This window comes from Anguilla rostrata, chromosome 18 (genome assembly GCF_018555375.3).
Source record: "Anguilla rostrata isolate EN2019 chromosome 18, ASM1855537v3, whole genome shotgun sequence".
NCBI classification, from domain to species: domain Eukaryota; kingdom Metazoa; phylum Chordata; class Actinopteri; order Anguilliformes; family Anguillidae; genus Anguilla; species Anguilla rostrata.
This window is the reverse complement of record NC_057950.1, coordinates 18,399,961-18,544,139: the sequence shown is the minus strand read 5'-3', so window position 1 is coordinate 18,544,139 and position 144,179 is coordinate 18,399,961. Positions and strand designations below refer to the sequence as shown.

Here is a 144,179-nt window from a genome sequence, read left to right as displayed (position 1 = left end):
AGAGCTGCTGAGAGAGAAATCCAGCACCATACACCATGTTTATACCTTCAGATTTTACATTCTAAAACCAGGGATTCGGCCCGAGTTCTTGTATTCCGAACAATGTGATATACAAGGTGAACCAATCAAAGAGATAAGTCGGTTCACGTTGTAAACCTATCAAACAATGAGACTGACCTTGCGCATTCATATATTTTTACACATGGCTAGATGTGAATGTTGAAAAAGAGTTTCAACAATGGCGAACAAATTACCCGCTCGTGCATTGTCAGTCGTATCTAATGGCAAAAAGCATAAAAGAGAGTTGGATACTCGCTCTAAACCTAGAATAAAAATAGGTATTATCCATGAACTAATTTATTATTGGTATTTTAGTTTGCAGATGTTCCAAGATTGGTGGCATGAGATAACCATATTTTACCACTGGTCTGAATATTTTATCACTCTTGTTTTGTCACTGCTGTGAACACTATAGGCTGTTGTGTCTGTGTTTTCTGTATCAGAAAAACAAGAAACACATACAAACAAACCCACATACTTTTTACGATTGCTGTGAAAGTGTAAGGTTGTGGCTTTATGCTTATGAATAATAGTGTGATATAACTGTTCTGCAGGTGGAATGGATTAAGAAATGTTGTTATTCATAACTCCTTTTATATGATTCAACTTTTTGTCTTTTTTGCCGTGACCCAGAAATGCAAACACAAAACAAATATACAAATTGATTTCTATGATTTGTCATTATCTTTCCCCCTCAGATATGTTTTCTCAGATTATTTATTTATATTGCCTTTTGCATTTGAAGGCCACTTTAGAAATGTTTACAACTAGCATTTAATAAACTGAATATCATTATATGAACAGCTCCACCAGATAATGTCCTACTAAACTGTGTAGATTTTTTTTTTAAATACAGAAAGTGGTTATATTTAAATAAATTGAATAATTTTATAAACTAAATTAAAGATGTACGATCATATGTGCCATCTTATGTGTGCTTGTCTCATGTCTCTGGAAACAAATGTATTCATGTCAAGGTGTTAGGCCACAGAATGGAGAGTTTCAGTAAGGCTTTCAGTCTGCAACATTGGCTGGCATCTTAAGGAAGTGCACACAACATAGCATTTGAGGACAATTTTAATCTGTGTTGGGAGTGCCTCAATTTCTTTAATAATGACGGTCAACACCCAACTTGGCTGGGTACTCGGATTTTGTCAGCTAACCTGAATTTCAGCATCTACCACTTGGTTGCTCCCAGAAAAAAAAGAGATATTTCTGTCTGTATGAAGTAATCAAGGCCAGAAGGTAGTATGAAAACCAGAAACAAACACAGGCCTCATTGCCCACCTTTGCTCTAAATAATCATATTTTTTATCACGTCAGCAAGACTTTCTATTTTTAACAGAGACCTGTCTTAGGCCTTGCAACAGCTATACTTTTATTGAGCTTTATCCAACAAATTTTCGTTTTTCTAAATTCCCTTCTCCCAGACTCATCACCTGAGGTAGTGGCCTTACAGTAGTTTTTAGAACATTCGTGAATTGGAAAAACCACTTAGCTTCGAGGTCCTTATGTTTAGTCTCATTTGTAATAACCTTGTCTGTTCTGTTGCGATTAATCACTCCCTAAACCAGGGCTGCCCAACCCAGTTCCTATAGATCTATCGTCCTGTAGGTATTCATATCAACCCTAATTTGGCATGCCTGATTCTACTAATTGGCAGCTCAACAACATATCCAACTGTTAAATGAGGTGTGCTTTGTTAGGGCTAGAGTGAAACCCTACAGGACAGTAGATCACCAGGAACAGGGATGGGCAGCCCTGGTTTAGGGGGTCATTAATCACTGCTCAACAGACAGGGTTATTCATACTTTCTTGGCATGGCATTATCAAAGCCAATATTAACTCCCCTTCCTCTAGCTCTATTTTGCTATTTTGTAAAATGTCCAGTGTCTGGGACCAAATGTTATCTGTTAGAGTTGAATTAACACTGGACATTTTACTGTGCAGCTTGTCCATATTGCCCAGCAACACCTGCTACATGCAATGTCACACCTGCGGTTTTCCTCCTATCCTCTGGATATCTTACCCTCCAGATTTCTTAAAGAGGTCCTGGGAGTTTTAGTGCCCACCTTAATCATCATAATTAATTAACACCTCTGGTTGTGTCTCTGTTTTTTTAAGCAAGCCAGTGTGCATCCTCTTTTAGAAAACCCTCGATCCATCTGTTCTGCAAAATTTAACACCTAAATTTGAGTCCTAAGTTGCCTTTTGCATCTAAAATCCTTGAATATGTTATCTGGGTAGCTCCAGGAGATAAGAGTTGGAAATAACACCTTTGATAATCCAATTAGTCTTCTGTCAGCTGCGCAGCACTAAAACTGCTCTTCTTGGAGTCACCGATGACTTACTCATGCATGCTCATGCTGGTGAAATCTCCATTTTAGTACTGCTTGACTTGAATGCAGCATTCAACACTATTAATAACTTTGTTTTATTGGATAGGTTTAAACACTGAGTTGGTTCAGCCCTTGAATAGTTCACTTCCTAAATATCAAACAAACGTTTTACTGTGTCTGTTACAGTGTCTACCACACAAGTGAAATCAACAAGTGTATTAGTCCACTAACTGCTAATATAAAACCCTCCTCTGAAAACCTTGGTGTAATTTTTGATCCCCATATAATGGATCAAATATAAAGTTTGATCCACATCTCGTGCAATCGTGTTTTTTCTGGATCCTGAGAGCCAGCCTGGAACAGTGAATGTCTCTGAGTGAGGGGTTGGTCGACTGGCTGATTCCCGATTTTTTAAATGTACGTGAGTGGTGGTGGCATGCAGTTGGTGGCAATATTAATTCTAACAAGCGACACGAGGAGAGGGCGATAATTTAAGGACAGAAAAACAGTGCTACTGCTGACGTGAAACGGTGTTTGTGTTACAAGTAGCTAGCTAGCAAATATTATGTGAATAGTGTACAGCAAGTTGTATATTTGTTGGATAAGCTCACGGCACCCAAAAACACTAGTTCACTTGCTAACTAATTTCTATATTATAGCTCAAAGGCTAGTTTCAGGTAGCTAACATTTAATTGTGGGCTGAATGATTACTAATGGATAACTAGCTACTTAGTTAACATCCATTTAATAGTGAAGCTAGTTTAGTTGGCTATCGATAGCCAGACACCTTGTTTAGGTATGACAAAGTATGGCACTCACCATTTTTTGTTATTTATTAAAATTATAAATAAAAAATTACATTATTCTGACTTTAAATAAAAGGAAGTATCTTCTGAAACTAGTACCATTTATTGATAAAAATTAATGAGACAAAGTTTCCCGTTTCTGAGAGACAAAGTTCCCCCCAGTTCTCCAAATACAGGGGATGTTCATTGCAGACCTAAGATGCCTGGCTCATTGTAGATGCCGATATGGCCGTGGCGGTGTGGTTGTTTACTTTTGTTCCAGTAACCAAACCCTTGTGTATGCATGTGGGTTATTTCAAGTATAAACCGTGGAAACACAGGTATCAGATATAGGTCACTTTTAAAAGGAAATATAAACAGACAGTCAAAAAAATTGGATATAGGAAAAAAACTGGGCATCAAGTCCTGCAGTGTAAACATAGATCGGCTGAGTCTGTTTTGCATTTTAAAAACTGTCTAAATTGGCGTTTTTATTACTGCTGTTGTCTCTTTTATGCTTTTACCAACTGTACTTATTTGTGCTTTATTTTATATTTTGCCATTTTAATTTTTTTTTCTTTATGAAGCACATTACAAGTGTAATTGTATAATTTGTATAATGTTTTTTCTGTTAATTTCATCCTTTGTCTTCTTGTCAGTATGTCATCAGGATTTGGCCATGAATCATACTGTGTTTACTCTTCTCTGGAGTTTCTGATTTGCAAGCTATCAGGTTCCTTTGGGTGTGCTGGTTTTCACATATCACCTGTCTTCTTGCTTCTGCTGAAATAATTGATGTTTGACTTTAAACGGCAGTGGATGCTGTTCTCACGCTGTACACTGATGAATCTGAACAGAGATCTGACTAAATGTTCTGTTTACTAGTGGAGACTGTTATCCAGAGTTACTTACAGAGCTCAAATTTCATGCACAATCAATTCATACAGTTGGATATTTTACAGAAGTAATTCAGGTTGAGTACCTTGTTCAAGGATACAAGTGGCAGTGTCCCACTTAAATCAAACCCACAACCTCTGAATAACCTCTCTGAATTATACAAACTGTACTCCAATTATAAGTCACTTACTTTTGTCCACAGGAGAAGCAGTGGTACTGAGCTGCTCACACACACACACACACACACACACACACACACACACACACAGGTACATGAAAATGATACTCTGCATTTCGGATGCACTTAATCAAATATGCTTATTCTAAATGCTGTAATGCATGTGCCTTAAGATTCTGAAGATTCCAACAGAAGTTAAGCCACATCAGACTGTGGATGATATCTTCATGAAGGAATGTTCTTAAAACAGAATAATGATAGAATATCATATTTATTTATTTGTTTGTTTGTTTATTTATTTATTTATGCAAAAATATATGGAGGGCAGTCCTGTCAAATGAGAAGCTGTTCCCTCATCAAAGTTGATATCAACATTTGACGTGAAAGTATAAGTATGTTGGGAGTAATGGCTGTTTTCAAAATCTCCAGTTCTGTAAACAAAAAGCTTTCAGACACTATCTGCTATAAAACAGATGTCTATATGACATGTTAAGTGGTGTACTTCAAAAAAATAAATAAAAAATGATCATGTCTGCATATACAGAGGTGTTATTGACAGAAGGGTTTTACATTTACAATTGAGAAATTGTTTTTTAAACCTGAGAAGAGAAGGCCATGATTGTTTTCCTTCTGCTGTGGCATCACAGTGAGTCATGGCCGCTACAGTAATTAAGCCTAACGGGTGGATTACACCCTTTCTCATGCCACATCATCACACAGGCCACTGAAAGGGGGGCAGGGGGCTGCTGCTTCACTTGAGCTTTGGGCTAGCTGCTCCTGATTGGAGCCAGAGGCTGCACTGATCTCCTGAGCTGTATGTAACTTGTACACAAGGCTAGGCCAAGGTGTTTCCACGACAGCTCAAGCCAAATGACAGCACATTGGCTGACCAACAACATCATTTTCCATGAACCCACTTACAGTAATGCTGAAGAATGATGATGCATTATGTAATTTTAATAATACGTCAGCCACAGGGACTTTCTCTGTAATTCTTTGTTTACACATTGCTAGATAGCATTGTTCACATATAATGGGTTGCGCAAACCCTTTTCTCCGGAACTGTGACTTTGACTGCTATATAATCACTGTCAGTAAGTTTTCTTTTTGTCTCTATAAAATAGGTAGAACAAAAGTTGAAATTCAGGGCCCCAACTAGATCTATAAAATTCATTTATAGGTCTAGTTTGTACCTGGAAAAAGTCAGCCTTAAAGCTGTCATTGGGGCTTAGCTGCAGGCTTGATTGTTTAAACTTTGCATTTTCATGTATGGTTACAAAGGTCATTCACACACACACACACCCACACACACACACACACACACACATACACACACATGTGCATACACTCAAACACATTGGAGGCTGACTAGTGGAAATAAGGTGAACTTTCATGCCCCGCTGATATGGGATTGGCTTGACCCCAAAGTCAGTTATGTCTTGCCAGGTCTTTATGTTGATTTTTTTGTTTTAGTGTAGTCCGCAGTTCTGTCTAGTCATGTTAGAGTTGTTCTGCATTCACACCTCCACATTCTAAACATGGCGAAGTTTTAGTGAGCAACATCACCTATCTTTTCATAACTGATGGTGCAAATAAGATTCTGCCTGTGATTTAACACACAATATGGGTGGAAAAAATGTTTTTAAAATAATTGGAGAAAATGCTAAAATGTTAACTCACTATCATTCTTTATTAATATTATTATTATTATTATTATTATTATTATTATTATTTATTTATTTTTCTTTTTAACATCCTGTTATTTTTCCAATAAACACATCAATAAATCATTCTGTCTGTCACAAAGCACTTTATCCACGAAGTGCTTATATTAGAGGGGCAATTATCTGGTAGGATGACAGTAAGTGGGAGTGTGTATAAGTTCAGGGCCCTTTTGCAGCCTGTGGCTGCTGTTCAGGGCTGATCACAGGCACTCTGCAGGACGTCTCTGTGGGGAGAAGCATATGGGGAGGGAGACCTGGAAAGCATTTACAGAAATTGCACAGTGTCAATCTGTAAGTGAAGTGTGGATGAAGAATAATTATAATAATTACAATAAATTGCACAGGTTAATATGGGTGACTGACGTGTCTTTAATAAGGATTTTGTTTGCGAACTGGCAAGTTGTTGTATACCTGATTCACTCTGTTTTTCTTTAAAAATGATCCAATTTGTCAGTGTGTTCTTAAAATAGAGTCAGATCTGGTTTCAATAGGATATGATTGATCCTAAAAACATGTCATCAGGTAACAGACATAAAGCCACCAGACTGATGAAAATGCAGATGATGCCATGTATACCTTTTTCTGTATCTCCTGTGCTCCAGGACTGTTTCACACCATCATGAATGAAGAACAGCAGAATGATTTCAGAAGTTTTGGGGTCCAAACAGCAAAGCATGTTAAAAAACAAATAAAAATATACTGCAATTTAACATCACATTACCAAGGGACTGGACGAGTCTGCTCTGCTTAAAGGTGCTTGCTATTCTGTTGGGTTTTATGAATTTTACAAAAAAAGGAAAATAAAAGAAATCATAGGTATGGAACTGGGACTACTTCTCTAGGACCATTTATGGACATTCGTTCAGATCCAGACAACCACATTGGCCAAAAGTCAACCCTTCACCCCCTCATCATATACATAACTGTTATTTATACAACAAAAACTCTTTCCTGCAACATTGAAGTGTACTGTAAACAGTCCAGAATTTATGTGCTACATGAGAGCACTCACATGCTGAGGACCTTACTGTCATATTGTGGCATTGTAGCTCACAACAATACAATTGAACAGTTCTCGGCATTCACTTAACATAAAATTTCCTCTGGATTTAGTTAGCGCTCATCAATTCGTCTGTATGCTCTGCAGCAGACCTGGGTCAAACACGTATTTGTTTTGGATTCAAATACTTTTCTGTGCTCTATTTATCTTGCCTGGTGTAATTGAGCCTGCCAATATGACCAGAAGGCGGGCTTCACACTTCACACATTGGTTCCAATACACCGGACAAGATCAGTGAAGCATAGAAAAGTATTTAAATCCCAAACAAATACGCATTTGACCCAGGTCTGCTTTGCAGGTAGCCACACAACAAATTATTTTCATCATTTTAGCTAGCTTCAAAACACCTTATTTCAACTTTAAAGTTTAGAATTACTATGCTTGCATTAATGTCCAGGAATAGCATTGCACTGCTGTGCTACTATGACTTGGGAGAGTGGGTGCTGGTTAAGAGACTTGTTATCAGTGGCACGGGGGAGAAAAGGTCCCAACCACAGGGCAGGTGTGGATGAAGTAATCCTGTTGGGGCACAGGACACAAATGTGGGACAGGACACGAATGTTTCATCTCGGCTGGCTCCGTTTGCTTATGGATCACAGGTGCGTCTCCTGCCAGGCACCTGAAAACAGTGAAAGGCTATTACCGATCCACAGTCTCACAGGCCGCAGGTACAGCTCTTCACATCCGAGGTGGCCGGCGACCACTGACTTATAAGCCTGTGTGTGTGTGTGTGTGTGTGTGTCACTTGTGGGTAAAGTACACACACACACACACACACTTACATATACATACATACATACATACATACATACAGTACAGGCCAAAAGTATTAGGCCACATGTGGTTTTTTAATAAAAACTTTAGGTTAACTTCTTCCTGGTCTTCTCCAGTTAATATTACTGCATATCAGCTGGACCCTTCTGACTGTGTATTGAACTCTTCACCTGGAAACTTAAGCTTCTTTGCAATTGCATGCTGGGAATAATCTTGCCACAATGTTTACTTGACATCAAAGCCTAACTCCTTCTTCTTTGCCATATTTCTTGCGACTGTATTGCCTGTTCTGCTTGGCCAATGGTATTAGGCTACCTGTGCTTAATAAAACCCAAGGTAGACAAGATTTCAATAAATGTAACTACCCCTCCACCTCCAATTTTGCAAAATGATTGGGTAGACTTCCAAAAAATTTGATTAATTGTCTTTAAAGCCAATGGAGGCTATTTTGAGGAAAGCCATTTAAATTAATTCTTCTCTACCTAAAGTTTTTTTTTAAAAAACAACCAAATCATATTGATTTCTTCTTCTTCTTCTTCTTCTTCTCCTTCTTCTTCTTCTTTTTTTTATTATTATTATTATTATTATTATTATTATTATTATTATTATTATTATTATTATAAGGGGATTTGTTTTACCTCCAAGGTGGTAAAGCCTAACCTCTCCCATCCATCCATCTATCTATCCATTATCTATGCCTGCTTAATCCTGGTCAGGGTCACAGGAGGTACTGGAGCCTAACCCAGCATGCATTCGGCAAGAGGTATGAATATACCCAGGACAGTTTCCAGTTCATCGCAGGGCACACATACCATTCACTCGTACCTAGGGGCAATTTATACTCTCTAATTAATCTAACCTGCATGTCATTGGACCGTGGGAGAAAACCGGAGTACCAGGGGGAAACCCACACAGACATGGGGAGAACATGCAAACTGTACAAATAAAGGCCTCGCCCGGATTTGCACCAAGGACCTTCTCACTGTGAGGCAACAGTGCAACAGGTCAAGGTGTTTCCACGGCATTTAAAAATGTCCCTGCCTGTTTCATTATGTATTAATAAAAAACTTTTTAAAATGGTCGTTATTAATATTTAATAACATTTTCATGCACTTCTGTATATCGCCCCTATTCTGACCCAACTGCCCTTCAAAGTTTAACTTCGGGGCGAAGAAGGTTCCTGTTTTGTGATAGAACATTGGTGTCAGATCCTTGGGGCTTCAAAGTGTGGCTCGGTGTGACTTGAGAGTGTGGCAGTTTGGCGGATGTGCAACAGTGTGAGAATTATTTCAAAAATATGGGACTCCAGCAGGTGTTGTGAGATTTAAAGTGTACTTCCTTTCGCTGAACTCTCAGGTCTGTGAATGCGGTTATGCGGTTTCTGCACATAAAGCAGAGAAGGAAATTAGAGAATGAAACGCTGTGTCACATTTTCACAACAGAAAATTAATAGCGCAGGGCTTTTAGCCACTTCCATCAGCATTTTGAGATAAGTCATCCCTATAATAGCTTTCGCTCAAAAAGCTGATATGATCAGATCATATGAATGAATGCTATGCATAAAAGGATGAACATTGAAAGATATTTCCACAAACAGCACTTGGTTATATCTCTGGCTTGGATTCTCTTCTTTATTTTTTATATGCAAAACACTGGCATAGCGGACACAGTCAACTTTTGCTCTGTGTTCATGATAAAAGCAACAGGGCACAATCTTGTGTCAGGAATAATGGTACAGTGACTAAATCAATTGTTCCGTGGTGAAATTTCTATTTAATGGAAAAGGGAATTTTAAAAGTCACCACACAGAATGCTAGATTATTCATCTTGAAAAATGCGAACAAATAAAGAGTTGTTAATAAACAATGAATTGTTAAACAGTGCTGATGAATGATTGCTGTTGTTTGTAAAATTTCAGGACAGTTGTTGACTGAATACAGGCCAACAAGCCATTTAGCTAAGTGTCATTCTTAACCATGTAAAATCCAGCACCAACAGGAACAAAAAACATATTCCCTGGGCCACAAAACACAGATAAAATGTTCGCAATGATGTCAAGTGCAATTTTGGCAATGTACTGTCAGCAAATGCTGGCTTTATTGCTTTATTAAGTCAAATCAGTAAGCAACAGTTTCAGCAAAAACTTTCTTTTTGAGATGGGTGTGTAATTCCAAGGGTTATTTGGATCTTGTTACTTTTGAGTCAGAGATTTCTCATAGCAGATCTGGAGGACTTCCACTTCCACTTGGTAATAGAGGCGTTGGCTTTGTTCAGAATAGGCTGGTGCAAAGCAGGTAACCTATCCTGTAAAAGACTTGTGGGAACAGGATTCTAAGAAACATGATGGGGATTAAAAACTAATAACTGTTTTTGTAAGATGGGGGGGGGGGGGCGGTTGGGGGTGGTGCAAGCTTGTGAGTTTCAGGTGTTTTTGGATGATATGAATCATTACTTTTGTGTGACAATGAGCAAAAATGAAAGAAAAATTTTCAACTCCAAAGGCAAGTGATTACATGTGCATTGTATTTTCATTGCAAATAGATTTAAAGCAAAGAATATCGTCATTCCCACAAAGCATGGATGATTCCACTGGTTTATTCACATATTAATTCGAATTTATAATGAATAATTAATGTGTGTCTTTCCTTGCTTTTATATGGATTCATCATACTCCATTATAAGAGAAAAACAGAAAGCAACCTTCCGCATAGTGACTCATTGAACAGGACATTGAAATTACCCCACCAATGAGGTTCTCTTTGAGTTTACTGTATCTACTCTACTTTAATGAGATCCACAGGCCTTTAGGGACTCAATTTGCTTTCTAGCAGTGGGTACTTCTGTTGGGGGAAATCTATCAGCACTTTCCTCTCCTGTCCTGCCAGTCAAATCCCACTTCTGAGATTGTCGGAGAGTTGCTGGTGATTGGATCAGTTGCAGCTTCATCCCTTTCCTCTGGTCCAGACAGCACATGCTGAGCTGGGATGCAGCCATGCTCTTATGTAGTGTGAGTGTAATAATTCTTCCCCTGTTGACTCTGGATGGGATGAGGCATCACACTTTTTAAAGTGGGGGGGGCGGAATCAGACACCGGCAACCAAAAATAGCGTTCGCCTAAACTATTGCTTTTATCGGTCGCAGATTCAAGGCGCACTGCTGTAAGTTGTAAAGCTTAGACTCTTCGTACTTTGATGTTAAAAAAAAAAAAACCCTGTCTCAATTGGTAAAATCACTAGCGATAACAAAAAAAATAAGGACACTGTTCCCTTCCGAAAACTGACTGAAATTGACACCAGGTGGATGATTATGGTATTTTATAGTCGAATAACTGTCCACAACAACTCAAACAACTGCTGATACTATAGTGATGGTATTGATATCGTTAAAATCTGCAATCAATCTGCTCTGTGTAGATAGGCTAACAAAAGTCTTTACTCATTATGTAGTATTTCCATTGAGCTGAAAGCATTTTGTGGAGAAATTTGAAAACAAGCATTTTTCGGTAAGTGAATAGAATTTCAAATGTGAAGTGCCGTTTTTTTTTTACCTTACAAACAGTGAAAAATGATCTGAAAGTGAACAGCTGAAATTATGGCTCAGCTATTCTGCTGCATACCCAGGTACTTTAACTGTCTTCACATAGCGCAGGAGTGGAAGCTTAGCGCACGCTTTATCAATTGTTCATCAGAACTTTGTTTGTTTATCTAGCACCCTGTCATGTCTAATCTTGAAACATTGCTTGTTTTACTATCATTCATGAGACATTAACCATTTTTATGGTTGTGATGTCACTAGAACCTGTACGACTCTGATCTACACATATTTTATGTTTCTGTTCATTAATTCATTCATTTATGCTGGTTTGTACTGCAGGTGTCAGTGTCTTGCACCTTACATGGTGCCGGGTGTGATTTGTATTACTATTTATAAATACTTAATGAACACACTGTTGGTTAGTGCTTTTTCACAGTCATGTTTGGCAATAAAATAATGGGCACAGTATTTTCTTTATCTTTATCTATTATCTTTATCTCTGGTCAGTTTGCAGCACCAGTGAGGCTGAAGTTCTGTTCCTGTTCTGAGATCATCAGATTTCTGTAACCAAGAATTCATTAAGAGTGCAACGGAGGTCAATATGTGTTTACAGTCTGTCCAAGAAACAATGCATAATATAAATAGGCCAATAACTGGACGGGGAATATTTCCCTTATATATTTTATATGGTACTGTACAAGTGAAATAAAAATTTTGTTGGTTTTGTTTTTATTGATTTCCAAACAAAATGAAAGATGGCACAAAAAACCTGAATGTAATACTGTTTGGACAGGGCATAAACTGCATTAATCCATTTACCCTGAAACTTCTATCCACTATTACCAAACCCACTTATTACTAACCTACCAATTAATCTAACCTACATGTTTTTGGACTGTGGAAGGAAACCAGAGTTTCATCCTGAAATTTAACTTATGTAATTATCAGAACATCAAAAGGAAAACCTGAATGGGCCCCACTAAGTATTTTTGTTCTTTGTGTTTTAAGAGGAAATTTGTTCCATGCAAAATTGCATTAATTATTTTGACAAAAGCATAATCTCAGCTCTGCTCCTAATGTGTGGTTCAAGGGTTAGTGCCATAGTTATTATTTTGTGCTACACATTGAAGCTTGTTATTACTGCCTTATTGGGCTTGAAAAGGAGTGATTGGGAGCTCACATTTGTGAACAGATTATTCTGAACCTGTTTCATACTATTAAGAAGAATAGCATGCATTCACATGAAGCCATTTTAGTTTAAAGTAGAAAGCATATTTAAGTTAAAAACAAATCTCATCTCTTAGTAGCAATATTCCTAGTGTACATTCCACTCTGACCATGTTTATGAGTCCAGTAAGAAAATATGTACTCTATTACAGTTAAAAGTACTCTATGAAAATATTTAGTTTAAAATAATTTAGAGTTCCCATTCAGAGTAAATTTTATAGTGAATAGTTGCAGAATTTACACACAATGTATTTAATGTAAGCTTATTTTTTTAATGGCACTATAGAAAAAATAATTTCATGAAGTGTACAAATGGGTGCAGCGGGGCATTGAACCAAGGTCCAGACTCACCGCGATCATTAAAGATGCCACTTCATAGAGAAAGGCGGTCCCCTGGTGTCAATCCATCCATCAAATCCTTCATCTGTTTCATCGGTTTAACTTTTCCTTCCTCTCCATCCCATTGAGTCTTGGGCAGCTGCCAGGAATCACCCAGGCGCCCAAGTGAGTGCTAAGACTGACATTGGTCAAAAGGAGTGTCCCATTCTGCTGTTATTATACTGAGTGGATCTCAGATCTTCCGTTCCCTCGATATGCAACTTAGTGCAAGTTGATCTGTTTTGCGTTCATTCATGGGAGGTCCTGAATAGCTGGTTTGAGTGTGTGTGTGTGTGTGCATGTGTGTGAGTATGTGTGTGTGTATGTGGTTTTTGCAAGCGTTTTGCAATTTGGCTGCACAGCTATAGTATAATAGCATATCTATGCTGGATTGTGGAATGCTTAGCAGTTCAATGTTCAGTTCCAGTCATTAAAATTATAAAAATGGAAATTTGTTTTCAAGTTCAGAATTTTCCAATTAATTGCTTTTTTTTTCCTCCTAAGAGATTAGAGACATTCTAGAGCTAATATTTAATTGGCTAAGGAACGGCAAGCAACAGGAGCTACACTTTGCTAAAAACAAAATAAGCAGATCTGGTACAGCAAGGAGACAGAGGGAGAGACTTTGTGGTGTGTGATGAGATGATGTCATCCTGACTGACTGGAACCCTCAGAAATCACATAATGACATGAATCATGCCTGTGCGTGTCTGTGTGTGTGTGGTCACTTCCCACACCCTACATATTCATCAGTACAGAATTTTCAAGTTTTTAAAACGTTTTTTATGCATCACATGCAGAGAGTACAATGCTGACAGAGCGCATGAAAGCATGGCAATATATTCCATAGGTTATGGTACTAATTTTCTAATCTTCTCTTGCACTGCCAGTGGGTTCGAATCCTGGCCTGGACCTTTTTGTGTGGTGTCCACGTGGGTTTCTTCCAGGTACTCCAATTTCTTTGTGTGTGGCCTGTCCAGGGTGTATTTCTGCTTCTTGTCCAATGCATGCTGGGATTGGGCCCAGCACCCCCGCAACCCTGCCCAAATTTATTTTACTAAAGTCAAACGTCATCAGACTTAAAAGTGTTGAAATACTTGGCAGTCCACTGCTCTGCTGTGGAAGTTATACGCAAAATGAATAAATCTAAATTAACTGAAGACTGTAGATAAGCTACAGTGCCTATATCATGACTCATGTTATTATTGAGAATGAAGTCTGTGTAATCCTTCCTGTTCCACCAGTGGCCACTCCAGAAACTAATGCGCTACAGAATTCATTCCCAGGAGTCATACCTGCATGTGCAGTTGTACACTCTGATAGCAGCACTATGACCCAACATGTGCTGTTACACGCCTTCACACCTAAAGTATGACCCAGCATGTGCTGTAACATGCTCTGATACATCCACTATGACCCAGCAGGTACTGTTACACGCTCTGATATCTTTCCTATGTCCCTGTATGAGGGAAAAGTGGAACTCTCTAATAATGACTGATATAAGCAGAAATGTTCTTTTACTGCTAATCAAGAACAAAACATTCGTTGTCCTCATAGTATTTAGATTTTTTTTAAAGAGGAGGATAGAGTGAAAGTAAAATGGTAATAATTGTAATGGTTGAGAAAATTGCTCATTTACATCAAGGGCTTTATTCAAACAATAAGATCCTGATGATAGAGTCTGTGAAGGTGCGAGAGTCATTACTCCTTTAGTTTTGCCGAATTACAAATTTTGAATGAGAGTTTAAAATTAAGCACCTAGTTTCTCATCTAGTCATTTAAAAACTCAAAAATAAGATTTATGGATGTTTTAATTCTTTTTTTTTCAGGTCAACAGAGCACAAAGATGCAGTAGCAATTTTTGCAGAACTGTCCATGCTGTCCACAAAGCTGGTGTCTCCCCCCCCCCAAAAAAAAAAAAATTATGCAAATTAACTGTTATTAATTGAAATGTTAATGCATGTTAACATGATGTAGCAGGGTTTCTGAGGCAACTCCTCTGGGAACCATTTCATCTCTGTGAAGCAGTCAATCAGTGAGAGTTAACCTATGGCCACCGATGGACAGCTTATACCTGGAGAAAAGAAGCAAACCTGAAGTTACTTAATAAGGATTCATGTTATGAAGTTTGTAAAAAAAATTGTCTGTGTATCCAAGTTAAAATGTAACTGAATTAAATAAAGATTGTAGGATTCCTCGTAACAATTTTGTCAAACTATGATAAAGCCTACCTCTAAAAAACATTAGATTTGAGCTTTGGTTCAATACATTTTGTTACAGTAGCTTACCTACAGCCTTCAGTTAATTTAAATGTATTTGTTTTGCTTAACTTTAACTGTTGAGCTGCGGACTGCCACATATGTCAAAACTTTTTAAGTTTTGATTTTTGTAAAATAGATTGATAGACTGTTGTTAGAATATGTGACACTAAATAAATAATGTATTCTTCTTCTTCTTCTTCTTCTTCTTATTATTATTATGATGATGATTATTATTATTATTATTATTATTATTATTATTATTAATAATAATAATAATAATACATAATAATAATAATAATAATAATAATGATAATGTATTGCATTATTGTATTATTTATTGTAACATTTATTGTTATGTAAGAAGCACTTTTCGGATACCCAGAGAGCTGTACAGTGTATGATGCTGTATACTTAAAGATTAGAAATAAATATGACCTCATAAAAAATAAAAAATAAATAAAAAGGACAGGAACAGGCACACCGTGCAATTTAAATGATGATCAGCTTTAAAGCCAAGTAGATGAAAGCTGGTTAGTGCATTTTAGTGCAAAGTGCATTTTCAGGGTCATAGGGAGACGGTTACCAATGAATAAGGGAGGGGCAGGTGCATGCATGTGCTCGTACACCTTTCTTTGTGCACTGTGGTTTCAGGTTGCATGAGTCATAGAATTGCCCATAGGTATGAGTAAATTTTCCAACTGAAAACTGAGAGATTAAACTTTTTTTTTTAACAATCAGGCGATAGACACGTAATAACCTCTGGTGGCTACTATGCAAATAATATACTTCAAGTGCATTTCTTGCTTTAAACCATCCATCCATTATCTATACCTGCTTACCCTGAGCAGGGTTGCGGGGGGGGGGGGGGGCTGGAGTCTATCCCAACATATCACAGGGCACAGACACCATTCACTCACGCACTTTTAGAGTAGGGATCTGTAGGGATCTAAATTAACCTTCATCACATGCAACAACTTTCTGAGGCACCACAAAGTATAGTATGAAGAAGTGCTGTACTGTCTTCAACAATTACATGAGTGCAGATAACTACACTATTGAACATTAAACTAAATTTTACACACAAGAACAGATGTACCTCTAATTAGCATTAACTACGTTAATGAACAACCAGATCAAGAAGTCAGATCAAATGAGGTGCTAGGGCTGGTTAAAGTGCTAGGGCCAGGTGGAGGAGCCAAGGAGCAGTCTGAGTGGGTGGGTCTCCAGTCTGCCTCACAAGATGGCTGATGTCTCTGTTGCTCTGATGGCATAACAATCTCATTACACCACCAAGGAGCCAGAACAGACAGCTGCCATGACCAGGTGGCACAAACTTCAAATGACTTCATTTTAATATCAATAATTAAATTAGCATTAGGCACATTAAGTTTTAAAAATTGGCTATTTTACATTAATGTTTTACATTGAAAGATATATTTTGCCTTGGCGTGTATAAAGATCGCTGGGCTTGGCACACATTGGCATCATAAACTACAGTTTCATGAGAGCAACAATCATTGTAATCGCATTATTCCCCTCACTGCACATTACAATATTAATTCAGTTGCTAAGAGTAGATCAAATTAAATTAAAAAAATACATGCTGATGCTACGGTTCGATGATTTACCTGGTAAAACTTAATTATTTGTGATGTAGTCAAATCAAAACATTACAAATTATTTTAATACAGATTTTTCTCTATTTCTGTAAGAACAAAATAGCAGTTACTGGCTTGTTAATGACTAATTGGTGCAGGCTAACTAACGACACTTACTGTAGCTGAGCAGTAGGCTTTAAGATAAGTTAAAGCCAGTTAAGCTAAGCTACACTTCATTGACCCTGTGGGGTAATTTGTCCCCTGCATTTGACCCATTAGATACTTTGAAGCAGTCGGCAGCAACAGTACAGCACCCAGGGATCAACTCCAGTTCTGATGCCTTTTTCTTGGTCAAGGGCAATAGGGCAATAGCAGGAGTGTACCTAACCTGACATGCATGGTCCTTGGTGTGGGAGCAAACCGGTGTACCTGGAGGAAACCCAGGCGAACGCGGGGAGAACATGCAAACTCCACACGGAGAGGATCTGGCTTCAAACCTGGAACCTCCTTCCTGTGAGGCACCCTTATGCATGAGACTGATAGTAGGTGACATGAAATTATGTAGGGCAGTGAGTCTGGAGCATCCATTTACCAAGCAGGCCGCCTAATGTCAGGATTACCAAGCATTTATGAGGCTTGGTCCATGCTATAAATTTGTGCATTGGCATTGAGCGTACAGAGCATGATAAAAATAGGTTCAGCTGAGCTTTGTTGCAGATTACCATTAATGCATATGAATGTTTGATAGATGTGATGCCCGATTAATGGGGATAAGCAAATACATTCACTTATGAACAATCTGAGGTAATTTATGAAGGCTGGCAGCAACTGCTCATTTCACCACTTGGAGAAAGCAGCTGTGGCTGTAAGGTTTGACAGAAGAGCCTTAGCCTGCACCAGAGAACTAAAATTCAAAGAGGCAAAGTGTATTTCTATTCAGACAGGCCTCTGCCAGTTGTCAGGAACAAAAGATGATCAGAACATCAGAGCTGCCAGGTTATGTAATACTAGAAATATTGCATGAGATGCCACAGAACGACCCAATAATACATTTACACTACTCCATCTCTACTGGATAGAACATAGAACATCAGACATGCATGAAATCCCAAGGTGGAAATTTTCTAATTCACTGTTCTCTCTAAATATATACACAGTGCCATGAAAAAGCTTTTGCACCTTTCCTGATTTCCTCTATTATTGAATATTTGCCACTGTGAATGCCTTTAGACAAAGTGTAATGTTAGACAAAGAGAACCTGAATAAACACAAAACACATTCACCCCCTAAACCTAATAACTGGCTGCACCATCTTAAGCAGCAATAACTGCAACCAAACACCTCTAATTTTATATCAGTCATTCACATTGCTGTGGGGGGATTTGAGCCTACTCTTCTTTGCAGAACTGCTTTAATTCAGACAAATTGTAAGGTTTTCAAGTTCAAGTATTTTTTTCAAGTAATTTTTCAAGTATTTTCAGTAAAAAATGTTATGTTGTATATATATATATATATATATATATATATACAACATGAAAGATTTTAAATACCAAACCTATATTCCACTTGTGTGAGACAAAGCTAGCAATTCTACCTGTGCTCAGGAGCATTTGCATTTGTGTTGTGACCAAAATTGGGCCCACTGTGCGATTATATCTATAAGAAAAATAAAACTTTTGAATAAGAAATCATTTGCCAGTGCCAACTGTCACTGGCAGCCTCAAAATGCACTCATTATAAAACCCATTTAAAGTAACAAGTTGCAACGATTACAAATTTAAGACAGGCTTTACTGCACACTTTAAAAAATAAATGACATGAATAATAATGCGCACGGGCACCATGTGCCGAGTCAGATAGCTCTCAGATGAATTTGCTGTGGGACTGTGAGTATGAATAATGCCTGTGAGGTAACTGCCACCAGGACACTTAAGCATGGACCTGTCAATTTCATTAACACCACTGTCAATTTCCAGAGGATACTCTGACTGTAAAGCCAGTGAGTGCAAAAACAAATAAATTAATTAATAATTTCTCATTTGAATCATCAGCAAAAACACAACAATGAAACACAAATGGGGAAAAATATATGTACATGAACGTGTAGCCCTTCATGGTATTGCTTAAGCCATATTCTAACCTACGTCAAAGGGCGGGGCTAATTAGTATATCTTTCAAAGAATTGAAATGAAAGATTTAAGATATGGCACAGTGATGCAGTAGCACTGTCGCCTCACAGCGAGAAGGTTCAATATCCGGCCTGGAGTTTGCATGTTCTCCCCGTGTCCGCGTGGGTTTCCTCCGGGTACTCCGGTTTCCACCCGCAGTCCAAAGACATGCAGGTAGGCTAATTAGAGACTCTAAATTGCCTATAGATATGAGTGTGCGAGTGAATTGTGTAATGCCCTACAATAGATTGGCAACCTGTCCAGGGTATATTCTTGCCGCTCGCCCAATGTATGCTGGGATAGGCTCCAGCATCCCCCATGACCCCGACCAGTATAGACAAAGGATTTCTGGACTTAATATTAACATTAGAGGAGGTCTATATACCAGTGATTAATATTCTAATCTCTGGAAACTTTACTCAGAAACACTGCACTCAGTTTCATTGTTTGGCAAAACTGCCGGGCCGGACAAACATGGTTGGCACTATGTCATCTTTTCTTTCTCTTTTTTTTTTTTTTTTACTTTTTGCTCCCTTAGTGGGAGTTAAGTGGTTCTACTTTTCAGTGTTTCATATCCAATTATCGCCTGAAACAATGGCCGTCAGCGCTGGACAGGGAGATACAGGAAGATTCATCTATTTTTTTTATTTTAGACAGATATTATATTATATCTTTTATCTGATAATCACCCTGTATCTTTTTCTCATTTTTTTCTAGTTTCGTAAGAAGCAGAAGGATTTAGTAACAAAGTCAATCGTTTTATATACAGCATCAGGTTCCGTTCAGTAACCTCGGGAACAAAGAGACAGGAAATCTCTTAGGAACACACAATGCATTTTCTTTTCTTCATTAAGACTGAACTCACTTTGAATCAAGTGCACAAAGGGCAGCTGCTAGTTCATCAACAACCGTGCTTGTCATGCTTAACGTCTTTCAGGGTTAGGTTCAAATACACATTCAACACATATGGAAGCATCCAGAGGGGAATACTTGTCTCTAACAGGTAGCATCCAGACAGTAAACAAACACACTGGGCCAAAACACAGTTGCGCAATCAAGCTGAAATTGTCAAATGCTAGCGGTAACACAAGTGGCTAGCGAATTAGGATGTGTCCAACTCTTATACGGTAATTTCGTGACTCCAGGCATTAGTACAACTGTGGTGCAGTTGTAAAAGAAGCTGGTTCGATGAGACTAAACGAACTGTGAGTGCAGTTTGGATTTGGTTCCGTTATTGCCAATCAGATCACGTTCCGTTTCCTATAAAAACAGTGCATTAGCACCACAGAAAACTGCTAATTTTGTCATGGCCGAAGAACAAGTGTATTATGAGCCCATTACTATGAATGAACCATTGTGTGATATCAAAAGAAAGGTGAGGCTTAATCATTTTAATATTTATATTTATTTTCCCCACAAAGAAAGTGTATTTCCCATGTATATGCCTGTGCTGAAAATGAAATAAATTGTTCCCTTGAACAGTTCTGCAGGGTGAATAAATATGTCCAGGCTGGACAGGCGCAGAAGGCAACCTCTCGACTGTGCTGCTGCCGCTACGGTTTCAACTTGGTAGACATCGCACATGTGACCCAAAGGATGAGAAAGATTGACAAATGCATTGTTCATTAGTCAATGGTTTTAAACCTTGTGGATTTTCAATAATAAAGTTTAGGAGAAAATGCTATTTCCACATTCACACTGTATGCAAGGAGAAAAGAAACCTCTTTATATGTTTCCCCTTAGTGAATAATGCCTTGAGCTGTGTTCTCTGAAACCTTTAAAAAACATTAGGTTTGATTTACACATTCAGAAGAGCACAGATGTATCTCAGGACCGCCGACTGAAACAAATATTGGTGATATTTTTGTGAGTGATGAAGGCAATTTTGTGCTGCCATCATATTTATATCAGTGGAAGATGGCACAAATGTATGATGACAAATGCCTCCTAAAATATTCATTATTTCTTATTTAAGAAATGTGGGTGGTATAACACAGCAAAATGGTTAATGTGCGTTTAAAAAAGAACGATGCACAAAAACATGGAACAAAATGCAGTCAGACATGAAGATAAATAAAAGTAAATACATGTACAGTAAGTGCCTACACTGACATTATTTCCCTTCATATATTCCTTGAACTTTCAAACTTAGTGAAATATCACAGGGGTTAAAATCCGTAGTGGATTCATTTAAATGTTAAAGTGACATTTACCTTGTCCTCCATCTTCTTAGGCTGCTCCGGTACCTGAGAGTAGGCAACACAGCAGACGTCATCGGGAGGTGGAGGTGTGAATGTTGAAGCGAAAGGATGATACGCCATGTGGCAGTGGCTGCCGTCAAGCAGCAGTCACTCCGTCCAGGAAAACTGACTGTAAATGACACACCCTCACTTAAACTAAGGTCATCTCATACAGCTCTGACCTTTCTCACAGGTGACTGAGTCAGTTCCCTTCTGAGGAAACCCAGAATACTGGGATAAGGGAAATTATAAGGGTAATTATGAACTGATGCCAGTTAAAAGATCCAATGAGCATGCACAGAGGTCAACCTGAGTGAGGTTTCCCAGTAGCTGTGTGGCTGGCTACCACAGCAAAGTGTTTATAATGGGTTTACAATGGGTTGTAATGAGCGGGCCCAATTTAATTCATTCTCATTGTAGCCTGCTATTTATTTCTGCCTACATTTTTCTTTTTCTTTCTTCTGAAATTTAGTGTTCCGTCTGCATCCACGCTGAACTGCTTTCACTGATAATGTATTCTGAACATGGATGAATATTCTCCAGTAATTTCTGTTGTTTCTATGCTAATGTTTGAGTGCAAGGCCAATCAAATTTCCCAATGCGAGATAATAAATAATCGTCTCATGCTGAATTACTGTTATTGTTCAATCTGTGGATAATCTTAGGGGGAACATCTTGACAAATTCTTGATTAATCCTCAATTATTGATGAAATTTTGTATGATGTGTGAAAAAAACACATAAAATAACACCAAAGTTCTCACAGCAACATTCTAAAATGATATCCCATAAGAAATATATTATATTATTCAATATTCTGGGCTCTATTTTCCAGCTGGCACATGGCGTGTTGCGAGCCAGCGCACTGGAAAAATGCTATTTTCGTCACTGATTTTGAACCACCTGAGCTTGTTTGGTAATTTCCTGACTCTTTACTGATGTGCACCGAAGTCGGAGAGTAGCTGCTGGGGGTGTGTCAGTCAGAATAGAGAAGCAGATTGAAATTCCACGTCCGTCTGGTGTATGATTTGTGCCCTCACCACCCGCGTGCCAGAGCTGGTCTACGGCGTAAAGCGCAGACCATCCTAGGGCGGACTGCATGATTTTAGCCTATTAAAAAGCCAATCGACGGTTTTTGTGGACCATACGCTGTTCAATTTGACTGTGATATAAATCCCAGAAACAGGAAAACTGCATACTTTGTTCATGGTCTTTTTTTTTTTTTGCTTTTTCCTGAATTACTTATAAGTAATGCAATCAAAAGCTGTGAAATTTCACTAAAATGAGCATACACTTGTGATCACAAATGGTTTGTTTAGTTATAGCATAACGGGTTTAAGCTATTCAGCTACAGGTTTAAAAATTTGAACTCGGAAATTAAAAATGGCTCATAATAAACATTTAGGCAATGTTTTATTTCTGATGGAAGAAAATTCTTACAAATTTGAATGTATTTCTCTCATTTGTGAGATTTGTTATTCCTCAATTTTTGAAAAAGGCCTTTGCATTAGAGGGTGTCTTGTGAGAAACATTTGATTAGTTTATCACTATCCTCATCTTCCATTACAGCTGTAGACTACCAAAAATTGGTGGTATGCCCAGTGCAGTGCTCATGCCTCTTAAAGGGAATGAAAAAAGACCTTTTGATTGACTATAAATTAAACCAGCTGCATCACACCCACTAGTAATATATTCAGTATAATTCAGCCCAGTTTCCAGGTGTGCCACACGTTTTGTCCTCGCCTCTGGTCTCAAAAATAACAACATCCACTTGCCACACCCAGTGCACCCACGAGCTGCACTAATAACTGCGTCCATGTGCAGAGTGATGTTGAATCCAGAAACTAGACCACTATAAGTTCACACATTTATTTATGAGACAAATGTGAATTCGGAACAAATGTGAACTGGGTCAAGGACTTGATTTATAAAGGACTTGATTTATAAGTGAAATGGTAAAATGGCTAATGAGGTCTAATGAGAACTTCTCGTTCTGAAAACATATCTGTGAGTGCTTTTTTACTTGGCCCGCACACCATCAGTGTTGTTTTGGAACTGGCAGGGACACAGACCTGTACATAATTGTACAGTTCACCTAAGTTAATGGCATCAGAACCTTCAGTTAGGAACGAAAACACTTTTTATTTTGGTAGGCTAGCAGGGGACAGAGCTTTCTCAAGGGTCAAAACTGAAGAAATTGTAAGGAGAGACATAACATTCTGAAGTTTTAGTCTTTTTAAAAATAAATGTTCTGTTCAGGTATTTTTGAGTGACAGCTATTGATATAAGTTAGTTGACTTTGTGGATATAGCATTGTAAATTAGGGCTGTGTCAAAAACATGGAAATTGTGTGTAATGAACTGACTGCTTGAAACTAAAGTAATATAATGTAAGTATGTGGCTTCAGTCTGGCTGTGCCCAGAGAAATATATTACTGTAGTTTCTTAGTTTTATATTATTTTTTTTCTCAGGAGAAAAAAACTTTGAATCTCATTTTGGATCATCTGTGGATTATCTGGGAAGCAATGAAAGGTAAAGCAAATGAGAAATGTGAGGAAAACATACTGTTAAAATAGTAGAGTAGGCTCACTTATAATTTATAACACTACTAAATGTTACACATACTAACAACTTAAAAGTACTTTACTAATAACTCTAATAAAGTGATTTTCTTCCCCCTTGTGGACTCATAGTCACACAAAGAGGAAAATAATTGAATAAGCTAAATACACTGCACATCCACCCACAATTGCAGGGAAATCCATAATAGGCTATACATACCTAAGTAAGGTGTGTGTAGTCTCAGTAAAGGTTTGCATTTTAACATTTTAAAGGGCTCAACTGAAAAGATAGAGTCTGATCATACATCGCATCATTCTTACAGCGCAAGTTCTCAAACGATAACAAAAACTAGGTATTTGAATACGCCATTAAAGGTTTTATAAGCAGTGAGAAATTCATTGAAATTAAATTAGTGGAATGGATACTTGTTTTCAAGTTTAGAATTTTCCAATGAATTGCTCATTCAAATTTGTGTTGTGAAGAACTAATAGCAACATATACAGCTTATATTTAATTGGCTAAGGAACATTGAGCAGCGGGAAATACTCTTTGCTAAAAACAAAATAAGCAGATCTAGAACAGAAAGGAGACAGAGGGAGAGACTTCATGGTGTGCGATGAGTTGTTGTCATCCCAGCTGAATAGAACCCTCAGACATCACAGAATGACATTAATCATGTGTGTGTCTGTCTGTGTGTATCGGAGTCTGTGTGTGTGTGTGTGTGTCTGTGTGTGTGTGTGACTGTATTTGCTGTGTTAAATCCCTCTTTTACCTCTGCCTGTGCAAAACAGAGATGCACTCAGTCAATTTCATGCTGCCAAAGGCAGCTAATATTCTGAGTGATACCCTGCCTTACCCAGGCTGATGTAGGAACGAGAATTTATAGACAGCTGGGACTGAGAGTAGCGGTTGTCATAGTTACACGGTACAAATGATGTATGTCTTAATACAATACTTGAAGAAGTTCAATAAAAAAAAAATAAAAAATAAAAAAACCTTCCAATAACTTACCTGAATTATTTAATGGCCAATAAATATGATATCTTTTTTCTGATTTAAAATGTATAATTACCTATAATCTGGATTCTATAGTATTTTTTTCAATCAGGCTTAGATCATGTCTTTAACTTTGGCAACTCATATGCAAATGAAAATGTAAAATATTAATAATAATATTAATATTAATAACCAGCAGCAGCGGACAAAGTGGTCTTATTCAAAAGCCAATTTATATGTGCTTGAACATGGCAAGTTATTAGTTCATTGAATACAGATACATGATATTTTCCCTAGAACCAAACTACAGTAATTCAACTTATACATTAAACAGTCAATCAAACATTTGTTGGTTATTTGCATTTAACACAGTTGCAGTTAATAATTTTTTCCAACATATATATTCAATAATATCAATCTAGCTTTATAGTAGGAATCTATCGGTTTAATTGTGGAAAAATAGCTATACAACAGCCTGTGCTTTATTTTAGTTTATATTCACACTTATAAGAATATGAAAGACTAAACACTTTAAAATTATTTTATAGCACCACACAAAACACTTTCCTTTTTCTTTATTTCTCTACTGAGAAATCGGGAGACATGTTCTGCGTGGTTTTAGTCAGTGTGTGCATCAGTGATTAAAATGAAAAAGTGAAGTCCATGGCTAGGAGACCTGGACCCAATATTTGAGAATATCAGTAACAACGTTACCCAGATAGGCCAACCATCTTTCACATTCCACTCTCAAAAACATTTATCTGCTATAAATATTTTTTTAATGGGATTATTTTGAGTCCTCAATTACATATGTCATCCAAAAATTATTATATGTAATCATTTTCGAATGTAAAAATATTTTTTTTATTTAAAAAATACTAATATGCAGTAAATATACATTCCTTCTGTACTCCAGTACATTACAAATTAACTATATAGTACATCAAAAGCTTCAATTTACAGCTGGAATAATGGCATCTTTCCCCTGTGACCCTGCCCGGGATAAGCAGGTATAGATAATGGATGGAAGGATGGATAATGGCATCTTGTCATATAATTTGAAAGTGTTTAGTCCATGTGTCACAATTAAGATTGTAATATTAAGGGCATTAGCAGTGTATGAATTTATGTCTTGTCCTGTTATTGTGTGCCTCTGAAGGACAGATATAGCAAGACTAATAACTGACCTCTGATTATAGGCTTTTTGTCAGCCTAGTGCATCTCTGTTTTAGAGCCAATTCACTAAACGTTTTTTTTTTTTTTTTTAAAGCAGGCAATTACACAGAAAGGGAAAAGGTTTATGGTTGGTCACAGTTAGCAAAGACAAAAACCCATAAAAACCATGGCAAGCTTGAACGAAGCTCACGTGTCACAATAAAACACAAGTAAATGTCATGGAGGCATCAAACAGCATATATATACACACAGTGGAACATCAGAAAGATCTGTTATCTATATCAAACGAGTCATGAAGGTAAATGCAGCTCTAGGAATCCTGGATGACCACCAAAGGCACTGCTCAATACTGAATATCTTCTGTCTCACACTAGTGCGGGTCACAAAACTTATACCAACAATTCACCCGTGACACAGGATGACGCAAGCAAATGCATAAATAGTCCTGTCATTCGAGAATCTGTCCTGCTGAATCATCTCACATAGCTGTGACGATGCTGAGTAACAGAGAACTCTGGCAGTCATCTAGGACTCACAGAACTGCAGATACATACGTAATTCATTTTATTTCATCCTTTATTTCAAGGACTGGTTTCTGTGCTACACTAACTAAAGTTCTAGTTTTTAAACATTGCCAAGAGGAGTAACTGTACAACCTGTTAACTGTTTTTATTTCATTTATATTAGGAGGTAACTCTAACACACCTACCAACTGGGTCTTCCGTGTACCCAATCCCATAATTATTGCGTCTCTCATTGTAAATCCTTTTGTGTTTACTTTACTTAAGGCTGTTTATGAAACGTTTTGAAGTGCTGTCCCCTCCTGCTCTTCTTTTCATTGAGCATTACTTTTAAGAAGGCATTTGCATTCACAGTTCGGGCTTAAAGTGAAATGCTGGTGTATTTTCATATGTTAAGTACCCTTGTTTTACCCAGAATAGAAGGGTTCAGTCAAATTTGCATTAACCTTAAACTGCATATAAATGTTATGTTCATTCATGGTTAAGCAGATGGATCATTTTTTGTGGATCCACCCTCAATAGCTTTACCTTCTGTCCTCTTTGGTCATTTTTTTTTTCTTTGTGAATCAGGATACATGGCTAGCGTCACATTTTTACACATATGTGTACGTATAATAAGGCTTAGAAATGAGTGTGAATACTGCATGGCTTTTTAATCCTCATCTATTGGATAAAAGAGGAGGCACTACCATCTCACAACTGCTTTGTCCTCACCTCACCCTGGAACCACCTAAATGTGGGTCTCACGGACCTCTGTTTTCACGCGTGCTGTGTTGAAGGAGGCCGGACCTAATTTTGAGGATCCCTCTGCCACTGGCGGCGTCCTGGTCACTTCTTTTTCAGTTATCAGAAGGACCATTTCATCCGTTCTTCTGACGTCTCCTTTTCTGAATGTGGGGCTCCCAGCAGCTCTGCGGTCCTCAGCCAGCTGTGCAGTCTGGCCAGCTGGGGTGCGCACAAACTGTAAAAAAAAATATTTATTTATTTATTTTGTTATGGAGAGGAAATGAGCTAAGGAGCAGTGGACATCTTGCTGTCATGTCAATTATTTAAACTCCAGCTAAACTTGACTACACTAAGACCTGGATTTAATTTGTCATTATCTTTGACGTACAAATAAAGACAAGCATGAATTATTTTCTTCACAAACAGAGCCTGTTGAAATCTTTGCATTGACTCCCCCAAATTTGCTTCTGAAGAAAACAAAAACACCCATATTTAATGTTGAGGTAAACGGACAAATGAAAAAATGCAGACAACTTAAACCCTCGGTTTACTCAAATAACCAGTGGCATTAGCTCTTAGAGAACAAGCACAAAGCACTTACAGTTAGTACAGTTTTGTTCAGGAAATGTGATGTTCACAAGACAGTGCCACAAAGTATGTTAAGATTAGAATTTTGATGATATGACTGGAGGACTTTGCACACCAAGTCTGATATTTTTTCTCAGAAAAAAATGAATTGTAATGCTGAGTAGTATGAGATAAAAATTAGCATTCAAATATAAATGTAGTCATAATTGTTACAACTCTGTCTAGGTCCAACCGTAACAGGAAGTAGGTTGAGGGAAATGAGCGGGTAATGGATATGATTACTGCAGACCGATTAACTCTGATCTCTATCTACTGTACCTATTCAAAACTAACTAAAACCTGGCTAATCCTCGTAGGCCACAGGGTGGCTTTGAATGCTGAGCTTTGGGACAATCAACCTGCAGGCTGAGATCAGGAGTTTATTCAACTCAATACAACACAACTCTTAAGCTCTTGATGATGAAGCAGTAAGTCTACAGTTTTAGGATGCAATAGCCTGTTCAGGCTTTAACAAAAGAACAGACCGTTCAGCCCACAGAGACTCACCATTCTGCCCACTGCATAGAGAACTCCCAGCACTATGTCTGGCCTTCAAGACCTGGTAAGCTATTCATGCATGAATGAATTACTGTGGGCTAAAAAAAATGAAATACAAATCTAATGTGAGTACAAAATGGACACTTATCTAATTATAACCCGACTAGGCCCCTTTTTAAAGTTGATTTGACAAAGCTTGAAATAGCAGGACATCCACTTTATTCACACGTTTTAAAAATATAAGGTTACTTCATCAGACCAAGCACAATCAGGCAACCAAGGCAAAATAGCTTCTGCAGTAAAAATGTGTAGTTTTGTCCATTTTTACATGTGCCTTTACATTTGGCCAGGGGATACGGGTGGGCATATATAAAAGGAACTGATGCTTTCTTCATTATAAAGTGTGTGAAGCTGATAAGACTTTGTCACGCCTAATGGGACTGTGTCTCCACTTCCATTGATGGCACACATGCAATGCATGAAATGCATGAAATGCATGCTCCTTCCAGCCCGAGTGCAGAGCTTACCTCACTGCAGCTCAGAGCCTCGTTCTCGTGGACAGTCACTATTGGGTGCCGGGGCTTTGTGGGAATGCAGAGGGATGGGGAACAAAGGGAAGAGTGACATGCAATATAAATGTAATATAATTAGCAATTTCTGCAACAATTAAAATAACATGGCACTTTTATCACATCTCAACGAAAAGCTGCAGAGCTCTGTAGGTGGATGGACAGACAGATAGATAGATCAATATAATATATTCAGCAGAAATATATTGTAAATATATTTAAGTTAAAAATGCCTGTTTTCATGATATGGAGTGTCGAGTGCATTAATCTAATTAGTCATCAAACCAGCATAGTGTGCTTTGGTACTTGCAGACCAAATAAACACTGTCAGTCCTCTTCTCAATGCAGATTTGTCGTTAATTTATTTTCACAATATTGGCACACGCACACACACAGACACAACCACACACATACATACAGACACACGCACGCAGACACACACACTCTATTTGGCAGTTTTGTTTATGAAAAAAGGGCCCTGTGATCAGTCAGAGAACGCAGCACTGAAAATAGGCTCTCCTTGGCTGCAATGTCACTATCAGTCATAAAGGCGGAGAGTAATCAGACGAGCCCTGTCAGAGCCGGCAAATGTGACAGACCGGAGTCAGGCAGCAGCTTTTTTTTTCAGGTCAAGCGCTCTCATTGTCAAGTAAGGAACAAGAACCCTGTTCAACTAAAAACAGCTTCTTTTGAGTAGATTGTTTCTAAGAAACTGTCACAGAAGCACAAGCTTTGATTACGGAGCCTAGGTGTTTGACAGCTTCATATGCATTGCATGTGGTTCGGCAGAATGTGGGAGGCTTCCCCATGAGGTCACTGATGTATATATATTTAATGAATGATATTAGATTCTGGCATATTATTCTTTAAAAGAAAATGTCTACGATTTTGAAATACTACATGCTCTTGCAATATGCATAAATAATCATAAAATTATTGAATTAATCTTTTTTTTTGGGGGGGGGGTTGTATCAAATATAATCAAATCAGATGTAAAGATATTGCAACACCATTTTAATGGTCTTTTATTATTTCCTTCGCCGATGGGAGAGATTTAGACTCTGTCTTCAAAGTCATAGTAGAGTGTATACCTTGATTTAAACTGAAATCCAATGGCACAGAAGTGTGACTTGCATCCATAATTGGCTTCCATGACAACCGTGACATGTAAACAGATCCCTGTGTATTGATCTTTTCTCCCACGTTTAAAAAATAAAAATCCTTCCCTGCTCATCCAGCTAATACCTGTGATATTGTGTTGTGAATGTGAAATGATGGTAGTCCATACCACTGGGGTTATATGTCCCATTTGCAGGGATATTTCCATATCCAAATAATTGACAGCCACACAATTCCCTTCAGAGAGGACTTGGTATTTCCAGGATTCATATATAGAGTTTATCCTTATTGGAGAGATTCTCGGCTTCAGCTGTCAATGCTAAAATCAACTTCAGCACTCAAAGCAAATGAGCACCCGCACTCAAGACAAAGCATCACAGACTTTTTTTTGTGACAATTAAAATATGAAGCAACCTTCTGGTGAGCCAAAGATGCAACCACATTTCTAAAATATGAAAAATGTACCAGTGATACCATGAGAAGCCTTTAAAGCAGCTGATTCTTTTTAGTTAGCCACTTTCAGAAGACAACCTTTGACTCACTGGCAAAAAAAAGAAAAAGAAATAGTCCCGTGGTAAGAAAGCTTTTTTTTTGGTCTTTCGTGAGTCAGAGAAACTGACATCTCAGACAGCCTGTCACAGGCGTCCTCTGAAAGGTTGTTTTTTGAGGAACATGAGACGGCTCACGCTGTCATTATTTCACCCCTCACAAGTTTCTCCTGATTGTCCAGCAAGGCGGAGAGGTGAACTATAAGAGCTAAAATAAGGGCAGTGCCTCAATGCCGGCCATAATAAGCCAAAGCAGTCCCGTGAGGATTGGTCAACCTTGAGTTTTGGACAGCACCTCTGTTTATAACAGCCAATGGACAATGCAGAAAATAAAATACATTATAAACAAATACACTATATGACCAAAAGTATGTGGACAGCCCTAGGTCTGGGGCTGTTTTTCATGGTTTGGGCTAGGCCTCTTAGTTCCAGTGAAGGCAAATCTTAATGCAATGACGATCTTGTGCTTCCAACTTTTCAGCAACAGTTTGGGGAAGACCCTTTCTTGTTTCAGCATGAAAATGCCCTTGAATCAATTTGAAAGCCAGCAATGCTCCAACATCTTCCCCTGAAGAATGGAGGTTGCTATAACAGCAAAGGGTGGATCTCCATATTAATGAACTCCATATAAATGCCCATAATTTTGGATCATATGTTGCATGTCAGGTGTCCATATACTTTTGGCCATGTAGTGTATACAGCTCAGAGATAAGGGGAAATAAGGATTTGCTTAGAAAGGTCATATAGGGGAACCTCTGACTGGTACTTGCAGTGGTAAAAGCAGTAGGATGAGCCAAGGAATCTATACCTAAGGCATCTTACTCTATTGAGCTGACGCAAACAGGTTCATATGTGGCCATTAAATGAAAAGAAATGAATTATTCAAAAATGGCTTCTAAAAGGTTAACATCTGGCTGCAATGTAGTGAATTGTCTTTTCCATGCTGAGGGAGAGTAAATCTATCAAAAGGTAGGTTACATGGTGGTTTACTTCAAGTGATGCTGGAAAACACCACTTTTTCTATCTTATCATTTTTTCCACCTTTTCCAAATTAAAATAGGTTTTATTGGCATAATATATATAAACTTTACTTAGTTCTACATACATAGGGTACATCTGTTGCTCACTCACCAAGGGGCTATGGCACTAGGTCACATACCAGGCAGTCTGTGGTACATTCACATTTACGTTTATTTATTTGGCAGAAACTTTTAACTAAAGCGACATATAATAAGTGCATACCAAAGGTCATTGAAACAACTACAAAACACAGGTCCGATAAGGTACAATACTCATTTTGTCAAGATACTATCTGTCCCTGCCCAAGTAAGATAAACAATTTGTCTTTCTCCTTCTCTCTCTCTCTCTCTCTCTCTCTCTAACACACATACACACACACACATTACATTACAGCAGGCCTCTAAGCAAAACAACTGTTAGCTCTGCACTAATAACGAAACTGTGGAATTTTATGATGAATCTTAAGTACACAGCGGTGGCCAGTTAAACAGTGAACTTTGTCTGATAGTTATCCTGACCTGGTTTCTGAACATGAATTCCAATTCCACTGGCAGGTTGATTTATAATTTTATTACCCAATTGTTCTAATATGCAGGCACTCATTTTGTGCACTTCATATGAAATCATTATAATTATGAGGAAAATATATTGTGTAAAACAACTCTGCTCACTTCTTTGTAGTCATTAAAATTATTATTATTTTTGTGAAGTACCGAAGGGTGCTGTGACTTCATTAGACGCAATCAAGTAAAACTGTGCTGATGGCTGACACATAGTAAATTAACCTTCTTCAATCATCTGCTATTCAGCATGAGTCTATTAATTTTTCTTTACGAATGACAACCAAAAAATCTTTGTTAATTCAATCCAAACTATCGGATGGCCTTGTTTAAATAATGGCAAAGAAGCATCCAAAGGTTTTACCCGACTGCGGTCTCTTTTGTGTGATTGATTTTCTATATGTTTCACAAATGTAATGGTGCTGCTTGTCAACTTTTAATTTAATTCAGAATGTCAGATGGCAACTATGTGCCCATTACTCCAACTTCTGCATTAGGCTAACATGGGTAAAGGAAATACATTTTCTGAATAATATTCCTCAGAGCCCTCCACCAATTACACAGACCCTTGGCTTAAAGCCAGCCTTAACTGGCCAAAGGGTCGTCATGACGACTGCAGACCTAATCAATGGGAGGGGAGAGCAGGTTGTGTGTGGTAGCATTCCCCTCCTTCACTTCCCCTGCAATCAATACAGTCGTTCGCACAGTAAGCCCAGGCTGCCCCCTTTTCCATTTCCCAGGGGAGGGGGGATCTTGAGCATAAATATTCATCAGGATTGTACATGAGTGGGTGTATGTTTGGGAAGAGGAAAGTCTGAGGAATCAATACTCTTAGCTCTGACTATTATTATTATTATTTTTATTATTATTATTATTATTATTATTATTATTATTATTATTATTATTATTATTATTATTATATTATTATTATCATTATTATTATTATGTGTAGAGGTAGTAGTATTAATGCTCCAAAGTACTCTGTATATGTTTAGAAGAGGCAAAATTATTAACAAACAAATCAATAATGTCCGATAATTAACATGATTGCACTTTTTTGTTAAAGAGGCCTCTCAATGAGACTTCCTGGTTAATTAAGGTGAATAATAAATAATAAAAGGCCACCACAGGCAGATTCAATGAAAGCATACTACAAAAACAAGAACAGCAGGGGCACAAGTAAAGAAAAGGCAGTAGGCAGTATGAGCAGTATACCCATACCATAGTAATGTACACATAGACTGGCGGTCTTATAAGGTTGATGTCATGTGCAACTGGTTAATGGGGATGGGATGGGATGGGGGGGGGGGTGTTCTGTAATCAGGATTAGAAATGACTGACCCCGTATGACCCCAGTAATTACCATCCAAAAATCAAAGTCTATTTTCAAATTTCAGTTGCAAACAACAATAACATTATTACATTATTAAATTACAAGTGTGAACCACTGATATTTTGGTTCGGAAAATTTGCATGTCCTTTACAAATCCTTATCAGTTGGTGGTTGTGGGAGTTTTGACATGTCATGTTGATGGTTTAGATTAAAAGTATGCAAATTTTGTTGATTTTTCTCTTTGGAAGGTTTTCAAGGTTCTTCCTGCTGGATTACAGTAAACACTAGAGTGGGATGCAAAACTGTCTGAGGCAGGAAGCGTTGCCTCACAGAAGAAAAAAAGTCTTTTATTATTTCCTCGCCGACATCTGCACAAAGATGCCCTGGAGAGGCATGGTTATCAACTGCACAAATTTCCAACCTCCTGGCGTAATTGAGGTCTATCTACGGACAAAGAATCAGCCGCTCCAGATCTTCCCTGCTCTCAATCAGCAGCCAAATGAAAAGCACAGATGAGCACCGCTGAAAATAAGCTTGAGGGGTCCTGAAGTGGCTGTGACGGGCGGAGGGAGTAAGCCAGGTGTGTGCTGCCCGTGGTGACGAGTCACGCTAACAGCAGAGCGCTATGGGGGCTGCCAGCTGCCAGACAGAAGTCAGCTCAGGAGAGGGTTCACAGATTTATGAATAAATGTCACTGCTTCTTTCTTTGCAGCAGATATGATGAAGGCTAGATCAGAGATTTTTACCCATAACTCACCAAATAGCTTGTTTACCCAGAATACGGGCCACCAGAAGCCAGCCATTTGAGGAGATAAAGATTTTACTGTTAGTGATTTTATGACAGGGGAAATTGATTGAGGAGCCAAACTTTGCTATTTTTCCAAAATGCCTGTACTGTACTGCATGTGCTGTACATGACAATGCAACACAGAGAGCTAGCTGCAGTACATTACAGCAAAGCTCTGTTGAACAATAGCCAGCACACAACACCAGCACCATGGACCCAGATCGGGGTGGGTGATCAAAACTTCAATAGAGTCTGAACTCAGCGCAACTGATATGTGATTGATCCTTCGCTCTAAGGAAACTAAGAGTTTAAGTGATATGTTCATTTTGGTTTCTTAAAAACAATATGTCACTAACTTCACCACTCACCAAGCAAATAGCAACACTTAATTGAAAAATGAAATAACTGAAGCCTCAGTCACTGTGGTGCGTGAGCCAAAGACGGGCTTACCTTCTGGCTCTGCTCCTCAGGTGTCTCTTCCAGGTACTGCTGTCGGAATGGGTTTGGGAAATCCTCCTCTTCCTCAGTTAATTTTGGTATAACTGTCACTGGACGTATGACACCTGGCTTAGTCTGTTAATGTTTTGGAAAACAGATAAATCAAGTTAGTAAGTTTGCACAATGTATCACAGGGTTGTTTTGAACCTTTGAATTGTCTGCTTGAATTGTCTTACTTACCTAGAGTTTAATTACTTAGCGTAACTAGAAAGCTGAAAAGCAAAGAATTGAAAAATGACCTACCGGATTTCTTTCAGCAGAACCAGAGGGTTGCAGGTGGAAGTTTGCCTGTTGAGATAACAATAGAATTCACTGATCAGTTGTCTCTTTCACTCTCTGCTGATCACATTTACAACTGTTCCACAGGAACTGGAAGAGAAAAAATGTTAGGTTTTTGCCTGAGCATTCAATTGTAGCAAAATTGCATTGCTCTTATTTTGCTCTTAGTATGCAGGCAATGGGTTCTGCATACTATGGTATTTTAAAAGAAGAGGGTGCTGCGGTGATGAATCTTACATAGATGGACTGTGTGAATGTAAACCCCAATTCACTCTTGTTGAGTGATAACAGCTGCACAAGATTGCACATGTTTGGGAAGGATGAAAGGGGTATCTATTTTTATAATCAACACAAGGGGTTCCTCTTCAGCCTGTTCAGAAGCTATCATTATTTAGCTGAAACTGGCACAAATGGTGATTTTGGTCTTTCACATTTTTATATTTCAATTCTAAAGCATCATATGTTACTCTTCTGTTTAAACAGATTTTTAGCCCAGGTTTTTCTTTCTCTCATAATTGTTACCGAAATGCACTGTCCTCCTGAGTATAAGCAGTGACTCCATCATTTACCAGCTGGACTGCGCAGATACTGTGTCAAAGGGGTGCACTGCATGTGTGGGTGGCACAGGCAGACTCCAGCAAACTGATTGGCCCCAAGAGATGGCCGGTGACACACATGATCCCGCCAAAAGCCTTTCTCCTTTGGGTGACACTACGGCCAAATCCATGTATATGCCAGCACTTGCGGGGCTGCTGACGGCAAAATGTGTTCACTGAGAGAGTGCAGTCACGTGACGCGCAGAATTTCTGAGTGGCAAAAAGCATGACACGACATGTGAAACTGTGTGGACAGAAACACTAGTGTAGGATGTTTTTGGAAAAATTAGGGGTCCTTGTTTGTATGCGAAAATTTTGATTGTTGGAGCGCAGGATCCATATAATTTGCCCTCAACTATGCTTCGGTCGAAACAGACAGGTCAGGTAGGCGAACTTCCTGACATAACATACCATGGCATGATTAACATCTTTATTAATCGGCAGTCATATTACACCAGGAAGGCTCTAAAGGCATTTAGAGGTCTCAAGGCTCATAATTACTTTGTGGCTAGTTGGGAGACCAAGACCAAGCTGCGGAAGGCGCCCAACTAGTCCTTGTTTTTAATTTGGTCCAAAGTTAGTTGTACTTTAGCTATTTAGCTACATTTCACTAGCCTTGGCTAGATCCAGTCCCCTGAGTCGCTCACTGTTTCCCCTGTAACTATTATAATTGGCAAAGATTAAGTTAAAGTGATTCAGAATTGATTGCTATTAGGGCTCGGAAAACAAGCAGTGCCCGCTGGCCCAGTGTCACTGTGAGATTGGTTTGGGCCAGTTTATTGATTTGTCACTTTCCCAATCGGGCCAGTACCCTAACTAAGCCTTATCCTGGACGAAGAGAAAGAGATGTTTTATAAAGGGAAACTATTATACTACTCAATCATTTCTGTCCCAACCCTTGCTTATCAATAACATTACAGCTTGGACATTCATTGATATTTGTACCAACACTTGCTTACCACTAACAAACCTAAGCCTTACAGCTTGATCATTCATTATTTATTTTGCCTGTGGGGCCAGTGGAAATGTACCTGGGGCAAGTACAACACCATCCTGAACGATGAGCCCTGACATAATTTTGAAACTTGGAAAACGGTAGAAGCATGTGACACAGGGAGCTGGATCTATGCTAACATTGAGCTAACAGGTAGCCCCTTCCACCTTTTGCTGATGACGGGCAGAATGGGGCATACAACTGCTGTGTGAATGTTTATTATTATTAAAGCTAACTGAACTAGGAAACCAAATTTATCATAATAAGCTTTTATACAAATGTAGAACACAAAATCACCATGCTGGGAGATGGTGTATTATAAAGTTGTAGTATTATTTTCACAATTATTTTCCAGATGCTTGACTTGTTGTTCGTTGCTCAACTCGTCCACTACATCCCAAAATGCTGTTTTTCGCCATCCACTATCAAATGTCACATGGTCAAAAACGTCATATGCACGTCCTCAACAGCAGGAGAGACAGTAGTCTCCACCACTTGTACATCTTGAGTAGACTCTGCACAGGCAGCAGAAGAGCTAGTGCCACTCGAAGACCATGAGTATTTCACACCCATGGCAACCGTTACACTGTGTTTGACAGCACATATCATCCAAAGAGCTGAAGTACTGGAGCAGCAACCTGAGGAAACCTCTGTTTGAGAAGACCCTCAAAGGACAGTATTTGTTGTGTAAAAGGCAGCTGAGGCAAATACAGTATAGCTTCACCTTGGGTTTGAGTGCAGCTTCTGTTATCGTGTTTCACTCAGGGAACAGAAAATTTGATTGTACTGTGTTGAAGTTTTTCTGCTCCCACTTACAACAGAGACATTTTTCAGTCTCAATCAGAATGTTGAAAGCAGGGCTACGCACTGTGATATTATCATCAAAAGATTCATGGTTTTTGCCTCATAATGAGACCAAACATAATTTGATGGTAATCCAGCTCAGCTATTGAATACCTCTGGAAGTTTCCTTCTGCTTTTAACAGCAGAGGTAATATTTGTAGACAAATACTTATTAAATCCAGCCAGTAGTAATCTCCACCTTCAGGCAAAATATTTTCCATGTAACTAAACCTAATCGTGCCACACTGGTATCCGCTTGAAAGTGGAACTGCTTCTAAGAATGTAAATTCCAACTGATAGGCCTCAACAACCATTATCTATATACGTATTAAGAAATTGCATTCAAACTCAAAATAAAAAAAGGAAACTGGCCTCTGTGGCCAAACTGTTTCTCTGACCCCCAGAAAGCAATAAAACTTTCAAAAAGAGAAAACACCCCAGGTTCTTATACAGAGATAAGACCTGCAGTGTGACTTTTAATTGCCCCAAGGATGTTTTTTTTGATGTTTGTCGATGGGAAAATAGAGATAGAGGGAGATCACTCCATGTATTTAAACAGAGCAAGCTACTCAATCACTAGTGACACTGTCTGGACTATTAGCAAGTTTGCCAGATCAAATTATATTGTCTGTTTCTCAAACGCAATACTCAAAACTAGATGTCCAACAAGGGCTCCATACACATTTTTTTGATGCAGTCTTGCATCCAAATGATGAATAGAAATATGAAAAATACATTTTCTGTATATATATGACAGAGTAGATATAGCAGAGTAGATAGGAGTACTTTTACTTTGTCTCTTTTTGCTTCATCTCTTTTTTCATCTCTTCTGTCCAACAAATTCTTGTCAGTAGAACCGTAGCTCATTAAATGATAACAAACAACACATTATCTCTATTATGGTCAAGTTGTATTAGCTTCCACTTATTATTAGGATTGATTTTATCATCATCATCATAACCTTTATTTAATTATTGGAGGTACAATTGAGGGCCAGGCCTTCATTTTCAATGTAGCCGAGATTACAAAAAAATTTAAGACACAATAAGTATAATAAAAGATCACAGAATATAGCAACAGTAAAACCAACATAGTATGTAATAATAATAACTAGTATAAAATAAAATAAATAAAATCAAGTACACTTATGGTACTTTTACTAACTTTTAAAGCTCTATATGGTCTAGAATAGATCCAGACTGCCTCACTGTATTACTTTCTTCTTATTCGCCTCAGGATAATTTATGCAGTGTTGGGAAAACTAATCTGAAAGTGTAGTTGTACAAACTACAAACTACTTCACATAGAAAGTAGTTCAACTACTGTCAAGTTACTATGAAGAGAAATGTAGCCTGTGAAACTACAATTACTCAAAAATGTAGTTCAAACTACTTGGTAAAAAAAAAAAAGATTATTGTGTTCCCCAGACATGACATGTGTGTGTGCAATGCCTTCTTTTTGCATATTGGGAGGCCTATTATCCAGTACAATGGGGAGAACCAGCAATGTATGGAAATTGGCAGTTGACTTTCGGCAACTATAGTGGAGCAGAGTGTGTCTCACCAATCAGGATTAGAGGTAACAGCAAGAGAGGAGGTTGTATATGGTCAAAGAACTAAGGAAATTAGAATTATATTTAGTTATTTCTTTGAAAAAAATATTGCATTCATCCAGTTCAACATTGTTTTATCAGATGAAAAATAATTTGAAAGGTGTGTTTGCTTCTCCGCTCTATGCAAGCAGACATACATAGTATATGTATCTACACATCCATTTTAAACTCAGTGTTTACCAAAGGTAAATCACATTTGTGCTTTGCTCAAGAGTGCGAAATGATGGTGCCCCATCTGAGCTTTGAACCTACAACAACCCCTATGCCACACCATAAGTTATGCTTTTCTTGGCAATCTTGGTGTTTCTTTGCAGGTCCAGCCAGAGATTAAAGAAAACATGTTAGTACTCACATATTTAGTTTCCCGCCCTGCAGACCTTGGTAAGGATGTAAGTCTCTGAAGAGTTCAAAAGTAAATGATGATAAGACAGTGACAACTGGCAAAACTATCTCAATATACTGTGCGTAATAATGTCTCCAGTACTAAAGAAAGTATTAAAGTATATTTTCAAAAATGATACCAATGTTAAAAAGCTTTGTTATGAATGTGCGTGAAGTCTGCTCTGAATATACATAGCACATTGCTTGGGCTCTAATTTTCTCAGCTTGAAAAATTGTAGTGAATCTTGTAGCAAGAAGGGGGGGCCCTTCGTTCTTTTACCCTCGGCACCTCAGCATCCTCTAGTGTCTCCGAGGGCAGCGGAGCAGACTGTGACCGGTGCTGGAAGACACAGAGAGGGGTGTGGCTTTGAAAAGCTAAGGAGGCATTTGTTATGAGCGAGGGAGAGGAGGAGGTCTGGGGGGGAGGGGAGTAATGGGGGGCAAGCTCCCCTCCCCATGCTGGTGACTCACCATGGGGAGGGGATCCAGTAAAACCTGGTCAATGGCAGCATACAGCTCTTCTGACTGCTGCCTCAGCTGGGCTGGTGAGCACATCTACACACAGACAGACAGACAGAGAGAGAGAGAGAGAGAGAGAGAGAGTCAGTCCTGGGGTGATCTTTAATCATAATGAATATTTCCTGCAGTATTTAAAGTGATTTATTTTTCGCTTATTTTGAATGACAACTCCAGTGTCCACAAACACAATGAACTGGTAGTCATTAACTACCAATAAATTCTGTCTGTTATCTACTGCTCAGGGTTCGAGGTCACACTGCAGCCCAACCCCAGGGATCCCACACAAAATAATGAAAACAACACTACCTCTGAGTGTGTCTCTGTCACCCTGTCCGCTTCTGCCTCTAGGGGACACCCTTCTTTCTCCACCTTGTCATCTATGGCCTGCAACAATCAACAAGAAGAAGCTTATACCATGTTTACTTTGCAATAAGTGTGTTTCACATAAAAATACATTTTTGCCTGATAGTTTTTTGTTTGTTTGTTTGTTTGTTTGTCTTCCTTGTGCTTAAGGAACAACTTCTATTATACATTTTATTCTATTTGCAATGTCCTCCATTGGAAAGAGCACAGACTTGCATGCATGGTCTGCATTAATGTACCAAACGTGTAATAATTCTGCAGGGCAGTTGGCAAAGTAATAGCACTGCAGCTGAAACCCTGCATTTGGATGACGCCATGTTTGATTATGCATCACTCCATGGGACTCCTATACAGACATAACACCTTTGTGAGCATAACATACCTCTTCATCAGCGTTAACCGTGTGCTTTATAAGCACTGATATTGAAGGCCATACCCTGCATTTTCCTGTTAGGCTTTGATCAAAACTGTGGGGCACATCACTGGACTGAGTGAGCTATTACAGGAACACCCCTAGACATGACTGTGGGTGGCTTGATGAAGGCATTCACAAACATATCATATATGATATGAAGTAATAGGATTTGACATCCTCTGAAATTATGGCGGGAACAGAGCAGAATACAGAAAGCAAAGTTTTCCACCTCAGTAGAAAATAAAATAAAAATGGGAGCAGGAGTCTCAGGAGGATGAGTCAGATGAGGTCAGTCAGTCATTTTATCCAGTTCACAGGTGATTTTTGCCTTCCTTTTTTAGATCATTGCTGCAGCCATCACTAGTCATTCTGGAATTTCTATGACGCACGAAGGTATTGACCTTGTTCTGTCTGAGCGGGACATGTCCAGGTTTTGTGGGTTTATGGCAATCGTCTGTGGTGATCACTACTGTGTGAACACATGCTAATGTTATAGTGCGCTGTCATGCTCTTACCCTCAGTTTGTCATAAATTCACTCAAGCACTTGGTGGTCAAATGCCCATTGCCGAATGTGCTATGCATTTTAAACTGGCTTTAAGCTTTGCAATTAATCAATATTTGAGCCAAAGCAAACAAACAATTTAAAGGAGCCTAAGTAGCACTGATGTAAAATGAATTTAAAAAAAAAAAAACACTGGTTACATTTCTTAACAAATACTGCATGTGGTACAACCAGCAAGAGTACAATGCAAAAACATTTAAAGTATGAGGAGGAAATTCAATTACAGTCTATTTCTTGGAAAGCTGTAAAAAGTCCCTTCATACCCCACTTACACAAAACACCTACTAATGTGGTGAGAAGCACTGCATAAGCACATGACCTGAGTGTGAGAGTATTAGGCATAATTATGCCACAGGCACGAGAGGGAGGTAACATCACCTGCTGCTCCAGAAGGAGAGTGTTTGTGGGAATCGCTGCAAAGGCCTTGTAGCTCGACTTGATCTTGTACTGCAGGGGTTAAAGAAATAAGGGAAGAGAATCAGTGAAGAACAGAAGCAGCTTGAAAAAACTGTATGTGTATGTGTCTGTGTGTCTGTGTGTGTGCATGTGTCTGTGTGTGTGTGTGTGTGTGTGCGTGTGTGTGTGTGTATGTATGCATGTGCGTGTGTGTGTGTGTGTGTGTGTGTGTGTAAATCTGTGCTGCTCTCCTGCTGATTTCTGTAAAGAAAGGGAATCAGCATCAGCGTCAATCAACACCAGCTGCGTTCGCTGTTTAAAGAGTTCATTATACACGATGCAGTATTTCAGAGATTAGCACACAGGCACAATCACTACAAAGTGAAAATTTTTTTTGAAGTGCTCACAGCACACAGAAGAAACCTCAGAAGCTTGCAATCTTCTCATAACAGAGCTGGACTGAAACTATGCTCCCTGCTGAATCAGATGCCATTGGCTTGAAAACAGAAGGGGGGTGGGGGGGGTGGGGGTGGGCTGGGAGACTGTTGCACACACAGATGGCAGCCCACAAAGCGGTGTGAGGTCGGCAGGTCATGCACAGACATGTGTTTGCAGCTTCGTAGGACATGCAGTCAGAGCTGCTGGCAGCATGCACAGTACCTTTCTCTTTCTACCTGCCCTGTCGCTGTCGCTCTTGGGGACCGGAGAGGCGGAGGGGGAGAGAGATGGGGAGACAGAGGGTGACGGGGTGAGGAGGTCGCGGCTGGAGGTCGCCGGAGAGGGGGAGAGACTCAGGCGGTCGGGCGTGGAGGAGTGCGAGTCAGGGAGCGGTGAAAGCAGGCCCAGTGTGCACAGGGACGCGCTGGGGGAGGGCGAGAGCGTCGGAGTCCATGGAGACGGGGACAGGCGGCAGGCGGGGGGTTGGGGGCACAGCTTCTCTGAAAGGGGGGACATTCTGATGCTAGTCTGGAGGGGAGATAAACACCTTGCTTCACTGCAGCTGGGCGATGGCACAAATGTGAGTTTGGGTACTGGAGAGGGTGCAGGTGAAGACTGTATATCATCACGCCTGGGCTCTAGGGTATAGGTGAGTCTTGGCACTGGGTTACTGGTGAGTTTGGGTTCTGGGGTAAAGGAGAGTTTGGGCACTGGGCTACTACTGAGTTTGGGCTCTGGGGTACAGGAGAGTTTGGGCTCTGGGGTACAGGAGAGTTTGGGCTCAGGGGTACAGGAGAGTTTGGGCTCAGGGGTATAGGAGAGTGTGGGCTCTGGGGTACAGGAGAGTTTGGGCTCTGGGGTACAGGAGAGTTTGGACACTGGGGTACAGGAGAGTTTGGGCACAGGGGAGGGTGCAGGGCAGTCCCCTGTGGCACAAGGGGATGGAGAGCTGTTTTTAAGGGCCAGGGAGCGGAGTCTTAAAAAGGAGGAGGACAGCACTCGGTTGGACACAGGGGGCAGGGTCCCCTGTGGATTAATGGAGAATGGCAAATTTTGGACAGCAGGTGCAGCCCTTGTGACAGGAGCAGAAGGAGAGATCGGCGATGCAGCGTCGCTTTGCTGGGTTGGGGAGATGACTGTACTCTGCAGGGTTTGATAGGAGACTCCGCATTGCTGGGTTGGGGAGGTGACTGTACTCTGCAGGGTTGGGGAGGAGACTCCACATTGCTGGGTTGGGGAGGTGACTCCATGCTGCTGGGTTGGCATAGTGACTCTACACTGCTGGGTCAGGGAGGTAACTCCACACTGCTGGGTTTGGGAGGTGACTCCATGCTGCTGGGTTGGGGAGGTGACTCCATGCTGCTGGGTTGGGGAGGTGACTCCATGCTGCTGGGTAGGGGAGGTGACTCCACACTGCTGTGTAGGGGAGGTGACAGCAAGCTGCTGGGTTGGGGAGGTGACTCTCCACTGCTGGGTCAGGGAGGTGACTCCATGCTGCTGGGTTGGGGAGGTGACTCTGCACTGCTGCGTCAGGGAGGTGAATCCATGCTGCTGGGTTGGGGAGGTGACTCCACGCTGCTGGGTTGGGGAGGTGACTCCACGCTGCTGGGTTGGGGAGGTGACTCCACGCTGCTGGGTTGGGGAGGTGACTCCACGCTGCTGGGTTGGGGAGGTGACTCCATGCTGCTGGGTTGGGGAGGTGACTCCATGCTGCTGGGTAGGGGAGGTGACTCCATGCTGCTGGGTAGGGGAGGTGACTCCACACTGCTGTGTAGGGGAGGTGACAGCAAGCTGCTGGGTTGGGGAGGTGACTCTCCACTGCTGGGTCAGGGAGGTGACTCCATGCTGCTGGGTTGGGGAGGTGACTCTGCACTGCTGCGTCAGGGAGGTGAATCCATGCTGCTGGGTTGGGGAGGTGACTCCACGCTGCTGGGTTGGGGAGGTGACTCCACGCTGCTGGGTTGGGGAGGTGACTCTCTGCCAGGTAAAGTTAGTAGAACCTTGGCGTAAGGCATATTGAGGTGACTGGCTCAGCGATCGTACAGGTGGATCAAAGGTGTTGGACTCAAACAAGTCGGGAGATGGAGGAGGGGTGAGACATCTGAGGCACTGAGACTCAGGGCCATGCGTGAGCATGTGCAGGGCTTCTCTCTGGGGCGCCGCTATGGCAGTCTGGCCCTTGCCACTCCTGGCCACACCGGGACAGAAGAGGGCCAGCTTGGCGGCAGCGTTGCAGGCGCTGCAGGAGGACAGGCTGACTGCACTGATGGGCCAGCAGGGGGAGTACGCCCTCTGCTGGACGGAGGATAAGACAGGCAGACGGCCTTTCCTCAGAATGGCGGTGAGCAGGGTGAGCTGGGTGGGCGGGGGCCTGTGCCATGCCCTCCCCGTTCTGGGGGACGGGGGGCAGGGCGAAGGGGCGAGGCTGGAAGCCGGAGAGAGGCAGGGTTGTAAGTTCCACACCAAGCTGGAGCCCGGGGCCAGGGAGTGGCGCTTGACTCGTATCACGGACGGGGTGAACACCCCGGACCTCACGGAGGAACAGGGAGAGATGGTACGACTGAGGGATGCAGGGGACCCCTCGGAGGAGAGAACGCGAGGGCCAAACCAGTCCTCGGACAGCACTGACTCTCTCGAGGAGGCCGGTGTTTCCAGCAGCTCAGCAGAGTGAGTCACCCCGCGGTCCGAAATCAGAGTCGTCCATTTATCAGGCACTTGGTTCAAAAGGAGACCTGGAGACACCTTGCTCCCGAACGAGGCGTCACAGCCACGCACATCCGTGGAACGGTGTTTGTCATTGGCCGTTTCCATGACAGCATTTATTGCTGGACTCATGTTAAGAGAGATACGAGCTGTGCTCTCCGAGGGGGCAGTGATTTGAGAAGGAGTGAGTTGGCCTTGCATCATGTGTTCAGCAGACAGATTTAGCTGAGAACAAAAGTAAGATGGAAGAAAGATCAAGGGGGGAAAGAAAACTAGAATCATACTTTTTCTCCATCCTTTCAAACCACAAGCACTTTAAAAAGTGACGGTAGCTCTACACTCCTGAGGTCCTGTCATGTATTGAAAAAAACATGGCCAAAAAAATGGCCAAAGCCATTGTGTGTTTTCATTTCATTCAGTTTTTTATTTATCTTGCTTACAGGTAACTAGATTCATTGATTAAAGCAATACACAAGATCGATAGTAGTATTCAATGGCTTTCTCAAAACACCCTATTTTTTTGCTTTTCACTGAAATCACAGATGAACTCTCAGGTTTGTTTGATATGCTGAACTCTCTATTTAACTCTTGTATTTAATTTCCTAATAAAACACATGATTAAAGGCAGTGAATCAATTACTTTTTCTGAAAATACATTTTTGTGTGGTTCTTTGAAAAAATTAAACAAACTTGCTTAAAGGAGCTTTTGATGCACAGCACAGTAACGGCCTGGTTATTGAGTCTCATTAATAAATCAGGCACTTCCCCGAGTCTCATTCTCAAACACAGTACATTTGCTGACTCCTGCTCTCTTATCATGAATCTCATTTTTTCAAGATTACTGATAATTGGAAGGTCAAGGATGGATTATTTCTCTTTCCACAAATACCGCCGTAAGAGTGAATAGAATATGGAAAACCTGTCCTTATCACCAAAACGCTAATAACTTATGTCTGACATACAATAGAATATAAAATATAGACATTTGAGAAGTTAGGTCAGACATAGACCGTATTTATTATGTTTTAACTCTATATTCTTGCACTATACTTTTGATCTTTTTTCAAATTGGCATATGACAGATTTCAGAATTGGCATCTTCAAAAGCACATTTTATTAAATTTCATGTAAGTAGCAATGTTCCTGAAATGATGAAAGCTCCCTCTTCTCTGAGATTCATCTCTTTAATGTCCCACAACATAAGAAATACATTCATAAATGAATCACAGATATAGCCTGTTACTCATAAAAGAACAAATATGTGCATCTGTACACCACAGCTGGTCAAAGAAAAAACTTTGATGAGTCTTTGACTGTGGTTGTGAATGGATTGTCTTTTCCAGTTTTCCAGTAATGATCTTCTGAGTATATTTGGATTTCATCGTGTTTCTCGGGTTCTTCACGACCATCTTCTGAATAGTTTGCATCTATCTTTGCGATTTGGTGGGGGTTATGTTCGAACCCACAGGGGGGCATACCCAAGGACAATAGGTGTATGACCATGCTCTAGTATTCTCCATTATCGTGGATAAGGTGATGCATAACTTCAAAAGTTGTAAGTTCAGAATGAGCTGTTAGCTGGGGGCTACTGGGTAGCTCATTTGGTTTGAACCTCACAACCTCAGATCGAATCTGGATGGTCCCAGTGCAACCTGCGGCTGATAGCCCCACAGGGCGACATGCAAATGCGAAAGTCGTTTATGAAAGGTCTTCCTCTGGTCTATGCGAGACTAGCTGTAGTCTGCGGTGTGAAAAGAAGCTGATGAGATCAAAATCGTGGATGTCTACCCTCTCCCGAATCGGCAGATGGGTTTGCGGACCGAATTAATTGTTTAAAAAAAAAGGGGTCTGACCTGAGAGTGCGCCTCCTGTCTGACTGTGGTCTCCTTGGCCAGCCGGGTCCGCCGATCCCCGGGATCCCCCTCGTCCACATCACCACCAACGTACACAAAATCCGCCTTGAACACTCCGTCCCCAGACATGGTCTGACCTGCGGCTGCTTCCTTCAGCATCCCTACATACTGGAGAACACACAAAATCCCACCAGAAGAAGGTGGCCAATCAGAACAGAGCATTCTGACCAAAACTAAGACAGAATTTGCTGCGCAGTTCACCACTCTAGGCTGTTAAAAACTTACAGCCCACTCAGAGTCCATTTTCTACTTTAGGATATTCTTACCAATTACTACGGTCATTCAGCAGTAATATAGTGGAGTTTTGATTAATTTGATCATTTATGGGGGAAATGTCAACCTAGACAAAGACTGTAACGCGACATACCAAGAAAGCATAGAGTACATAGATCCTTTGGCACAAAACAATAGATGTTTAGAGCAGTCAGGAACATCAGAATGAACTTTGCTCATTGATCAGTTATAGGTGTTTCATACCCAGTGAGCATTGCACATGGCCATTCCTGTGCCTTGTCTGTTACCAGGAGATTACATCACCGGCTTAGCAGACATCCTCACATGGGGTACCTAATTTACTCCAGATTAGTGGTTCCCAGTCTCTGGGGTCAAGAGCAGCGGAGGTCACAAGATTAATGTGAAGAGGAAAAAATGTACACTATGACATACTTTCCATTGACATTTCATAAATACTCTCCTGGGTACAGAATTTTTTATTAGTAGGTTGTTTTGTTGTAATAAAACATAAGTCCATATTTCAGTATATATTTGTCTAAAGGGTTAGACACAGAAGTATTTACTTTTTGAGTGGGCCTTGGCCTTTCCTCAAAAAGGCAACAGCTGTGCCCTTGAGATTGAAATGTGCATATCACAGAATACAAATTTGGCCCCTTAATTGCACAGAAGAGCTCAGAAGAATTGGCTTGTCTCCTTTGGGCAGTTCCATTGCAGTACCTTGCTGTATGACCACCCAAACTCTATTGTGTCCACTTTCCAATTCACTCTGAACAGGAGCCCCAGGGTCTCTACATACATGCTGATTTCTCTTCCAGTCATAATTGTAATTCAGCAAGTGTAACAAGTTGTTAATTGTTCTGAATAACAGACATATGAGGATATGCCCTCTGAGGCCAGAGCATGTTTGAAGAAGATAAGCGTGCCTCAACTAATGAATATTCATTAAGGCACTTTGTAATCATTCAGATGAGGTCTCAGACAAACGCTTTAATTTTGTGTAATACACCCTGTGCAAAATAATCATTTTAGAAAGCAGTTACATTTTTAATTAATGATATTGTAGACTGACTGGTGAAATCAAAGCAAGATCTTTAAATGCTGCCAACAGATCACTGAAACTGAACCATTTGAGGAAGAGGAGGAGCCAACTCAAAGCTACCAGTAATGTTCCAACAGCTGCATTTTAATCAAGATAGGTTTAAGGACAAACAAATGTTTTCAGTATCTTTAACTGAGCAAAAGACTGAGTGGTATGAAAACTAGTATACGCACAACCAAAACAGAGATCCCATTAACCAGAAAGGTGTCGCAAGGACTAAAACAAAGCAAATATGACATCACCAAACCCAGTCTTCACTGGTGCCCCAACTAAATGTGAAATGTCAAATGAGAATTTAAATTTTCTGCTCCTTATCTACAGAGCACGAGATGTGTCACCTGTGGCATACCTGCCCAATCTTCTAATTCCAGTTCGCTGCGGGCTACCCAGTCACACTGATCATTTATAGGAGGGGCCCATGCATTTAGCTCCAAGGTCTTTTAGTAATTAAATCATGTCCCTGACTGTCGACAGGAATCTGAAATGTCTTCATTGTTTAAATTACACTTTAAATTGAACTCAAAAACACTCCGTTCTGTAGCTGTCCAGCGGAAGTCAAACACCAGCTGATACACTCTACTCTAGTGATCTTCACTTATGTTCCTGGTGACAAAGACGTCCACACCCTACCACACCAAAACATTAGGGAGCTACTAGCTTTGTGACTTCAAGGTGTTCCTGCAAATTTGAAAACTCGTCAACTTTAAAGAAACCCTTTATAAACTCACAAAAACTTCCAAAAAATAACTCACCAAAAAACAGATTGATATTGAACAGTCAATAACTAAACCTCAACGTGAGCTAGCATAGTGAGATAACAGTTTTAATTTTTTTAATTTTTAACTTTTGTTTATGCATGGAGCTCTGAGGTCTCTTTTTCAAAGGAGCCCTGCCACAGACAACCAAACATTCACACAGCTAGCTGTCATATCCTATTTATTTACATAGCTAGCTAGTTAATTTAGAACCTACCATGAAGAATTATTGCTGCTCAATAATGGGAAGACCTTTACAAAAGTGCTAGCGGCTATTTAAACATGGAGCTTCACTGCAGAGCATGCGCAGATGTACTGTTATTGTTTTGGACTTTGAAACGGTCTAAAATCATTCGCTTTAACTATTCAATTAAGCACTAACTAACAACAAAAAACAGCAGACCCTGTGGTTCCCCAGTACCAGTAATAAAGATCCCTTCTCCACTCTGTATCTGTCCAGAGAAACTAATCAGTACAGGGGCCAGACTGCAGCAAAACTACTGTGCTACAAAGGGGGGCAGACAAAAGGCAGACAATGCGAGAGGAAGCCCATTGTCTTTGTTTTAACTTTTTTGAGTGGGTGTCATTTTTTCCCAATCCAAAAAAGGGTATGCACGTTTTCCATTTGAACTTTCATTAATGGATGAGCTTCCTTTGTATAAAGTTGTTCTGTTGTTACATCAGGGCCATTCCACAGTAAATTACATTACATTTATCTGGCAGACGCTCTTATCCAAAGCAACGTACAAAAGTGCATACGAAAGGTCATTGGAACAACTGCAAATCACAGGTCCGATAAGGTATAATATTCATTTTGTACAGTTATTCATAGACAAGAACACAAAGTCCAGTTCACACAGTGAACACTACTCTGACCTGACCTATGCTAAGTCAAACTAGTGGGCATTACAAGCTACAACATCAGGACGGTGATACAAAGTGCAATAAGTGCTGGAATGGAGGCACATATCAGTCATTGGTTTTAATGTCATCACTACTGACGATTAGATCTCGGTTCCGTCTTCCGTTTTTACTGTGAATTTTGTGCAGTGCTCAGACAGGTCCTTGATTGACTGATTGACTGATTTATATATTATTCAGTAGGTGTCAGGCACATCATCCAAAGCTTAAATGATCCCTTCGTGTTGCATGAGAGCACAGTTGTTGTGTGTTACGTGCAAATGGGCTCCACAGTGGTGGCAGTGTGACACTGGCTGAAAGTTTGAAGGTTAAATTCCCAAGTGGACACTGTTTTTGTCCTCCTGAGGAAGGTATACATAAAATGCAAGCTATGGTATTTAGCATGTAAGAGTGAGTGTCAAGTAAATAAATATTAATAGTGAGTGCAGTAGCAGCTGTGGCATTTCCAGGCCTTTAATTACTTTCCTGGGTTCAACAATTTGACTTAATAACCCTTTGTAAACATGTCATTGCAATTCTTCAAAAGCAGCATAATTGTGGCTTTCGAGTGCCTACTTTAGTTTTGTCACAGGAAGAACAGCCAGTGGAAAAAGTGTCATTCATGTTTGATTTGTTTTTTGTTGTTGCTGTTCTTTTAATTCTCAAATGACCGTTGCGGAGTCAATTATTTCCACTAAGGCACATATCTTAAGATTCGTTTTGGAAAAATATATCCAAAATGAATCTCGAACCTTCATAAGGTTTTTATATTAGGCAAAATATTTCTTCTTATTATTTAAGAAATATTATGCCAAACATGCAGAAAATATCTGTAAAGAAAACATTTTTCAGATTTTAATCACGTTATCTCAAATGTCAAGAATGCTAAAAGTCAGCGTGGCATGGTGGTATGTTGTTGGCATGATGTCTGTCGGTTTGCTTACACATTCCTGTTTTCACTCTGGTGAGTATTCTGGGACACAGTCTATACATGCGCATACAGCAGTGCTAAACCACGCCCCAGCTGTCATCTCTTCATCTACAGTCAGCTCATTGCTTACATTACAGATTCTTGTGTGTGGAAAGCGCACTGTCCAAATATAACCGTACGTTCTGTGCATGTATGAGACTGGCTGTTTCTGACTGTTTTAAATGGACAGCGTACACCTTTCAGCATGCCCCAAAACTGTAATTGCATTTTTTTTTTCACTTTCACATGCAGATTTGGTAAAGAAATGCGATGTGCTCCAATCTAAATCCAAGTGTTTGTTTCACATTGAGTTTGACACCTCAGAATGACATGCTATCACCTGTGTATTGTTTTCTGAGATGTGGACTGTGTTTTAAAAAAATGTTATAATAAAAAGCAACACACTTAAGATGAAAAACAAGGTTAGGTAATGTTTTCATACACAATTGAGGGGCCAAGCTGGTTCCGTAAGCGGCCTTGATTTCCATTATTGCTTATTCACATTAAACATGTCTTCTGTTACTATCTGACACGTGAACAAATTGTATGCAGCTGTCTCAAAGTGAGACAGCTTAATTTTTTTTCTTTTATGTTTCAGTCCATAGTTGAATAACCAATTGATAACTAATATAAATGAGAAAAAGCTTGCAGAAATCCTATCTTTCTTAAAGGTGCAATATGTAAGTTTGGAGAAATGAGCAAGAGAGTTAGATAAATAAAAAAAAACAAATAAAAAAAAAGTTCCACCCCCTCCCCTTAGCTCTCCCTCCAAAGCCCCACCCTCCAAACACATCCATGCATGTCATCTGAGTACTGTATGAGGTCAAGAGCGTTGCAAAGTAAAGTAGGGAGAGTGAACCACATCATGCCTCATTCACAGGTAGAAAATAAAACTCATAATGTCATCATAATGAACATGAAGTATGAACAGACCTATAGTTTTTATTTACAGCTATGGCATAATGACAGTTGATAAATGCAGACACTGGGTTTTTGTGATGACAAATTCCAGATTACATTGACTGCAAAATCAAATCTAATTGTGGTTTGTTTAATAAATGCTGCTTTCAAAAAACATAGCAGAAATATCAAAAAGCAAATCCATAATATGAATGGAAAACATGCTCCGTACTCTACCTCATTCGATCTCCTCATCGGCTGTCTTTCCTCTTCTCCCAGAGTTACGGTGCTTTCAGTTGGCAGTTTTTTCAGGGCTGGCACAAAGGAGAATGAAACAAGCCTGACGGTGGTCACCTCGCACGGGAACTGTACAAGGCAAGGGAGACACATTTTACTGCTGGGTAGCCAATATAGCAGCCTATGGAGTAGCATGTGAACTTAGCCTGTGTACTAACCTGTGCAGTAACCTATGGCATGTCCAATAGTGTACAGTATGTCTCCCCTATGGAAAGATTACCAGCCCATGGTAACAAAATCACTTTTAGAATATTATTACTGGGTGCTGTCATATTTCTTACTAAATCACATTTTACTGATGGTACACTCTTTGGCAGTCATGTTAAAGATACAGTAAAAACGTAGAGTGCATTTATATTTGGTGTATCCATTACTTATCACTCACAGTATCACCTTTTAGAAATGGAAATGTTCATTTTAAAGTAGACAACAATTCTCTATGGCAAAGGAATGTGTTTCAGACTCAAAGAGGCTGTTGTAGCAGGACACAATGCTTTTATTTGCTTCAAACAATGGGAGGAGATAGAAAGACTGAAAAATTTATTGGCCATGATGTCATGAAGGACCTGGATCCAATAGCTCAGAGCCCAGTAATAAACTGAACTTCACCCATTTAATCCCCGCATAATAATAGATGGAAATGTTTAAACTGATATGTCAGTATTGCCATTGATTTCTTGTACTGTTGCTGATGCTTAATACATACTATACCATAATAACTCCATACAATGCTGTCTGAAGCCAATCGCAGATTTACCTATACAATCACTTTAAATAGGAGTATTTTTCAAGCAATTAAATCAATAAAATATCATTAAAACAACAATTAGTTTCAAACTTAAACTTTTAAATACAGTCCAGTGTGTCTGCAGCCTATTTAAGCCATTAGAAAACAAGACGCAATCTCCATGAGAACAATCACATTCTTCTCCCTCATCTCTTTGAATGATAGAGCTCTCATTTTAATGTTTTATATTACGCTTTCTGTACCCATTGAATTATATATCAATGTTTACAAATCTCCAACATATTGCAATCATTCTGAAAATTAATATTGTCACGTATAAGCATCACTTATGCATAACCATGATTCAGCAGAGCACTGTGAGATAATGTGATTGAAATGTGTTCCTGACATTACCCTTTCAGATCACTTGTCTAAGACACAATGTACCGCACAAAGCACGCGTCCTCCACCTGTTTCCCCAACACGCACATAAATCACACCTTCTAACATGCATTATAATACAGATTGCATTCTTCCGCTATTAAGAAACAAGGAGTTCTTTCTCTGCTAATGACTCTCCATAGTTTCTCAGAGAACGGCTTGTTCTGTTACTATGCTGCTCGAAAGTAGGGCTTCCTTTTTTTATTAGTTCTGCACAGTTGTACGCATCACGATCAAAACTGGAAGGCCCAGCTCACTAAAGATATGATTGAGAATTCAAAAGGTTATTATTAATTTGGTAGTTTACCTTCAGCTTGCTCTGGGAAGGCCAGTTAGAACTGTGGAAAATAGCCTCGTGATTGAAGAAAAAAAAATGCAGTTGTATTCCTCGACTCCTTTAGGGCTGTTCCACAGAATGGAATGCGTCAGAACAGATCCTCCATTCAAGCACTACAAGCACGTAGGAGGACTAAAAATCCTCCCCAACTCATATCCAGTGCATAAACTATCGAGAATTGTTGGAAGACAGACTGACTCATGCTGATACTGACCATGTATTACAGGATTTTTCCATTGGTTTTTGTATTTACTGTGAAAATCCCAGATGGCCACTGGTCTCATTTACAACATGGTCTTATGATACAATTATATCTTAAATAGTGGCTTACACAGAAAACCTTAACTAAATACAGGTAATTCTTTATAAAGTCCTACTTTGATGTGGATATGATTGTGCCACTATGTAAGGTTTATAGTAGACCTGCTGGTTACATGGAGTGCTGCGTACGAATCTCCAGAGTGGGCAGTGTTCACGCTTCATTTGATTGAGCAGCAATTTCAGGCATTTAGAGTGCAAGAAATGTTGAAATACAACCTTATTTAGAGGAAACATCCTTCATTTTGTGTCTGCAAGCCCGCTTGCTGACCATGGAGCGAGAGGAAGAAACGTTAATGACATCACATTCTGCAGAACCGAGCACATGCTCGTCTGTGCTCTGCCAAGCTGGCGGCTGGGGGGGCCGCAGTGTGAACATGATTGTGAATTCCAAATTGGGGAGAAATAGGGAAAGCATAAGAAAGACAAATTTTATCTGGATATGTGTCTGACACAATCATCCCTATCTATTTTGTCTGCTAAATTATCCTTGTGCTGGTACAAGTGTTGCATTATTTACCGTTCCTTTAGCATTCAGGATCACAGTGTGATTTCCCCTGCCAAGTCAATCCATCAGTCTGCCAATCAGGTAGCTGAAGTCATTGTCACATAGTAGCTGACAGTAAACTGAAAGCATCACCTGCGTGACAATTGGCCCTGTTTTGGTAGTTGATGAATAAATATAGTATATTAACTTATTGCAGGTGCATTTATCTATTTCTGACATAATGTGACCTTACAGAGTAGATGACTGTAAAATCCACACTCAGACCAGAACGCCATTTCCAGCTCATTACGCTCAAGAGGTTATCATTTCAGGAATTAAAACTAGCACATTTATAGCGTACTTACCAGAGGGAGGGGAGTGGCTGGTTGGCTCTGAGGGTGACATCACTGTCTATAGTGGAGTTAGTTGCATACTGAGCTCACACACAAACACACAGACAGACACACAGACACACACACACAGACACACACTACACCACATACACACAGACTACACCACACACACATGCACACACACACAAACACACACACACACACACGCACGCACACATACACACTACGCCACACACACAGACACACATACTGAGTTAGAATGGGACCTGACCATAAGCCCACACAATTTTGGGTGAATATGGGGCATGAGCACACACAATTTTGGGTGAAGTTGGGGTATGAGTACACAGAAATCTGAGTGAGAGTGACTCCTCAAGCTCCAGGGCCACTGGAGGTCCAAATATAACTGCTATTTATAACTGCAAGGCAGCAAATATTACACCAAAACAGCATACCAGAATGGCAATAAAAATCTGTATTTCTCACATTTTAAACAGTCCATGCTGCGAATCAAATATCTTTAAAGAGCACATTTGTTGATTAACTCAGCAAGAAGAAATCAATCTGCCCCCCACCCCCAAAAAAAGAAAACAACCTCCCCTTGCCACAAGACAGGATTAGCCTGGCGGTTTTCCTTTACTTTCAGAAACCAATGCGGGGGGCCGCAGTTACTGAGCTCTTAAATGATTTCCGTACCCTTCTGGAACTGTCTGTTCCTGCAACGTTTATTAAAAGCTGTGGCTGAGCTCATAAGGGGTTTCCCCCAGAATCAATTAATGTGCCTTAAAATAACCTCACATGTGTAAAGACTGTTGATCCTTCGCTTGTCTCCAGATGAGACTGAAAGAGAACCGGTCAACAAAAATCTACCGCTGGGAACACATTGTAGGGAGCAGGTTAATATGCGCTTGAGCTAAATTCAATCAAGAACTAGATATTTAATTAAAATGGCAGGGAGACCAGTCAGCTTTACAATTCTGGAGTCTTACTTTTTTTTGTATTGCAGTAGGGATATGTTAGATCTGTTCGTCTGTCAGTTACAGTAAACATTGTCATTTCTGAACTGTTTTAAACTGTGTTCAACTGTCTCTGTACATTGATACGAACATACTATAAATATAAAATCAGCCTTGAACACAACGTATCTGTATTTGTTGTATAGATATATAGCTGTGTGCTAAGGCAGTTTTTTTGCTCAATGTGGATATGATTCATGACAGAGAATGAAATTGGTCAGTGCACCATTGTCCATAACATCAATAGAGAAGGTGCCTTCATTTATCACGGCTTGCTTTGCCTCTCCTCACAACAGAGAGGGTGTGGCATGCACTCCTTCCTGTGCTGGGCTCTGTAAATATTCTTAGTAATTCACCACAAACCGATGCCATGTAAAAAGTGAAAATTAAAAAATAAACCAGGGTTCCATATAAAGCCAGTAGAATGTACATGCATTCCTTTGATGATACCAGTCAGCTGCAATTTACACTGAATATCTGAAGATAGAAAGGGTGAGGGCTTTCAATTTTTAATATTTTCAAACATTTCTTTTAAAATGTTAAAAAGGGGCTTGACTTAAAAATAAAGCATACCTTCTGAAAATTATTACAGAACAATAGTATGTTATGTTTAGAGATGTATGTTTCTCTCAGCTCTTTATCTTTCAGAAAGTTTTTTTTATTAATGTTCAGAATTTTCTTGGGGGGGGGATTGCCTTTAGTGAAGGGCTACATTTAGAGTTTGATTTTTTCTTCATCAGTAGAATAGCTGTTTTCCTATTTTATATTTAATAAACTATTACAATTAATAATGAATACTTTATCACAGTTAATATCTCAATATCAGAAAACCACAAACAAGAGAGCCATTTTGAATAGAAGTACACAGGTTAGTGCTTAATCACAAGCTTGGCTGTCATCATCCTATTTAAAAATACAGTTCAGAAGTTATGCTGTCCCGTAGTCAGCAGAGTCTGTCAATGAAGATCCTAACGGTCCTATGATGCATTTTTTGATGACAGGATATTTTGTGATTGTGATTTATGGTTATTACTATGGTTCCATGGACCAACAAGGCATAATTCCTTAGTTAGCATTAATAAATTATATCCCATTGCATTAATAAAGCAAATCAATAATCACTTAATAGTACTTAATTGTGTTAAATAAACAATAAAGGAAGCTTTTATAGGATCTTTGTTTATCTGTAGTTATACAGGATGTTCCATCAACTATTCTTTTTTCAAAATTCAGATATGGTGAAGATGAAGACCTGAATCTTTAAAATCTTCCAGCTGTTATCCCCCTTTATAAAGCAGATAGTGAAGTCTGGGCTCCATCTTTTCATGTCCATCATTTCTGTCAGTAAAAGACTGATTTCATGGCCCTCGCCTTGAGAAAATTGCACAAAGGGGACGGCTTCATTAGTGCAAATACGAGACAAAACTGTTGGTTGTGTACCCACTCGAGAGACTATGTGAGCATTTTAAAAATCTGTTCCACACACACGCACACATAAACACAAACTCAAACACACAGACATACATATGCATCCGCACAAACAGACACACATGTGCATGGTTACAGATACAAACACATACACACAAATACACACACAAACATATACAAACACACACACACACACACACACACTCGCACATACATGCACAGACAGACACACACACACACACAAACATATACAGACACTGACACACACAAACACACATACATACACAGACAGACACAGACACAGACACACACACATACACACACACACACACACACACACACACACACACAGAGCGAAGGCGCACTCATGAACACATCCTATACCCGGTACAGGCGCCGGTGCAGGTGCCTGGCTGGCAGACCTGCGCTCTCCAGCTGAGAGAGCCTATCATCAGAGCCGAGGTTTGAAGTGTGATTGGCTGTCTGGATTTAACCTCATGGCATGCACCATTCCTCCATCTCTCTGATTGCTTTGCTTCCTCGGCGTGATGTGAAAATAGGCACATCGCGCCGTGTGTGTGATTACAGCACAAGTGCCCAAAGCAGCATGTAAGTGCAGCTCCGGTCCCCACAGAGGTCAAACTCAGCGGCTTTAATTCAGGCTCAAGGGCGGGTGCCTGATTCTGCCTCAGGCTCCGCATTTACATTCAGGGAGAACTCAGTCAGAGACTTCATCTCTTCCTGTTTGAAGTACAAGCCAGATATTATCTCATTAAGTTATTTAAATGTCATTATCATTTAAATTTCATATGCTCTAGACTGCCCTGCCCTGCCCCCCAACACCCCCCCCCCCCCCCCCAAAAAAAAATAAAGTATTGAAAATGAAACACACTATTAGAGCCAGATCTCATTTGATCTCATTAGCAAGTGGGGTCAACATTTTAAATGTGCCCTCAGCAATTGCCTGATTGCTGCTTTTCCCTCTCTCTGATTGCTCTTGGGTTGATGTGGGATTTCAGCCACATTACACACACAAGACAAAACGCCCTGCATGTCCTTTACAGGGGCAAAGGCACAATAAACAACTACAAACAATGGGCCTCATTCACAGAACTTTCCTTAAATTATTCTTACTTTTGATCTCAAAAATGTTCCTACGATAAACCAATATGGGATTTATGACATGTGCAGACCTTTCAGAATCTAAAGTTGTGGACTACAGAGCCAAAGCAATAAAAAATATACATGATTTTGTCCCAAATATTATTGTGCTCACTGTATTCTCCTGACATTGCAAGTCCAAGATCTGTGGCTCAGTCAATAATTTCTGCAGCCCAGCAACATTATTTCCCTTAACCACATGTGAATTGTAGCTCACTTTAGATTCCAGTGTGGGTGATGACACCCCTTTGGCCAGTGTGCAAAGGCATATTGTTCATGGATGTGTCCTGCAGAAGTCTACACCACAGATACAGTGACAGTCAACACCTCAGGTGGGGGTTCTAGCCAGCATGCCCATATGCCAGCAAAATGGCATCTATAAGCTAATGAGGCAGCCTCTGTTTGTCCACTACCTCTGTTTCTGACTGGACAGGTTCAAACCGCATAGTGCTTTAAGCCGTTTCTGCATGCCTATAGGTGTGTCTATGATTATCTATGGTCCTGAAGCCCTCCCTGGTTTTGGGAGACAGCAGAAGGCTTTGGTACTGACCCATATCTTGTTCCTCCCTCACCCCTCTTGGCCATTACAGTATTGCACCTTGCCATCAAAGTATGACACGTTCCATAATCACACCTACATTTTCATGCCACCACATAATACTACAATAACTTAAAATTTAAATATATATAAATTTTAATCAGTACCCAGGGCATGTATTTGCCTACAATGTAAGTAAGCCCAAGGCTTTGTAAGGTTTCTCACATTATAGATAAACGTCACTCTGAAACTAACCTACTGGCATTGAACATGGACCATGCCAGTGCCAATGGTAGTTGGCAGCCCTACAGGAAAATTCCCAATCGCATATGCATGCATGTCATGCATGTACTGTATGTGTGTGAGGGTGCATATGTGGGAACATGCTGTGTGTGAGGGTGCCTATATGGGAACATGCTGTGTGTGAGGGTGCATACTGTATGTGGGAGCATGCATGCACATTTGCACATGTATGCATATGTGTGTCTGCTGTGCTGTAATGAACTGTGGGAAAATTTGAAAAGGAATAAATCCTCGACACTCTGCATACATCTCACAGCTGTAGAACTAGACAGTTTCCCCCTCTCTTCTCTTCTACTGTCTGACAGTAACTGTTCAACCTGATATAAAGCTAATTTGCAACATGATTCCAGTACGCTGGCTGTGAGAAAACTGTCCAAAACCTCCCTAATCCAATTGACATCTAATCGAAACGAGTTCTGGGCTAATATGTGTCAGGCTAATATGTGGCCTCATGCATTGTTAGGTAAGAAACATTGAATTTGCCCGCGCAGATCAGTTTTTAACTCTCCTCGTAACCCTGGCCACCTGTCATCTGAGCCATGAGATAGAGTGAGACATTCCCATGAGGATATGGACACAAACCATGTTTTAAAGCTATCTCCGCCAGCAGATACACTGCACCAGTCTGATGCAGTGACAGACGAAGGGACATTTAAACACCCAGCTGAAAAAAATAAGTAAAAGCTGTGTCGACTCTATGGACGGCACGGTTCAAATCTCTTTCTGTGTGGAGTTTGCATGTTCTCCCCATGCCCGTGTGGGTGTCCTCCGGGTACTCCGGTTTCCTCCCACAGTCCAAAGACATGCAGGTTATGTTAATTGGAGACTTTAAATTGCCCATAGGAATGAGTGTGTGAGTGAATGGTGTGTGTGCCCTGGATTGGCAGCCTGTCCAGATGTATTCCTGCCTCTCCCCCAATGTACGCTGGGATAGGCACCAGCACCCACCGCAACCCTGCTCAGGATGAGCAGGTATAGATAATGGATGGATGGATGTGTCTACTCTGAGTGTAAGTAATGGAGCAGTTGAAGGCACTGAGCAAGCTTTGCTTTTCAAGAACAGAAAATTGCTGTGCAAAATCAAATCCACAAAGCAAGGAGATGCATTATATATCTAAATCCACAGAGAGAATCTAACTGGAGACCTTAATATAAAATAAATCAGAACTTTCCCTGGCAATCATCACTGGCAGCAGAGCTGTTTGCTTGATTAAGAACACAGGAGCAGTCCGGACAGGAGTCACTGTCTTGCTCTGTGCAGGCTGAAAACACTCCTATTTGAACTGCATCATGGCTCTCCTAATGCTGAAATCTAAGCATGTGTTTACTAGCCCCACCTACAGTATGTGTAATCTGAAATTATATCCTCTATCCCAGAGGTGGGAAATCATGGTCATATCTGTTTCTGATTTTCATGGCAACTTCTGGGTTCAATTACTTAATTAAGCCTAACATTTACGCTATCTGATATAAAACCTGCATACGCACCAGCCCTCCAGGACCAGAGCTGCCCACCGCCTGCTCTAAACTATTTGCCTTTTAATGACACAATATACATAGTACCTCCGTCTTGCACAAACTATCACATTTAATTGTGTGTTGTAAGGTCAGTCACAGCTCTAGCCCTGGGTTTTGGTGGCCGCCAACTAAGACTTGTGGATTTACTCGTGATTTTCCTGCTTCATTTGGTGCCACCCCCCCCCCCCCCAACTCAGACGGATGGCACCCAAAGCAACCACCCTTCTCAACTCTGCCTAGAATCAGCTCTGTGTTTATGTATTGACTACAACTATTGGTTATGATCTTGACCACTTGGCGACAGCCCTGTTTGTTGCTGGAGCCTGTACTGTATGTTTGTACTTAAATAAATTGCTCTGGATAAGAGCATCTGCTAATTAACCAAATGAGAATGTAAATAAGAACGTTAGATAGTAATGAGGCAATACTTCCTCTACCGCCTGGAGAGAATGTACAACAATGCCAAGCCTGAATGCTCCAGGGCTCTGTGCTTTAAATTCTTCAGATTAGTTGGCCTCACTTATGTTAACGATGCTGTTAACGACATGAATAATGGATTAAATGAATTATTCGATGGTCTGACTACACACGAAGCCAAGCTCACAAGTGAAAAAAAAAACTGCTAAATTCACACACTTGCCCTGTGCGCACCGTGGAGACTGCATGACTCTTACGGTCTTCGCTCTCCGGCCCACCCCCTGACCCCGCTCTTATTTCCTTTGTAGCTATAGTAATGCCCATAGCAGCCGATAAACAAACACATCGCACGGCTACAGTCCTCCTCTCCTATCTGCCAGTAAGTGCAGCCCTCTTGGAGGCTAAACGGCTCAGAATATCACCATGGTGCCCTCATGCTCTCCCCACCTAGATCAAATTTCAGCCCACTCGCCTCGCCCGCCTGCCCACCCACCGACATGCTGCTGTGGCCCACCGCTTCCAGGGCCAGCCTCTTCGTCTCACAGCGACCTCTAACCTCCAACCTCAAGCCCCAAACCGCCCAGAGCTTCACAGTACTCGATCTTGTACCACTCCAGGACAGAGACCGCAGGGGTTAAATTAAATGCGGAGGCACAAGGAGGTCCTGCCAGAGCCCCCAGTGGTCAGTCCTTCTACTAACTGTTCAATAACACCTTGATCCCCTTGTCCACTCTCTCCGTGCCCTTTACATGGACACTGTATTACCTCTGGCCTCTTCAAACAGACACATAATACCAATCATCCAGGCCCACAGCTTCCACACAATTCCCAGGCCTCTCCAAGATGTCACTTGAACCTGTAACATTTTTTAAAATCTATTTTTTATCCTGCTCAGGGACAACAGATGAAAATTAGCTCAGTAGTTAACTGCAGCAGATTTAGACAAAAGTGAAAACTGACTGATTGGTATAAATTCTAAAAATTGCATAAATTAACTAATATAAAGCATTTCTTTATATTTGTTATAATATTTATGGCTGCAGTTTCCCATTCTGAGAAGCAAACAGAGGGTTTGGCTGTTTAAAAGGCACTTATCTTACCCCTCAGAGTTCAGGGATTGACCGCAAGGTGCATTGCGGCCCGGGCTGTTTTCACTCCAGGCCTAGATTAAGTGGAAAGATATGCGCAAGACCACGCATCACAGATTATCCATACTAAGATGATGGTCAACTCTGTTCTCTCTGCTTCCCATGCTAGATTACAGTTTTGAAGGTGTTTTCTGTGGTCTCATTCATAAGGTGCATCAAATTGGAATGTTTCAGCTTCAGAGGCAGAACTTTCAATGTTAAGAACATGGCAATCTAGCTCAACTGTCAATGGTTGACAGTTAAGAAACTGCAACAATTCTGACTTTGAGCCACAAACAGAAAAAAAGGCTTTTACTTAATGCTCTGCTACCAAGGCTACCCTAGAATCAAACAGTAATGACTCTCTCCATATCACTACAAAGACACATTTAACTAATGTGCCGTTCTTTTCAGCTGTTCATCTGTGATAGATAGAAAAATTAATTGGAATGTTTTGACTCAAACAAAAGTTGTTAAAATATAAATCAGCCCACCCACAAACATGATATTTTGGAACAACCTGCCAAAAATAAGTAAGCTTAATTGAGACACCTACCTAAAAGTGAAATAGGATCACAACAGTAAGGTGATACGCAGCATTTATATCTTATCGTCGGTACGCACAAACAAGCTAAATTTCAAATTATCACAGATATTGTTGCTATGGACAGCAGGAGGTCATTGGTCCGTGGACTATGGGCAGCAGGGGATTCAGTTCCAGTTGCCTGTTTGCGTTTTTGACAGCCTCCCATAATTTGTCTTTCTGATACTTTTTTTTCTTTCCTTGGACAGGAGAATTGCAGTTTTCCCTAAATGATGGATAACTGCTGGTTAAATTGCAGCTGCAGTGCTTTCAAACCCACAGAAACATAGATGTGAGAGGAGAACAGCTTTGCAATTATTTACCCAGGAAAAAATCAGAACGATCCGAACATCTATATCTGAACATCCATATTCTCCTTCAACAAACAAATTGATTTAAGAAGATTCAGACAGAGAGACTCTTGGAGCAGAAATCAAATGAACACACTTCTAAATTCGAAAGATGCCAAATTGAGGACACAGAAGAAAAGGGGTATACAGTATCTCAAGCGACGTCTGAAGAGTACAAGGCTATAATTGCATTGATGTAAGACCATTAAAATGGAAACAGTTTTTTAAAGTCTGTTTCCGAACAGTTTTTGGAAACAGACTTATTTTCAAGCAGGTTTCACCAACGGGCACTATTATTAGCTATTACCTGAAAGAGTACTCTTTGTTGACCAAGGCCATGTTGGCATCAGTGACGCCTCTTGTCCATCATTCATTTTTAAAAAATAGCTCAGGTTCAGGGCTAACAAATATTAAACTCACTTTTTCTTGGATGTTACATATTACAAATTACAGACACTTTAATGCCTTAAAAAGCCATATGGTTCCTCCAGCTGTAAATGTTTCAGTGTCCTTCCAACAAAGCAAGCATTCTATTCCACTAAGGCCCACTAACAATACTTCAAAGGCTTGGCTCTGGTGTTTCATTGTATTACTGTCTCATTTGAGATGAAATGTACTAATTTATTTCTCATAAAAAATTTTCTGTCCTGGCACCAGATAGCAGAAATTTGAATTAGTCAAAACCAGACTAGTTACCAGTCTCTAGCAATGGCTTTTATATCCTTGGGAAGAGGATAGCATTTATAAAATTACTTTAAACACTGCTCAAAAATGCAGATCACAGATCAGATACGTTAAGGTTGTCAAACAGAATAACTACTCAACTGTACTGCAGCATTCATTCCTTTCCCCCCACCGCACCCCACCCCCCAAATGTAAAACGTACATATATGCAAACGCATTGTGCATTACAGTTAAACATCTCTGACATTTGAGTACATTTTCCCGCTAAGCTGTGCCTGGTGTATATGTGAGAAATACCTGTTCTCATGTCGTCTCACTGAATTTTATCCTTTGGTGTCTCAACCCCACAGGTCCTGTTCTAGACTGGAGTCTGTTTCTTTCCCCCAACCAAAACCAAGGCCAGGTTGGAGCTGCTCTAGCCACCCATGAGAAGGGAGTAAACAAGTCGGGGGAGACACCCACAACTCTTTTGCATCTACATTCCACCACACCCACTGAAACAAGGACTTTGTAATCTCATTTACCCCTGATGAAGCAGTGCGTTCTTATACACAGGGCACGCTTAATTACACTGTAGGACTTGAGAGACCTTTGCAGCCATGAAGGTCAATGGCACCACTAATCCTTTACAGTTACGAGATCACATGTGCTCAGGGCCTTAATGTACGCAACACACACAGCATACACACACATACACACACACATACACACACACACACTCACACATGACATACACATACAGTACATACACACACATACACACACACAAACATAAGCATGGCGAAACACACACACTGACATTAACACAGCACCCCCTTCTGCCCCCACCCCATCCCTTAAACTTCAGGAGCACATATTCATGTCCGTTTCTCTTTCTCTCTCACACACTCTCTCTCTCTCTCTCTCTCACCTTCCGCATGCCCTCCTTTGGTTTGGGTTTCTCCATGTGTCCGCGTCTCGTCCTGCAGTGAAAGTTTCCCCAGTCGGTGGTAGAGTCCTCTTGTCTACATGCTCAAACTCACGGCGCCTTTCAGTATCCCCCTCTGCGGGGTCCAGCCCAGCGTCGCGGCGATAGCTTCAGAGCGCCGGCGGTTTCCATTTATAGCTGCACAAAGGCCACAAATAACTCTTAGACAGCAGCCAGCCTGCTGGGCACTGATAACCGTAATAATCGCGACTTCACAGAGCCCGTGTCACCCGTATGAGGGCTGGGCTTTGTGCAGCCCCTAACAAAATCAGGGCTGTCCGCCCTCCCCTGTCCCGAGCACGCACAGAGAAATTACTTCCTCCAACCTCTGACCCCTCCCATTTTGGCTGGGTGCGTCCTGCGAGCCGTAAAGACCAGGCCAGGACTGGGTCATTACAGATAACATTTCCCCCGTGTAGGCGCTCACTTCCCCGCTCCCAGGGCAATTCAATCCCAGATAACACGGCGGGGCACATCAGCTTCCGCACATCAAACATGGAGGCTTTTCCTCCTCGGCCTGAGATTTCCCATGCTGCAAATGTCGCTGCCCTGTGGAGGTTTCAGCGGGGTGTGTCCACTGGACACCTATTGGCCACTCGCAGGCTTCGATTATCACCCAAAGCGAGGCCAGCTTGATTAACACAGGACTCGGTGTGGCTGTTATCGCTCCTATGACGAGAGTAAATTGCTGAACAAAATACAGTAGAAAGTAAAAATATTGTGCCATGAGTCGAAAGGATTTTTTTCCTCACATTTGCTTCACACAGTGTAATCTTAGGTTGCGGACATCAGCGTGAAAAAGAGAAGCAGTGGAATGGAATTGATTGCATGGCTGCTGTTTTTCAAGATCTTCAGTCTGTGCTTGACATGTAAATTGAAATGCAGTGGATTCTGTTTTACACAACCGGATTTGAAGATGAAAGGACCTAAGCACATGACACAAATATCTTCGTCCGAGACATGTACGGGCCTTCCATTAGTCAAAGCAGTCCTTTGAGACTTGTTTAAAAGAATATCAGACAAAAATCAATCTCACAGCTTGTATTCAGCCCCATTGGATTGGATGAGTGCATAAGATTGAATTTATGCATAATTTGGTCAGAATGAGCTATGAAGTTTGCATTGCATTGTTAAATACAAATGCATGTGTCCATTTGCTGCAGTTCAGGAAATAATCATCAATTATTCTGGGTCTAACATTAGCTAATTCTTTTTGCCAAAAGGTTTGTTCTAGAACAGAAAATTCTTTGATAATGAAAAATGTACCTTGTTCAGGCAGAACGAGAGAGCAGCGATGGCTTTGATGTTTGAGTGGGGGGGGGGGGGGTGAAACAGACTGTGCCACTTGAGAACTGCCTGCATTTGAAGAGTGAAACTTTTTAAACTCTATTGAGTGAAAACTAAATTGTTCCAGAAAGAAGAACACTTTGACACTCAGAGTAACAATTTGACACACAGAGCAATTGCGGGCTCAGCTAAATTAGAACACGCAGAACTCAAATTACTCAATTATAGGATAGGCCCATAAGTCAGACTGGAGAATAGGGTACAAGATTTATTGTACAAATACTGTGGCTAATTCCTGTATTTAGGAATGTAAAGAGAACTGATGATGCAGGTTCATCCATAATGGATAACCCAGAAAAAGGGGGACAGAACTGAGTATTCCCAGTCCACAATAAGAAGCGGCCAGCAGACACTCCTTGAAAGTAGAAGCAGGCTGTTCACAAACACGTCAATATGGTTATCATCTGGATGTGCTGAGAGTGGACAGTAATGGTAAGATTACATAGTGAATTTGATGTAAAGATCTGTCATCTTTTGTCATGTTTGCACTCAAAAGTTTGTGAGCAGGTTAAAAAGAATGTCTCTTAATCCAGTCAGACAGCTATGCGTCACATAAAATTATGGGTGGGTGGATAACATAAAAGCTAGAGTGATATAGTCTATTTCCAAATAGTACCGACACACATTCTTTAGCCTGACAGAGTTTAGTGTCCTCAACATGATCTACTATATATCTGCATTCTAACAGCATCTCAGAGGCCTTTTCTCAGCCTAGACCCAGGCCACTGCAATGTCTGGAGCAGGGATGGGAGGCTGCAATAGCTCCCAGGGCTCCTTTTTGAAGATGCTCGTTAGCCTTGTCCTTGTGCTGTGTTTGGGCAGTGCTTGTGGTGTGTGTGAGAGTGTTTGAGGCATGTGAATGAAAGCCCCCCCCCCCCCCAGCAAGGCACGGCTGTATATTTACAGCACAGATCAGACGAATGAGTCACAGAGCGCTTCAGAATGTCCCCGAGCCCATGTTCTGCTCCGGAGCACATGGCCGCTAAAGTGAAAGCAGACCTGCAAAGCGGATGCTGAACCGCCCCCAGCGTTATCCCCCCAACCCCCCCCCCCCGCGCCCTGCCCCCCGCACCCTCGATTCCCAAACCCCGCTCCCCATCGCATTCCACTGTCCCAACGCAGCTGCTGCTGTCCATCACCTTGTCCCTGCTCCTGTCAGGCAAGCCACTGCAGACAGGATGGGGGCGGGAGGGAGGGGTGTAAATATAGAGTGCCCGGTGGGGAGTCATCCCCAAATGCCAGCAGGAGGGTGTACTTGCACCTGTCCACACCTCCCCCCCAGAATCATTTATTTTATTGTGCCGTGTTGTGTAATGGCGTGAGAGAATTCCGTTTGAATGTGTTGCTTTTCACCCACCAGGGGGCAGCCCTTATGTGGGAAGGAGTCTGGAATTGCAGGTGGATTAGCAATGGATTACAGGCTAATGCGGCCCCATTAAAGAATGATACTGTAAGGAAACCATGTTGGGAGGAAAAGGAAGACTGTGATCTCAAGGACAATGATACTTTGAACCTGGAATTACAGCATACTTGAAAGTGATGTGTTTTCCTATGAATCTGGTTCCCTTTTGGATGCCGGAGTGGGGGCTTGATTTAGTAACGTGTGTTGCATCACCACTGAGCATAGTTTCCATCTCCTCCCTAAACCTTCTCCAATCATCAGGTGACTCCAAAAGAGAATGCATTTCTCCACCAACTCTCCTTTTATTAATATTATTATTAGTAGTAGTAGTAGTAGTATTATAACTGCAACAAGAAAAACTAATGTTGTCGTCACTGTAAATTAAAATTAAAATTAAAGGCCCCTTTATACAGTCAGTCATTTTAAAGCCCCTATTTTCCTGAAATAAATTTCAGCAGAAACCACTTCTATTGTTTTTTATTTGTTTCACCTCTTCAGGTAGCATTCAGTCTTTATTATTATGACAGTGATGTAGTGAAATGCGCTTTATTTGTCCTCCCTGAAAATTTTTATAACTTGCATTTACATGTCAAGTTTATTACTGTTTATTACTTATTACTACTATTTTTACTTGTGATATGTGAATATGTGTGAGTGAGGAAGAAAAGTTCATGGGGAAACAGGCTTTGATTCCGATGTGTGTCACATCCCTCTCATGATAATATTTTATGTGTTGAAGGGCTGCCCTTCCTCTTCTGTTGATTTGATGTGTCAAAATAGCAGTGCAGTACGAAACCAAGGAAATCAGGCTGTCCATATTCTGGCTGATAATTCAGCAGCTTGAGAAAAAAAATCACTAAGATTTTTATTCACAAACCCTTGAACTAGAAGGTCCTTGTAGAAATTCAGAAATGCACTAGTGCAATATTCAGTGCTTTTGTTTGCAATGATACACATTAGTAATCAGTATTTACCATGTATTTAATAATCATGTAATGTAATCATCACTTATTTCTAAATGAAAGCTAACAATACACAATTAACCCTTTTAGCAAGAGAGTTTATTGACATATATTTGGCAATTTAAGAATGGTGACAGAGTTAATGTCCTGTTAAATTCACCTTAATATGAATGCAACTAAGGCCAGTACCATCATTGCATATCTGTTGAACAAAACATTTTTTACTTTTAGATAACATGTCTGAACAGTCCAGACAGAACTATTGTATCTGAATAATCATTTTTTCATCTACTATAGAGAACTGAAAGAACTCTTGCGAAGCAAAAGTTTCATGATAAAGTGGATACAGATCTATTTAAGATGAGCCTCTTTCTTTACAGGGTTGTCCAAAGGCTAACAAAAAAAACATGGTTTGTTTAGAGCTACCGTGCATTTGCTTGTGCACACACAGTCACTGAATTGCGTCTGTGCACATCCGAGAAAAAACTGAACTGTGTTTTGGTGACTCAAGTGGAGGTGCATCCTTGGCATTTGCAGAAACTGCAGGTTCAGCCACTTGAATCTTTAATCAATTTAATTAAAGGACAATGGCCCATCAAAAAGGACTTGCGAGGAACAGATATTGAGAGAGAAATAATTCTTCCAGGCACAAGAGATTCCATTATATTCTTCTTAGTGATGGAGTAATTGAAGGTTGAAATAATTTGATTGCCAATTTCTGTCCATAAACCTTGATGGTACTGGGATTAAAGTGCTTGATCTTCATATTTCTGAACCAATGTGTCACTGGGTCCACAGTTACTGTTTTTCCAATAATTTTTAATAAAAATTGGTCATGTCAGGTGCAATACAATATTTCTTATGAATTCCTGATAAAATAACAGTAGTTCAGCACATGAAATCCTTTGAATATGTTACATAAATTAACATAATATAAATTATACACCTGTACTAGCCAGTTATGGTTTCACTTGTGAAACCAGTAACTGCCAGTGTAGAAATCAAAAAGAAATCAAACAAAGCCCTTTCTCAATAAAACCAGCAAAACTGTGAGGTCATTACTGTGTCCACATCTGACAGTACTGTATTTGAATGCATAGGCCTTGCTTTAGAAGACTAAAAGGCATCATGGCTAGCACAAAACATTCTAACAATGCTCTCACAACACATGAACTATGTCTGGAATGTGAGAGCAGTTTCAGTTCATTAGCCTTTCACCACGGAGTTTAAATAGGGAGAACATAAAAGCATTTTAATAGTGTGTGTGCGTGTATGTGTGTGTGTGTGAGAGAGTGAGAGAGAGAGAGAGACAGCAAGAGAGGGAGAGAGATAATGTGTGCGTGTGAGTGAATGTTTTTCTGTGCACATGTGCATGTGTGTGTGCGTGTGCTTGTGAGAGTGAGTGTTTGCGTGTAATGGTCATGTTGTAGTCTTATCATTTCTTGAGAAAGTGTATTTAGGTGGGAAGGGAAGTCAGGTGGCTTTGGCTGTGTAAATCCAATTTAAAAACTGTGAACGAGAACATTTCTAAAAAGAAAAACATTAGCCTGGAACTTATGTGGGAATACATTAAATCAGATTTGTTTCCTGTGTTGATGTAACAGAGGTCGTTCTGTGAACCCTGAAGGTCAAATGTCTGATCTGAGGTGAATCTGCATTTTGGACATGAACATGAGACTGAATGCAGGATTTCCTAGTGCCTGTACAAATTCAGAAAGATAGCTACAGCCAGAGCAATCAGCATGTGATCATGGAACAGTTACAGAGAGGAAGCCGTCCTTCCATCCTCATTCATTCCTGTTCAGGTCAAATGTCTTAAAGTTAGCATTTTATATGCAGTATAAAAGGAAAGATCTGAGAAACAGCAAAGTACTCAATGCAAACATATTACTTGCAGGCTATGCATTCCCCAGTCAGGAGAGGTCAGGGTGGATAGAAAGCGTTGTTTAAGCAGTCTGAGTAGGCATGACTTTCCAGGTCACCAAAGTCGTCCAGGTCTTTGTCTTCTGGGTCCTGTGTTAGAGGCTCGATGTCTTCATCTGAGGTAGACGGGTGGGTGAGGATAATTCGCGGAATCTAGGGTTGAGGGATCAGGAACACGGATGAGAACAGTATGTAAAATTAATGACCAGATTATGTCTTATTGTGTATGACCAGGTCATACAGATCACAATGATAATGTGAAATTATGTCAATGGTTAGAAAGATATGTTAATACGTATGTATAATAAATTTAAAATCCTGAAACTTATATTCAGGAAGGTGAATAGTAAAACACCAGGATTATTCTGGAGGTTACCAGTGATATATATGTATATGTATATATCTATATGTATATTTAAAGCAAAAAAGACCATTCAAAAAGAATAATGATTTCTCTAAGGGCTATGGCACCTAGCAGGACTGTATTTGAAGATACTGGTCAAATGCAAATGAATGAATTGAAGTCTGGTCTGGAGACTTCCGCAATCCCTTAGATCTGCACCCAAGAACCGCGCCTCATAAAAATGCTAATCCGAATGCAAATCTTGACCTTACTCACCGCCATGGTGTTTTTGACAACCTGAAATGCGTTGGCTTTGAAGGAGGCTTCTGCATCTCTCGCTGTCCAGCCCATGGGTTTCTCTGGTTCAGCCGAGCTCTGAAAGGATACCGCAGGTCAGAAAACACGTTCGCGATCGCTAGTACCGAATTCACACTGCAAGAGCCAGCGCAGGAAAAACACGAGACACTTGATCCAGCAGAGATAACAGTGTGAAGTGGATTTATAGTTTTAAGTTTAAATGTGCTTTTATTTAACATGAATCATTCTTTAGAATGATTCACTGGCCTTCGAGGTCTGAAGACAAACTGTATCTAGACCTATCAACGCCCTGTGCCTATTAGAACATATTTCAAAAATCTAGTGCAATGTCTCAACATGATACACAGGAAACAAAGCTCAAAAACAGACATTAAAAGATTTGAAACAACAAGATAACCCTGCCTGTTGACAGTGACCTTCCCCTGACCCTGGCGCAAGCACTGGAATGTGGCCAATCAGGGGTGAAATGTGACAGTAGCTTGAGGGTGTGGACACTGATGAGTGTTCTTTAGGCCACACAGGAGTGAGCATCTACACATCTTATTAAAGGTTGCTTTAGCCACATGGATAACAGGTCTGATTGTAAAGTGAGTAACATGGATGAATTTCCAAAAACCCGTGCCTCCCAAACACATACAGTACACAGAAAACACACACACACATACGCACACACGCACACACACACACGCACACACGCACACACACACACACATACACGCTGTCAGCCCTGTCCCACTCTGTTCCATTTCACTGACCGCGCCATTTCCATTGCAGAGAACAACGGCTTCTATCGCCCCCGGCAACCTGCATTCAGGCTCAGAGTTATGTCGTTTGGGCCCGGGATTCCCTGGGTTCGTGGGGTTGGCCGGATTTCTATCCGCAGGGCTGTCCATCTCTGGCGCCTCAGCGTGGATGGGCGGGGCCGTGAACAGGGCTGGGCACACGCTCCTCTCCCTCAGCACCTTCATCTTCACGCAGCTGCCAGCGTTCCGCAGTGCACAGACTGCCTCATGGTGGGTCATCTCCTGCATGTTCAAGCCATTAACCTGGACAGGGCAGGGTCAAAGGTCACATCGCTATTACATTATGAATCTGCCGGGGACAAGCCCTGATCGAGAGAGACTTTCACCTAATGCAATTCAGTCAGGCAGCTGCGTGTATGCTGCAGCACTTCAGCTTCAACTGCCTTCCTCATAAGGATTCAAACCTGCAACCCAAGGATTGCTTGAGACTGCTTGACAGTGCTTGGGACTACTTAGTAATACATAAGCATGCCACATTGCTGTATTTGATATGCACAAAGGAGTTATGGACTGGATTCTAAATTACCCCATTAAAATATCCTCATAAGGAAACTATATGAACAATACTGAAGACTTTTTTAGAAGTAATGAACAATTGTGATTTACCTTTGAGGTCACTTTTGTTTAAATATTAGATTTTTTTTAATTAAATGGAAAATATTGATTTACTTTGTCATGTAATATTGATACAGTAACATGAGAGAACAGTTGCTATGTGTTTTGGTATTTAGTTCTTTTGTTACTGAATACAGCCAATATGATAATGCTTTACTGAACACTGCTGTTAATCAGCTCATTTGAATGTGTCTCAGTCTAATAATGCCCTCCTGTGGCTTTCATGAGAATTGCAACACGGTGGGGCATCAGACACAAGCATTTCACTTGGCCACTTCTCTGATGAGAGATATGTTACGGCCATTTCATCATAACTTTAATTCAGCTCTTCAGTCATAATATAGATGTATTTCCATCAAAGCAGGATTGCCTGTGCTTTTATCCTGAAAGTCAATAAGGGCCACTTAGCTAAAACGCTGTTAGCAGTACTAACTGAACGAGAATGAGACAGTACTATTCAGTGGCAACGTTATTCAGCAAATATTGCGTAAACGATCTTTTACTGTTAATATTAGTGGCACAGTCGCTTGATTGTCAGAAAGGCACAGGCATCCTTAGGCTGTCATTCAGAGAGTCCTGGGAGGACAGGGGATCGCACTTAGGATGAAAGGGAGGTGCTCGGTCCAGATGTGGTCTGATTGGTGACTCTGAGAGCGGTTGGGATGAGAGAGCCCCACCCCCCTCCAGCCGTACCTCCAGCACTCTGTCCCCGATGTGGATTCCCGCCTTTTCCGCAGGTCCTCCTTTGGCCACTCGGGAGATGAAGACGCCCTGAGGACAGAGGAGAGCCGGTGCTTAAGAACGCAAGCGATGTGAAAGACTAATCCGTGTGCTTGTAAACAGAGACTGCTTCACCAGAATTAATTGGATGGGGGAAGGAGATCTAGTTGCATGTATTATCAGTTTTAAAAAGTGGAGGGCTGAGTTTTTCAGAGATTCATATTTTATTCTCAGTGGTAAGATTCCACAAGAACTCAATGCACCAAACAATTTTAAATCCATGGTTTAGAAATGCCACGTTGAGTGTGACAGCAAAGAGCCTCTTCCACACTGACATCTCCCGTCAGATGTCATTGCATTATATTGCTGAAATTGACAAGACACTTAGGCAGAACTGCTTACAAAGCAAACAAGTGCAAAGATTAGGGGTTGAAGTCTAATGGTTCCCTAGAGGGGGAAAGTACAGCCCCAAGAGAAAAAGCAAATGCAGGCGGTGCAGACCTGATTCAGTTGTAAACTACCTATTGGAAATGAAATGTATCCAACACTAAAAAGTTACTTTTTTAAAAGTTGTTCAAACAGGAATAAAGAAACTCAGCCACTATAACATAATGCCAATGTGTAATTTCTTTTTACTGCAAAGTAAAAAAGAAGTTACACATTATCAAGTGCTAGGACCCAGCTAAGGACCCAGCTCTCCAGTCATAAATGTATCAGAGCTCACTGAACAGCGGTTAGCTTGAACAGCTTCTGATCACGGAGGCATAAGTGTATTGGCAGTTGCCGGGGTTCCTCCCTGCCAGTGCTCCGCCCAATTCCACCTCTCTGCCCATTGACTCACCTCGTCATGTTCCTTGTAAGGCAGGGAGCCCCTCCCCCCGGCGATGCTTATCCCAAGGCTGCCCCTCTGCCCATAAATTTTCATCTGCAGCTGAGCCCAAAAGCAAAAGGAGCACAAAGATCGCCACATCAGTCAAACCTGCCAGCCATCCCTGCCTTTGATTACACAGGTGGGAAACACATGCAAGGATAAACACAGGGAGATAGGAGAACTGAGAAAGGCGGGTTCTGTGCAAAGTCCCCACCCCCACCACCAAAACACAGCAAGTGAGATAAAAAAACAAATAAATGTGAAAACCTCTCCAGCGGGAAGAAAAAACAGCCGAACGATTCACACGCTCACAGTTCTGTGCTGGTACCATGCATTCTACTCAGTGAGCAAATCTGGAGTTTGCGTTTGAATCCATTCACACACATCCAGACAGCATGCGCAATTAGAGCAATGAAAGTACATCCACTGTTTACTCAGATATAGTGTAATCACTCTGTCATGAGCTTCAACCTCTTTCATCATCCAAACAATCAGACAGCCACTCATGGGGAAAACGTGATATTGCAGTGCTCACACCGTTCAGATTTAAATCAATAATGTTGTAGAAACAGAAAAAAACATTTGAAATTGCCCCGTTTAATTCTATCATTAGGTGCACATAATGAAAGAAGCCTTCAACCCTGTGTCATGATTGAAGTATTTTTCTTTCTCCATACCTCTCAAATCTAACCTGTGTCAACCATATTGACCAGAAATACCAAGTAGCCGTGTGAACAGCGGTTATATTTCTACTTGCGTTGTTGCACAGTCAATCACACTGGTTTATCGCAGACAGAATTAAACATCTCATGACATTTCATTTTAATGTTAACGTTAAGGACTTATAATTAGGGCCATGGATTTTTTCTAAACATACGACCTTAAAAACATTTAGTGTGTATTTCAGACCTTTTGTAATACAATTTTCTACAGTTATATAATTAAAGACAAATGGAAGAGATTGTTTCAGAGAATTGTCAGCCAAAATAAACATGGAGACTCCTACCACTTCAAGGAAAGAGTACAACAACATCTGTCTGGGACTCTGTACATAATGGATTCAATTTGTTTACAAAACCGACAGCATATCATCACGACACAAAGAAAACCTAATAACAGCCCAGTATTTGAAATAACAAAAAAAAGGAAATCAAAAGCTTGAATTTGACAGCAGCACTTGCAAAAAGAAAAAAGGGAGAGACATGATGTGATTAATAACTTCACAGGAGCTCCTCAGTGTAAATATTCCCTTAGAGAAAACTGGCAATCCAAAAACGTGTGCTTTTCTAAAAAGATAAAAGGTAGAAGAGCTGTAATTCAGCGATGAAAGAGTACATGCATCACACAAAGCAGAACGGAAGCAGTGTGATATCTTTATCCTCTCAAACTTACAAGGATCAGGAAATTATATTTATCTGTTCGCCAATATTCTGTGGATGGGTGTTTCCTCCAGTGGGGCTATTGACACTACAATGATGGATCACGAACAAAGAGACCACATACTAACTGAAAATGATTCAATTCAACAAAATATAGAATATTTAGGCCACAGTGAACTAAAACAGAGAGAACCTATATTCTTTCACTTTACACTGCCTTGCGTCTTGTGCAACTACGTTTTACGTTTACAGCCCAAATATCAATATTTTAATTTGGTGAATTTTATTTTGGGTCTAGAAGGGGCATGATATAGCCAGCAACAGACTAATTCAATGATTAATTGGGATTACTAAGGCACTGCAATTTGTTGATTGTGTAACATTTATTATACAACATTTGTTCAGTGATATCAATCTCTCCAAGGTGTGGGACAGATTTAGAATGACCTTCCTACTCCTTTCATGTGATAAAAGGGCCGAAACCCTAATCTTTACACAGAGAAGAATCTTTTCATTTTGTCTATAATGTTCCCAGCTTTAAACGGAATATAAACCTTAGGTACAATTTACCTGTGATTAACTGGTTTAGGGTTCCCTTACCTTCAATGGCATTTGTGATGCTAATGAATTGTGTGTGGCTGCCCGCTGCATAGCCCCATGCTGACCCTGCTTCTCTGGGGCCCCAATGCATTCTGGGATATGCTGTCCATGAGGGGCTCTGTGTTTCTGGAGTCTCCTGGCCTCCCGGAGGTCCCGCACATCCCCCCGAGAGGGGCGCGGCTTCCTGGAGATGGACTCCGCCTCCGAGAACTCAGAATAGAGCAATATATTTAAAATATAAACATCATACCTCCACCTGGGATTCACCTGCACTTTCACAATCCCAACATTTTATTAAGCACCACACCATAGGGATTCAAATGACTGCAATAAATCCTTCTTGTGCGTGTACTTCCAGTATAACTTTGTCTTAGGAAAAGAAATCCCTCTTTGACTGTAGTGGAACTGAAGCAGGAGATGCACTTTAACGCTAGTACTTTGTGGAATTAATTACAAATTTTGTCTGAATTTTAATCTCCCTCTTCATTAAAAGATAACTGAGCTTAACAGTGCACAGTCCAGGCCAGTGTGTCAGGGCCTGTTCAATCCAATCAGAAAAATACTAGCTTGGGGGGTGATGGTCTAACCTAACTGAAATAAGACACTGGGAATGTTCTTCATAGATTATTTTGTTAATTGGCATGGTTGCTTTGTCAGTCTCAGACAATAGGCATGGTCTGTGTCTCACTGGGGTAGAAGATATGGTCTTCATGTAAGTGTGGCAGGGGAGTGTGGAGTTAATCTGGGAGAGGGGGTGTGTTCTTACTTCATTGATCTGGGGGATGGGCCTTCCATCGTCAGTCTGAGCCTCCATCTCCTCCGCCTCTTTCTCTGGGCTGACGCAGCGCCCGCGGACGCTGTCGTTGACGGGGAAGAGCCTGAGGTCGCCGTGGAGACGTTCTTTTCCGTAGGCCCAGCGCAGACCTGACGTGGCCCCACCCAGGGGCCCAGAACCACCCCTAGAATGCACATTTTTAAAACCCTGCAGGTAACAGAGAACACCACAGGAGATTTAAGGGACAGTCATGGTGGGACTCTGTCGACCTGCGGTTCAACCGCCAAATTTTGTTCTGTCCTCTGGACCTGACTTTCAGGGTTACTATTGCTACTTTCAGGAGAAAATCTAAAATAAACTTACCTTTCTGATGTGACCAGGTCATAATTTTAACATGTTTCAGTTTTGTCATGTTATGTTAAGTTTTTACCATGTCAGTTTTCCAAATATGCTTATCCATGGAACTTCTTATATCAAGTACTGAAATGCGTAATTGCTTAAAAAAATATGCGATAATAGAGGAAATAAGGAAGGGGCCAAATACTTTTTCAGGACACTGCAGCATCAATAACAGTAATGAAAATGAACTTTGCTAATCAAGAAATCCTGAATATGTACTGATTACATCCTTAAGAAAAAAACCTGAAAACCATAAAATAAAACCATAACCTAAATTAGTATAAAAGATAGGAGGGTTAGGGGGTGGGAATGGGATAGGAACCAAGAAGCAGGCAGAAGAGTAGGACTTCAGCCTCTGACTGAAAATGGACAGAAATTCTGCTGTCAACTCAATTTGAGTTTATTTGAATTGTCACAAAGACGCTACAGTAGGAATATAAAAGAAAAATGGGCACAAAAAAATCAGTCCCAAACCGTCAAAAAACAAGTAACTGAGGTTATAAAAACTCCCCAGTGGAAAGAAGAACACTCAAACTGCTACTTTCCCAATATACTTGGGAAGGGTTTATAGAAGTCATGGGTCAGGGAGGCGGGCAAGAAGGGCACTGCAATAGACCAGGCATGAGAGTACCAGGGCCTGGATCGTGAGATGTGAAGAGTGAGGATCAGATCCTTATTATGTTGCAACATCTAATTCCCCAGAGCTACAGTACATGGAAGGAGACAGAGGGTTGATTGTCTTGGGTAACCCTTAGTGTTCTCATGATAGAGGTGCTCCGAGTGAACTCTTCATCAGGACTGAAGGTGAGTTATATCAGTGGTGAGGACTAAATGAACGGGAATGGAAAGCATTTCAGTTTTAGTTGCCAACAGTCTGGCCTCCAGCACTACGTGCCATTCAGGCCTGCTCAGATCACACCGCCTGCTGATTGGCAGAGAGAGACGCTAACGAACTGAAACGTGGCCACGGCACAGTCAGATTGCACAAGAGATGAAACAATTGTCAAACAGGTCGATAAACCGCGCAACTCAGCCAGAACTGCAAATGCTAGTTCAGAATTGTCAATATATTTAGCAATCGCCGTTCTTAATATGCAGCCCGAATGCACCGGACAGACTACGTGCGAGAAATAGCTGAAAATGAAGATGCAAAAAACATTTTTCATTGCTGCAATATTACATTTCTAATAAAATTATAGCAGCATGCAATATAGCAATGCCAAAGATTGTAGCAATGCCAGTATTAACAAATTCAGCACAAAATATTTATATGCACTGTGATCTCAAGAAACAAATGGAGCTTAACATTTTGTAACAACACATATGGTGCAGTGCTATATTGGTATTATTTTATTTGAAGTATTTTGAGTGGCATTTTTGCTGTTTTGGATTTTTCATTGGATTTGAAATGAATCAATGAAGACATCCATATCAGGTGATTCCTATAGGAATTAAAGCCCCATTTGCAAGTTTTTCAGGGCAAGTTCCCTGTGCGTTGCCACTTATGTTATTTGCTTTTTATCTTTTATATGTAGCTTTTTGATGTAAATTTTTTTTCGATGACAGTGCAGGCATAGCCCTCCGGGTTCATTTTTTGCCAAATCTCTTTGAAAATGCTTTTATTCCTATACATACTGTCCCCAACCGGACAATTTCATCAGACCACAACAAATCCTGACACAGCAACAATTAACTATTCTTCCTTGACAGAACTATGGAATGGGGAAATCGAATTTTAAATGGAGGACAATTTACACGTCAGATCTTTAATCTGATAATTTACACTGGCTATCATTCAATGTTCCCCATCACTTTTGGTCGTTTCACCTACTTGCCTCGCATCACCAGCTGTCCCACCATGCGATGAATCGCCTCTCGTTAAAAATTAATGGAGGCCATGTCTTCACACGAGAAATCCACTTCTTGTCAGTGGATGTGTGGGCTTCACCTTTATCATCCAGCCCCTGCTGTTGTCTCGTCGTCCATGGCCTTTTCTCCTAGTAAATAACAAAATGCTACTGCACCCCCTCTTATCCATGCATGCCAGTGTGGATGGGTGGGAGGGCTTCTGGAACAGAGCCTTACTGCCTAGCATTACTCTATTGCCTTTAATCACTGATAATAAATCTTTATGACAGTGGTCCTGACTACGATCCTTTTTATTCTGTAAGAATAACAAGGGCCCATCTGAGGGTAACTATTCTGTTTTTAAGTGAGTTTCTGTCCTAATTGGCTCGGCAGAAACTGTCAGAGAGAGATTCTAATTGCACCAGCCCTTGTTAAGAGTCCCTTGTCTGCCAAGGTTATGTGCAGCCCCTGATCAACATCAGAGTGTAAATCAGCTCACAAAAATTAATAGTCAAGGCTTATTCAAATCTATTCAGGTTTTCTTTATGAAATCCTCTGTGTTATTTAACATCTAAGGCACCTAAGTTATTCAATTAAGTTATTTGTGAATTCTGAAGTGACCCAGATGCTTCAAATAAGCATCTCCCAGCTGACATTCAGCTTACTGCTACTGACCCGAGTAGATAGCCCAACACTGGACATTCGATGGGGTACTTCTTTTGCCCCTGAGAGGATTGTCAGCTAGATCAAGTCTTGGCTGAAATTAATAGATCAGTTGTTAATTTGCACCACACAGCCTCAGTCTCTCTCATTTTCCAGTCTCATTTTTCATTTTTAATATTATGCTGACCGTTCATTTGTGTGTCAATCAATGCATTAGTTCTACACTATGCTGTAGGAGAAACTATCCTTGGGATTCCACAGGGTTCTTAGTCACTGTGGCCATTAAAGTTTCCCTGAAAAGGGCATATGGGGGGGGTGTCTCCCTGTCAGACCATGAGACCATCTTCTGATTGAACAGGCCAATTAACCAAATGAATCTCTCTGTCTCTCTCGGTCTCTCTCTCCAGCTGCTGCCCATTACCACACAATTAAGATGTGTCAATATGCAACAACAAAGACTTCTACAAGATCAAATCAATGTGTGAAATTGAGGTGAAATTCATGCCTAGATTTCTTACTACTCTCGGCCAAAGGTATCAGATGAAACTGCGCTCCACAATCCCCTTGACAACCCAGTTCATATTGAATGATGTGATGGCAGGCAGGCAGTCGTTTGCTATCCTGCACTGTGTATCTGCCACTCGGTAGACAGTCGACAGCGGTTTCGGTTGAATCAAGGACACAAGCGGCGGATAAAAAACGCAGCCATACTCACAATCATTCAGATCTTTCGAGCCATACTCAATAATCCACATTAAATTGCTCGGTAATTTCTCAACAATCAGTTAAGATCGTGAGATCTGCCCTCCCGGGGTGAAGAAAACCTGAATTTCTGGAAAAAGCAAAATAGGTTTACACATGACTGGGTAATTGTGACAGCTCTTATGTTCGTTTTCATCTTTTAGACTGTTAGATTGATGTTTTGCCACTTCTAATGGCAGTGGAACACAGTGCTGCATTTTCATTATCTCCTCCGTAACCGACAGTAAATTCAGGAGAGGGGACGGCAGCATGTGGCAATGAAAAGCCCTATTATTGTTGCTTGGTGACTGATCAGACGAGTTTCCGGCTCATTCTCTTCCCTCTCTCTCATTGACAAAAATAAGCCCAGCATTAAGATACAGTAGGTCCAAGGATGTTCTTGTTAGGCTGAGGAAATGTGTTTTCCACACATAGATGAACAGCACAGAATGAAAAATCAATCATGCTGGAATGCTGCCAGGCATTCTCAACAGTCAATCAGGGAGAAAAGAAAAAAACAGGGAATAAAAAAAGACATGAAAAAAAGATAGGAATGCTAATTTTGCCGATTCATCTCACGGTAGACATCCGCTAAATTCAGAGCAGAATGACTCCAAAGGCCCATAATTGCAGGCTTTAAATCAACTGCATGGAGCCCATGGGGGCAATCTGATAACTGCGTTAGTCGAGTGATCAGACGAGCGCAGGAAGCCAGTGGAGAGATAGTAACTGAAGCAATGCACCTTTAGAGGAGTGTAAGGACTTAAAACATCGATGGCTGTGGGGTCAGCTATGGTGACCAGAAATAAATCTGTGTTCTTTTGCGTATACGTGAACTTCACGTGTTCCAATCCACTGCCGTAGCCTGCTCGTCTACTATGGCGTCGGTACAACGTGAGTGTGAGAGTGAATTTTACATTTTTACTGTGTTTTGAAAAAAAAACCTTTACAATAGATAACGACACTATACTTTCAATGATTTAAGAACACTTTTTTTTAAAGACACCAGCTAATTTAATAGATTTTCCTATTTTTCTGAAGCCATGTCATCTGCTCCTCAAAGATTCTGATATTGTTCACAAATTGAGGGGCTGCAAAAAGGTGGCAGTTAATAAACTGGATATATTAGCATATTCATTAATGTATATTAAAGAGTAAGTCCAGGAACTGTATCAGCTCTTTAATAATTAAAATTATTTAAATTAAAAATAAAGTGAAATATACAGGCAGTTTGTGGTAGGACTGTGGCATTTGTGACATTGGTCACTGGCCCAACATTGGCCTTATTCTCAGTTGCAAGGATAAATAATTCCGTTTATCTCCTGTATATGTTGCTGGTACGTTACCATTCCTAGACAGATCCAAACAATACCCACCCCTCTGTTCCTTGGTAGGTCCTGCATCCCTGAAATATAGGAATTCCTCTTTCAGGCACCTTTTAACTTAACACACTTTCATGTAAAAGTGAATTGTTGGACTAACATTCATGAGCAGTACCACAATGAAACTGAACAAAAAGAAAAAGCTCATTTTACCCCTTAAACAGTATACTCACCCTCTTTTATTTTCATGTAACAATATGACTATTCCAATATGAAGAGGAAGCAGGTGCCACCACTGTTTCCTGGGCCATGTTACTCACCTCAAATTGAGAAGAATAATATTTTGAATACCGAAGTCCCCATCAGGGTCTCAAGAGGTTAAAGTAATTTTGGAATAAAAGCCTACATTTTTGTAAAATGTGCAGAGCAATTTGACACAGGGCAAAAAAGCAATTAGTCAAATCCAGACAACTGCAGCCAAGGCACCACAGCACACAGATGGCAGATAATGACTTGCATATGGGAGTAGAATACTGTACATATACAGACATTTTCTGCTAGTTCTGTGACGTTTATATTAGATTGGCTGTGGCCTAATGCTGTACCTTCAGTTTAAATCTCAGCACAAGCCTAAAGATTCTATTTAAATGTCTTTTGGCCATAGTTTGAGGCTTTTGCTGGTACATTCTCATCCAGTCATTACAGTCAGTCTTTTCCTACATTTTCTTGGTATATGAAGTCAGCCTTTATCACCTCCTGACAATGAGACCACCACTTACCACGTCCTTAAATTCTCAGGTGCTTAAGAGTAAGTTTGACTTCCAACTTAGCATATAATATAAATGATATACAACAAATGCATAATATACCAGAATAATATAAATACAACAAACTGAATTAACAAATTATACCTTTGAATTACGAATAAAATGTTTGAGTCACAGTTACAGTACGTTTGGGCAAAGAGCACATTGTCAGAGGATGTTGTCAGTATAAATTCTAAACAGGGTTAGGCCTACCATATTAACAAAACAGGAAGTGAAGGAATGTAATCAGCAATTTAAAAGAATGTCTCAAAGAATGAAATAATCCTAGAATTAAGCCTATTAACTGCCTAACAACCTACAGTAGAGGTCTGCACTGGGCTACAAACGAGGCCGGAGCCCACCTTAGCCCAACATTTTACGGCATGCACACTGTTACAGATGTTTGGTAACATTAACAATACCAAAACACAGGGCCCATCTACACACTGGAACAGCTTTTTTTTTCTAAACAGAAGAAACTGAAGTCATCTGAAATACAGAAGAAAGATGGGCAAACACTTTGTACAAAGCAAAAGGGGCTCACATACTCCCTCCATCTCCATATAAACAACCTTTATGAACAAAATTATACTTGTGTGTGAACATTAACAGCAATCTTCAGAACATGAATTCCTAATAGACCCATAATCACTCAATCATTCCGTTATTAGCCCTGTGTGTAAATGGGGTTGGTGTGCCAGAAGGAAAAAAAAAAAAGAACAGTGTGCTCCCTTCCCCAGCGTGTGTGTTTCAAGGACCGTGAGCATCAATCCTGGCATTGTAATCACACTTACTGTACATGCACTTGCATGCACACACGCACGCGCACACACACGCACACGTGCACACACATGCACGTGTGAACACACCCCTCACTGATGTAGAGGCATAATTCCCCACACATACAGTACACACACACACACACACACACACACTCACTCTCCACTCACACACACACGCACGCACACCTTACTGATTCAGAGGCATAATTCTCGACACACACACACACACACACATTCAAAGACGATAAGGTGAATGAGGTCACATGAGTGAAAAGGTCATGCAAGGTCAGAGAAAACAAACAAGGCATGGGGCCAAAACAAAACACATGGTTTAGCAGGAGTTCGGTGTAATTAAAGGAAATTAAAATAGGTTACGTGGCGGCCATGTACAGTATATTAAGGGATAAGGGTTTTTAAGAGCCAACATCAGAAGCATTTGATATGGGCATTTTGTTATGACTAAAGGGGGATTTTACAGACTACAAATGTGATGTCCATTAAATAAAATGAAAAGCGAAGGAGAGACTGGTTTGAATTTAATCAAATGGTTGAAAGAAATAACTCAAAGTAACAGCTTTGAGAGGACAGATTAGCATCTGGGAGCTAAGAAATTATTATGGATGTGCAAGTGGAAGAGATATTTATACGGTCTGGCTGTCACTCTCAGAAGTAGCAAAAAAAGCAGTGAACAAAGCAAAACTAATGTACAATGAATCTGCAATAGTGACGCTTTAATTCAGACTGAATTTAGTCCAAAATAAATGACTGAGGGTTTGAACAGAGAAATGTCAATGAAATTACAGGAAGAACAAAATATTTTTTGTTGTTTTTTACATCCATTTTATTGTATCAGTGGTTAAAAGTCATCAGAATTTGAGGGCACAGATTTTTATGCCTATTTGAGATAGTATTTTTTTCTTTTGTGCAGCTTGATCATTGAATAAAATAATTAATATAAATCAACATTTAAAAAAAAAACGATTTCCATGGTTTTTCCTCACAATACATTTAAGAACAAACAAAATGAAAGAAATTTTGTAGTGTACCATAAGAACAATATGCGGTTTCATTTTAAAAAAAGTCCAGTGCCCTGCATAAGTGCACTGTGTGGTATCAAGCAACTGCATTTTTAAAAATCGCCACTTCTCCATGTTAAGATTGAATGAATTAAACATCTGTTCAAAACGTTAAAAGCTGATCATTCTGTCAGATATCGGCGGGTTGTTAAGTAAAACGATACAAAAGTCTCTTGTTCCTCATCTTCGTGTTCTGAAGCACATTTAAAAATGCAGCCTTGGCTTGTAATTTAACATAGCAAAACAGAACTGTGCAAAGAGGTAGACAGCCTAGTCACATGCGCTGATTCCATCTGCAGGAGACTGGTTCAGATGGGTCTCTCCTACCAGTGATTAATGACTAAAGAACACAACAGCTTTACGCTCCAAGCAGGTGAGATTCTTTAAAAAGACTGGTTGTGGACTACAAAAGATTCGAGGCTGCCTACCCATAGACAATAATAAAGTGTGATATGAAGACATTTTTGTTTGTTCATTTTTATAGTTTTTTTTTCTTAAAATAAAATACGTACCAAGTTTCAAGAGATTTAAAAGTCCACCATCGATTAAGAAACTTGCTATACAATTTTTTAAAAAAATTTACACCATCTGAGCTGCCAAAAAAAAAGTATAAAAGTATCGATATTCACATAACTATACAATAATTCTATCAGTAGGTCCAAAAATTCCTGGGTATATTATATTGTATCCCAAATATGTAAAAAGAAATATTCACCCAGTGTTTAAAAAATTAAAAACAAAAAATAAAACTATTTATATAGAGATTTTTCAAATGCTGTGATACTCTAGACTTACAATAGTGCAACTACCTATTTTTTTATCTTAAAATTATTTTTATAAAAGCACTGGAATTTATTTTGATTTAAAAAAGAAGCAGACCTGTGCAGATTATTGCCGTGGAAACGAGATGAGTAGAAGGCACGCCGGATCCTGCTTTTTAGCCACAGGACCCAATGGGGGTTTGGAGATGAAGCTGGGTATCGGACAAGAGGGGCCAGGCCGAGACCTCAGACAGACTGGTGCGGGCCAGGGTGCAAGGACAGGATGGGAGGGTTGCTGAGGGGGGGCGGTGGCGGCGAGAGACACAGGAGGTAAAATGTTTCTGAGGTAAGAGTCTCACACAGACGTGGTCACTCTGTCGACAGCGTTATTGACCTCGTTCTTGTTGGAGTCCAGGGCTTTGGCGGCGTTCATGTCGTTGCGGAGGTTCTCCGCTGCCTTCTTCATGGTCTTCAGGTCGCCGGGGTGTGGTGTCGCTCGCCGCAGTAGCGTTCCCTGTGGGGGGGGGGGGGGGGGGGGGGGGGGGGGGGGGGTGACAAGCAGGGTCAGCACGCCATCTAAGGAAGATCACTGAAAGCATACCTATAGCCTCCCCTTTCATTGTTTACCAGCGTGGACGATTTGAACAATGTGATGCAGTGACACAGCCATTTGCAAACCCCATTAACCACGGTTACGGTCAACCGAACTCAGCACGGTCATGGATAATTCTCTACAGCTACTCTTACTGCTCCTGGCGAAAGAAGAAAAGGAGCATTACTGGGGGATTTAGACTGCATGTTTGCTGGGATGTGAACACATTATTTTATAAACATGGAGAGCTCCAATTATCACTGGTATACAGCAGCTTCCAGTGAAACAAATGGAGGTTTGCACACATACGCAACGACATGTCGTCAACCCACATATGGCTAGCATGGCTAAACGGCTATGTTTTGGATTTTGTTTCTGTTTTCAATATCCTTTAATAATGTGATGCTTAATAGAAGAAGGGCCACCAAGCCCTACTGGCTTCAACTGATTGAAGCCATTTCTGCTATCTGAACGGGGAGGAATGCTGATCTCATATTCTACCTTGCCAGATGCCTCACAACCCCCAAGCTGACTGACCTTCTCGTCATCATCGTCGTCATCTTCCTCCAGGAAGCGGATGGCACTGATCCTATTGGCAGCTCGGTCGTCCCAGGTGTCGTCTGCCATGTCGTTCACCAAGCTCTCCAGAGCACCACAGCGTGCAAGGTTATCCAAGCCTGGAACCAGAGTCACTCTCATTCACACACCTTTATTTATCAAGGTTATAAAAGCCTGAAACCAGGTTTATTCTAAGGTTTAGTCCAAAGACATATCATTTAGGGACTATGGATGTCAGGTCATCATTGTAGATTAAAATCTGTTCTGAATTGAGCATCATAGTTAAATAAAGATCTGCTATTCTCATTCACACCTTTATTTACTCAAATGGGTTACAACACAAACCCTTATCCTCTCAACCTGATTTCTGCACAAACTCGTATTCACCGTTCATTCAGACTCAGTTCAGCACGAGCCCTGACTGACTGCTTTCAGAATGAACCTTCATTCTTTCACAGTCTTTGCAGCACACATTTTCATTTTCCCAAACTGGTTTGAGAACAATTCCTTCAGTCAAACTGCCACTTACTCCTGCCTCCCACGCAGTGCAACATGCCCCTTCCTGCGGTGCACTACGAAAACATGCAGAAATTCTCAAAATCTTTACTGCACGACTTTCAGAAAAATAGTACAGCAGTCTTTTTAGCTTATTAGTAGAAATTAACTATTTTCTCAGGAGGCATCTTCATCAAAAGCCATTTAAACTAACTTTAAACAACTAGCAAACAAGCATACCTTTTTATAGAAGCAATGTACATTTAGCTCAAGGGTACAATCTGTGACACACCCAGTATTTGAACCTGTAACTTCTTTGTTAAAAGGCCAGATGTTGCACTATATTGCACTGCTGAAGAAGACTCGCTCCCCCTCTCCCCGCAAAAAAAGAAAAGAAAAAGAGCTGCAGTCTAGGAGCTGGCAGATGAGGGCTCTAAGCTACAGATCACAGTTTCAAATCCCCAGCTTAGGCCCTGGCTTACTGCAAGACAATCTACCCCCGCCCCCACCTTCCACCTTCCACCAGCCTTACATCTTCATCCGCTCCAAGCAAGGGCTATCTGGAACCATGAGGAGTGCACGGCAACGGAGCGCAGGCTCCACACAGCCATTCATCCGCAGCGTCGGAGGCGGCCCTGCCACTCAGGAAACGGGGGCGTCGCTCGCACTAAATAACTACAGCGCGGTGAGAGACAGGGCGGGATTGGACAGGGCGTCAATTTTGATGCTCTGCTGCTGCCTGTAACCGGCACGCACGAGAAGTCTCTGAGCCCACGCTAAGACTCTTTAGCCGTCCAATCCCAAACGGCGGCTCTGAAATCAGAGGATCCCAGAGCCTTGGGGAGAGCACCATTACCAAGTCTGGGGAACCCCCCTCGACAATGTCCAAGAACGGATGAGGACCAGATCAACACGCTTCATCGCACTTCTCAGAGCAAACGAGAAGATTAACCTCAAAAGACCGGGTCAGGCCAATTAAAAAGACAACGACATATGGGAGGGTGGCTACTGGCAGTGACACAGGGTGTTATTAACATACTAACAGTTCTGTCTAGACCATTCTTGGCACAGAGAGGTTGGGAACATGCCAAGAGATTTATGCAGAGCCAGAGATGATGTCTGCGCAGAAAATGAGAAATACCTGAGCAGCCTCCCGCACCGTTGCGATAAGATCGCAGCTCAGCTTGTGCGACTGACCCAGTTTGGTACCGTGTGGTCGGGTCGAAGAGAGCCAAGACGTAATGGAGCCCAATCAATGAATAAATGAGCCCCCGAGGAACACTGGTGCAGCACGTGTTCCGAGGTAAGACGATTCAAATGCGGGAGATCGAAACGGACAGTGAGATAACGAGCAAGAGGGAGAGAGGGATAGACAGTGAGAGAGAGGGCAAGGACAGAGAGAGATGGAAAGAAGAGAGGAGAGAGAGGGAGAGGACAGAGATAGAAAGAAGGGAGGAGAGAGGGACAAAAGAGAGATGATAGTGAGAGAGAAGAGAGAGAGAGGAAGAGTGTGTGTGTGAGAGAGAGAGAGTGTGAGAAAAAGAGACTTGCATGATAGCTAAGCTGTGTCCAGATAATCAGATCTAATAGGTTACAGCTAACCTACCCACCACCCTTGGTTCTCAGCATCCAATGCATCTTTCAGCTTTTAAAATCCAGTCAATTTCTCACTCAATCAAGGCAGTGGTGAGCACGCCCCTTCCCAGGTCTTCCCTCATTACCATTTAAATTGTTTTTTCCTCAGGCTGGTTTCAGTAACTGGGCTTGCACGCCTCAAGCATTTAAGACCCTCTGCCCTTTAAAGGGAGGGCAACTGGTTTAAAGGCCATATGTGTAATAGCAAAACAGTTTTCTTGGCAGATGGAAGCCCTTCCTCTTCTTATAACGACCCTTTCTTGTCAGATGGCAGAAAGACATTTTTCAGAAATAACCATCATAGGCCAGACTGATACAGAGGCATGATTTTAAGTCAGTGACATTCAGGAAGACGACCACCTTTCATTAAACAGATCAATCAGTTTAGTTTGTCTCACAGCGAAAGCAAGCCACTGTGGGAAAGTTCAATTTACCTCCCAAACATCTTGGTCACAAAAACACCCACGATTACACAGCAGGTTAATATTCCATAAGGAAGCCAATACATGACATCACAATGACCTCACGGCTTGCAGCTCTCTACAGCCCGTTTGACCTGCATGCTATGATTTGGGATTTGTGGATGGCCGACTCTGCGGGGTGGCAGAGCCCGGGTTTAGGATTCACGGGGGGGAGTGGGGGGATGGGGGGGGGGGGGTCCTTACCTTTGTCCTCCGGTTCAGAGAGCTGCTGAGGGAGCAGGACACAGGTGAGCACCTTCTCCCCCGACTCGGGATCGACGTCGGTCTGGAACGTCAGCAGCGGCTGGGACTGGTTCTCGGACAGCCAGAGGGCCTTGAGCCGCAGCGTGGTTAAGGACATGGGAAGGTACAGTAGCCTGTGGACGAGACAAAATCCATTTGCCACCTGCATGTTTATATGACAGCCTTTTGTAGAATATAAAAGGGGTACCACACTCGTAGCCTGCAAAATCACTCACGGCAAGCCACATTCATTCATCGATGTGTGTAAAATTTATGAATAACCTGGGGTTTGCCTTCATTTTATGAATCTGCCTGGACATGATTTGTAGTACATCCCCAGGGGACTAAACCGTGCCCCTACTGAAGCAAAGTGTGAGAACTCATGGGAACGCTCGGAAAACCTGATTTCTGAGCCCGACCCTTGCGAGCTGTTTACCTGTTTCCGGAGACGTCGAAGACATGCAGCTCCGTGGCTTGAGAAACCTCAGCGGGAATCCTGGTCAGGCGGTTCTCGCGAACGCAGAAGACATTCAGACTGCAGCAGCCCCCGATCTGGACGGTGAGCAGCAGGAGGAAACAAAAGGGAAGAACTGACAGAAAGGGAAGGTGGTACGTCTACAGGGACGTGCGCACGCTGCCCGGGGAATAACAACACCAAGAATACCAGCCCAACCCTTCAGAAAGCTGGGCCCGTCTGCCCAGTGTTGTGGAAAGAGAGATTTTGTTTGAAGAACAGACAGGCTTTTCATGTTTGTCTCTGAAATAAATCACTAAACCTTTTTTTGTGAATGATCACATCCAGGTGTAACCACTTTAAAGGTGCACTAAAACAAAATAATATGCATTCCAAAGTTATTCATCTGTTATGTTATTACACCAAACACATAATTAAAAAAAAAAAAAAGTTAGGATGTGGGATGATCAAAGAATTATATTACCATGCTATGCATTAGACTTTAGCAGCATATTTGAAATAACAGGGGAGAGGATGCTGTTTTAGAAAAAGTGTTTGACAGGAACCTGAAAATCTAACTTTTGTCTTTTTTTTTATTTTTATCCCTGCCCAAAGCAATGCTGTTCCACCTCAGGACTGCAGCAGGTAAATGTCAGCTCTGCAGTCAGTCACTGTGCTTCTACAGAGAGGTTAAAGACAGCAGCGTTTAGACCTGGGCTTAAGTGGACCCCCGTTGGCTAGGCTAATGCGCACAAAGTAATCTACAGAGCCTGTGCTCAGACCTTCCCAGGGGTGGAGTGGAATAATAGAGGCTCATCAGGTTAAAAGGACAGAGCTAAGCTGGGCCACTCTTTCCAGGGCATGGACCGTTACAGAGGTAACAAACACATACAATGAACAGCAGCAGAATGACACACGTTAGTCCACCAGGGGGGAAAAAAACTACAGTAGTGTCTGACCACAGTCAAATATGCATCTATGGCTGCATCTCCACACAGATAACTACGCTATCAGTGTGACATACCAGCAGCAAACCAGGGCCTTTTCTACAGAAAAGCCTCCTCTTCTTCAGCAGACCGCACGTACAACAACAGCTCACCCAAGAGCCCGGTGTGTGGCAGACTCACATGTAATCACAGTCACTGACTGCAATCGTTCCACTGTGGGTTCTCAAGAACGGAAGTAGCCAAAGCACTGAACTGATGATTTCTTCCTCCATCAAAAGCTAGCACACAACCACACCAATCTTGCTTGCCAATTTTTCTGCGAACGAGCATGATACAGGATATATGGAGAAGTTGATCATTTCGTTCTCAAGGTCAGAAGGCAGTAGGTGAAACTGGAGCAGTAGGAGGGGACCACATTGGACTTAGCAGTAACAAGTTACAGTATAGCTGGACTGCGCAAGCCAGACATCACGGAAAGGTAACCATTTTCATTCACTTCAATTTTCCAAAAGGGTGGCGTTTTTCTCAAAAAAAATACTGCTTGATGAACAACAATATCATTGGTTTTTTTTTAATATACCAGAATAATGCTTTACAAGGCATGTTCCAAGCATGGATCTTTCACTGACTAAGGACTGTTTAGTAGCAATATCTAATAAGAGGTTTCCTCAAGGCTTAATTTTCAATTAAAAGTTCAAATTATGTTTCTCCTGATAACACAAACAGACTGAAACAGATAGCCTATGCTGTTTCAAATCGCACTGTTAAAGTGAAAAATGTATCATTTGTTCACATCATTTGTAGAGAAAACCCAGGTGTCCTTTAATAAAGAAAACCCAGGTGTCCTTTTATAAGTGAATTTAGGTTTGTTCCATCCAATCGTATTCAACCAAAATATGTATTTTGGGAGTGCTAGCAATGACGTGTGAATGCTGGAAGAGATATGTGAAACAGCAGGTGTGTAGGACCCTTGTTCTTGGCATTGTTCAGACACTGCAGTATTGTGTAATCAGCACAGGGCTCAATTCATACTGCCTCTTCTGGAAAGAGCAGAAAGCTCCAAGGCCAGCCCTCTGGGACGACAAGCGCACAAGTACAAACCAGTAACACAAAGTAAGATAAAAACCAGTGAAAGGAAAAGCAAACAAGCATTGCATGCCCCACCCAAACTCGCATTCAGTAAACACAAAGATACAGCATGCCACGTAAACCCCACACTTCAGCTGCAGTGCTCAATACGTGCTACGTGTACGGACAGATGCAAGAACGGGACGCAAAGTGCGGCAAAGCTTGAAGCCATGACAAGACGTGCAAAATCAATGCACTTGTGGACCAAGGCCTTTCATAGTGTCAGCAGACAATGGATGGAATCGAAGACTAACCGGTGTTTCCCACCCTTTGGGAACCAGATTTGAAGGTCAGTGGTCAGTAGGGGGTTAATTTTTGGCAGCCCCTTTGTAACTGCAAAAACGGATCCTGTCAGAGCAACGTGCATGCACATCTTAGTGGTCAACAGAGAGCAGACGGGCAGTTTTGAACTTACTGGCAAAGGCTAAAGGGTGATTAATGTTCCCAGCAGCAAAAGGCCAATCGAATGCAGAAGGAGAAGTCAGTTTCATTTTGCTCCACATGCATTCACCAACATTAACCCAAGAATACACCACTCACACAAACACGCACAATGCAATAAAGTGCATAAAATAACACCTGCTCCAATACACAACTACAACAAATTCAATAAGAAGGAAATGACCTTTTCAAACATTAGACCATTAATAACTATAGGCCTATATTATTGATTACAGCTTCAGTACATTTCACTACACAGGGCTTAAACCAATGTACTGCAGATTATTCTAAACAAGAGGTAACAATCAAAACATAGCCGAAATCAAAACAAAATCATTGCGCGCATCATCAAAATCTGAAATACAAAAATAGAACATAAACACTCGATTCACGGGCACCTTCTGCAAAATAACCGTTCAAGTAAGTGGAGCATCCGAAACCATCATTAGTTTTCAATCATTCACCTTCCAAAAGCACACAGAATTTTAAGTGATTCATGAAGGTTGAACAAGGCCACACTTGTTGTTTACAAAGATTGACCAGCACCTCCCACTCCTCTTGCATTTCAGGAAGGCATCTCTAGCAACAAGCCAAGCAGATGAGTTACTAGAAAAGACCTCCTTAGGGGTGCGTCACATGACACGGGCGTTGGGCAACACTCAGAACTTTGTCCTCAGCACCACCTTCAGAGGGTATAGCGGATAGCAGCCAGACCAAAGTAAACAAAGGTGAGATTCAGAATGCTGCACCTCCACCTCCCTTACCTGAGATAGAATCAAACTGTTTGAATTCAATCAATGATTAATGTGATTGGCTGAAATATGCCTGGGCAGAGTGACCCATTTCTGGGGTATGTGGAGGGGAGGGGGGGGTGCACCTCTGCGGCTTTAATGCCAAGCCAATATCTAGAATAGGCATCAAATTTATCGTAATGCAATCTATCATAATAAAAAGTTGTCTTAGTGCCAAACACTTACCTTGCACTGAGAATACTTTGGAATCTGAAGACTCTGAAGTTGGATACACTCAAGCCACTATTGTTTAGATTGATGGACAACCCTTTGTGCGCACACAAAATACACGCTGTCCACCTCTACCTCTACTCTCCCAAATACACACACACCATAGCACCCCCAAGCCATGCAATACGATCCATGGTTCATCTCCAGTGTATCTTTGAACAGATTATGAAAGTCTGTAAAGTCTCTCAAAGACCATCCGCAAACCTCAAACGCTTGACGTTAGCTGACATCAGCTGTTAAAATCCAGCCAGCGTTAGCCCGTTTCTCATTCTCGACTCCGACAGGGACCCGGTCGGCCATCTTGTTTTACCAAGATGAAACTAAGGCCGAGTCTGTCTGAATTCATGCCTACAGCAGAAATTCTGGCACCAGGAAGTGAGAATGACGCTCCACACTGTGTTAGGCGAGAGCGGTTTAATTACGGTGGAAACCCACACACCACAGTACCTGGAGCCCCATCTTTCTGCTGTAAACTCACTGCCGGTCCCTACACACATGCAGGGCCACAGGAGACAATCTGAAACCACAGCACACACAGTTATTTTTGCATTGTGCATGTTGGTCACCAACAAACACTGACCCCTGTAAAGGGCCTTACAGAAACATTAGAAAATGTGGTAAAACACACAGAAAATAATGGTTTTCGATGGAGCCAGCATTGGGAATACAACCAGAGTTGCTCTCGTGCAAGCTTAACATTTTCAAATTTTGCCATATTACCCCTCAACTTTCTCCATGTGCAACCAAGCCCATGAGGCAGGTAGGATTTATCTACAGAAAAAAAGAAATGCAAGCTAAATGTCTTCAGTGCCGCCTACTCGCTGTACCCCCAACTGAATTTAGATCTGACAAGGAAAACAAACTGTGTCACATCTCATCTCTTCCACTCTGTCTGTAAGCGCTTTGTAAAAGTCAGCAGCAGGTTCATACTCCGCCTTTTAACTATCCTCCTCCATTCAGAAACATTCTTTGAACTCAACAACGCTCTGCCCGGATAAAGCCAACCAGCACCAACAGGGCATCGTTTGCTGAGCAGGCCACTAAACCAGCTCCCGATGCTGCGAGACAGACTGTCAAACCAACCAGAGAAAGTCACTGACGAGGCCACCGCTCACCATCAGACTGACAGTAATATTAGAAAACAGACTTGTACATAACAGCATCTGGTATATTATATTCACCCTCACAGCTGTGCCCTCAAATATGGCTGTCTGGAGAGGCTTTCATCCAAACGTAATTTTTTGGGGTTTGTGTTTCTTTAAAATGCTTCAGAAATTAGGCCTGCAAAAACCCTTGTGCCTCACCACGTATCACATAAAACAAATAATACTTCCTAATTTCAATCCCTTGCATATGACAGATGAGTAGAACTCTCAGACATTCTAGGACATTTTCAACCCTTACAATTTGGTCCAGCCGTAAAACAAAAGAACAGACCAGAAAGCAGATCTCAAGTGGGAGTAGTCCAAGCTCATACCAAATATTAGCCTAGAGGACGATATGCAGGTGAGTTCTACAGACAGACTTCCACTCTGCTAGAAACAGGCCTGGGTCTGGGTTTGTGCCAATTGGCACCATGTTCACCAGATGTGAGAGTGATATTTTGAATCATACAAAATACCAGACACACAACACTGGACTGTTTTCAAAGTCCTGCTAGTCTTCTGTTCTGTCCCAAGATAAATATGTTACAGTTTATGAACTCTCTAGTTTTGCAACTATAATGGATTTCACAGGGGCATTAAAACATTCTCCATAGCCAAAGATTTTGGTTTTCCATAGAATACTGCAGATCCAATCATTAACAAACTAAACATTAAACATGAATTTACAATGATAGAGCTGTTGACAGCTATCTTCCATGGCAAAAATCTTAGTGGAGGATTGGGCATATATAAGCAAGTAGCCTAAGTTTTATGTGGAAATTCAAAAAGCTGAGAAAGCTCCTAGCACAGCACTGCAAATATTATTGTAATTTCCACACAGACAATGCCAAAATCAGCACAGGAAAGACAAATGCCCAGACAAATGGTAACATATGGTAGCATTCAAACCAAAGGTTTTTATAAGTACAAAAATATGCATACCTCTTTGGGTAATGATGTTAGCCTGTTGCGATCGCAGTTTAAGTTCGACAACTTCTTAAGTTTTCCAATACTTCTTGGCAAGCTCTAATTAAAAAAAACAAACAAAAAAAAACAGGAAAGGTTCACATTTAGTACATTGAAGATTCCCACAAAAAAAGTGTGAAATAGACTACTTCAACATACACTGAACACATGAAAAAAATAAGGTTAATGGGGCCTCCCAGATGGTAAAAAATCATTAATCATGACCCTGCTAGTGCTGACGGTGATGCATACAGCACACTTGGCCAGGGCATAGCCCAGAGAGGGAGGGGTATGTGCAGCGTTACTACATAGGCCTCACACAGGCCTGTCTGCCTGCACTGACCGCAGGGATCGAGCAGGCGGGCGGCAGAGAGAAAGGAGAGGAGGCCGACTGCACTCTCTTCTGCAGACACGCACACTAGCCTGCATCCTCGTACTCAACCCCAGCAAAGAAATAAAGGAGCTATTATTATTTACTTTAATATCACTGAAATGCTCACATTCAACGTGACCTCCAGCCAGAGTGAAATAGATAATGAACTGTTTCAGTACATGTAGTTGCTATGTCTGGTTTCACCTAAAAAAAATATAACTCTGGTGTATCCATTCGAGTGTGTGTCAGCACTTGCTTTTGGGACCTTTGAAAGTAGTTCCCCCCCAGAGAGAGGAATGCATATCCAGCACTCTATGGTGGGACCTCTGAAAGAAGCTCTTCCCAGGGAAAGGAGTGCATATCCAGAACTCTATGGTGGGACCTCTGAAAGTAGTTCCCCCCAGAGAGAGGAGTGCATATCCAGAACTCTATAGTGATACACTTATAGCTGCAAAACTCACCAGCAGCTGGTTCTCTGTCAACACCAGTTCTGTGAGGCTCTCACAGTTCCCGATGCTCTCTGGCAGCTGCATCAGTCGGTTCTGATCCGCTTTCAGGATCGAAAGCCTCCTCAGTTTTCCTGAAGAGCGAACATCACAAGACATAAATTGAACACAGAGGGCAGAAAAGCATTCAGATACCATAGTAACAATGAAAGACTGCCAAACAGCAATGAACAAACATAACTGTTGAGACTGGAACTTGATTCCTTGGTTTTGTGTAGTAAAATGAAACTGCTGGTTAACAGAGCTGGGTCAAACTCCGTCAGTCCATACTGTAGCACATGGAATCCAGACTAAGAGACCATTTGTACTCAAATTGCTAAAATGATCTGCCTGTTCTCAGACACTGCCCTTAACTAGACCTCATCTTGCCTCTCACTAGAGTCCTACCAAGGGCAGGTAGGACATGGTGAGGCTACCCTCTCAGTGAACACGGAGACTTTTGGCAGGAGTACCCCAGGGATTATTACTTGGTTCCATCCAGTTCTCCAATTACACAAAATCCCTTGGCTATTATTCCTCTCATGGTTTTTTTTTACCGCTGCCATGATACCCGGCTCTTTCTCTCCTTTCCTCCTCTCCTTCATTATCTGGATAAATAATCAGCATCTCGGACTCAACCTTGCCAAAAGCGAGCTGCTCTCTCTCCCTGCCAAATCCACTCCATCTAAGATCCATTAGTATTGATTACACACCAGTGCTTTCATTCCAGACTGCCAAGAACCCTGGCATGACACCAGAGAAAAATATGTCACTCGCTGCCATAGCATCAGTGGCTCAGATGTGGATTCTTCCCACGCAGCATCTAAAGGTTCCACCCATTTCTCACCACCTACACAACCCAGCTGCCTGTCCAGGCGTGAATCACTGCTCATATGGACTACTGCAGCTCTCAGGGCCACCGGGCCTCTCCCCGCTTATTCAGAATGCAGTTGCTCAACTACAGCCGAAGGACATGTCCATGCCTCATCTGGTTTATGGTTCACATTAGATTCAACTACTGTTGGTGAACAATCACTCAAGGAAATTGTCCCCCCTTATATTATCTCATATAAACATGCAAACAGAGACTAACTAATTCAGTCACTCATGCATTCATTCCTCCATTCATTCATTCATTCATGCAGTAATTCAACCATTCATTCACTCACTAAATTCACTCACTCACTGACTAACTACTAATGTATTTGATTACAGATAGATTCTGAGGACACACAAACACAGAGGATTTGGAGGCCCAGACCTATGCCCTCGGGCAGGGAGTCGATGAGGTTCTGTGACACCAGCAGGTCTGTGAGAGAGGTGAGGCCCCCCATCTCCTCTGGGAGGTGCTCCAGCTTGTTCTCCGACACGTCCAGGCACAGCAGACTCTTCATGCTGCCCATCTCCTGCAGTAGGCACACAAATGGACCACTCTTTATCATCACCATGGCAATACTTCCTGATGGCAGGGCCAGGGGTCATCACAGCAACACTGACTTTCTGCAATGTGCCACTAATAATCAATGCCTACTAACACTCCGCCTGTTTTACTGCAATGTAATGCCAGGCGTTTTCACCATTCAGCATAGTTTTCTTTGAGAAAGATCTGAGTTAGGGTGTACAGAATGCCAGACTGCAAAAACAACCAATTATTCTGGGTCTAATTCAGCTATGGTCAGTGATTTAAACATTGTTCTTAAAAAGGCAAGCGTTGAGGTTCACATGAACGTTGGTGTGGACACAAGTAGTCTGCCCCTCCCAGGTCAATGTGGGGGAAAAGTAAGTAAATAAATAAGTGCCACATGGTCATTATAGTCCATGCTACTGTACCAGTATATTCATACACACTTACTGCTGCCATCAACATTTTCACTGATAATCGAATGTTCCAAACATTCCACTGCAATGATGTCCATTAAGAGCAGCATCTTTAGAAGCATACTCTTATAAAACATCACATGGCATTGCGATGCTTCTAAAACATCACGTGACATGATGATTAAAGAAACATCAGTAGACAGTTCCCGAACATCAGAGGATTTGTTGGTCATACTACAGATCAGATCTTCTGTCAGTTTCAATGAACAGAGCCTAACCCTAAATCATAAAAAATGCACACATTTTCAAAGAAAGGTCCTATTTAGAAACTGAAAGGAAATATGCGCCATTTTCCCTGCAGCAGAACTTTACAGAGATTCTGAGAACTAAAAGACCACTGTCGGTTACTGCATGTTTTTAGGCCTGCGATTTAAGTTCAAATTTTGTGCAGAAAATTGAGACTGCAGCTCAGGACCAAACCGCACCATCAAATAAAAAGCTTTTTCAGGCACAGTGATAAAAATCACCCTGTGTTCACACCGAAGGTCAACCAAGATAAACACGCTTCCCAGCTTGAAGGACGTAATGTGCGACTCCAACGACTACAGGCTGCAGGAGATACTATCCTTCGTATGAAATGTTTTGATGTCCTCACTCACTGTGGCAATTTACCATCCTAGTTGAAAATCGCTAACACTTATCAAACAAGCAGGGTTTTAAGGAAGGGGGGTTCAGACAAAATGCCCAAATCCTGCGCTCTCAATCTGCCAAGCTTATGATCCCTCTTCAGCTGACCAGCTGGACAGCACACTGCATTTCATTCCCAATCCACCTAGTTTCCCCTGGTCATCACTGTGAAAGAGCTCTCAAACTCACAGAGCTCTCAATCGACTACAGGTAAGACTTTCAGTAAATAAATACATAATGGATGTTGAGAACTTTGCTGGTAAACGTATGTCAATACATTGGTGCTGTGCACATTGTTGGGCACAGATATAAAAAAAAATGATAATTTGCATGCATTGGGCACTTTGCTAGTTAAATACAGATAAGCAAATCAGTAAAATGATGTAGGTTACACATAGGTAATGAAATTGATAGGTGAAGCTGGGCACATTCATGGATAAAAGAGGTCAGTTCCTTGATGTGTGGCACATTGTAGGCTACATATAAGTAACTAAATAGGAGTTGTTGGGTTCTGTTCCCTCTTTTCTAATTTGGTCAGTATTTCCTAATCAGCCATGGCTGACCTGTGACACTCTTTAATGAATTAAAATCATTTTCAATTTTAGTTCCTGAGGACAAAGCCGAGCTTTGGAACAAGACAAGCCAAGCAACATGCACGTGCACTGGGAAGGGCTTACTGCGGGTATCTCTGCCAGTTGGTTTCCATCCAGCCACAAGTCCTTTAAGCTGACGAGACTGCCTATTGTTTCTGGCTGAAGAGGAGAACAGAATGACAAGATTTTAGAGAACGGGGGGGGGGGGGGGGTAGGAGAACATTTGACAGCAGGTGGCTCACGCCAAGGGGGGGGCCACCGTTGCTCATAGCAATAGCTTTGTGGACGAGGGCGGAATGTGAAGTATCTGCTAACATACAAGCACTGATTTACGTTCATATTTCTGTAGCACCTCTCACAATCTTCTCATTCTCTGCCTATCTCTCTCTGTCCAATCAAATAACGAGATTGCCAATAACCCACATACTCGCTCTCTTTAAAGCACGAGCAGGAAAAATGTACTAAACATCATATCACATGATTTGCGAGTTATACTTTAGACATTTCCTTCATTTTTTAGTCCTGTTTAATAGTAGAGTATTATTATTATTATAGTTTGAATACTGCAGTAGTCACCCAATAACCTCACAATACATGTTCCAGTGTGTATGCATGAACAATGAAAACAATGGCTGTACAAAGAGAAACTTCTGTTAAAACTTGTTCATCTTTCACCTTTGTCCCTTACAACAACGTACCAGACTATACAGCTCATTGTTTCCTACATCCAGCTCCTCCAGTCTGTGCAGCTGAGCGAGAGACCTGTAGAGAAGGGCAGGGCTTAGTGACAGTGAACGGAACACTGGTGTCACAAGAGCCAATCCAGCCACAGATTGTAACACAAAACACAAATAAGGTAAAAAGAAACTACAATACCACCAAGTCAGGAGAGTGAAAGATTGTGACAAAAAAATTCAAATAATCTATCAGATTTGTAAACAATGTCAGATACTAAATATCGAATATATATGTTTTCTTTTTTTATAGTACACTCATTTTGCAGCAGCAACCTTGAATGGAAATGTGAGTCAACGAGAGGCGATTGTGCCTGGATGACATCACAATGCAGTTTGTGATAAGCCAATCAAAGAAGGCTGAAACTGGGTGACATCACATCCATGGGTGAAAGACCTATTGTGTTGATTCATTTAAGACTGGGATCTCACAGTAGCGTAAGGAGGGTAACTGCAGTTCATCGTGGGTTGTCATTCTCCTTAGCAAAGTATGTGAGTGTAAACATACAGTGATGTAAACACAGCAGTGAAACATTCCTCTAACATATGGAACACACATGTCCACAAGCCAGGTCAGTTATACATTCTACATAATGCCCAAAGTCTAATTGGCTCCCTGCTGCTTCAAAGTCAGCAGTTCTCCTCAAATAGCCAATCAAATCACACTGTCTTTAGCTAAGACTCTGTCAACCACATTTTGGGTGGTAATTTAACAACACGTACAGAAGTGGGTTGCCAGATCTGGTTCCGTTTTGTTGTGGTTGTTTTTAAGTCACATAGCAGGGCTGTAGGTTCATGGTCTAAATAACACTAGGGACCACTGGTCCACAACCAAGTCTGGTTAAGTTGCTAAAAATGAATGGGCTTTGGAGATACTTACTCAGGTAAATATGTCAGCAGGTTCTCTCGGAGTTCCAGTGATATCAGGTTAGCAAGACTAAGGAGAAAAACAAGTTAACAGTTAAAAAGGAACAGTTAAAAAGAAACCCATCAAAAGAGGAGAAATGCAGAATATGGGGTAGGGAATATAACTGCCTGAAAACACAATACCCTGCGGTTAGTCACATAAACACTGTTCATTTTCTGAAATTAAAATATTTTTAAACATACTCAATACCATTTCAATAACTCAATGAAATATACACTTTGTTAGAGAGGAAAATGCAAAAAATCCTTGGTAAAGCTTCAAATCACTGAGGCTGAAAATGAATAATAAAAATTTGGTATTATGAAGAAGCTACTGTATTATTGCACATTTTATGACATCTGAAGCCATGTTAAAATGATCACATTCATATAGCATGGTCAACAACGTCCTCTGTTATAACTCATAACCAAAAACCTTTAACACAGACTCACCCCCAGACTCAGATGGTAAAATAAATTCTGTGTAATTGTGTGAACCTGAATGTGCATTATGAACATACGCATGAGATTTTTACACAAACTGAATACAACATATTAGTAGGTTATTGCAGAAGAATGAGTAAAAAGGCGTTTGTCTGCTTTTAAAGACCAGGAAATTAATGTTAGGTTTCAAATAAGGGCATCACAGCGTTTCAGGCACAGAGACATTGAGAATCAAATAACAATCGGCTCATTGTGCTGCCGCACTGCAGTTCCAACCGACACCAGTCCCTGAAGGACACAAACTCCATTTCTCCGAGTCCTCGTCAAAGAAATGAAGAAGATTGGAAAGCAGAAGAGGAAAGTTTTATGGTAATTTATCACCCGGGCTGAGAGAATCATAAAGGCGGACTTGGGGCAGCCGCGCTGGGGCCTTGCGAGGGAAGCAGAGTCGAGTCGCGCGGCACGGAGACCACTCGCAGCCCGACAGAAACCGCACGCCGCCGAAATACAAAATGCCTTCGTGACGCGCTCCCGGGGACAGACGTCTGTCCCGACTGGAGCAGGTCCAAGGGAACTGAGCCTCGCGCGTAATAACCGTTATGTAACGCGTGGCGTCATCCGATCCGCGCGCGTTTCCAGGGAGAGCGTCCGCGGCCGCAGGTAGAGCTGCCACCGCCGCACGCACATCAGCGGATCTGTCCAATCAACGAATGGAACGGAAGCGTGGGCAGAGGTCAGCGCTGGCTAGAAACCCAGATGACATTACTGACAAAGACCAACTGAGCAAGCACAAATGTCCGTAATTGGCGTGACGGGATCCCTTCTGTCCGATGCGTGCTAAACTGAGGGCGGAGGCTATCGTGTGTTTGCAGGATAAGGGCAGGGAGGCTGGCTTAAGGTTATATTCTTAGGAACAGTAGTGTCGGCTGCAGAGACATCTGCATCAGGAAAGACCGGGAGCTTTCACTAGAAGTTGGGCGGTAGTGTAGTACAATGGGTAAGGACCTGGCCTTGTAACCTGGTAGGACACTGCTGTTGTACCCTTGATTAAGGTACTTAACCTGCATTGCTTCAGAGTGCATCCAGCTGAATAATAAATGGATTAAATGTAAATGCAAATGTAGAACGTTGTGTAAGTCGCTCTGTTTAAGAGCGTCTGCTAAATGCCTGTAATGTAATGTAAAGTCTTCTAATGCGATGACAACCGGATGCAGACGCACGAGAGGGTGAGCGGGGTGAAGGTGTCGCATGTTCTTCAAACTCATACGGTAGCCGGTGCATTTATGCAGTAAGCGACGCCGCAACTGGGCTGCGCATTGAAGTCCTGCGCGTTTGTTCAAAAGAGCACCACCGCTGCAGCGGGCTCAGACCGAAAGCCGGTGCATACATGGCAGGAAAGCGTAATTTGGTAATCCGAGCCGGGTTTGGCGTCAGCCGCACTCTCTCCGCGTCGCCCGCTCTGCTGATGAAGCGCAGTCAGGTGGTTCTGCTCCGCTGCATTAGAGCCGAATCAGGAGTGAGGGTAAATACACTCCGACTAAGCCACAGAGAGGCAGGCCAGGGGATTAGCCGGCCAGCAGCGAGGTTTATATCTATAAATAATATCTCTTCGATGGCGCAGCCGTCGCCCGCCGAGCCCCCGTTTCCCCGCGCCACGCCCGTGCCCCGAGTGCGCCAGATTAAGAGGGGCGCGAGGATCTCCGCCTTTCCGCCTGGACGCACACGCGCGACGGCTAAAACCTTCCCCCGCCGCTTCATCGAACGCACGTCCCCGCGGTTCACACTTCCTGTTCCAGGGATAATCTTCCAGCACTTTCTCAATCCCTAGTATTTTCTGTTCTCCCCAATGACAAATCACATAGCCTTCGGTCAATTTGGGGTGATTTGGGGGCAGTACAGAAGTGCGACTGCTTCTTATTACTGTTATTTATTTTATCTTAATTTATTCAGGGAGGACACTTTTTCAGAAGAGCCCTGCCAGAGACAAGCAAATCAATAGAAGACACAATATTAAAAAGGTTCCAATAAACATTAAGTCACAACGCACAATATTAAAAGAAAACAAATGACAACATCAACACTGCAGTCCTTCAGCTTGCATGGGCGAATACAATTCGTGCACAGCCGGTGAAGGCAGACTACAGACATCAATTACCATTAATTCATTCCTGTTACTGTTTTTAATTCTGTTGTAACATAATGACCAAAAGGGCAAGGGGTTACCTACACACAGCTAAGAGCCTGGCTTAATGTCAGCCAGCAGGCTGCAGGTAACACAGGTAATACAGGATACACACCAGGACTCCCCAAACCCTGGCTCTGGAGAGCCACCGGGTGTGCTGGTTTCCTGGCTACCGGGTTACTGATTGATCAAAGTAGCCTATTTCACAACTAACTCACCTCACCAGGTTTCTAAATGTGTCACTGATTTTAAAACAGAAAGCAGCAGATTCTGTGCATCTCCAGGGTTAGGCCTGAGGACCCTGATCTACACATTCTGTAGATTAGAAGCTACAGGGTTGTGATTGTATTATTTGCAGGACCAATTATATTATTTCACTTTTGTGTCTATGTTGCCTTTTCAGACCAACATAGACAAAGCCAACATGTCTGTTTGTCACACACCCCTCACCTCACAGACCCATAACAAAGACATATTTTCAGTTCAAACTCCATTTAGGCTAACCACCGTACTGCGATCTTTGGACCATGGACAAACTCAAGCCGTGTGTATGTCAAACTTCCGGGAATGGGCTTCATTTTCCGGAGAATCCGGACAACCGGCCCATCCAGTCTACCCGCCAGTGCCACACAGAAAGGGGCGGGGGGGGGGGGGGGGTCCTACTCTCCTGTCCTGATCACAAACTGCCCAGTGAGTCAGTGCTGAGCGGCAGTTGCCATAATCTGCAAGACTGTTTCGGGAAAACAGATTACAGTCATTTCAATGCAGTTACTGATGAGATTAAGGGTTCTAACAGTGTAATTATGTTTAGCCTTTCCACCTCACTACAAATGTGTGCTGAATCAATCAACCTGTATCGCTGCTAACCGATTATAAGCCAACAGGCATTTTGAAGCATTAAAGTAGAGCCACAGTTCAAGTACCGGCAAGGTGACTGGGTCGAATCTTAAGTGGCGATCCAAGCACTGGCAAGGTAATTGGCTTGAGTCCCATTCCCAAGTGTGTTGAAGACTGCATTAGATGGAAGCACAGCAGATTATGCTGGGTGCATGCTTGGGAAACATGATTATGCAAATACTTGGCCGATAGTTCATGTATTGATTACAGATCCTGTACTGATTGCTGATGGATCAGTATTCAAAACCAGAAAAATGAAGGTTTTGCTCACAGGGCACGCTGACGGACAGTGGTTGTGGACACAGCGCTGCAGTAATGTTTGGTAAACTTACCAACATCGCTTAACCTTACCGAATACGTCAAGAGAAATCAGACTTTCTTTTCCTCATTTTACAACCCACTGTCTCACAGAGAACTGAAGGAGAACCACGTCTTAAGGGAGACGAAGACTTAACTAACTGAATGCTTAGCACTGGCAGTGTTCCAATACCAAATTAAAGTTAGAAGACAACCTGAATGATGTAAACATCTATGGTATGTGGCCTCAGGAAAAAACATTTCTGATAATACCGAGCATTCCATGGACAGTATTAATATAGCCACGCACTCACTCCGGGGCAGTCTGTGATACATTTTATTCCTGTAAAAGCTAGAGGATTAGAGGTCTAGAGAATTAAATAATATATTTCTAAACACTCACAAGGTGAACTGCTAAAAGGGCTGAAGGTGCTCTTTTGTATAGGTCTGCAGAGACCGCTACAAGCACATCAATTAGTTAGCTCCCACCCACACACAAGACAAACATCTAAAAATCAATCTGTAACATATTTTTAAATGTGCTGCTTGAATCGGAAATAGCCTACACATTACAAGGAGGAGGATGAAAGGACATTAACTCATTTTTTCTCATACGCGTCTATGTCGCTCGCTTTGCCCCATAATCTTCATAAAACGCCGAACACCATTTCACTGAGGTTTTAACATATCACCATGGTTACCAATAGATCAGCTCAGCTTTATTTATGACTAAATAGAGTGAAAATAGTAGAACATTACTCCTAACACTAATCTATTTATCGCTGAAGGAGGAGAGAGACCTACAGTTGGAATCACTGTCCAACTGGTCCAGCAGTGAAACCAACCAAGTCAAGCCAAGTACTGTGCTGATACCCACACAATGTTAATTTACAGTCAGACCCAGATATCTGTGCCCTCTCAAAAAACCGGCATTCAAAATGTCAGCAAAAGCAAATTCCGTGGAGAGATACTGGTATATCGTCACTGCAGGATAAATCAGATGCAGTTGCTCTGGCACAAAAGCTGACCAACACCAACACATTGAGGAGATGAGAAAATCCCAACACCCCCTTAAAAAATGGGGTTTTGCTGCATGAATCTTTCACACAAATAAGACGCAGTCACACACTGAATCTGAGCTAGCTGCAAAAGTGCTGCAATGTAATGGACAGCCGGAGGTGCAGACTCAACACAGCACGTCACTTCACACACACGTCCGATGGTATTTTCCCTTTTTTTTGTGGTAGCCTTCAGGGGTGAATCTCTCAAGTCAACAACCATGCTTCAGAAGGGCCTTGGTTGTGGTTTATTGCTCTTATCAGACCGATGAGTCATGTGTTCCAGACAACGCATTCAAGAACTGCCATCTGGCCGCCATGTTTGTGCTGAACTCACGAACGATCCAAAATCAGCTGCCTCTAAACTTCACCGCAAAGCACCAATTCTTAAGAGACAACACAATCGCACACGGCTTGCACAATGTCTGTGACCACAAGTGAACCTCATACTGAAAAACAGGAGTAAAGCTTGATCTCAACAGGATAAACACATACCCACGGCTTTCAAAATGGCACAACAATCGAACATCGCCAAGAAGGCTCAAGCGTTCATAATGACACAACCCAATGGGACAGCCCAATTCAATCCCTTGTCATTCAATCTGTCTTTTAAAGCGCGAGGTTGAGCAAATTCAATCATTTTCAGTGAATTTTTTCAATGGAAAGGACAAGTCTGCGTCATGCGACATGAGACAGTCGCTAATCTCAACCATCTAGTTGCCCACCTTATCTTGACAACATATTATTATATAGGCATAATCTGATGCTCTTATCCAGAGCAACTTTCACAACTTGCAATTCTACGTATGTACCATATAAAGCAGGATATTTCACTGAAGCTGTACCCAGCTCAAGGGTTATGTAGAAATAAGTGGAAAAAAACAGGAACTTCCCAAACAGGAGTCTGAAGTATTATTGCAATATACAGAGAAAATGACTCATAACAGCCGTGCAAGAACTGGTAGACCACCTAACACCATCACATCGACAGCTGTTACAGATTTTCTTTGAAAGATAGGGAAATAAGCAAATAAATAAATAATAGATGAATTAAATCAAGCTTCACTCTTGCTTCAGATCTGAAGAAACCCATAGGTGTATCTGTCAATCCTTCCACAGTGAAAACACAACTCAATGCTATGGGCCTGAAAGGACGTGTAGCTGTCAAAAAACCACTGAGAAAAGGAAATAAACAAAAGAAAATTAGCACTAGACTAGTACACTGAAACTGGATACCTGAGATGTGAAGTAAGGTTTTATGGACTGCGGAGTCTAAATTTTCCAGATTTTCCTGATTTTTGCAAGTAAGAGAAGGCAGTATGTACGCCCATGAAGCACTGAAAGACAATTTGAACCATGTCTATGAGCATCAGTCAAGCGTGGTGGAGGATCAGTGCAAGTTCTGTGTTGTACATTTGGAACAGGTGATCTGGTTTTGATTGAAGGCATTATGAATGCTGATAATTACAAACAAATCTTAACATATCATGCAATACCCTCTGGACAATGTTTCATTGGGAACAAATTCATTTTACAAGATAATGACCCCACGCACACTGCTGAAAAGATTCAACTGCTGGTGCTCTCAGAACAATGGACTGGCCACCCCAGAGTCTCGACCTCAACATCACTGAACATGACTTTGATCGAGAGAATCAGGAAATGCAACCAACTTCTAAAACAGAATTTCAGATGTGTTTGCTAGAAGCGTGGAAAAATATCCCTGCAGGTTTTCTTCAAGGCAAGTCTCTCAAAAACAAAGTCAAAAGGTGGACACACCGAATACTGAAAGATTTGATATTGTGAATAATTGTGGAGGTTTCTGTGTAATTTTGTTAAATATATCTTTGCAACGTTATTTTTGACACTGAAAAACAAATAACATGTGCTTAATGGCTGATTTGACTGGAAAGTAAATAAAACAAAAGGGTGGTCTCTGACTTTTGCACAGTACTGTGCCCTGTACAACATGCCGTACATGGTAATCAAACCTGCAATCCCTTGATTACAGGTCCAATTTCTCTAACCACTACACTGCACGTCTGCCCAGTAATCGGTAACTCTGAACATGCAGATCAAACCTGAGCTCCTCATGATGGCCCTCATTGCTTTCTGCTGCAAAACGAGCAAAAGCAACCCACCACCGGCCTTATCGATTCCCCCGCACCACAACCAGCTTCAAACCATCGGGGGAAAACACATCACGTACAGGACTCTGCAGCATTCAGCTCTCATTATTTTCCCAAATTGAAAGCCCAATTTTTGAACCACAAAAGATATGAGAGGGTCCACTTTGATAAAGTGAAGTACCCAAAAAAGTGGACTGAACAGTTTAATTTGCCGCCACAGCTGGAAGCCAAGGCTATTAATCTTGTCCACGGCAGTGAGGTCTAGAAACCAAAGCAGCAAAGTAAATGGAAGAACAGGACTTCAAAAGGGAAACATTTTTTTAAAATCACACACTTACTTTCCAATGTTTTCCGGAAGGGCCTGCAACGATATATCGTTGATGGAAAGGCATGTTAGGTTTCGCAGCTCTGGAAAGGTCTCAGGCAACCTAAAAAGGGAGAGAGAGTGACAAAGATGGAATCAGACGATGAAGGCACAGGAACTCAAGTAGCGGCCCACTGCAGACGGCAGCTCCTCTAAAAGTTACGCATCGCGGCCTGTCCAGGGCCCGGAAAGGTGCTTTGCAGCAGGGCTTGTAAAAGGCAGCCATGCTGCTGGGAATGGCCGAAGCCACCGCTGAAAATGGGACTGAAAAGTGCCGTTTGAGACCGTGAGAGAATCCCTGCAGTGCTCTCTCACGGCGGGAAGGACAAAGTCGCTGGCAATTTGTTTGTTTCTCTGGCCTCTCGCTGAGCGGATCGTGTCTGTCTGGGATACTCTGGCCATAAGCCACCTGATTTGCAACGACCCCCTACCGTTAGTCAGGGTACCCATCAGTGTTTGTGGGTATGATTGCGCCATTAAGAGCACTGTGTGTGTGTGTGTGTGTGTGTGTGTGTGCGCGCGAGCCTGTTTTTCATTAGACAGCGTTGTCCAAAAGCAGCCCACGTTCTTACAAGAAAAGCTCTCTGTAATCAGGTCTCTGCGGAGGGTAAATCCCAAATTTAAGCACGAGGCAGTGAGTGGGTTCATCCCAACCAGGGAGAGGAGAACAGCAGCATTACTGTATCAGCCACCGTTACTACGGCAGAGCTGCAACCAGGCTGGCTCATTATACCCCATAGGGGAAGGAGATCATTTAAAGTGCACCTTGTACACAAGTCAAAAATGAAGTTATCATGGGTGTGTAAGTACCCCAAAAAATGCTATATTCAGTGTAGGAAAAAACGGACTTGCTAAATGCAAAAGGCCATGTGTTTTTTGGGGACGTTCCTCTTCTGCAAGTCCCCTTTTCCCTACGTTGAATCATTATACCCATTTTCCACTGTAGAGCTAGAACCAGTCTGGCTTCTAGAACCAGACAGCAGCATTCAGTGCTACCACACAAGCTTGTGGGTAATGCAATCCAAAAGCAATTTCAACTTGGTTGCCTGGTGTCACCTCTAAAAGAGAGGCGTCGGCATCCTTGTATTGTTGAGCATTGTGCCGTTCGAATAATGGAACGCAGCAAGCGTAAAATGTCATCAACCAGCCGCCATGAGAAATCTGTGTGCTCACACACAAATCCTCCTTTCATTTCATATGAGCCCCATAGACTCTGGGCAAAAAACTCAGATCACCCCAATGATTAAATGTCTGATATTCAAGCAAAAGTCTACACAAATTAAACTTTACACTCAGCCCAATGAAAATATATCACCCTAAGGTAACAATATAGATCTTGCCTTTGCCCAAACAGCACCGGCACAAAACTCTTAAGCAAAGTTTCTAAGCATTTCTTAGATGTGTAAGAATCCTACCACCCACCACACAACTGGGCAACAATTTCACTTTTAGTGCTTAGTGGTTGGTTTATATTAATCCCATTTCAATTAAATGATTCAGCATCTAAAGATATAACAAGGAGCTTCTGAGGGTGTAGCAGTGCACCGCAAAGCCATTTAGACATAACATTCGTCAGATAAACGATCTATTATGATGAGGGAGCACCAGCTCTGATGTCATAGCTAAACATTGTACCATTTTACACCCAGCTGACCAGCGAGTGTCACTAGAGCATAGTGAAATGTTGACCCCTAACCGACTGAACATTCCCATACCCTGGGTGACACATCACCCTTTGGAGCTACCGGCTACAGTCAGCATGTGGCACGGTCTAGATTCAATCAGAGACCATGTGACTCATCTTTGCAACACAGCATGGTGCCTTAGCCAAGTGCATGTAACAGCATGAGTGACTCATCAGCCATATGTTGAATATTAAACTGCCACCCCATTCCCCAAGCAACACCATGACCAAATACCGCACACACATTTGGACTGGAAACGATTTGTTTACAGGCTGCATTTGTGCACAGAGCTAGATTAAGTAAATTACCTTGTAAGTGGGTTTCCACTAAAATCTGCTACTTGGAGAGCTTTACAGTAGGAAATACTTTCAGGAATTTCCATAATGTCTGCAAGAAAAAGAGAAAAACATTTAATGTTAAAAAAAAAATCCCCACACAAATCCAGGCTTTGGATTGGATGCCACTTCCTACCCAATAAGAATATTCAAAGGAAGCAGAGTTTGCTAAACCAAGCGAAAAGTCTGCTAAACTTTGTGAGCGTAATGAACGCATTTAGGTATATTTAAATATAGCATGTGAGATTAATTAGGCCATATTTCAGAACGTGCGTCCCTAAGACTGAGGCATCCAGACGTTAGGTAAAGACACGGTCCAAAAGGCAGCACAGTCTATTTGAGGGCTCCTTTGAAAAGCCACAAATTAGAGCCGGCCCACGCCAAACATGCAGAGTTTGACCTTCTATAATTGGCTGATGTAATCAGCATAATTGCCACTCCGCGCTCCTTTGGAGCCCCCCAGGAAGCGCTGTGATCCCTGACCCGACGGAGCGCAGAGGACCGTAACCCTGCACGCACAAAAGCACATCAGGCCGCGCGTTCGCCCGCGTGTAGAACCACGCACAGCGTGCAGGAGGGCGGGGGTCCTGCCGGGAGGGTCGCCTCAAACGCTGTTAACACGGCAGCCACCCACGAAAAGGAGCGGGAACCTACCTGCGTGGCACTCTGCAGGGAGCCACATCTTTATGAGGGAATTTGGAAGGAGGCAATAAATATTTTGTGCAGAATAGCTTCTAAATTGCCAATTAAGGCATTTTACTTAACCCGTAAAACAAAACAAAACAATTCCTCCAAAACAGAGCTGAAAATGGGTGAATTCTTCAATTCAGCAACAGTGTTCAGGAACTCTGAGTATCTCACAAAGGAAATTGAATGCCAAGCGTTTGTGCTTTTCCATAGATTTATTCTGCCTAGAAAATGAAATGCACACAGAGGCAATTTGAGACGGTAAAACATTCGTAAATATTTGTGTTGTGGGCGTTTGCCCTCTTACCATTCCGGGAGACGTCCAGCTCTACGAGCTGCATGAAGTTGGCGATCTCTGGGGGAAGCCTCTGGATCTCATTATCGCTCAGTCCCAGTTTTCTTAGCTTCACAAGCTGAAACAATGGCTGAAAATAAGCAAACAATAGAACGAATCAGTGAAGCAGCTACTGGTGGCCCAAAGCAATCTGAAACAGCAGCAAAACAATATGGATTTCACAACATGAACTGGGGTCAGGATCCCCCAGTTCCCTGTGCTCCCGAATCATGGTTCTAAATGAGAAATTCAAGCACACTGGATTTGGAAAAAAAAGAAAACAATGAATGAGGTTAAGGTGCCGACTGCTTTAATTTGAGGGTATTGAAATCCATATGGGGGTTTTTTATATATTTTTTAATTTTCTTTTTTGATTTGGCTTTTGTACTCCGCAATTTTACATTTTTAATGAAACTATTGTAGGAAACTCCACAGATACACCAAACAGCGAAAGTATCTGAGTGGCGAAGGAACAAGGTTAATTTAACGTTATCTCGGTTGTCTGAGATAGCGCGAACGTTTTCACCTTTCCTCTTTGCTAACAGACATTCACAGAAGGAGACTGGAAGTGATCCGCCAGTACAGTGGCTCTATACAGATCGCCATCTATCTTGGCAGAGGCAGACGTGCCTCTGGTGTGTGTAGCCTGCATAAATACAATAGCGTATCTTCCTACAGTACTAGTGTAGCCTATATGCGAGTGACTACGGGGGGAGATATCCTGAGATCAAAAGGAAAAAGGAAGACCCCAAGCTATCAAACAAAGACTCAATCATAACAAAACAGAACCTCATTGATCCTGCTTGCGCTGTCTCTGTAAGCATACCACACTGAGTTAACCTTTGTAGCTGAGACACCAACTTGTTCCCCATGACATCGGCTTTCCAACAATACCAAACATAACTACACTGCATTTAAATCTCAGAAAGGTTTACTTTCATTTTTGTCTCATTACAGTATTTTCCTAACTTAAGCAAAGCAAGATTTAGATCATATTGCTTTATAGTGACATTTCATTTCACAAATGCAGGCAAGGCCACAGTAATCTTATAAACTAGATACAACAACAGCCATCTTCTGTAATATCACATTTCCGCCCCCTACATAGTTATAACTCCACATTACAGAATGCTCCCATACGGCACAGTATTAACAAAAGTCACGAAGAAAGAACAGGCTTCAGTCCCTCAGCGGTAAAAATAAATTTCACATGTTGCCAAATGGGTTAAGGGTGAACAACCACCCAATCACCAGTATTTTTACATTCTGATGCTTCTGAATCACACCTGTGTCATTTGTTCTTACAGATAGCCTAATAGTGACTCAAACCCAGCAGCTGGATAGCCAGCTGTGAGACCAGGACAGTCTGTTCTGACAAAACTGGCTTCCTTGCGTTTAACATGCTACACCAGTGCAGTCTGCAGCGGAATATTTCTGTCACAAAAGCAATACAGACCTCCGCCATTTTCTAGCTGCGCACTTGGCTGAAAAGATCAGATGCAGCAGATCACTCTCGGGATATAGGCCTACCTGCACACTGGAGGCACACTGAAGGATTCTGTGAGTGACAGTATAGTAAAATGGTGAGGGAATTGGGCTTGTGACTAAGGTTGTGGCTTCATTTCCCAAGTGAGCCCTGTTGCTGTACTCTTCAGCAAGGCAGTTAACCTGCAGCCGTACGCATGGGTTGTACGTAATCAAAAAAAAAAAGAAAAGTCTCAACTGTGTAAATTGTTCTGGAATTTTGTTATTGTTATTCCTGCAAGACATTGCCTTTCCGGTAACACCGCAGGGTGTGGTATGCTTTTCTCTGCACTCTCCTTTCTACTGCGTCACAAGGAATCCTGAAACAGGATACCTGTCAGCAAATAAAGAGCAAATGGAGTGCAGAATGGATTAAAAACCTGATGACTCATTGGGATAATTAAAAAGTCAACTGTTAGCAGAAGCTGTGTCCAGCACACAGAATTACCTTCAGGAGACCGACAGCCCTGAAATTTCAACTCAAGCTGTTATTGTTATTACTTCAATTATTACTGGGCTAATATCTTGCACAGCTATAATTATGTCTCACCTGAAGAGCCTGTAGCTGGCAATCAGAAGGCAGGAACCTTTCTTTCTTTAACAAACTAAGTTTCTTACAACTAAACAGTGATGCGCACCACTGTGCAACTTAGGGCAGCGCACAACAAGGAAATTGCCCTCTTTGGAAAGGTAATACTAGATGATGAAGAGGGACTGCATGTTTTTCCTAGAAATACACTGCTGCTTCTGCGCCCAAAGCTGCAAGACCTGAAACGCAAGGATCGTCGGACCATGGCTAAGACCAGCACCAAGTTGCATGGCAACCGGACAGTTTCAGACTGTTTATCATAAAGAGGTAGCCAACTCATATGCTGATAAACGGGGGAGGAGTTAAGGGGGTAAATCAGACAGAGCTTTCCCGAGAACTAGCGGGTCTAGGGGACCCCTAGAGGTGGTTTGTGTATGTGTGTTTGTGTGCATGCACACGTGCGCATGCAGGGGAGGGGAGGGAGGGCTCCTTTCTCATATGTTTTTCCTTGCACAAATTAGGCTATTTCTTGATCTGTGCTGCTGATAAATAACTGAATAGCAAATCACACAGATTACATGCCGTATCAAAATAAATTGACTTTTAACATCCAGTTTTCACCCTCATAAAAGAGCAGAGGCATGTACCAATGATTAGATCAGTTACTACACAGGTTTCCACATAGAAAAATATATATATACATGGGGCAATACTGATAACACAAACAAGTGTATTCTGCTCATTCAGCAAAATCTGTACGATCTTTAAATCACCCGGATGGCTGATATTGGACACACATTGTTGGACTGGCGCATGCATGTAAGGAAGACCAGTGTACTTTCGCAGTGCTCGCCCTAAACTGGAGACCAGGGCCCGGCATAAGTCTTTCAGAATCCAGACGCTTGTGCGGAAACCTTTTTATAGAGAAGTAAAGTCATAATTTTGTGGCTGCAGCATACGTTGTCGAAAAAGACACGTGAGCATTTCGTGCACCCAGCCCTATTCTGGGCGATAAAAGAATTCTATAGAAAATGTGGGATGGAGCAGCAGGGCCAGGCAGCAAACTCCGCTGTCACATAAATATCTCTGCTCATAAAGGAGAACACAGGCCTTTTGGGAGGCATACCCACCTCCACTACTTATTCTTTAACGAGCCCCACAGCCGGGCTCCAGTCCGGACCATGCCTGTGTCAACCATATGGACCAAGGGCCATAGCCGAAGGGTTTCAGCCTTTTAGATGACATCATATTCGTTTAGCAGGCAGTTTAATCCATTCCAGAGAGGCTTTAGATGAAAGATAACAAGCAGCTATCAGCTGATTTGCCTTGCAATAGCAACGCTGGTCAGTTTAGTGCCTTTAACCTGACTGGGCCAGCTTTACCAGCAAAGACGCAGCTGCTGGGTGGATATACGCAACCGAGGGGGGAGAAATAAAGAGAAGTGCACCCCGGGGCTTTAGCACACGGGCCTGGGCTCCATCAGACAAAGTGCAGCGCGGAGGCTCCAAACACAGGACCTGCAGCTGCGGCGGACGCTGAGCACCTGAGGAGGGAAGTGCACAGATCGGTTTTGGGGAAGCAGCACCAGGTGAAAGGCTGTTCAAACGCAAATAAAAAAAAGCAAAGCGACACACAGAGTCTCCACTTCCGCTGGCGAGCGTAAACAAAGGGAAGCAGAATTCAAAGCTGGGAGGGATTCCGGTAAGATGAAAAGCCAGCGGTAGAGCCAGCGACAAAACAACAAAACTGCGCTGTCCGCGCTGCCCCATGCTAGCGGCAGACTCAACTCACAGCGAAGTATTAGAATAACATCATTAAAGCGTTCAGAACAATCGTGCAGAAAGGAGAAAACACTTTCCCCAAGCCAGCTTCGGTGAGCTCGGCCTCCAGCACGCCAAAACCCCTGAGCCACCGCAAACACCCAGTGGCCTGGCGGGGTAGGGGCTACTTCGAGCCCAGGCAGATATAATCATCTATTCATTCCCATCTGCATGACCTACTTGTCACTTCCAACCGCAGCAAGCTCAGCTGTCAATAAAGTGCAGCCTAACTGCCTTTTAAGATGGCGAGCCGGGGTCAGAGAGATGAATTCGATTAGCGCAGGCTCAGGTCGGGGGACCTCTGTACCATGCAGAGTTTAGATTAGCCGTCCCGTCGGAGAGCGAGCGTGACGTTTAACCCTTACGGCAAGGCGCCCGGTTAAACTCTCTAAACTAGTGCTACTCAGCTCTGGGACCGGCAGGACGCAGTGACTGTGGGTGTTTGCTCAAACCGTGCACTACAGCTCCTCATTTCACTAGCCATTTCACACCCTCAGTTCAGGAAGCTCATTAGTGAAATCAGGTGGCGTGGTACCTGGCTGGAGAAAATATCTACATATCTAAATCCCTTTTCCATTCCAGCACAGTCCCTGGGCTCTGTAGTGTAAGTGCACACAAAGTGGCCACATGCAAAAGCATGGCTTCAAAGTCACCCTGAAAAAGCATGTCTGCTAAGCGATTTAAAATGGGATAATTCACATACATAAAAAACATAACCTTTACGTACGTTCCACAGATATTACGCTGCTATTTTTTTTCCAAGGCAAATGGAAAGCACTGAAACGCACCGTGACAGATGAACCATGCGGTCACAGCGTGGTCACAAGGCCTACCACAATGCAGAAACACCTGATGGTAAACGGTCACCCTGGCAACAGTCAAAATACCAAAACCCCAAAATTCAGCTACCCATACTCATACCCATATTTGGACTGATGTTCATCAGAATACAAATGTGTTGCTAGTAATAAAAGAAAGCCCCTCCCTTTCTAGCACATGAAACATCTCTAACCAGAAACTGAAACCATTTTAAACCACAACAAAAGCTCCAAACGGAAAGCTTGCCAAACCACCAGAGAGGTGGCATGTCACAGCAACAATCGAACAGTCTTTCATATTTTTAACAAATTATCCCTGAAAGCCAAATACCAAAAAAAAAAACAATCAAGTCCATTTTAAGAGAAGAACAAGGTTCAAGTTTAGGCGTAACTTTTATTCTACCAAATAGCTACATTTACATATACAGGTCAGCTGCAGTGCTGGATGTCGGTAAAAGCAGTCAGCCTACTGGGATGTAGGCACATGGACAATAGGTCTGTCCACCCACACTTTTACAGTTAATGGCTTAGCTAAAAATGGAAAAACTGGCCTCACTGATGAAGTGACTGCAACTCAAAGCAATAGATAGCATTTCACCAACTGCTCATTCTGACGGAACACATAGCTATCTGAGCAGGTTAAAACCAGCAATTTCCTTAAAACGGAACCAAAACATCTCACAAAAACATTTCTGCCCTTCACCAGAATGCTGCATGGAATGTTCCAAACAAGGTAATGCACCAATATCATGGAAGAATCTTTGCCCTTCGCAGAAATACTACTGCTCTCAAATTCCCAGCCATGTGACCACAGTCTTTGGTGGAGTAAAAGGCACTGGGGTTTGGACTGTGAATAATGTGTACAGTAAAGCTCCCCATCAGACACACTCATCTTTCATGTGTGACATCCGCAGAGCCACAACTCGGAGTGCCAATGGAGCGTGTGGTGGTGGGGATGCGTCTGCATGAGAGACAATCAGAGCAGAAAGATGTAGGAGGAAAAATCCCTCTCTCACCCTCGGCTTTTTCCACTCGCCTGCCTGCACATTCATTCTATTAGCATCAGTGGGCACAACGCAATTTGCAAGCATTGCAAAGTTTTGTCATTAAATGCCGATGGCAAAAAGTAAACTAATGATAATCGGCACTATACTCCCGTTCCATAAATTATGCGTGCGCTCATGACAAAATATTATGATAATTTTAGAACTTGTGATTTCACGATTTCAAGTCTCGATATTGGCCTTTGTTGTTGATATCCACAATAAAACAGGCCTAAATGTAACGCTCTCCTCCATAGAAACAATAACACATCCTGTTCAGAGATGATTTTCATGATTTTTATGCGCTGTTATTTTTGAGATTACGCTTCCTTGTGGTACTTTGACCCCTTGCTGTTCATGTCACACCTTTTTAGAGAGTCGTTTCTCATCTTTAGTCAGACGTGGGCTATATTTAAGCCCATATGAGGATACACCCACTAATGGCAAATTACAAACTGGGTCTGTACCAAGAACCCACAGAGAACCTTAAAAAAACATTCTCACACTGGTTTACGATTATGGTTCAGTGGGCGGGTCCAGGTTTTTCTCTCCAGACAGGCACAACTGTACAATTCAGACAGAGTGAAACCAGGAATGAACAGAACCCCGGAGTAATGTAACATGTGCGCAACATAACGCTCAGACCGTGACCGTCCCCTTCCACACTGGGACCGCCACCAACCTGAAACACGAAAGCTTCACCTTTGAAAAAAATCATGGAAAACACTATGCTCATGCGCTCAAAAACACACGAGTGCATTCTGTCAAAATAAACTGTACGTAAGAACTAAATTTAAGCCAATGCCTCTCACCAAATACAGAATTGAAACAAAAATATAAAGACATGGGCTGTGAGTTTACCCAAATTCCTGAAGACATTCGTAAATAAAAGCGCATGTTCGCTGTGGTTCCATCGAAACCTTTTTTTCCCCCTGTCTTTGAGTTGCTGTTGTGTGGCGATTGTGATTGGTCCGTACTGATAGAGAGTCATCTGCCCTCAGAGCTTCTCCCCGGGGGAGGGAAGCGGGCACCGTAAGGGAAGTGGGCACTTTAATGTTCCAGGAAGCCAGATTAATTGGCATGAAAAGGAAGCACGCATTTCAGGACCGCTCATTCAGCAGGCCCTGCCCCCGGATAACTCACCAGCAACGAGAAGGCCGGTGCCAGCGGAGGTGGCGGGTGCAGAGTCTACACATTTACACGTGCTCCCAGCTGCTACAATATAAAAGCAGCGGGTAATTTAGGAAGCACATTAAACACAACATTCACCGTTAAAAAAAAACGTGGGCCACCACCATTAACATTTCCATACAAAACAGTTCTCAACAAATGAATACAAAAAAAACACATTCACCTTTTCATTTCAGCATTTTTCATCTAGCAGACATGAGGGCCCATAACTGTACTACTGCTGAGGAAATCATTTAGTAGCAGTAAGCTGCTACATGTGGGGATTACTGCCATTTACCAAAAATTGGTTTCTAAACCAACCTTTGATAAGCAGCGTAATGCAGAGGTTAAGGAACTAGATAACATCAGCAGGAAGTTCCAGGTCCAAGGTACGAACTAAACAAATGCATAAAGCAACAATAAATAACATAGCGTTGCACAACACACCTTCCGTTCACTTCAAAAGGAGCAGTGCTCTTTCTAAAATACTCTTTCTGCGCTGGTATGGCCAACTCTGCTCTTTCACTGGGTTAAGTCATTTAAGGGAGCTCTTGGTGCCCTTGAAAGAGGCAGGATCAAAAATGGGCAGGTTCCCAAAATGAGTTCACTTTGTCTGAGCAAGCACAACCAGAGAAGACTCCTGCCCAACAGTGTAATGTGGGCCAGCTGTATGACTGAAGCCTGGCCAACACCTGCACCTCTGAACAGGCCGGCGGCCCATTTCCAACAAAACCCCTAAAAAACATAGGCCTACATGTGCTAACGTTCAAATATAGCAGCGCATTCAGGTCGAATATGAAGGCTCCTGCACCTGAAACCGAAGATAAACCGATGCTGAGGTGTGGAATAGCCTCCAAATTTGGCAAAAGATCACAAGTGCCCTGCTGACTTCCACAGAACTGAAACATTAGGAACCATTTCAGAGGAGATTTCAGGCAGGCACTTTGACTTCGATTTTATCTCCCTTTTTTGAAGCAATCGACGGAGAGCAGGGTGGGGGAAAGGGGGGGACGAGTGGAAAAATGTCACTATTCCGGTTGTCTGGTGACAGGTGGGACTGCCCGTTCTCCACTCGACAGCGCGATGATAACAGCGAGCGGCAAGAAGCCGTCGGCTCGCAGGGTGTACACGCGGTGCCGCACGCTGACAGGCCGATGCTAGGCCGTCAGAGCGCGGCGGTGAAGCCCAGCCCCCGTCGCCGCGTGATTACCCGTCATTTCCTCATCCACTTCAGCGGCTACTAAGCAACCGGCTGAACCCCCAGGGGTGGGGTGGGACCCTGGCATAGGCCATGACCCTGCAGTTACGCTGGTCCTTCCACAGCCTCGAGGCAGTGAGACAGTCGGTTTTAACAACAACAAACGACTGGAGACTAGACTAGACCTGCTATTCCTGATGATTTTGTTCAATACCACACCCCCCCCCCCCCAGTTACAAACAGACAGACACACAGACAGATACACAAACACACACTCCCCTGTACCATGGCTGGTGAATAAAAAAGTAACCTCTTTCCCCTTTCCACTCTTTGTATCTGCATGGGGATGAAAGCGCGCCAAGCGATGAAGCGCTTTGCAAGCAACACAACTAGCCTATCAGGAAAGCCCGGTAAAGCCTGGCGAACCCGGGCAAGGCCGGGTAAAGACAGCCCCTTTTCAGCAGGTAAACAAACTAAATGCAAACGGGCTGCATGAGCCGCAGGCGGGTGCTGCTCACGCCAAGGCGACTGCACTACAGGGCACTAATCCGCCGTCTTTCCACTGCACACCTTCTTCCGTTACTCACAAAAACTTTCAGCTTGACGAAACAAGGGATCTAGAGCCAGGTGCACGCCAGCACCTTCAAGAATGTCACGCTGGGGCATTCCGCAGTGGGACGCAGCGTCGACAGCAGACTTAGTAAAACACACAGCTCAGCATTACTGAATTATGCGTGCGCTCTCGTGTACCAATGCTGACGCCTCTGACCCTCACGTCGCGACACTGACCCTCACAGACGACAAGGACACGAGCGGGGGTGAAAGTGAAACTGATCAGCGTGTTTTTCCACCTCCTATTCAGGATGAGTGGAACAGCTTTCCACTCGCTCTACATAGGCCAGAACTCAACAGGTTTCGGTTTGTCACTATAGTTGTTATTCTAATTTTGTAGCTCTTAGCATTTAGGCTAAGTGAAAAACCAATAATCAAATCAAAGGCATTTCATGTCTCACTACAACATTTATATTTCCATTCCTTTTCAGTTCCTTGCTACTTAATTTGGCATCTTTCATGAACAGTTCTTGAACAGAACAGATTTTTAATGTTAAATGAGTGTGTGCAGGCTGATTTGAACACTTAATACGTAATGCATTGTTAAGGGACTGGTGGACTTTTGTTACCGTAGGCGCTTTTGTGTTTTTGTTAACGTTACCTCCTAGGTGTGATCCTTTGACACCATCATGTTCTGTCAGGGAACAGCTTGCTGGCTGCAAGTCTGACATCATAAATCCAACAGGATCCGGTAAATCCAGTAATATCGGTTGGAAGCAGCCCGATTGGGTACGTCTAAACAGTCCTCTCGATCAGAACAACTCTAAACCAGATCTCTGTCTCTCTCTGCTACCGCCACTAAACAAAATCTGTGACCGTTTAAAAAATTAATACAGCTCAATTACATAACCGCATTAAAAGGGCAGGCCAGAGGACACATTCTGTTTTTTAAATTATTATTTACAGAAACGAACATCAACACAATCAGAAACTCTAGGCCCACAGCTGGAATGTTGAACACTGTTTCTGACAAAACTGTTACTTAGTTAGTTGGCATATATGCAATTTAACTGACCAAGCAGTCAACTGCTTTTGACATTTCAGACACAAGTGTCTCTGCAGACTGTCAGAGTGGTATGCAGCTTAGATAACTTGTAAAATGGAATGAATGTTCTGGCTCTCAAACCCCGGGCTTGCCCTGTACCTCTGCTAGTGCGCACTTCAGGAGTCTTCAGCACAAAACTGCACAGCTAGGAGCCCACCTGTCATGTAGGATTCACCTCTCCGAAAATATACTACAATATGCAACATATTCTATACAACATACAACATATTCTGGATGAGGAACTGGGCCTCTGACAGAGCAGGACTGTGAGAGTTCTGGTTCATTACAACCTCAAATAGCTAAACCTGAATCACTTCAGCTAATGCCCAGCTGTGCAAATACATGTATAAATTAAACGCACAAAAGCCGTCCTTCACACAGGATTATAACGCGGTGTAAAATCCCTCGTGTAGGCCTCCAGTAACGGGCTGTTGCTGGACGAGAGCGGCGAAAGGGATGCCGCTGGGCCAAGCGGCCGCGGTCTCATAGCTGTGGTCATTCACAGGAAGGCTCTCTTTTAGAGCACCGTATCATTTTCCTGGCCTGCAACTCAATAGCTACGCATCAGGGAGAGAGACTCCGGCCCTGAAAATTACAGTGAAAACAGGAACCTCGGGACATGAAAAAGTTTGCTTTGTCGAATTCTTTCTGCCTCTACACGAACCTCTGCCACAGGACAGAGCCTCTGCATTCCCTCAATTGCCACCATAAGAAACAAAACACCGAGTTAATAACGTCAGGAACTGTATTTCAGAATGGCCTTTGATGAGTGGTTACCGTGGTAACTCTTGTTACCGTGGTCTACACGGGCCTAACAGCAAATCTCTTAGGAATAGAGGGATTTGAAGGCTGTGTTCACGGATTTGCAACGACCCAGTTATTCTTCAGCTCGTCAGCCACGGAAAAAGTTTCTCCAACTTCAACAACAAAATTTTTCCCCATGCATCGGCATGCAGTTAAAGAGCAGAGGGCGATCAGCATGAGGAGAACTGGCGGCCTTCAGCACAGCAGCTGACGTTTAAAGGACCCCCAAGCTTTTCCTCCTTTCATATCACACGTGGCATGATTAAGATTCCAGTTTAGCCAAAACGAGACAAGATGAGACAAGACAGGCACAGTCTGTGAAATCCTATGTGATTAGTGCTTCTGTACTGCATCAGGCACCAATGGACTGGAGTACATCTGTTAATACATCTACTCTACCTACTCCACCAGCCCCCTCAACACCACCCCATCTGCCCACTGATTTCACAGGGTCTGCACAGATACTGTTCCATGACCGGTGCCTCAACAACCTTTGACCCCCTATTTTGGGAGTCGTCAGGTATCGTGTTCTCAAAGCTCTGGGGAGAAAGGGGTGTGGTAACTGGCGTATCTGTGGGAGAGACGGCGAAAGACCACAAAAGGACAGCCCAGCATGAACATGTGTGTACGGTGCTGCGCACACACATGCACTCCAACATGCATGAACACACACACACACACATCCAGACACATGCACACTGCCACAGAAAGACAGATAGACACGCAAGCAGGTATTGAAGGCCAACCTAAACGAAACACTTCTCCTGGGATTACCAACACATGTGCATCCAACTCAACAGTTTATTGTAGAAGACTTTTAGGCCTACTTCTTATGCATGAATCATTCTTATTACCTTTTAAGGGAAAGAGTAAAACCTGGCTGGCCCACTTCAATTTCAAGTTTGGACAAGTTGGTAATAAAACGCTCGACATGTAGCACAACATTTCAATCTCTGTAATGATTTGTGCAGAGTTCAAAACCATACCACATAACTCAATAAAACACGAGAGAAAAGGTCTATGGGAGGAAGGACACATTAAAATTAAAACAATCATGAAACTCTGTCCCTAACCAATGTTTAGGTTCAAGAGGAATAATAATTATGAGTCAATTACTTTGCCCAAACATTTTATTCCATAATGAAGACAGTGTTTGGAATTCAATCAAAATTTGTCCTTAACTTAGACCAAAAACCATCATCACAAAGATAGTTTGGTGAGTTCAGTGATTACCATATGTAACTCACCTAACTGTGTGTGAAGAAATAGTGCAATGCTTGTGTTAAGTTGCAAGCCAATGTTAATGAGAGATGTTCAGGCTAGGGTGCATATCAGCCTTGAAAAAGCCATCTATAACTTTTTAGTTGCTTTTTCAAGGTCGATACTGATACCAGTGTTTTTAAGGTTTGGGAATAATAGGGGGCGATAAGCATAGACTCTCATTGTTTATTTATCTTTTCTTTTACTTTATAGGTTTTCAGTTTTGGATACCTTTTTTTTTCCATTTCCTGTATACATTATGTGGGTTGTATACTGTCATTAATGGCACATGAACTGTTGAAATTAAAATTTTAGTCTTGGTGGTCCACATTTACTGGCTCCTTACAGGTTTATACATTCTGACAAAATGCAAAACAAGCAAAATTGTCCTTTTTATGAATCGGATAAAGAGACATGTGGAAATGACAATATGTCAGTTTATATAAACAATAATCCACCTTGGAACAACTACAATGCCACAAAAAGTCACCAAAAGTCAAATTCTGATAAGCAAAATAAATAACAAATAGGCACCAGCATTTAGGGTGGCAAACTTAAGATTGCGGCTCTAAAAAACCTTTCTGCAATATATTCCGCATTATTAAAATAATGTTAGTCTACAGCAATAATAAGGTTTTTTTGAATGACCCATTGCTTAAAAATTCAATTCAATTCCATTTTATTTGTATAGACCTAGCACTTTCCAGATGCTTTACAGAGGAAACAGAGAGGAAAGAACTGGTCCAAAACCAGCCCCGAACCTCCAAAAAGCAAGAAATTGAGGTTTAAAAAAAAAACCTCCTCAGTGGGAAGAAAAACACTCAAATGGTCTCAAGAAAGACTCCCCAATCAGAAGAAATCTCAGGAAGAACCCGGTTATAGAGGGGAGCCCACCCTCCGATGGCTGGCCTGGTGGAATGTTCTAGAAGAATGAAAACCATGGGACATCTATAGAACATCAGAGAACAGTGTGAAATAACCACCATCTTGCTTTCAGAGGGTGCAGTGCAAAGTTAACCAGAAACTGGCATTAACTAAACCAGCTGTATGAAAGGGCTTGGCAGTTCAGTTAAACCAGTGAATAATACAGAGGGACAGGAGCCAATGTGAAGACTTGCCTTAAGTTTTGATTAAGTTTGAAAAATGATCTGTCATGTGCAATAAAACAGAAACAAATCCACAACGCAGCCTTCAACTGATTAACAGAATAAATAATTAGTATGCAGGACTTGCATTAAAGTGACAGTATAAAAACAAATATTGTTAATTCATTTTCCTACCCAGGGAAATGTCCTCTAACCCAACAAAGATCCGTCTCCAGAATATTTTCCAGATGTGATAGCCCAATAAAATGATTTGCAAGGCCTTATTAATATTATAAAACATTAATAAGTCTAGGGAAAGTCCAAACAGTCTCTATCTAATACCAAATTCCATTCACCTTCTTAAAAATATAGCTAAATCATATCTATGACATGCAAATCTCAATGATTTATTTAAGTCACCATCCGCATGTTCAAGATCAGCAACAAAGAAATTCCACAGTAACCAATGATACAGTGTTCAGAAAGCAACCGTCTGCTGTCTCTATCAAAGGAGCACCAGCAGAAAAAAATATGCTTTGCACTATGAAAAAAGATAATTGAATTTGTAACCAGCCCCAACATCTTCGCTTGGCCTGCAAAGCATGTCTAGAAAATGCAGTGCCAACCACTTGCATATGCAGTAAATACACTTTCGAGCAGTCAAACCCGGATATAGCACGTGGGCTATTCTTCAAGCACGGAGAAGGGCGCAGCGGTCTCCCTGACTCACACACTGCCCCTACTCTATGCAAGAGATTAGAGCATTCTGCCTTCTTGATACTGTTCTTCCAAATTACATCAGTTCACTGCTTTGAACACCTCCCCCCCCCCCTTTTGATTGGTATAAATTGTACCACAGCATTTTGAATTGCCCCAGTGCATGTTTTGGATGTACGAGCTGGTCCATGTTGGGAACACCAAGGACTGCAGAGAGGCCATCCAAGTGGCATGTCCGGCTGGGGTGCACGTTCCCAAAATGCAGTCTCGACCACGTCTGCAACTGCAGCTTGTCACTGACGTCTGATTGGCCAAAGCGGCCCAATGGGGACAGAGAGTGTCTTCCAGCCTCATCACTCAGTATCAAGTCCTCAAGCACCTGTGACTTTTCTGCACCAGCTCTGCAGCCATTGGGTCACTGCAGCATCCCAGCTCATGACAAACAGTCATGTTTGGCTGCATACTTTCCACAGAATGAGCTACCATCTTTCAGAACTGAAGAAGCGCAACTAAGGCAATGTCACAGGGATAAAATGGCATTCCTTAATCAATAGGAATTGTAACATGGGAAATAAATATAAAGTATATACTTACTTTTTTAAAGAGTACAGGAAAAGTTACAAATGTTTTAAGGTTTGAAAAGTGCTTAAAATGAATTTTGCCCTTGAATTCCCAAGAAACCCTTAAACACTTGCCTTTTAAAGTATAAACTTTTATATATAGGATCCTTTTTAAAATCTTATTTTGCCAAGGCACCATGTACAGACCATGGGGAACATCCCAGATCAACCGAAAGGTTCCTGTACAATCACATACATTTATCAAGGTAGAAGAATCAATCTAAATGAAAAGGACATCAATCAAAAATTCTCTCACACACACCAAAAGATTACAGAGGCAGGGGTGAGAGCCCTTCTGTGTTTTTGTCTCTTTCTCTCATACTGAGAAGCTGACAGGGACACTGATCAGCAGATGAACAAATACTTAGTTGTGAATTAGGCTAGTCCTGCTAGTTTCCTGCTGAAAATATGAAAACTAAGTAAGACAATGTGATATGATATTAAGGGAACTGGGCCAATACCCAGGAGGCTGCATGTTTAAAGCTCAAGAGGAGGTACATCTGTAGGCATCTATCAAGGTACCGAGTCTAGATCGCTTCTGATGTTAACATGCAGCTTTGTAAATGGATAACACACCAATCAAATTTAAACAAAGAAATTCACCCTTGGTGAAGGTGTTGGCTAAGCAAAATGCAAAAAAACTCAGTTGTGGGTGACTGTACTGCCTATCAGTCACACCCTTCCGTCAATACTGGAAAAAAACACTTTGTTTTTCTTTAAAAAATAATAATAATCATGAAATTGTACTCAGTTGTACATTAAATCAACTTGGTGCTTCTGTTACAGCCTTATAAAGTTTCAAAAATGGCATTTTCTGTGGATTGGGGTCACGGTTAAGAAAAGTTACATCTCCCAGTAATAATTACGGAATGACATGACAGAGCTTGTTATTATCTTCAGTGCAATACCAAAGTCACCTCTGCTTTCTAATCAGGGCCAGAATGTAATGTAGGCTTGTTTCAAAGTGGGTCAGATCCAATCAGCAGTATCTGAGAGAATGGCGTTAACTCCCCCATAGGAAAACATTTGAGGGATATCATTCCAATCAATTGCAGGAGGTCAAAAGTTACCCTTTTTTTAAAACTGAGCACAGGCAGTGATGTGCAGTACTACATTTATCCTAGGCCTAGGGAACAGCAAGTTCTGTGTGTGTGTGTGTGTACGTGCACATAGGGGGTAGCAGTTGGGGGGGGGGCTGTTCTGAACTCAAGAATGTGCAAAACACCTAGAGATCATACAGTTGTTGAGCAATGAAAGCTGAAAAGAAATATTCACACAAAAGTTACTGTATACATGCATGTGAATCTGCCGTGCCATCAGAGAGCTGGAAAATGTCCTCTGTTAGACATGGCTTGGGTCCACCCAAAAAGCGAGGGTGAGAGTAGTCACAAGCCAAAGCGCCATAAATAACACACGTGGCAAAGAAACTCCAACTCTGTAGTTCCTGCAGACTGAAGACGTGGATCTAACACAAACGATTACCTGCATGTGCAATAATGTGAAGAATGTGCTTTCAGAGGCTGATTTTTTTTTTTTTTTTTTTTTAAGACCGATGCATTACTGCCTCAAATATTCAAGCACCCACTCCTCTCGGTTTTGAAACTTAAGATCTCACTTACAGGCCTTAACATTTGACTGAAGCAAACTGTACAACCAATCTTCAGCCACATCTGCCTTCTCCGACCACTACTCTAATCGGCATCTGGAAAACAGCTCACAGTGAAATGACACCACCCCGTCAGTGAGGGTTTGAGCTTTCCAGCACAGGTTCAATGTTCAGTACAGCTTTGCACTTAGATCAGTTCACAGGGGGGAAAAAAACACTTAAAACACCGGACAAAGATAAAGCATCCGCCAGTGAAGGTAACCAATGCCATCTTTGCTCCTCAAAACAATAAACAAGCCCCTTTTATTGTGCCATTTAGGCAACACTTTTGGCCACATCAACAAACTGAGTGGCCCAAGACATTACTCACAGCTCACCAGTGAGATAAGAAAGCAATAAAAGATATGGAATGTCGGTGGTTTCTGCCGGTCTGTGCGATCATTGCACAATTCTTTTGGCTTCTATAACACGTTTAGGTGGGAGAAGTCTGTGCAGAGAACGGAAGTGAATGTATTTAGGTTAGCACATATTACGGGGGGGGGGGGGGAAATACACCTGTATGTACTGATATTGGTCCACCTTAGAACGTCTGTAAAACAGAAGTAGGCCTATAGCCCTCAGATGTTTGTGGTTAAGGTGTTCTATTGCAAGGAAGATTCAACTAATTGATGACAGTTTAATCATACACTTTTTATTCGTGCAATATTCATGCAATATTGCGTTGGAGTTTGTCTTCGATTACAACCACACAGAGAAATGAATGTTGGGTAATGGAAACAAAAATAATTTTCATTTTCATTTTCAATTAACTTCGCGGCAGAGGCTTGTCCAAGAATGCTTCGCCACCTTATTTTTGCACATTGCCCTCACCTAGGCTGGAGCAGTAGCAACAGACTCGTTATTATTAGAGAACAAAAGTTGCTGTCTTAAATTTACCGCTAGTTAACCAACTACAGACTATTTTTATTTTGTTTTGCAACCTTTCAACAAGTCAAATGCAACTACGCTGAGTGCAGAGAATAACTAGGGTTGTTTGTCCGAAGAGCTCAACAAGGTGTTGTGGTTGTAAGCGTGATAAATACATGCATAAATAAATGTGGCCTCCAGCACCATCATTGCGTAACGTGAACAATACCTTTCACATGAGACGCACAGCGTAGCCAAGCCAGTTCCACGTAACCTGCTATAAACTCCGTAATAGAGTAGTAAAATTGGCATTTTCCCGTGACATCGGCCAAGTGGACGGAATGAAGACTAATTCATATAGGCTAGGCTATTCGTTCGTCCACACAAAAAAACCCTTGCCCACGCAGTTAGTTAAGGACCTTCTTGGATAAATATTTCACGTCACTCGGCGTCCAATGAAGATCTGTCTCGGGTCCAGGTCTTACCTTAGGCAGGTCCCGTAGCTGGTTAGCGTCAAGCAGAAGCTCCTCCAAACTCCGACTGTAACGGTAGATTTCTTCTGGGACGTAGGACAGGGAACAGTGGCGCTTATCGATCGTTTCAATGTGACGGTTACACCGCCACAAGGGAATACAGTGAAACATCACGGGTTGCTATAAACTCCGTTCTTCGAAAATCCCCCCACAACTACGCAAAATAAAAGGAGAATCCAATAGAAAACAACTCCCAAGTTTTCCACGCACAGTATCAGGTACGGCAGCGCCTCTTCGTGCGACTTTTAACAGTGAACAAACACGCAAACCACCTCCCAGGGCATAAATAAACTGCACAGAGTAACATGGAATAAAACCGCTGGTTGCGCTTTCACACTTCAGACACTTTTATCCTCACGCTGGCTTCTGTCCCGTTTTCAAATCTTTGCAGCCGGTGGAATGTTGAGTAGTTCGGCCTTTATTTTCACAAGCCAACGCTTACATCTCGGTTTTGGTCGGTTGCGATTTCGTGTTTTTCTCGCTGTAGAGTTAATTTCCTCTCATTCCAGTTTCTGACCCGGAACATTCACTCCCTCATTCCAATCTGACGTCACCATTCCTAACTGCTCCTCCCTTTGTTTCACTGCTCCTCTCCCTCCCTCGGTGTATCGTGGGAACAAGGGACGGGCGGTCGCGGGTGAGATAGTGTAGTCCCCGTAGCGCGTTTTGCGATACCTGCAAGTTTGCATCGACTTCTCTGCAGTGGCAGTCGAACTCTATAACGCCTAGTTGAAAGACTACAGCGGCCCCCCGCAGTTTTTACACGACATTTTTTGTTTCAAACTGTTTAAATGTCAGATTCCTTCACATATGAAGGAAATTAATAGGCTAATCTGCATGGAGTTCAAATGATAATAAACCGTATTTAATGTGGGAATGGGAACTATGCCATTCTCAGAGATTCAAAATAAAGGTTTGTCCAGTACCTAGGCCATGTGTTATATGTTTACACAATTTTGTTGGGCTTTCTTAGATGTAAACAAAAGTGTGTTTTACTTGGAAAACTATGCATCGTCATATTTTGTCAGAGGAGAGTGAAGCCGAACTGCAGTCCAGACCCCAGTTAATAATCGGAGAAATACTGTGACCTCACCATTAAAGTGACGTCGGAACACGTCACTTTGAACAGAAACTCGTGATTCCACCTAATCCGCTTTTACACCGCAGTCATTATACCGTCGAAATAGAGCAGGATGGTCCCGATTTATCGTTCCAGGAGGTAGAGTACGGTAAAGTTCATTTTAAAACAAAGGGAGAATTTTAGAAAATAATTTATGAAAGTTTAGACCTACTTCGATTTTAATTTTAATCAACTTTTAATATGAAACTGGTTTTGTCAAGTGCATTAATAATCCGTTATGGATTAATAATACAAAAAATAACTTACATTACGCCTAATACTGAATGTGAGCCCGACCATACCTTTCTGAAAGTTGTGAGAACAAGTGGTGCTGTCAGAAATCAATGTAAAATTGGCAGAAAGAAAATCTCATTAGACATTAAACATATGAATAAATATTTAAATGTGAGAATTCAGCAACGCAATCCCATTTAAATGCATAAATTTAGCTAAATATTATTCAGTATTTCTGTTTCCAAGGCTACATGCTTAGCAGTTAACATTACAGATTTAGTGATGTTACATAATATACTCACTGGTCTGGGAATGATTGCATATTTTAAACAATTGCTGAGAAAAAAAGTTACTTTTTTTAAACTAGTAATTTAATTTCCCAAAAACTTGGGTGTAAACATTTACGCATCAATTTCCAGCACTTTGTTATACTTTCATAGGGAGGGTGCACAAAGTCATATTCTGACTTTGTGCACAAAGATCCAACACCATAATTTCACTGTAGGCACAATGTCCTTTTCGACAGAGTCATCAGACATCGAATCCGCCACTGATGGCCTGGTCAAAAAAAACTCAATTTTGGTCTCATCTGGCAACAGCCAACCAATGTTCCAACCAAAATCAAGTACTCCCATTGAATTTTAGTAGGCATACTTTAAATGCCTCTCTAGTATAGGTCAGAAATGCCCCCGACTCTGACCCATATTTACAGGTGTGGCTTGCAAACTAGAGACAAAGCGAAGGAGAGTACCACAATAAGTAGTTTGGAGTAAATTTAAAAATCAGTAATTTTCAGGAAATTCAGGGTATAATTCTCAGGTAATTTAGGCTAATCAATGCTGAAGACTTACAATCACGTGTCCTTGTCTTTCGGCTGTCCAAGACAATGCAATATTTACTAACGTTTTACATAATGCCATAGAACACAATGCACAGACACATATTCACTGGAATATTTGTCAGGCATATGTATATGAACACATACCAATTATATCAATTCTTCAAGTTCGTGGAGATATCCCACTAGGGGATCAGGTGTACAGTGCTTGAAGGTAAAACAAATAGAACAATGCTGGAGTTCAACCAAAACAAGCCAGTACATAAAGTCAGGATATGAAGGATGGAGAAGCCATTTGATCCCAGTTTAATAATGAAAGGATCTACCATCATCCTTATTGTAAGGGATAGTTACAACAAGTCCCATAAGCTCAACTAGTTCTGCATTTCTTCACTGCTGATTTTAAAGAAGAGTGCAACATAGTCCACACATTCAACTTTAAATTGACACACAGTGAAGAGGGATTAGCTGCAGTTATAGGATTCATATTCCTCATGTACTGTAATCAGTGTTGTAGTGTCTAGTTGGTTTAGACAGAAAATAAACCCTTCCATGCTATCGCTTCCCAAATTGCTTATGCAGCACTAGGTGGGTGGAATGCTTTTCCAAACCATAAAGCAATCATGCAATAGGGAACATGTTGGCATTGACCCCCCCCCCCCCAAAAAAAAAACCCAAGACCAAAAACATAAACAATACAGAATATAAAATCCACAAGAGCCCAAAAGTGGTGGCAATGGAATCACCCTTTAGAACCATGCCATTCTCTCTCCTGCACAACCATAACAGCCCATTGCATTTTCTCATGTGTGGTTATTTCAGTTGGACGCTTTTCATTTTTTCCCCATCCCAAAGCCAGGAGCTTGTATCGTCATCAGGAATACATTTCTGGCCGATTCTACAGCTTTCTGCTGCTTCCATTATCACTAATCTCCAGCATTATCCCACAGATTGAGATTGGGATTAATATGTAGACGTTCCAATCGATTCAGACCTGAAAATGGCCAAACCGCATGCTGGAATTAGGCGCTGCATTCATATACGTACTTCTCCGTGAATCTCTCAACATAGAGGACTGCCACGCTGTCCCAAGGGAATGTATAATTGAAGAGGTAAAACTATTTGAGTTTTGGATGCAAATAGGGATAACAAATCCCAAAATATATACTTATTACAAGTTGGTACACAGTGTACTTTCATGACGGGTACAAAAAATGTTTTTATTTTTGGACTTTTGGTTTTACTTTATATTTTTGAATGTATGTACTTTCAGGACGGTTACCTAAACCTCATTATTTATTTTATTTTAATTTTTGAATGTGTGCTATTTTCGTTTTTATTTTTGGACGTATGATCATTCTCACTATGATGACACACCCACAGTCTGGTATTGAATCTCCATACAATACCAGACTCCACCATACAAACTGAACAGCAGACCCACACAAAGCAGTGAATGACTGGTCATAGCACTGCCCACAGAGGGGGGGGGGGTTCATTTGGTTAGTTACTCCCAGGTACATTGGCTGTGCTCATTCATTGGGCTGCAAAGAAAAGAGAAACATTGACTGGATGATTTAAATGCTAGACTGGACGGTCCTGGATAGAGAGTAGAGCTTGGGACAGCAATGGGACCGGGGCATTCCAAATAAGGGACAAAATAAAAACGGATTCAATATTTAATACATCAAACAAAAAACACATACAAAACCCCTTTTTTTATTCTCCTGGATTTGTTGTTTTTTTATTTTTTATAACTAATCACTTTGATGTGATGTCACAAATGGGACTGGGAACTAAAGTAATGAAAAATGAAAAATGATACAACATTTAAACTCTTGTGGACAAAATAATGTTTTGCGCAAGCATCTTATAATACAGCCATTGGTGAAATATATTTTACACAAGGAGAACATTAACCATAAGAGCATGCCTTTTGGAAAAGGTAACCTCTCCAAATCATTTAATTTATTGTATTTATGCCCAAGACCACTAGGGGGAACTAACAACTAACATGTTACTGCAAAATGTAACGAGTTCATTTATACATACAATTCCAGGCCAATGTCATAGCATTGTGATCTTGATTATTTTATGAAAATTATTCAAATCTCAGAAGTAGCCTTTTTTTTCCTTTGCAGTATTATCTCAACACAATACAATGTGTATTGCGCAATATACAGGAGTAGAAAAGATTGCACACAGGTGAATGAGTTTCTCAGTATATTCAATGCAGATTAATCAAAGTTTTACATGATTTAAATGAGCAATCGAGGAAAGTGCCATGATTCATTTTCACCAACAAGTCGGTTGTGAGACTTTGCTGTAACATCAGTATATTTCCAGGCGATCGATTCCCAAGTTCAGGGGTGGCACGGAGACGAGTCCGAACATACGCCGCAAAAGGAAAGAGAGGCGATCTCAAACCGTTCATACAGGGTCCACGGCTCTCCACCCCTCACTGCAGTCTCATCTGCGGACCAGCTGCTTCTTAAAGGCCTTCAGAGACTTCGCCATCATCGGGGCCAGTCCTGATGAGGGGAAAAACACAGGGCTTCAGGCAGGGCAGCGCGGCACTCCATCCTAACCAACAGTGATACTCTACCAACGGGTGAAACTGTTGAAACATTTAATGCACCACATGGTGCCAGAGACAGACCAGTATAAACCAATGACAGGAATAGTACTGATATCTTTAATCAGCTTTGAACAAAGTTGTTGCACATATTAGTGCAAAGGCAATAGACTCACCCATGCATGAGACCTTCACCCGTTTTGGTGCTTATGAAGTCTCATTCTCCCCTCACAAGCTACAACTACTGTATTTTGATGGTACATCACTTCCCCTAGTGGTGAAATTTTGCTACTGCTGTTCTTGCTTCCAGTTGCACACACAAACACTCATGCATGATAAGCTTCAATGGAAATGTAAAAAGTAGAACTGCAGGGGGGAAAGGTGCAAAAGAGTAGAGTAGGTTCAATAAATTCCCTTGTCTGTAAGGAGGCCACACTATACTGAGCATCAGCTGTAATCACAACGCTAGAGGAGTGAAACAGCTGGAGAAACGCGAGGCAGACTAAAGCACCAGGTGTGCATTTGTACACAATAATACAGATTTAACCGACCTGAAAGCCTGACTGGAAGAACAGCACAACTCTGACAAACTGCTCAGTACTCTCACTTGGTTACCTTTATGCCAGCAGTGTAGAGCAGTGACGCATGACAGAGGTGTAATATAATGTAATGTAACATAGAACATATAACATAACTTAATATATGAGATAGAGAGAGAGAGACAGGTGCGCATGAAAACAGGATGAGTGTAATTTCACTCCTTCAGATAAGAATGCACAATGAGGGCCAGGCTAGTGTAGTCAGGAGAGATCAGATACGTTTGGGTGGAACTGTGTAGGGCCAGGGCCAAAATTAAAGCGCAGGCACTGAGAAGCATGCTTGGCAGAGAAGCCAGGGGGCAAACGTGACATTGAGAGAAGCAGCAGAGGGACTGGAGCAGTGTTTCCTATGTCTTATGCAACCTGAGACTGCAGCACCACCGGCACAATATCACAACTGATATTAATGTTTGTGTGTGTGATCATCAACTTCCAATCAGGAAGCAGCTAATCACTGCACATGTGAGCTGTCTGGGCCAATCAGAAAAATCCATTACATTACATTACAGGCATTTAGCAGACGCTCTTATCCAGAGCGACTTACACAACTTTTTTTACATAGCATTTTACATTCCATGTATCCATTATACAGCTGGATATATACTGAAGCATTCGTAAGTACCTGCTCAAGGTACACGGCAGGTCCTACGGATTCGAAACTGCGACCTTTCGGTTACAAGCCCAGTTCCTTACCCACTGTGCTACAATCCACCAAAACTGACATGATATCAAGAAAACCATAGAACGTGAAAGTCTCCCTTTAAGCTGCACATAAAGCATCTTCCTGTGGTTCATGTCTGTGTGAGCCCAACCTGTGAACTGCAGCGGGATCAGTAGCAGTAGAAGGAACAGGAGCAGTCAGAGCTCTTGTACCAGGTGCTGAGGTAGGAAATGTTTGATGCTTTTGGTAGAAGGAGCATGCCCAGAAGCTGGGCTGTGATTGAACCGTGCCCCCAGAATGCTGGCTGTGACAGAACAGTGTCCCATGAAGTGGGGTTTTGACAGAATGGCGAGCCCAGCGTCCCAGCAGTGATCCCCAAAAGCAGGCTACAGAGGGAGGGACTCACTCTTAATCTTCCTGGGGTCTGGTGCTTGGCTGGTGCTGGCCATAGCATCGCTGCAGCCAGGCCGCGCTCGGCTGTCCAAAGCCTTCCCGCTAAAGGAGGGAAGGGAGAGGCAGGAAATGACATCACGTACAGGTCTGACATGAATAATTTACTTCGCACCTGCAGAGATGAACAGTGATTTACAATAGTGCGCACAAAAAGATTAGGCTATCACCTGTTAGGACCAAAAAATACACACAAAAATGGCATCACTACATTTAAAAAGTCATGTAATTAACAATGTCAAGCTGTAAGTGCCATACTGAAGGGGAAATAGTAAGTTCTAAGTAAATTGAGACTTAAAGTAGTTAAAGAAGTGACCGAAGATCAGTGGTCCATTGTACCAAGAGGGCATAATTATTTGAACACAGTGAATTTAAGTTCAGGGGCTTATTGCAAGCAACAAAGCAAAAGGCCTATTTGCTTCAAACATGATGGAACTGGTGAAATCGCCTAAAAGATTTACATCGGTTAAAGCAGACTTACTAGACCTTTCCCTGCTGCCCAGAGTAAGTTAAATTTTTATTTCACAGCACGTGAGGTATTTGTGGCTGTGCATTAGATTGCAGAGAAACACATTAAGACATCAGCACCTGACAATAGCTTTCACATCAAACTTAAATTTTATTTTTATTTTTTTTTATTTAATTCAGCAAACCCAATTTTTCAAGCTCAGCCTCAAATTCATCTCCCTCATAAATAAATAAAATTCTGAGGATACTAAAGGCCCAATGAAGGCTCAGTGCAGGCTGTGTACACAGAAGACTGGCCTTTCAGCCATGTCGGAAGGGAGATCCGCACACCGCCTCAAACCGGAACCAAACTAGTTTATGCGGCACTTTACCCTGATCCCTGCGCCCGGCTCACCTCACGCAAAAGGCATTTCAGCCTCCACTATCGCCCCCATCGCACCCCCAGAGCTACACGTCCAATGGCACGCTCCCATTGGAAACGGACAGTAAACAGGGCCGTAAACTATGCAGCCATACAGAGACACAGACAGGCACGGGCATCGACACAGGCAGGCAGACAGATATACACAGGCACAGACAAACACAGACAGAATTGACTAAATGAGCACAGTCCAAAATTATCAGTTAAATTTGTTTAATATTATTTTCGGCTCTACATGCAAAAATGCAAAATTCCATTGGAAACTAAACTGAGGGAAAGCACTTGTGTTTGACATAAAAAATAGATTTTTGAAAAAACAAACCAAATAGGGGCCATTGCCTGGGTACAATCTAAGGGGTGTCAGGGGTTCATACAAGTCATTTCATATTCCACTACATATGCATGTTCAAATAACGGTAAAGTACATGCAGTTAAGTTCTCATACTACTAAAGTACATTTGAATTTGAACCTCCAGACGTTTATAGCCTCCAGTAATGAGCAATGAATGGGGTCCTAGAGCAGAGGCTGTATTACCAGTACAGTGAGGTCTGTCCAAAGGAATTAGCTTTGGGGCTTTTCAGAACCAGACAAAACCCATACAAAAATGGACTGGAATTTATTGATTGGAATCAACACGTCTGCAGAAGCACTGCACATTTGTGAAGGCACATGAACACAAAGGCTTAAAACATGCTGATGAAGTTGGTAGCAGTAGGAAGTGGTTGTTTTGGGATGTTGGGATCCAGGTCAAGTTTCAACCTTCTAATCAGGCTCAAGGAGAGGATTCTTAAGTGTTTTAGTCATGAAATGAGACTTAAAATTGTTTTGTTTTTCCTCAAGTGAAAAACTTGACCTTGTTTTAAGTTTCCATTTGCTTGTCAAGTGAAAACAGTCTCACCAAATTGCAAATCTTGAAATGAGTCAAACTGACTCACCTGCCTCATGCAATATTTTTGTATAATTTATCAAAAAATATTGTATTTATTTATTTATTTTGCAGTGCACAGAACAGTGGGAAATGCTGCTCGCTCCACTGAAAGAGCCCAGCTCACTGCCAGCATTGGCCACCACAGCGCTTTCAGGATCACAACAGTCAGCTTCTCTGGCACCACACTCAATCAAGCATTGATTGATTGATTGATTGATTGATTCTCTGGCACCACACTGTCAGGCTCATCAGAACAAATGTCCAATCGCAGTGTTCCATCTGAGCATGACAGCCAATCACAGCAATCTATGCTCTGTCACACCCCATGGTAGAGCTCATATGAAAACACATCCAGGCAACAAGCCTGGAGCTCATAAACATGACACCATCTCAAACTGGTTACAACAGAAAACAACCACCACCACCACTACAGGAGCCAAAATCAGTTGGCATAATATGTGAGCAAGCCTCCCCTGACCAGACGTATGGACTGACCTGGTTCGGTCCAGGGCCTGAGCTGGCCTGGGCCGGTCCGGCAGGCTGGAGGACATCACGGGCCCAGCGGTACCGCGCACTTCCTGTTTGATCCGTACATTCCTGGGCGGCTTAACAGTGGAATTAATGAACGCCAACTTCACCTGCCGACCTGTAGAGGGAGCAGCAGAGTAACTTGTTCAATGAATCTCAGCTGTAGCTCTTTGCTAGTGAAGGAGGATAATATACCATAACCTGGGACCAGAGGCCTTTCACTGTTGCCAACATGTAGGCTCAACAGCACAGACAGTGTATTACAATGGGCCCACAGCATCTCCGAGTAGGATTGTTGACCCAGGATCAGTTGGATGAATGAGGTTCACAGGGGAGCCCCAAACCTAGATTAGGGCTCCCTCGATAAATGATCTCAGACCAATTCAAATTCACCTTGAGATGTGCAGAAATGAGCAGAAAGCATTTAGGACAATGAATGATGATGAACTGACAATGTCATGATTTCAGTGGGATATGATTTTCAAATGGTACAACATACGGAAGATGGTGATCACAGATTGGTGAGAAGCAGGTTCAGCTGAAGGTAAGGAAGTGAAGAGCAAGGACTGGGCCAGCACAGCAGAAAACTATGAAAGTGCTGGTGGATACAAGAGACTATCGACTCTCAAAATGTGGAATAGTCTGTATTATAGCTACCAAGGGACCATGGATTATTGACACAGTTGCCAATTACTAAAACTTAAATGTGAGTCTATTCCAACAAAACGTTGACTGAAATTGAACAACCTGTGCAACATGACGACTGCAGAAAACTTTTTGGTTTCAAAAATACACTATTATGCATTGTACTGTACTTTTCATGCCTGAAATCATTAAGTCTAATACGGTGTGTTGGGCACCAAAGAAAATTCAAGCAAAACTGAAAAATTGACATCCTAGCTGGACAGTACATTGCCATTGATTGATTGACAATATTGATTACGTAGGAGACAAACTCGATTCCATTTCATGAAACACCCCTGCTATTCTCGGTCAGGAAAAAATCCATATACTGCAGTGCAATGTCACTTGCACACAAGACTCAAAATAATTAAAATGTTGCACAGTCCTGAAGCTGGAACAGACATCAGCAAGTTGTCAGTAATAATTATTGTACATTAACTTGTACCAAACTGGTATATTATCTGAATGAAGTGTACATGCATGCACGTCTAAAAAAAGAAATCAATAAAAATCTAAATACATAAGCAATGAAATCTCTTAAAAGCTGGATTATGTGAGCCTGAGCTCCAGCTCTACCAGGCCTCAGTAATCAGTCACAAACCAGCAGGCTCTCTCAGTTAACCCCTCACACTGGGTGCCATTTACAGCTATTTATAGTCATTGATGACAGATGGCCAGACCTATGCTAACCTGCTGCAGGGCAGCATTAGCAGGAGCCGGTGATAGTGCACCCCCTTTAGAAAAGACAACTGTTTAAAGCGCTCAAATCAGCCTGTCTGAGGGGGTGGGAAGGAGCGGAGGGAGAAAAAAAATCACTGCAATGCAACAGTCCACAGAGAACATCCAGTTCACACCACCCAGAGAGGACAGCATATCCCAGAACACTATTTACTCGAGGGAGGGCAGTGTGAGACAAACCATCTTAACTATAGAGATCGTCAAATTTGCCTTCAATCGGATGAGCATACATAGAGTAAACTCCCTTTCTCAAACTAAACCACTCAACAGCATTCCCCATAAATAATATTCATGTGCCATGTGGATGGTTTAAAAAATTTTTAAATGTACAATCATTATTCAAATATGGAGATGACAAGGAAATTGCAGAACGTGAAAAATAAGATTAAGCAATCACACAATGCTGTCATGACAGATAGCCAAGAAAACAATCTTCTGTTATGTACCAGTTCAACAAGCTCATTAAACATTAAAAACAGGTTCAAGTTAAAGCAGTTTTGCTGCATGTCAGCCAACAGTCATTCCAGCTTGGCTCAGAATGACCCTGACTGTGGAAGGCGGTACTTCAGAAGCAAGCATTTACCGCATTAATGGGGCAGAGATTGTCTGTAGTGCTCCAGTGCTTCAAAAAGCAGAGCTCCAAACACTGAGCTCCAAAAGTGGCACCTCAGGGAAGCCCCTGATTTAGACTGTACACACAGCCTTAAGCCACCACACCTGTGGGTGTGTTCCCCACAGCAGAGGTGGGCAACGAGGGCCGTGTCCATTTCTGACCTTAATTATGGGACACCGAAGACTGTTCTTGTGTCCCTATATGAAACGTTTGGCTCACCTAATCTACGAGCGTTGGCATAAACAGTCAATTAGCTCATTTAACCAGGGTAACTGGAGAAACCTGCATACACACCAGCCCTCCAGGACCGGAGATGCCCACCCCTGTCCTACGCACACCTTTAGGTTTCCCGGAGTAAGCGGAGACGATGCTCTCCGTCAGCTTCTGCAGCTTCTTCTCCCGCTCTTTGGACAGCCGGAGGTGCATCTCTCTCCAGGACTCGTACTCCTCTAGACAGCCATTCCGGAAGTCTCTCTGACAGTGTCTCTCCCACAGATGATCAGTATCGCCAATGTACACCTGTGGGAACAGCATGCACTTGCATATTTTATCAGTGCAAACTGCTGTCATTTCAAATTACAAGAACCAAATGGAGCAATGGATGAGTCCCCCCCCTCCCCCCCCCCGCAGCTACTTATTTTGGCATCAAGTGAAAAGGCCCACACCCAATCAGTGCCAAGAAATACATTAACAAAATTACACATAGACATTGACACTGCCAGCAGGTGCAGCCAGGTTCAGATATAAATATCCAGTACAGCTGGTTTTTGTTTCTGTAACACCTGGCATTTAAACACACACCAACCCAAGTAATACAGAAGAAGCCTAAAATGGAAGATCAGTACACAAATATACAAACCCAGAGGGAAACATGTTTATATGCATTAGCTTCCCTCCCATCTTGTGCACATGAAACCATGCTGAAAGAATGATCAGTACTTAAATTCATCTTAATTAAAATCACGACGTGAAACTGTTAAACAGGTGTAGTGTCATTTTCGGTCACACCTCTCTCAGCTGTCCTACAATGACCTAGTCTAAATCTGACAGCAACAGAGGGGCCCTTATTCTACTCACAAGAGCAAGAGAAAGAGGAGGAGGAGGAGAAGATGGGATGAGTTTGTTCAGTCATCTTGAGAGTGAGAGAGCCTGCGCTATGCCAGAGAGGAAATGAAAGACAGCGAAGGAAAGGATAACGCACCTGTGGGCTCCAGTCCAATTACACCAAGTAAACAAGGTCACAAGGGCTTTTCACCTGTGGAGTACCCACTAGGAGGAGACCAGTGCTCCGGGATGCAGCCAAAGACTGAAGAGCAGTGTGCTGGCAGAGCTTTCCCCACAGCCAGTGCCGTTCATGAGGGGAAAAAGAAAACCACGCCACCTCAGTTTGCCCAAAGCACCCTACATGACCAAACGTTGTCCCGCCGATGCTCACCGACCCGCGGTGATATTCTTACCGGGTTGCATTCTTCGATCCGAAGCAACTGTTCAGGGGTGCAGCGTTCCAGCACCGGCTCTAGGATATCAAACGGCACCCCTCCAATCTCATAGAGCACTGCAAGACACCATGCAGGCCCTACAGTTCAGGAGGAAACCCAGCCGCCAGTCCACATTTCTGTGGCCACATGCAGATACAAACATGCACGCAGGTACAGTGCCCTCCATTACACTTGGGACAATTATGGTGCCCCGAAATGGGAGGAGAGTCATGTATAGAAAGTGCTGTCATTTCTACATGGTGAAACCAAAATGTATAAGAATACCCTTTAATAAAAGCTGAGAATCTGCGCGTTAACTGCATCTGAATTGTTTGACAAACTGACAAATCTAAAATTGTGAAGTACAGAGCCAGATCAATAAAAAAATAAATAAAGAAATGTCTATGTACCAAACATTATGGAGGGCACTATATATGCACACGTGGACCCTTTGCTCAAAACCCGCACTCACAGTCGATGTTGTTCTGAAGCGTACGGATACACTGCTGGTGCAGACTCATCATGGTGGGCAGGAAGCTGGTCTTCGTTCCAGAGTACACCTGCATCTTCCTGTTGAGCCTCTGCCCAGTGAAAACAGGGGCCTCTTCACTAACAGCACTGGCCTCGTCCTCAGCTGCAAGTCAGAGAGACCCAAACGCTAAACTCATAACAGGAATTTAGAGGTCCGAGGGCAAAAATTTTTTTTAATAAAAGCAGGTTAGTCTCAAAACAAACAAAACTTGTAATATAGTTCAAAGGAGGTCAAGGGAAGCCTTTGCTTAAAAGTTTACACGCCGAAAGAAAAGCGCTTTATTTATTTATTTATTTATTTTTAATAAATAAAACTAGCAGTGCATACCAAGTTTGACTCAAACATATTCTAGGTTTTACCATTATTCCACAAATGCAAACAAATATTTTTCATTTTGGTGCCAAGCTTGGCAAACTGCATTAGTGAAGAAAAAGATAAGCAATGGCATTTAATTGACTCAGTGATGCCGCTTGAATCTGAGCCAAACACACTACTGGCCTTTCGCATACTTACATTTCTTCTCAAAGTATGGGAAAGTGGTAAAGTCCTCACACTCTGGTAAGAATGCTGGTAGTGGAATATTAAGCAAGTCCATCACTGACCCAGTTGAAGGCTGGAAAGCAAATAAAATGAGGGTCTACATCCAAGGGGAACACACACATGCACAGACTCCCAGAATAAGAGCCGAAGAGAGTTATCACCCATTATATAAAACAAATATTACCTTTTTGGGAGACTCCTCTAAAGATCGTTTGGGCTGCTCAGTTATGCTCTTCCCACAGGAGGCCCTTCTCTGGGGCTCCTCTCCTACAGCAGCGACTTTGAACTTCTTCAGGGTTTTCTGGCTGTCACAAGGCTTCTTCTTCCTCTTGGGAGCCTTCAGGTCATAGCTGAGGTAGGACTCAAAGGACATGGTGGGCTTTCCCATCTCGTCCCCACTGGGCTGGCTCTCATTGGCGCACTCACCTCCTTTCTTCGTCTTCTTCGTGGCCTTCTCCTCTGTGTCCAAATTTTTCACTTCACCATTCTGCCCTTTCTTCTCATCTGATGGTTCTTCCTTTTCCTTGCGCTCCGGAGGAGTCTCCTTAGCCCTGGAGGATTTCTTGTCCTTCTGAGAGCGTTTGGCCTCTTGGCCATTCGTGATCTCGCACACACCCCTTTTACGGCTTCCCCTGAACTTGGAGTCCACATCTGGATGCACTGTAGGTAGCAGAGAAGACTTTGGGGATGAGACTTTGTTCTTGTCTTTTTTGGGGGTGTTGTTCAGATGGAGATGGGAACGGTCACCTCTGGACTCCTGCTTGAAGGGAACTTTGCTCCTCCTATGACTGCCTCCTGGTTTGCATTCGGTATCTGAACCTGTAGATCCTGACTTTTTATCATCAAAACACTTATTTTCAGAGACCTTCAGCTGATCTTTATGGCACTGTTCCTCATCTCCTGACTGTTCCTGGACAGGACTGAGCATCACAGATATGTCAACATTGAAGAATCACTGGCATTAATTTGATGAGGTTACAAATGTACAAACAGTTGCTGCTGCTAATACTATTATGACTGATAATGATGATGCCGCTACTTCTAAAAGCAAAATAATGCAAGCATAAATTATCACACAGACATTTATTGACAACACCCAGGAATAAGTTACACATACCTGGTAGGTTCCTTGGGGACTAACTGTTTCCATTGATTAACTAATGATTTTGCCACTTCTCCAGCATCTGAATGCTTTCGATAAGCATTGACTGCTTTCCCTATTCCTGTGTCCTGATGAATGTGGAAGAAAATCCTTTTTAAAAAAGATTATGAACTTTGAAACAGGAATCCTGAATGAAATGTAACCTTTCCGGTCAGTGCATGCAAAACAGGCGAGTTGGGCAAGATTACACAGTTGTCCCTTACTGCAAGGATGTTAAGGGTTACGTCCAGTTCCTGAAGTCTCTTCAAGGTTTTCAGAATCTGAAGAGATGAACCAGAGGTTTACATTCACACTGTCCTTGGAAAAAAAAAAATCACTGGATGGCAATTTACAAGAGGGGCCTGAAAACTTCTCTGCAATCTAAACCCCTGCTTATTCCTTCTCATTACACACTTACAGACTACACATTTCACATTTCAGTTGCAAAACAAATGTTCATAATCTCATGTCCTAAGGTTCCCCCCCACCCCAATGATTAACAATTTTTTTTTTGGGGGGGTGTGTGGGGGGGGGGCAGCCACACATACTTGGTGACCCTGCAAAATACACAGTCCCATTCACTCCAGTTACATATGACAGAACCCTTTTACTACTTAAACGCCATGACCACACATCCCTGAGTACGTTTTTTTTTTTTTTTTTTAAACAAGAGCCCATTGAAAAATACGTAGCCGGAGATACCGAATATGGTGAGGCCCCTTACCATAGGATCTCTAAAAAGCCAGAATAGCTGAGTGTGCGCTGAGATCAGGGGCTATGTATGGGAATACCACAGAACCAGCCAGCCCCTACCATGTACTATAAATGGGCAATGCTAATGTCGGCAGCTACCTTGGCTGTAAAAAGAATTAGCTGACCTCACAAGCCAGGGCGGGTGCACACGGCTGGCAGCAGTACCAGCAGGACAGCAATATATTCACAGCAGATGTCACCGAGCCGAGGGGACTCGTATTACAACATGCCGTTACTGTTCTCCCCAAGGGACCGAAAGTCGAGCTCAGAACTTCAGTTCGCCGTTTCCATGTGTATTCGTTCGCATTCCATGCGTTTCCTTTTCCTTGTTTTGGGGGTTTAATTCTGA

The 144,179-nt window shown here is 41.8% G+C and overlaps 4 protein-coding genes across 10 annotated transcripts in view; all 4 read right to left on the bottom strand.

Annotated features, from left to right (window-relative positions):
* Positions 1 to 24,994: 24,994 nt before the first annotated feature.
* On the bottom strand, positions 24,995 to 65,007 carry mlip (muscular LMNA-interacting protein). Of its 5 annotated transcripts, none has more exons than XM_064317367.1 (13): positions 64,631 to 65,006; positions 51,873 to 52,001; positions 46,718 to 46,885; positions 42,384 to 45,089; positions 41,706 to 41,774; positions 40,293 to 40,370; positions 39,939 to 40,022; positions 39,748 to 39,807; positions 39,439 to 39,483; positions 35,006 to 35,050; positions 34,715 to 34,837; positions 28,856 to 28,909; positions 24,995 to 27,438 (listed from the first exon to the last, which is right to left on the bottom strand). In XM_064317367.1, exons 1-13 carry the CDS (start codon positions 64,664 to 64,666, stop codon positions 27,208 to 27,210), a joined length of 3,828 nt encoding a protein of 1,275 aa, XP_064173437.1. In that variant the 5' UTR covers positions 64,667 to 65,006; the 3' UTR covers positions 24,995 to 27,207. The 5 variants fall into 5 exon arrangements, with proteins under 5 accessions (XP_064173437.1, XP_064173439.1, XP_064173442.1 ...); XM_064317369.1 differs by lacking the exon at positions 64,631 to 65,006 and adding an exon at positions 64,018 to 64,167; XM_064317372.1 differs by lacking the exon at positions 64,631 to 65,006 and adding an exon at positions 54,608 to 54,815.
* A 4,989-nt stretch (positions 65,008 to 69,996) lies between these two features.
* On the bottom strand, positions 69,997 to 78,561 carry LOC135244449 (disks large homolog 2). The gene is made up of 7 exons (XM_064316731.1): positions 76,737 to 78,561; positions 75,971 to 76,180; positions 73,962 to 74,051; positions 73,094 to 73,171; positions 71,738 to 72,028; positions 70,941 to 71,039; positions 69,997 to 70,474 (listed from the first exon to the last, which is right to left on the bottom strand). Exons 1-7 carry the CDS (start codon positions 76,782 to 76,784, stop codon positions 70,322 to 70,324), a joined length of 969 nt encoding a protein of 322 aa, XP_064172801.1. The 5' UTR covers positions 76,785 to 78,561; the 3' UTR covers positions 69,997 to 70,321.
* A 5,561-nt stretch (positions 78,562 to 84,122) lies between these two features.
* lrrc1 (leucine rich repeat containing 1) lies at positions 84,123 to 129,162 on the bottom strand. Of its 2 annotated transcripts, none has more exons than XM_064316729.1 (14): positions 128,481 to 129,162; positions 111,212 to 111,329; positions 110,191 to 110,269; positions 108,172 to 108,261; positions 100,801 to 100,857; positions 99,885 to 99,948; positions 99,271 to 99,345; positions 97,350 to 97,494; positions 96,065 to 96,183; positions 95,207 to 95,290; positions 89,564 to 89,679; positions 89,089 to 89,261; positions 86,273 to 86,412; positions 84,123 to 85,657 (listed from the first exon to the last, which is right to left on the bottom strand). In XM_064316729.1, the coding sequence occupies exons 1-14, from the start codon at positions 128,637 to 128,639 to the stop codon at positions 85,499 to 85,501; spliced, it is 1,578 nt and encodes a 525-aa protein (XP_064172799.1). In that variant the 5' UTR covers positions 128,640 to 129,162; the 3' UTR covers positions 84,123 to 85,498. The 2 variants fall into 2 exon arrangements, with proteins under 2 accessions (XP_064172799.1, XP_064172800.1); XM_064316730.1 differs by lacking the exon at positions 128,481 to 129,162 and adding an exon at positions 128,225 to 128,366.
* A 3,219-nt stretch (positions 129,163 to 132,381) lies between these two features.
* Positions 132,382 to 144,179, bottom strand: part of eloal (elongin A, like) — a 12,689-nt gene continuing 891 nt past the window's right edge. Inside the window, exons 2-12 of one of the 2 annotated variants that reach the window (XM_064317355.1) lie at positions 143,302 to 143,358; positions 143,054 to 143,166; positions 142,684 to 142,856; positions 142,121 to 142,596; positions 141,910 to 142,009; positions 141,337 to 141,498; positions 140,844 to 140,941; positions 139,725 to 139,905; positions 137,319 to 137,469; positions 134,962 to 135,050; positions 132,382 to 133,251 (exon numbers count right to left, since the gene is read on the bottom strand). In XM_064317355.1, coding sequence (XP_064173425.1) covers positions 133,190 to 133,251; positions 134,962 to 135,050; positions 137,319 to 137,469; positions 139,725 to 139,905; positions 140,844 to 140,941; positions 141,337 to 141,498; positions 141,910 to 142,009; positions 142,121 to 142,596; positions 142,684 to 142,856; positions 143,054 to 143,166; positions 143,302 to 143,358 — 1,662 coding nt within the window. In that variant the 3' untranslated portion in view covers positions 132,382 to 133,189. Of the gene's footprint in view, positions 133,252 to 134,961; positions 135,051 to 137,318; positions 137,470 to 139,724; positions 139,906 to 140,843; positions 140,942 to 141,336; positions 141,499 to 141,909; positions 142,010 to 142,120; positions 142,857 to 143,053; positions 143,167 to 143,301; positions 143,359 to 144,179 lie in introns of both variants that reach the window. The other variant, XM_064317353.1, reaches the window with a different exon arrangement.

Excerpts from the sequence above, each read along its gene's own strand:
- mlip (XM_064317367.1), bottom strand. The coding sequence starts at position 64,666 with ATGGAGAAACCCAAACCAAAGGAGGGCATGCGGAAG. Across the intron at positions 40,023-40,292 it reads TGACAGAGACACACTCAGAG|ATGTGCTCACCAGCCCAGCT; the intron begins GTAGTGTTGTTT and ends GTCTGTGTGTAG. Across the intron at positions 39,484-39,747 it reads AGGATGCTGAGGTGCCGAGG|AGACTTACATCCTTACCAAG; the intron begins GTAAAAGAACGA and ends TGAACTCTTCAG.
- LOC135244449 (XM_064316731.1), bottom strand. The coding sequence starts at position 76,784 with ATGGAGGCTCAGACTGACGATGGAAGGCCCATCCCCCAGATCAATGAA. Across the intron at positions 71,040-71,737 it reads TCTGCAATGGAAATGGCGCG|AGCTCGGCTGAACCAGAGAA; the intron begins GTCAGTGAAATG and ends GTATCCTTTCAG. Across the intron at positions 70,475-70,940 it reads TTGTCAAAAACACCATGGCG|ATTCCGCGAATTATCCTCAC; the intron begins GTGAGTAAGGTC and ends CCTCAACCCTAG.
- lrrc1 (XM_064316729.1), bottom strand. The coding sequence starts at position 128,639 with ATGTTTCACTGTATTCCCTTGTGGCGGTGTAACCGTCACATTGAAACG. Across the intron at positions 108,262-110,190 it reads AGTGGAAACCCACTTACAAG|GTTGCCTGAGACCTTTCCAG; the intron begins GTAATTTACTTA and ends CTCCCTTTTTAG. Across the intron at positions 95,291-96,064 it reads TGACAGAGAACCAGCTGCTG|AGCTTGCCAAGAAGTATTGG; the intron begins GTGAGTTTTGCA and ends TTTTTTAATTAG.